The sequence below is a fragment of the Anopheles ziemanni genome, chromosome 2, assembly GCF_943734765.1.
Source record: "Anopheles ziemanni chromosome 2, idAnoZiCoDA_A2_x.2, whole genome shotgun sequence".
NCBI classification, from domain to species: Eukaryota; Metazoa; Arthropoda; class Insecta; order Diptera; family Culicidae; genus Anopheles; species Anopheles ziemanni.
Window position 1 is genome coordinate 44,941,852 of NC_080705.1, and position 131,857 is coordinate 45,073,708.

General features: G+C 42.8%; 12 protein-coding genes across 12 annotated transcripts; 7 read left to right on the forward strand and 5 right to left on the reverse strand.

Moving 5' to 3' along the window:
- Positions 1–8,492: 8,492 nt before the first annotated feature.
- Positions 8,493–9,340, forward strand: LOC131287537 (dihydrofolate reductase). The gene is made up of 2 exons (XM_058316598.1): positions 8,493–8,572; positions 8,639–9,340. Exons 1-2 carry the CDS (start codon positions 8,493–8,495, stop codon positions 9,114–9,116), a joined length of 558 nt encoding a protein of 185 aa, XP_058172581.1. The 3' UTR covers positions 9,117–9,340.
- LOC131287548 (succinate dehydrogenase assembly factor 3, mitochondrial) lies at positions 8,715–9,684 on the reverse strand. Its single transcript, XM_058316609.1, has 4 exons — positions 9,584–9,684; positions 9,409–9,518; positions 9,144–9,325; positions 8,715–9,051 (listed from the first exon to the last, which is right to left on the reverse strand). Exons 1-3 carry the CDS (start codon positions 9,639–9,641, stop codon positions 9,170–9,172), a joined length of 324 nt encoding a protein of 107 aa, XP_058172592.1. The 5' UTR covers positions 9,642–9,684; the 3' UTR covers positions 8,715–9,051; positions 9,144–9,169.
- A 13,249-nt stretch (positions 9,685–22,933) lies between these two features.
- On the forward strand, positions 22,934–26,428 carry LOC131281898 (pyruvate dehydrogenase (acetyl-transferring) kinase, mitochondrial). Its single transcript, XM_058311261.1, has 8 exons — positions 22,934–23,097; positions 23,716–23,923; positions 24,036–24,226; positions 24,302–24,463; positions 24,526–24,822; positions 24,894–25,003; positions 25,073–25,171; positions 26,244–26,428. The coding sequence occupies exons 1-8, from the start codon at positions 22,995–22,997 to the stop codon at positions 26,313–26,315; spliced, it is 1,242 nt and encodes a 413-aa protein (XP_058167244.1). The 5' UTR covers positions 22,934–22,994; the 3' UTR covers positions 26,316–26,428.
- A 508-nt stretch (positions 26,429–26,936) lies between these two features.
- LOC131281895 (myotubularin-related protein 10) lies at positions 26,937–30,087 on the reverse strand. Its single transcript, XM_058311259.1, has 9 exons — positions 29,791–30,087; positions 29,653–29,704; positions 29,431–29,579; positions 29,199–29,351; positions 28,989–29,113; positions 28,625–28,862; positions 28,330–28,560; positions 27,526–28,245; positions 26,937–27,453 (listed from the first exon to the last, which is right to left on the reverse strand). The coding sequence occupies exons 1-9, from the start codon at positions 29,851–29,853 to the stop codon at positions 27,034–27,036; spliced, it is 2,151 nt and encodes a 716-aa protein (XP_058167242.1). The 5' UTR covers positions 29,854–30,087; the 3' UTR covers positions 26,937–27,033.
- A 572-nt stretch (positions 30,088–30,659) lies between these two features.
- Positions 30,660–33,489, forward strand: LOC131281896 (PP2C-like domain-containing protein CG9801). The gene is made up of 5 exons (XM_058311260.1): positions 30,660–31,060; positions 31,128–31,717; positions 31,783–31,866; positions 31,945–32,160; positions 32,225–33,489. The coding sequence occupies exons 1-5, from the start codon at positions 30,927–30,929 to the stop codon at positions 33,193–33,195; spliced, it is 1,995 nt and encodes a 664-aa protein (XP_058167243.1). The 5' UTR covers positions 30,660–30,926; the 3' UTR covers positions 33,196–33,489.
- Positions 33,490–34,093: 604 nt separating this feature from the next.
- LOC131281894 (phosphatidylinositol 3-kinase catalytic subunit type 3) lies at positions 34,094–38,176 on the forward strand. Its single transcript, XM_058311258.1, has 14 exons — positions 34,094–34,218; positions 34,298–34,486; positions 34,557–34,716; positions 34,772–34,921; positions 34,986–35,108; positions 35,173–35,268; positions 35,340–35,425; positions 35,503–35,766; positions 35,841–35,943; positions 36,015–36,114; positions 36,180–36,413; positions 36,496–36,778; positions 37,227–37,585; positions 37,665–38,176. Exons 1-14 carry the CDS (start codon positions 34,157–34,159, stop codon positions 38,108–38,110), a joined length of 2,655 nt encoding a protein of 884 aa, XP_058167241.1. The 5' UTR covers positions 34,094–34,156; the 3' UTR covers positions 38,111–38,176.
- A 570-nt stretch (positions 38,177–38,746) lies between these two features.
- LOC131285206 (ionotropic receptor 25a) lies at positions 38,747–44,045 on the forward strand. Its single transcript, XM_058314067.1, has 10 exons — positions 38,747–38,825; positions 38,958–39,107; positions 39,202–39,407; positions 40,947–41,211; positions 41,284–41,521; positions 41,598–41,958; positions 42,030–42,622; positions 42,980–43,165; positions 43,236–43,565; positions 43,640–44,045. The coding sequence occupies exons 2-10, from the start codon at positions 39,056–39,058 to the stop codon at positions 44,043–44,045; spliced, it is 2,637 nt and encodes an 878-aa protein (XP_058170050.1). The 5' UTR covers positions 38,747–38,825; positions 38,958–39,055.
- Positions 44,046–44,678: 633 nt separating this feature from the next.
- Positions 44,679–57,342, reverse strand: LOC131282292 (small ribosomal subunit protein uS9m). The gene is made up of 7 exons (XM_058311706.1): positions 57,190–57,342; positions 56,706–57,092; positions 56,550–56,638; positions 56,226–56,470; positions 56,008–56,123; positions 44,962–45,124; positions 44,679–44,873 (listed from the first exon to the last, which is right to left on the reverse strand). The coding sequence occupies exons 1-7, from the start codon at positions 57,256–57,258 to the stop codon at positions 44,782–44,784; spliced, it is 1,161 nt and encodes a 386-aa protein (XP_058167689.1). The 5' UTR covers positions 57,259–57,342; the 3' UTR covers positions 44,679–44,781.
- Positions 49,509–54,011, forward strand: LOC131282290 (transient receptor potential channel pyrexia-like). Its single transcript, XM_058311705.1, has 2 exons — positions 49,509–49,678; positions 50,837–54,011. The coding sequence occupies exons 1-2, from the start codon at positions 49,545–49,547 to the stop codon at positions 54,009–54,011; spliced, it is 3,309 nt and encodes a 1,102-aa protein (XP_058167688.1). The 5' UTR covers positions 49,509–49,544.
- A 378-nt stretch (positions 57,343–57,720) lies between the features above and the next one.
- LOC131282744 (probable glutamine--tRNA ligase) lies at positions 57,721–60,358 on the forward strand. Its single transcript, XM_058312282.1, has 2 exons — positions 57,721–59,273; positions 59,339–60,358. The coding sequence occupies exons 1-2, from the start codon at positions 57,776–57,778 to the stop codon at positions 60,157–60,159; spliced, it is 2,319 nt and encodes a 772-aa protein (XP_058168265.1). The 5' UTR covers positions 57,721–57,775; the 3' UTR covers positions 60,160–60,358.
- A 410-nt stretch (positions 60,359–60,768) lies between these two features.
- Positions 60,769–80,168, reverse strand: LOC131283029 (protein unc-79 homolog). The gene is made up of 27 exons (XM_058312586.1): positions 80,038–80,168; positions 79,725–79,844; positions 78,751–79,083; positions 77,134–77,642; positions 75,584–76,748; positions 75,376–75,518; positions 75,156–75,284; positions 74,971–75,066; positions 74,669–74,801; positions 73,653–73,700; positions 72,852–72,931; positions 71,036–71,153; positions 70,610–70,958; positions 68,979–69,712; positions 68,791–68,862; positions 68,539–68,684; positions 67,502–68,368; positions 66,205–66,748; positions 64,081–64,490; positions 63,652–64,017; positions 63,063–63,241; positions 62,841–62,995; positions 62,448–62,779; positions 61,983–62,369; positions 61,739–61,917; positions 61,143–61,566; positions 60,769–61,066 (listed from the first exon to the last, which is right to left on the reverse strand). Exons 1-27 carry the CDS (start codon positions 80,090–80,092, stop codon positions 60,773–60,775), a joined length of 8,367 nt encoding a protein of 2,788 aa, XP_058168569.1. The 5' UTR covers positions 80,093–80,168; the 3' UTR covers positions 60,769–60,772.
- A 4,194-nt stretch (positions 80,169–84,362) lies between these two features.
- LOC131281649 (neurogenic locus protein delta) lies at positions 84,363–120,524 on the reverse strand. The gene is made up of 6 exons (XM_058310996.1): positions 120,165–120,524; positions 101,356–101,661; positions 89,123–89,186; positions 88,431–88,679; positions 87,144–87,198; positions 84,363–86,840 (listed from the first exon to the last, which is right to left on the reverse strand). The coding sequence occupies exons 1-6, from the start codon at positions 120,222–120,224 to the stop codon at positions 84,476–84,478; spliced, it is 3,099 nt and encodes a 1,032-aa protein (XP_058166979.1). The 5' UTR covers positions 120,225–120,524; the 3' UTR covers positions 84,363–84,475.
- Between the last annotated feature and the right edge of the window lie 11,333 nt (positions 120,525–131,857).

Sequence of the window (131,857 nt, forward strand, 5' to 3'; positions counted from 1 at the left end):
TGTAAATAATTTAAAAGAAAAATTTTTATTCACTCATACTCACTCATCTGTTCCATAATTCTCCGGTTCTCAGCTCATAATTGTAAAAGCGAATAGGAAAACTATTGGGATAAATATTGTAATAAAACAAATTTGAGAACAGTGAAGAAATAGGGTCCTCCACCGGAGGAGGATTTTATTTGCTCACTTAAGTTAGCTCCCACGCTAATCTAAATGCAATGCAGCTTCAATGGGATATTTGATTTTCTGTCTTTACTATTTACATTAGAGAAAGTCGAAAACATTCGCATATGTCAAATCAGAAGCTCCATACCCCATAGCATTTCTCCATACGAACCCATAAACCTTCCCATTCTCTCCCTAAAGCAGTATCTTCCCGAATGGTTTAACCAATTCAAAATCTAAACTATGTGAAACACAAGAAACGACGCGAAGACAATGCGATGGGAGACAAACAGAAATAAGTGCCAAGGGTAGTAAAATCCCTGGGTAATTAACACCCTCGCCTTTACAGCACCTCAAAATGTATCGTTGGGTGCATAGGTCTACTCGTACCTGGCCGATAAAAACGCTTGACTGCACGAATTATCCTGAGTCAGATCCGAGTAAGGGTGTTAAAGTAGATTCAATGTTCGGGTTCCATTTTAGTCAAATATGTGTTGTATGTCTTTAGTTGAGGACCTTAGCAATAAAATGTAACCAAAATATCGCCTCCGCGGTAATTGTATTAATCACGTAGTGGAATATTATTATTGACAGTTTACCGTATTAGCAAAAAAATAAGAACAAATTCTCCTTTACCGGCGTCGGAATCCTTATACAGCATGCACTTTCTAAAACATCTTAAATAACGTTTTATCCTTTTAACAAAGTCACATAAAAAAAATGTAAAGCAGGCATCTTTAGGTACGGTCACACGAGACGAACCCTGCTCGAATTTGGACGCTCGGCGAACCTTTTCTTGAATGTGTTAGTGAATCGAGCAGAGATCGCGAACCTTTTTCGATCAAAAAAGAATAGCCGATTTTGGTGGACAGCACGAACCCAGTGAACGGCGGTACACTGAAAATCGAGCAGGTTTTTGCCTTTTTCTTTCGGACCCTCCCTTATCTGACCTTAACGGGGGTCAGATTACACGCACACAACGTTGAGTCAGATGTGGCACGCACACCAAGCGCGCCAGGCAAAAAGAGAGCAAAAACATAGTTGCTCTCGTATTCCGCTCTCTACTATGCCCAGTCCCACTCTTTCTCCCAGCTCGTCTTCAATTCTCAACAATGCGTCTTTTTCTACTATTTTGTCGTCATGTTGTCTCGATAGGATAAGCCAGTGCAATAATCACTCTGGGCTATTTGTCAGTTATCGATGCCCGAGGTTTAACATTCAATATTAACCTAGGAGGAACGAACATCGTTTTCCATGACGTTCAATTCTTTCTCCCATCACGGCGCACGACTTTGGTCCGCTCAGGTGTGAGCACGGATGGTTTCGCTCACAGCTGTTCGTAGTCAATGATATGAATGGTGTATGTGTTCGATGCATGCATGGGGATTGTTTTGATTGCAGAATGAAATTGCGTCAAGCTAATGGAATGAAATTGCATGCATGAAACTAAGTAATTTCTTAATTTGTCGTTTTACTTCTTCATTTTCTTTTTTCTTCGTACGTTTTACTATGGAATTGAATAAATGAATGAACTACATTAAAATAACAATTGAAAATTAATGAATTGCAATGGGTTGAAATATGGTAGCAATGCGTTATCACATTAACACAACAACCGGAATAATGCCGGTAATCGCTGTATGCAGGTTGTACGGGTTGATTAAGGTAAATTCAATTTGCGTATGCTCGTGTCAGCTTGAGTAAAGGTTCATCGGATTTCAAAGAAGTCCAAAGAAGTGAGCCAAAGCCTTTGGTGAATAATCGCCATTCACATTATTGAAACAAACAGAACCGTGCAGCGATTGATACCAATTTCGAACGTTTGTAAATCTGGAGACCTCTACATTGCTCAGCAATCAACTGTGCTAATAACATAGAAAAAAAGTCGTAACACATACAAACAAACACAGGTCCAATAAGAGTGAAAGAGATAGCACATTTGAGGCATACTCTTTTTGCACATAGCAGAAAGCATTGGAAGAGAATCTTAAACACGCATACAATGCATATGCCTTCCGCTTCACGCATACCATCAACCGGTCTTTATTCCGCATTAATCGCAAATGCATGACCCAATGAGGAAGAAAGAGTCAGGGCATAGCACCAATAGCAGCTATCTTGTTCTTGTCCACAGTAGAAGGTCGCGGAGGTGGGATTATCCCTACCCCTTGCCTGTAAAATGAACTGATTCGAGCAAAACCGTTCGCAGGGCAGTGAATGTCCCAACGAGAAATTTTGGCGTTATTTTGGGGTAAAAGAATTCTCTTCAGAACTGCCCGCTCTTCTTTTCAGAATTCTTTTACCCCTTCTTTTGCAGCAGTTCTCTTTATACTTGCGGGACGCTTCAAAAGAGAACGCTTTTGACGTGACAGTGCGTTTATAACACCTATTTCTGACTATATGTGGCAAACAACGTAGACCCATTCGTAGTAAATTATATGAGCTGGGTTCAGGATATCTTTTCTTTCCCAAAATAATTATTTTCATGCAGGAAAATATGTTTGTTTGTTTTGTTATTTTGATACATCGATAATAATATATACATATCGTCCGGTTCGAAATGGCAATCAGGGGAAATATTCAGAAATCGTCCGACCCCTCCTCTGGTTCTTGCTGGCAAACAGCGACCATGGATCGTAACAGGCTCCTTCGATGTACGATGTGCAGCACCACTCCGTCATGGCCAGCGAAAACACGTAGAACGCATTGATGTTTATTTCAAGCCGCTTCTTCCGCCTTGTCGAGACACTGAAATGTGTGAAAAGTGCGGACAAATCATCATCAGTAAGAACTCTCTGCTGTGGGTTCTTACACACGTACTTACTGTCTGATGCGAGTTAACACGGCCCGGGTTAACCACCACGAGTCGGTCGATCCAAGCGCTGCTATCGAACACTGGCCACCGATACTATGTTACACCCGGTAACAATGGCTATAAGAAAAATCTAACAGCTAATGAAACAACGAATACGCTGGTAAAAACACGGTCGAATGCTTGCTAGTTGGCCAGACTTGCACAGTAAACAGTAAACAGTAAACAAACAAAGGTTTGACAGCCAGTTCCTCTTTCCACTGCGGTGCCTTCCAAAAAACAATTATTGGTAGGTTATGAGGAGTCCATGCCTACCAAAAATACACTTGGCAAGATTCTTTTTGGTAGTCATGTACACCTTTGGTAGGAAAGTGCAGCAAGGTTCTCCTTGGGTATATATATACCCAACGAGAAATTTTGGTGTTATGCAGGTGTAAAAGAATTCTCTTCAGAACTGCCCGCTCTTCTTTTCAGAATTCTTTTTACACTTCTTTTGCATCAGATTTCCTATGCAATCTAAGTGTAAACAGAATTCTGAAAAGAAGTGTAAAAACAATTCTGTTTACACTTGCGATACACCTCAAAAAGGAACTCTTTTGACAACGTGACTGTACGTTTATAACACCTATTTCTGACTACATGGCAAAACACATTTTCAGAATTCTTTTACCCCTTCTTTTGCAGCAGTTCTCTTTATACTTGCGGGACGCTTCAAAAGAGAACGCTTTTGACGTGACAGTGCGTTTATAACACCTATTTCTGACTATACGTGGCAAAAAACGTATACCCATTCGCAGTAATTCATATGAGTTGGGTTCAGGATATCTTTTCTTTCCAAAATAATTATTTTCATACAGGAAAATATTTTTGTTTGTTTTATTATAATCATCGTCCGGTTCGGCATATCAGGTGAAACATCCAGAAATCGTCCGGGACCTCCTCTGGTTCGTGCTGGCTAACAGCGACCCCGGATCGTAGTAGGCAGTTTCGATGTACGATGTGCAGCACCACTCCACCATGGCCAGCGAAAACAATCAGAACGCGTTGATGTTCTTCCTTGTCGAGATATTGAAAATCATCAATAAGAACTGCTGCTAAGAATCTGCTGTTGGTTTATACACACTTACTTACCGTCTGGTGCGAGTTAACTGAGCCCCGGTTAACCACCCCGAATCGATCGATCCATGCGCCGCTATCCCGCCACCGATGCTATATGACTCCCTGTAACAACCGATAATGTCCAACCGCCACCGATAACTGTGCTACTGCGTTTCATTCTAACAACTCGGTCCGTTTCGTACACTACACGGTTATAACAAAAAACAAATAACAAATGGGGTAGAAAAACACAGCCTGCTAGTTGACCAAACTTTGACAGCAAGTTCTTCACGAAACACCAGTGCCCACAAAAAAAAACACCGTTGGTAGGTTAGGAGGTGTACATGCCATCAAAGCCTACCAAAAATACATCTTTGGTAGAATGCGGGGTGTACCTGCCTACCAAAAATACACTTTTGGCCAGTTTTAAGGTGTACATGTCAAAAAGCCTACCAAAAATACATTTGGCAAGGTGTTTGTTGGTAAACATGTACAGTCGATATCCGACTTTCGCGGATAATGGGGACCAGAGAAATCCGCGTATCTCGAATTTGCCACGTATCTCGAATAGTGCTTGACACATAGCGTATACTAGGAGTTAAGCGATCGAGTTCTTGTTTACATGTATCATAGAATATTCAAACTTTTACTTTGTGCATTAATATTAATGCAATTCAAGCGTATTCAAACAACATAAATTGCAATTAATGAAATAAAAATCTTGAGTTGATTTGTGTGGTTGTACATCTCAAGAATTTACATCGATGTAAAAAACCCAATCTACTGTCAAATTTTGAAAACCGCGTATCTCCGAATCCCGTTTGTCGAGTACCGCGTATGTCGGATATCTACTGTACACCTTTGGTAGGAGAGTGCAGCACGGTTCCCAACCAGCCTGGGATGGGTTCTTTTTGAAAATTGAGCATGCCAGAGAAAACTCCATACAAAAAAAAACCAGCTCTCTCGGACTTAGCCGATTTTTGCGATGCCACCCTCGATGATTGCCGTGCGCAGATGCCGCGATAGTGGCGAAGACCCGTCGCTCGCGAACTTAGCCAAATTTTTCGATCCCGTTCTCGTATTTTTCGATGGAGAGATCTTTTTTGGGTGATCGAACGCGCGCACCCTGCATCGCGCTCTCTCCCGTACACGAGGAGCGCACCGAGCTCAAAATTTTCCATTGCGGAACATCGCGATGTGCGTTTGTCTCAGTCACTGCGTGTATCCGTCGCTGCGTGCATCGGTCGCTGCGTGCTCCGTCGCTTCAAGCATGAGCTTGCATTTCTCCATTAGAACGATGGAGACGTGAATATTTTTTACTCCTTCGCTGCGTTCATCACATGCGTAGAGCGATTTTGCCAGATCGACGTAAACAAGCAACACGGTAAGTTCGCTAAAGTTTTTCGGCGATAATTACATATAATTTTTACATTTCATCTGTTGCAGGGTAGTATATCTGGTATTCAATCAGCTATCAACTATTCAATCTACGATCCTAGCTAGTTGGAGACATCTTTTTACGCAGAATGATAAGTTCCGGAGCAACGCACCTGACCGATAGAAGCTGAGCAAAAAACTTCCTCAACTAGCAGGTAAGCTCTGCAGTGAAGTGTGTGTATTTCATACGAAATAGTTTATTGTATAGTGTGTATGCTGTTCTTGATGGATCATCGATGTTAACTTAGTTTTCGGTGTTATTGGATTCACAAGAAATCGAGAAATAAAAAGATGAAAACGCAACAACAAACTTCGTCCAGTGTAGTCATTCGCGCAAGGGTTGTGACGTCACAGCCGCGCGTAGAAGCGAAAGAAAAATCTCTCGGAAGTAACTCTCGGGTCTGGGGCTCTCGCGCGCTCACCTCTCAAAAATTGCACGGATGCCGCTGCTATTGTCACAACTATCCGTTGAACGGATAACCCTCGGTTTTTGAACGGATATCAACTCATCGCGAGGTTAAAGCACGCAAATGGTTATTTGGGTTCTCCTTGGGTACCCACCAAGATAAATACACACTATAAGTTCAGTATTTAATCATCTTGGTACCCACCAAGCACCAACTTTTGGAGAAACAAGGGTTAAGTTAATTGCGAGAAAAACTCCAGCTATGCCCAATCCAAAGTGATTACTTTCCCACCTACAGTGATACAGTGATTACTATCACTTAGAACCCACCTTGGTCCAATCCATTCTATCCAGCTTTCGATTCTAGTAAACTGAAATCAATCACTTTGTCTCTACATCGACTCGTGACGTGACTAATTCGACTTACCTCGTGTCTGAATCGAGTCACATCAAATTCAAATAAATTCGGATCAATTAGGAATCAAAACAAATCAGAATCGAATCAGAGCGAGTTCCAAACAATTCAAATCTGATCCGAATCCGTCGAATACGATCCAATTCTTTGGAATCCGTCAACGGATTGGTACGCAATGGAATTCGGCAGGAATTCCGATCAAGGTGGGTTCTAAGGCCGATAATAGACGGCGCGCGTCCGACGCGTGCGTGTCCCGAATGTTATCTACAATCTGTCAAACTGACATCTTCTCACTTACGGCACGCGCTAGCCGACGCGCCTGCCTGGACGCAGAGTTGCTTCGAGCAAGCAACTCTGCGTTCCAGGCGCTAGCGCGTCCGTTGACGTTTCAATATAAATGATCAGTTATAATTAGTTCGTTGAGTGGATGTTGTATAAAAACACACATCACACCTGCCACGCTAAGAAAGAATGAGTTTTTCTTCTTAAATACTTAAAATAAAATGTTTTTAAGCTGGCGACGCGCGTTCAAAATGGCGGGTGGTTAGCTAGACGATGCGCGTCCCACGCGGGTAAAAGGTTCATCCAGACGACAGCAATGTTTCTCGGCAATGTTGACGTTTACCGTATTCGTACACGATTTCGTTGACTGTATGTGTGTGCCAAGCAACATTGCCGAACGAATTGACGAGCTATCCATGGGTCGATGGATAAGCTGGAAACATTGACGAGCAATGTTGACAGCGATCCGTTTGGCATTCAACAAGGTAACGAAGCTAAGCTATATCCTGTACGAACCTTAAGTAAATTATTAATTAGAACGAGTCAGTTTAATTTGGGCAAGTGTTGGTTCAGTTTTACTATCATGCCACTAATTAAATTCACTTTTGTGATGTTAACTAGTTACCATATGTTGTTACTTTCTATTGATACATATTTTACAAGATACAGTCGGACGTCGATTATCCGGGGCCGGATTAACCGGGGGGCGGATTATCCGGGTGTCTTGCAACTGACAACTGCACAACCGGGTTGAAATATTTCCATGAATTTCAGGTTTGTTCACAAAATGTTTTAGCAATAATGTGTCAAATAAAATTTGTCGGATCAAAATAGCAATAAAAACTACCATAGAAAAATAATTCAACCATTTTTTATGATTAATCCACTAAATGGAACTGGTTAAAAGTGAACTAGCCGAGACTCAAACCAGGTATTAACGAATTTTACGTATATGTTCGATTATCCGTGGAATTCGATTATCCGTGGACCTCCCGGTCCCGACACCCCCGGATAATCGACGTTCACCTGTAACTATATGCCATGAAAAATGTTTAGAAACCTTGAACATTGTTGGAAACATTGATGAACATTGATTGCCATCGTCTGGACAGAATCCGCCATTTTTGCACATGGCTGACAACCATGTTTGAATGTGTGCGAAAGATTGACGAAAAGATTGCCATCGTCTGGATGAACCTAAATGACAATTCGTTAAACGTCAATTAGACCCCATTTTGACTGATGTTCGATAACATTCGGGACGCGGACGCGTCGGACGCGCGCCGTCTATTAGCGGCCTAAGAGAGGTGAGCTCGAAGGCCTGGTTGTGGCCGCCATATTGAAACTATTTTTTTTCAATCGTTCCCTGTTTTGTTTACCAATAATGTGTAAAAAAGGTACCGGAAGTAGTTTAAACGATTACTCTTGCTGTTAAATTAACTTAAGTAAGTTCGCAATATCGCTTACGCTAATCTGATGGCCATCGCGAGGCAATTGTGTGCACCGCACGGCCAAACGACCTACGTCAAATAACATTGAACACGCGTTTTTTCACATTCTACGCACTATTTGGACAAAAAATAGATAAACTCGATATCAACAGCATGTTCCTCACTATTAAAAATAACAACAAAAATTTTTGAAAATAACAATAACTGACCAATTGAATACGTAAACAAAACAGGGAACGATTGTCAAAAATTTTCTTTATTTTTCTAATAAAATTAAGGCGATTTGTTCGGGATGAACCCACCTGAATAGTAATCACTTTGATTCCGACTCTGTCACCACTAGTAAGATAACATACCGCATTACAACAGCTGACTCGGCTTGGCGAGACGCTAATATTTCACTTTCTTCTTTCGTTCACAAACAAAATGTCCAAGTTTAGTTGCATTGTTGCAGCTTGTGAAAACCGAGGCATCGGAATTAATGGAGACCTGCCGTGGAAGCTCAAGTGAGAATTATTGTTTTATTTGCCATATCCTTGTTTGCAAAAATGCTTTATTTTTTAATCTTTTAGGCATGAATTGAAGTACTTTTCCCGCATGACGAAAAAAGTCCTTGACGCAGACAAACGAAACGCTGTCATCATGGGTAGAAAAACTTATTTCGGCGTCCCGGAAACCAAAAGGCCATTGCCGGAAAGGTTAAACATCGTGCTCACCCGAAACTCTTCCAGTTATACGTTTCCTTCGGATGTGCTTGTGTGCAAAAGTCTCCAAGAGGCACTACATAAGCTGGACACCACCGATTATGGGAAAGATATTGAGAATATTTGGATCGTTGGTGGAAGCAGCGTGTACAAAGAAGCCATGGAATCCGCTCGTTGCCATCGAGTGTATTTGACGGAAATCAAAAAGCATTTTGAATGCGATGCGTTCTTCCCTGAGATACCTAAATCCTTTGCGATCGTTGCTAACGACGAGGATGTTCCTAGTGAGGTGCAGGAGGAGAACGGAATTCCATATGAATACAAAATTTACGAGCAGAAACATTAGGCATCCTTAACGGTGTCGGCCACTCACATTCCACTGATACGCAAACTGGATCATCATCGTTTGGCTTCTACAAGCAATTCGTAGAGCTGCGCTATTTGTTCGTCTCGGAAATGTTGCAATTGGCTTTCCGTCAGATCTTCACCAATCATTCCTATCGGTCCAGGTTTCCCACGCAGTCCCAACTGTTGTGCCAAATTTAACGCATAACCCTGTTGAGATTTTATGCAGTAAATATAGTTTATAAATGTTTAGGCAAACAATAAAGAACAACAATCATACGCAATCAACATACCGCCCATTCACTCATAAACTTTTGGCTTTCCATCGGAGAACAGTTTTTGTGTCTTTTGAATTCATCCTTCACATAATTGTTACCCATTTCCTGTAGTGCAGGTGGCATACCTAGTAGGTGATAGAAATTTAGTGTGACATCGGACGCCTGTGCACAAGAAACAACCGTCGCTTACCCCGATGCAACCGAAGAATTGTTTTGTACAGAACTCTAACTTTCTGTCCATGATTCATTTTTGCAAGTTTGCTGTGCTTATCAAACCTATTTAGATACCTTCTTCTTTTTCTTCTGCGAGGATTTACACCAGTACGGCTGTTGAATCCAGCTTCCTGGGCCTTCGCCAGCTAACCTGACCTGAATGTAGACCTCTGAAGGTTAAGGACCGGCAAGTTGCCTAAAAACTCTTGCACACCTGAGCAATGCCTGCCAAGGTAATACCAAAGCAATACTTGACAACCTCTGTTTTTCTGTCAGAATAGCTTACCTTGGCATTGCTCATGTGTGAAGTATCAGCGCAAGTTGTCGACAAGTTGGCGACGACAACATTGTTTTAAATTTCATTCTATACTCGTTTTTACATTAAAAATAAACAACACCAGTTGTGTTTGAATGCGAATGGTTGTTTATGCTTGGTATACTGGTTTGTTTACCATTTCTGTACTAGGTAATATTGAATTGTCAAACATTGGCGAGGTTGCAACCAAAATTTTTTGGTTGAGCAAGATTTGGTTGCAAACTTTTCCGACAGATGGCGATACCATAGAATCTGCATATTGGCAGTGAAAGTTGGCGCCAACATTGGCAATGTGTGCAAGAACTTTAAAACTTTAAAAGTGCAAGAACTTTAAAACTTTAAAAGTTCTTGCACACATTGCCAATGTTGGCGCCAACTTTCACTGCCAATATGCAGATTCTATGGTATCGCCATCTGTCGGAAAAGTTTGCAACCAAATCTTGCTCAACCAAAAAATTTTGGTTGCAACCTCGCCAATGTTTGACAATTCAATATTACCTAGTACAGAAATGGTAAACAAACCAGTATACCAAGCGTAAACAACCATTCGCATTCAAACACAACTGGTGTTGTTTATTTTTAATGTAAAAACGAGTATAGAATGAAATTTAAAACAATGTTGTCGTCGCCAACTTGTCGACAACTTGCGCTGATACTTCACACATGAGCAATGCCAAGGTAAGCTATTCTGACAGAAAAACAGAGGTTGTCAAGTATTGCTTTGGTATTACCTTGGCAGGCATTGCTCAGGTGTGCAAGAGTTTTAAGGCATTTATTTAGATACCAGATAGCTGATGTTTTGAGCTTACGTAAACATTACCAGTGCTGCCAAACTTCCGACCAAACATCATCCGGCGGAATTCACTACTTGAAACTAGGGTTAGTGTGGAGCTTTTGGCCCACTAGAAAGAAGATTAACTATCACTCTGATTTCAAATATCAATGCGCCCGAATCTTTTTTATAGTGTTAAAGTCGATTATTTTTAGTTAGATAAATATTAAATTGGTTCCAATTGTAACAATATCTTTCTAGAAGATCATCAAAATCTATGAAGCTGTCAATTTTTCAACCCATCATGCTGTAAGCATGTTATAAAATTGTGAATTCAGGAGGACCCGTGGGCCCCCCACGTACAGCGCCCCTAGGTTAATTGAGTATCCGAATTTTCATAAACTCATGCAAGTAATGCATGAGGGAGTTCATATTGTACATACTGTCCAGTAAAACCATAATCTTTAACCGTCACCCGTTCAACCAAACCTACATACGTAGACGTTCAACCGGACTACCCGGGTAGTCCATACATTTTGTATGGGAGACTCCGTTTTCCTGTACTTAAGACTTAATAATTTTTTTTCTAGACGTCGGATCGATTTGAAATTTTTAGTGAAGATACTTGAAGGTGTTTCTCAAAATATTGTATAACATTTATAATTTTAAAAATTCATTAACTATGTTAATTTGAGGTTCCAAAAAATTTCACCCTTCACATCTATGACCCAAACCTGTGTAGCTTCAACATTTTATATAGGAGTTTGCATTTTCTGTATTTCAGTATACATATCTTTGATCATTGAAGCTGAATTGCTTGAAATTTTCAGAAAATTATTCAATTTTTTTTCCAAAAGTGTTTTAGAAATGTTCAATGTTCAAGTAGGATTGTTTCATTCGAAAACACGAATTCGATAATTTAAATATTTATGCCTTACGTTTAGGTATAAAAATCTTAATCTAATATTAAATACAAGTATGCTTCACATCATTTTGTTCAGAAAATGTACGCCACAAACACGTATATTAATCCGCTTCTAATCGCCTATGTGTGTGATTCAAAGTACAACAAAAGCTGAGTAAAAGTGAGCGTTATGGAAAAACTCAATCCTTAGAATAGATAAAACCGAACAGACTTATAGAAGAATTACTAGGAACAGCATTTCTGACGAAAATAGAATTAAATAACGGACAAAACTCTGTTCCCAGTTGAAGCATGAAGATAGCATGAAGCGACTGTGAGTTTATTAATTTTTATGATATTTTATGCAATTTTCCAAAAAATTTAAAGTAGTTAAGTATCTACGAGCAAATACATCAGTACTAAAATACAGACCAAACATCATCCGGCGGAATTCACTACTTGAAACTAGGGTTAGTGTGGAGCTTTTGGCCCACTAGAAAGAAGATTAACTATCACTCTGATTTCAAATATCAATGCGCCCGAATCTTTTTTATAGTGTTAAAGTCGATTATTTTTAGTTAGATAAATATTAAATTGGTTCCAATTGTAACAATATCTTTCTAGAAGATCATCAAAATCTATGAAGCTGTCAATTTTTCAACCCATCATGCTGTAAGCATGTTATAAAATTGTGAATTCAGGAGGACCCGTGGGCCCCCCACGTACAGCGCCCCTAGGTTAATTGAGTATCCGAATTTTCATAAACTCATGCAAGTAATGCATGAGGGAGTTCATATTGTACATACTGTCCAGTAAAACCATAATCTTTAACCGTCACCCGTTCAACCAAACCTACATACGTAGACGTTCAACCGGACTACCCGGGTAGTCCATACATTTTGTATGGGAGACTCCGTTTTCCTGTACTTAAGACTTAATAATTTTTTTTCTAGACGTCGGATCGATTTGAAATTTTTAGTGAAGATACTTGAAGGTGTTTCTCAAAATATTGTATAACATTTATAATTTTAAAAATTCATTAACTATGTTAATTTGAGGTTCCAAAAAATTTCACCCTTCACATCTATGACCCAAACCTGTGTAGCTTCAACATTTTATATAGGAGTTTGCATTTTCTGTATTTCAGTATACATATCTTTGATCATTGAAGCTGAATTGCTTGAAATTTTCAGAAAATTATTCAATTTTTTTTCCAAAAGTGTTTTAGAAATGTTCAATGTTCAAGTAGGATTGTTTCATTCGAAAACACGAATTCGATAATTTAAATATTTATGCCTTACGTTTAGGTATAAAAATCTTAATCTAATATTAAATACAAGTATGCTTCACATCATTTTGTTCAGAAAATGTACGCCACAAACACGTATATTAATCCGCTTCTAATCGCCTATGTGTGTGATTCAAAGTACAACAAAAGCTGAGTAAAAGTGAGCGTTATGGAAAAACTCAATCCTTAGAATAGATAAAACCGAACAGACTTATAGAAGAATTACTAGGAACAGCATTTCTGACGAAAATAGAATTAAATAACGGACAAAACTCTGTTCCCAGTTGAAGCATGAAGATAGCATGAAGCGACTGTGAGTTTATTAATTTTTATGATATTTTATGCAATTTTCCAAAAAATTTAAAGTAGTTAAGTATCTACGAGCAAATACATCAGTACTAAAATACAGAAAAGCAATCTTCTATGTCAAATATATGAACTACACAGATAAATGGTAGTAAATGTGTATGGTGAAATTTTTTGGAACCTCAAATTAACATACTTAATGAATTTTTAAAAATATAAAAATTATACAATATTTTTGGAAACACTCTCAAGTACCTCACTGAAAATTTCAAATCGATCCGACGTCTAGATAAAAAGTTATTAAGTCTTAAGTACAGGAAAACGGAGTCTCCCATACAAAATGTATGGACTACCCGGGTAGTCCGGTTGAACGTTTGAGGGGTATCAACCGAAAAACGCAAATAAAAATTATTTAAATTCCTTGGAAAAATTTGTTTCTTTAGCAAAACGATAGAAAATGAGTTTTTCTAGGCATTCTAAAAATTTCATGCCGATACGTCAATCCAATCAAAAGTTAGAACAAAGCAAAACTCCAAAAACTACCCGGGTAGGTGGTTGAACGGGTGACGGTTAATTTAATAAGACATTCAATTCAAACGGTTCACACAACGGCATGTGTTCCACCCGTTGCATACCTTTTAGGTATATCCGCTCACAAATGGTGTAGCCACGACAGTGATTTCGGCTGGAGGACTTCATTTGGGTTTTTACCGCGAATTGAATTCAAACGTTCATTACGAATGATTGTTTTGGTTATCACAAATTCCAAGATGGCGCTATGTTTACCTGTTAAAACGATCAATATGACTCAACCTTATAGGTTGCAGCCTTGGTTTTGCAAAAGCTGTCAGTATTTTTTGTTTCAAAAGCTGTCAGTTTTATTGATGGGGAAACTGAATGCCTACAGGGATTCGAATCTTTCGATTCAAATCCATTTTGAGATCCGGATCTTCGAACCCGAGTCCCAATCCGTCATATCATACATTCTCATCTAATGCCGATTTTTCATATGATGTGTTTAATTCAATGAAGAATTTACATGAAAATATCAGTATAGTTGACATTATTCTTCTAATCGTATTCAAACAACACGAACAATCTAGTCCTTTTTGGGAATATGTAGACTAACTGATTTACCCAAGTTTGTTCTAAGAAGAGTAGCATTTATTATGTTTCAAAAACAATTATGACAGCGTTATCATTCAAAATGAATCCAACGTGGCCCTACTACCAATTTTGAATGAACTCAGGCCTATCCCCGTGGATCGGAGCGAGACGAAGCGACTGACTTATGCTCCGTCGCATTCGCGCTGCAGCGCCGAAATTTTTCAACCCGCTCTTGAGTGAAACTTTGCATGAAAAATGAAATAAAGCGACGGATGCAAAGCATAAACCGTTACAGTTTGAACGGAAAGTTTATTTACCGGCACCAGCGCTGCCACCAACGGTAGAACATTTTCCAATGTAAACAACATTGACGCTTTCAAATCTATTATCGATGCACAATAAAGAGAAGAAATAAAACAAAATTGCTCCTTAATGGTTATTTCTAGCCAAGTGCATCATTCAGACAAAAGATAGTTCCACTAAATACCTATGCAATAATATTTATATCATCTCAATCGCCTCAGAAATGATTGTGTTTTAGATGATCCAAAATGTATGATTTCAAAAGCATTCGAAGCATTCTCGTGCGGTCTCTTCAAAGCAACACTCGATAGAATAAAGAATCCTTCGACAGAATTTCTATATGTTGGTATGTTTTCATTTACGTTATTACAAATTCGTATAAGTGTTACATACCTATAATGACAACGAGAAAATAGACAAATATTATTCAATTTATTGATGATATTTATCTGTTAGCTCGGAACGATCTGTTTGCGCATGCACATGCACATGCATGTCAGCAATTACAGCGTTGGAAAAACAAATTACAAGTTTGCTAGTTGCTGGCTCAAGTTATGTTCTAAGAAGGGTGGATGCGATATTTTTTTCTCCCGCAATCAATTTTTAATCTTCTCCCGCAGTTGCTACCATTGCTACCGCTGCACGTTTTACACCTGTGAATAAACGAATGCATATCAAACTAACATATGATCGGCTATTCATAAAGTGTGTCCATTATATTTAAAACATCAAAAATATATCCCAGCGATACATTGATCATTTGAATCAATGATCTCGAACGCCAACTATTGCGAGGTGTTTGATGCTAAGGATTCATGTTCGCCATTTGATATTTGAAATATAGAATTCTTTTTCGAGTTTTATCTTCGGGCGTGAAAGAGGTCCAACATAATCGACATAGACTGTCCTTATACCGATTAAATCTTGATTAGTGACGAACGTTTGCATTTCGGGAATATTACAATAACGTTGGCATTTAAAATATGAGACAAATTTTAACCAATGAAAAAACGGAACACGTTAGCAACTTTCTGTTAAAAGGAAATTAAAGAGTAGCATTTCGTTTAAATTTAAAACAAGTTTGACAACAACCATCTACGTTTGATTGTGTGTTAAACATCCTGCTTAATAGCGGACCACGTGACCAACGATTATTTAAAACCAGATGGCGACAAGTGGTAAAAAAGCCTAGTATTTTATATTACTGTTGAAGCTTGTTACAGTATTTTTAAAGCGATTTTTTTTTTTTTAAATATAATAAATTTTAAAAGTGAAAATCAGCGAGAAGGATTTGCCCAAAGTCGCTGTTCTTCCTGTCAAGACTTCCAGCGTATGGAGAAGTGTATAGTGTGCAGTGTCTTCCGGAATAAATCCACTTTATCAGAAAACACGATAAAGACGATTCAGTGGTTTGGACATACCTAGCCACAGTAAATCATGCGTAAAGAGGATCGGAGGAGTTGAATGGGTCAAATATAATTGAAATATCCCACACTGCTCACCTTGCTCATGCCTATCAACTACAACCAATCGAAAAAAACATTTACAGCAACTGAAAACATTCCTACATGGTTGGTTTGGTTGGCTAAGCCAAAGTTTCGGCCAAGGCCAACTGGCCGTCGGAAGTTATTTTGAAAGTACTAAAATCTTAATCTTACAATAAAATTTACTTTATTCAATATACTGGGTTGACTTTTTTCTTATCGCCGACGAAATTTGTCTATTTTTTAATGCAAACGTTAAGGCCGTGTTTCTCAGTTCAAAGGTTAATTACAAAGTAACGGTAATCTTTGTCCGGTAGTGGTTAATTTTCTATCCACCTGAGCAGTTGCTACACGAGTTTATGTATTTATATTAGGGTTACCAGCATTAAACAACGAATGCATTTTGACTAAGGAGTGCCATTAACCTGCTCTCTTTTAAACTGTCAATACATGATTTCACCTTATGCTGAGAAACGATTATGTTTCCGGCGGAAGAAGATGTTGGAGCGCATTTTGCACACAAAAGTCGCTTTTGATAAGAGCTAGATTTTTATCCGTTGCTTCCGAATGCTGTCTCCAATTGGTTTATAGATCTGTGTGTAGATCTTTACTAGTTTCCAAAAGACGTAATCTCATGAAACAATCAAACGCTAAGCAATGAAAAATGCGATGCGACATCTAAATCTGAAAAAAATCATTGCAACTTGCAGTTGGATGTAGTGGATGTGGGTAAGCTGTGCAATTATTTTTAACCAGATTTTGGCATGGCCTATCTTTGTAAAAGTAATTTTTTATCTGTAACATATTGCAAGCTAGGTATGAACCAAAGTTCGTGGAGGAAAAAGTACATCTTTGATCATTCGTATTGTTCTTTGCTCCGTTCTTTCGTTTTGCATGTTCTTAACGTATAAAGCACATGTTACACAAAAAACATGCAACTTAGTCGCTTGGTCAATGTTAATGACGAAGGCAGTACACTGCGCCTAGCGCCAGTTTGTATTGAAATTTAAATCAAACATTTTGCGGTCATATTTTAGTACCTTTTACAGCGTTTTACAGTTCACCTAGCAACCGGGGCAGTGTATGTAGAACATCAAGAATGATAGCCTACTGCAGAGTATTTGATGTAGAATAGCAAAACCCACAAGTGGCAACACAAACCGGTAAGTAGAATATCCATCACTTTCTAGGATCTACCAGAATAAAAGTTGTCGCGTGGATGTTTGTAGTAGGCACGACCAGTTGAGGGGTGCAGGTAAAAGTAGGGGAAAATCGCTTTCCGGTCGAAAACATACTTTTGCGAGGATTGTTGTGATTCGCGCTCGTTTTCTGATGCGAAAAAGCGATCATAGCCTACCTTATCCTGTACCTTTCAACTGGTCGTCTCTACTTCAAACATCCATGCGTCAACTTTCATTCTGGTAGATCCTAGAAAGTGATGATTTTTCTACTAACCCGTTTGTGTTGCCACTTGTGGGTTTTGCTATTCTACATCAAATACTCTGCAGTAGGCTATCATTCTTGATGTTCTACATACACTGCCCCGGTTGCTAGGTGAGCTGTAAAACGCTGTATTACATGTTAAAAATGTGACGAACAACTGTAATGATAACACAAAGAAATTCCATGCGCATATGTTTATTTAATGTTGCGCGAAAATATCACAAACATAATCATACGGTGCGATCGGTTGTCGCCACACCAGTGTGGCAAAACAAGAATCAGCTGGTTCTTGTTAGCGGTTCTATTTACAAGGTCAACGCGCGTGCGTTATACACACGTTGATACACAAGCGACGCGTGCGTGTACTGTCACGCAAACACCAAAGCGGTCAAAGAAAACCCTAGTTAAACCCGAGGGTGTACAAGATTCTCGGTGGACTACTGGAACAATTCGAGATTAACACCCCACACGCTTCGGACTGGCAGAATCAAATGGTAAGTAAAAACTTTAATAACAAAGACAAATATATACATCTTTCACCCTCAGGCAACATATCAATTCCCAAAGCCGAAGGAACGGCGGAACACCTGCTACCAGGCGAGCAGAACACATCAGGAGGTTACAATAGGACCGCAGAGGGGAGCGAGGCAGCAGAACGAGAAAGGCAGAACAGAACAGAAGAAAGAGAAACAAACGGAACAAGAGTTGTGAAATGTTTTTTGAATTTTTTCACATTTTTTTGCAAAGGTTCAAAACAATGCTTAAATTTGTTGAATTATTTCATTAATTATTTCATACGCTTCAATTATTTCATGAACTCCGGTGCTGCATCAGAAATGAACGGAGCTGCTTTAATAGGAAAAGTAGCCGAACACTTCACAGAAAAGCAGCGGTCATTTTCCATAGCGAAATGTTGGTGGGGGGGTCACTGAAACAGCGAAGCAAGTCCTTTTGATGTTTTTCCGCACTTTCCCGCCGGGGACTTTATCGCGAAACGAACATGTCTGAGGTTCTGATAACATTCTTCACAAATGGCGCCTCAGACATGGCTGATATAATATATTTAAAGGTAGATTGCAGCGACAGGTAAGTAAACTGGTGCTTTGCGTCTATTACAATATATCTAACGTATTTGAGATATTCAATTCCTACATCCGCTGGGCCCTTGGTGGCCCAAATGAGCTGTTTTATACACAAGTTCAAGCTTCTAAGAACCACCACTAGCTCACTTTTTTCGCCGCTCGTTTTCGGCGGGAAAAGGCGAATTCTCTCCCAAAATTTTGAGAGATCCGGGCGAAATATGCTCACGACCTTGCCGATACCGGGTTGTTCATTTGCTAGAGCAAATGACCTTCAAACGCTGAACCGGTAAACCGGTTCGGGCGACACGTCGTGTCTGTACACGCACCACGCATGCGTTGGTGCAACAAATACAAATGTGTGCGTGACCAAATTTGGTCTCGCGGAGAGGAAATTGTCCTCTCTTCTCTCGACGAGAGCTGGTAGAAAAACTAGAAAAGATGGATACAGTATCTTCAGTCATACCATTGCTAGTTTCAACCGGTTAATTGAACCATCCAAACGCTGCGGTGATTCATACACCTGCTCAATTGCGGCTTACAAGCATATAGTGGCGAGATCCAATCGCTGAGGGGAATCATCGAAGCGAATTGTGGCGGCTGCTAACCGGTAGCAAATTTGCGGTTTTCTGGCAACCTTGCAATGGCGGCGCTGTTCACCGCATATTCAAATGTGTTACACAAATGACCGTTAGATGTCGTGCTAAACAATTAATGGAACGCGTTGAAAGGAAAAAACATATTCAGTTTTTGACATAATAGTTTTTGTTTAACAACTAATTACGATATTTCATTTAAACGTACTTCTTTATCACTTTTATACGCCATCTAACGGTTATTTGTGTAAGACATTTGAAAGTGCGGTAAACAGCGCCGCCCTTGCAAGGTTGCCAAATAACCGCAAATTTGCTAATGGTTAGCAGCCGCCACAATTCGCTTCGATGATTCCCCTCAGCGATTGGATTGCCAACATTGCCAATGTTGGCGCCAACTTTCACTGACAATATGCAGATTCTATGGTATCGCCATCTGTTGGAAAAATTTGCCACCAAATCTTGCTCAACCAAAAAATTTTGGTTGCAACCAAGGTGTATAAATATAGAAGGTGACTTTATGTCGCTTTGGAAGGGGTGCCATATTTGAGAAGAGTTATGTCAAAAGCCCAATCCTTTTCCGATACCCCCCTTCAAAATCCATATGAATACCCCAGAAGTGTTGTACGTACCCCAACCAGGCATTGCCTATGTTAAGGAAAGGAAAGGAAGATATAAGAGGATATAATTTGACAATCAGGCATTGCCTATGTTAAGGAAAGGAAAGGAAGATATAAGAGGATATACCAAAAAACTGGTACGCTCCTAGTGTCAAAAACCGATTTTTCTGTCAGAATCGAGCGATGCAAGTGTAGTCACGAAACCTCTCACTCCAACTCTATGCTTTGTCCTGCTCACCTTATGTATTCAAACTGAATCCAGCAGTTTACGGTTACAGATAGTAATTACAGGCAAATAAAAACAATAAGATCCGTTTTACCACATTGTTTCACGACTAGAAAACATGAGAATATTTTTATCAACGTATTGAATGCTGCATAACTTCTTTCAAAGCGAAATAGTTGTTGGATTAAGAACTATGACCAACAGAGCGGGTAGAAAAATTTTAAATAAATACATCGTATTAATTATTATAAAAGAAAAAAAAGATGAAAAGAGAACGAGTATTTTTGTTTGTTAACGCCTGGTTGGAACGACAGTTGCAGCGCATTATTTTCATCCATGGAGTAAAGTTGTCATGTTTCAACAATATTATGGTACGGAAACATAATAATAACAGTTTTAAACTCCATCATGATTCTAAAATATGCTATTATTTTCTATCAATTAACTTTTTGGAGATGCTCTTCACAAATTAACTGATAATTGCTCGACGAGTTCTTACCAATATGAAAAGTCGAGCACTTCATTGAGCTCTTTCGAGCACACCATCGTCAGCCAACCCAGAAGTGCTGGGTTGTATTTGGTATGGTACGCTGGAGCTCGACCGTACCAAGTTTTTGGTATGGGACGCCTAATGTGGTCACGCGGTGACGTGTGCTTGTAATGTATTTAGTAAATGTTATAGTTTTTGAGCCCGTAGTATTGCATTTGTCAACATGGCCGTTGACTACCCGGTTGACAGAAATTGACATTGTTGCTGGTACTATGTAGTTCCAGCAAGAGTCCCAGCAATCTGCCATGGAAAAACTTGCTGGTACTACATGACAGCTGCAAAAAATTTGAATTTTTGTCAACCGGGTAATATTGAATTGTCAAACATTGGCGAGGTTGCAACCAAAATTTTTTGGTTGAGCAAGATTTGGTTGCAAACTTTTCCGACAGATGGCGATACCATAGAATCTGCATATTGGCAGTGAAAGTTGGCGCCAACATTGGCAATGTGTGCAAGAACTTATAGAATCTGCGTATTGGCAGTGAAAGTTGGCGCCAACATTGGCAATGTGTGCAAGAACTTTAAGTCAGAATCGAATCATATCGAGTTCCAAACTAATCAAATCTGATTGGTCAAATCGAATCGAATCAAATCTTTAGAATCCGTCAAATGGGATTCAAATCTTTAGAATCTGTCAGATGGGATTCGAATCTTTAGAATCCGTCAAATGAGATTCGAATCTTTAGAAACCGTCTAGCCGCGTGACCACATTAGGCGTACCATACCAAAAACTTGGTACGGTCGAGCTCCAGCGTACCATACCAAATGCAACCCAGCACTTCTGGGTTGGCTGACGATGGTGTGCTCGAAAGAGCTCGATGAAGTGCTCGACTTTTCATATTGGTAAGAACTTGTCGAGCAATTATCAGTTTATTTGTGAAGAGCACCTCCAAAAAGTTAATTGATAGAAAATAATAGCATATTTTAGAATCATGATGGAGCTTAAAACTGTTATTATTATTTTTCCGTACCATAATATTGTTGAAACATGACAACTTTACTCCATGGATGAAAATAATGCGCTGCAACTGTCGTTCCAACCAGGCGTTAACAAACAAAAATACTCCCCGGTTGACAAAAATTCAAATTTTTTGCAGCTGTCATGTAGTACCAGCAATTCCCGCTAGGCAGCTCGAAATATCGTTCTCAAAACGTCCTCCACGCGAACAAACGTCCTCCATTTTTGTATGGAGATGAAACAAAAGGAGGACGTTTTTCGAGCAATCGTCCTCCTTGTCCTCCTCACCATACAAAACTGCTCGATGTTTGTGTCATGGAGGACGTTTTTGAGGACGATTTGCTCGAAATTGCCTAGCGGGAAGTTTTTCCATGACAGATTGCTGGGACTCTTGCTGGAACTACATAGTACCAGCAACTATGTCAATTTCTGTCAACCGGGTCGCTTTTCATCGTTTTTTTTTCTTTTATAATAAGTGATACGATGTACTTGCTTAAAATTTTTCTACCCGCTCTGTTGGTCATAGTTCTTAATCCAAAAACTATTTCGTTTCGAAAGGAGTTATGCAGCATTCAATACGTTGATAAAAATATTCTCATGTTTTCTAAGTCATGAAACAATGTGGTAAAACGAATCTTATTGTTTTTATTTGCCTGTAATTACTATCTGTAAAGGCTGATTCGCACGTAGGCAAGTGGCAAGTGCAAGTGGCAAGTTGCCGGGTACCTACCCCGTGCGAATCAGGAGCTAGCAAGTGGCAAGTGGCAAGTAGCTACTTGCCACTTGAATAGAACCGAGTCTATTTTTCGGGCAAGTAGCTGGATGTATTGGTTGACAACTCGTGTAAATACAAGATGTCAAACAAAAACTGTTTCATTTTCGTGATTTATTTAGGATAATTTTCGACTAATGTTCAAGAAATATTATTTGATAGTATCGTTGATCGATCTTTTCATTTATTGATGATGAAATAATGGTAAAATAAAATTTATTCGTTATTGTGTACTTGTGTGAGTGATCAAGTTACTGGCAAGTACTTGCCTGCAGTGCGAACGGCTACTTGCCACTTGCCTGCTTACTTGCCACTTGCACTTGCCGACGTGCGAATCAGCCTTAACCGTAAACTGCTGGATTCAGTTTGAATACATAAGAGCAGGACAAAGCATAGAGTTGGAGTGAGAGGTTTCGTGACTACACTTGCATCGCTCGATTCTGACAGAAAAATCGGTTTTTGACACTAGGAGCGTACCAGTTTTTTGGTATGGTACGCCTAATGTAGTCACGCGGTAGAGATCGAATCTTCGAATCTACCGAATCCCGATTCTGCCAACACTAGTCAGTTTCATTCGTTCGACCCGGCTGCACGGGCTTGTTTTGTTATCGTTCTGAACTCGCCAGTCGAAACCGTGCGTCTACTAGGCGTAGTGTGACCTGTGAAAATGAGGCTCTTCCCCGTGCGATTGTCCAACATCAATAAAATGTTGGATTTCTATTCCCAGTTCAACCCATCTCCATTGAGCATCAAGCAGTTCATCGATTTCGGTACGTACAATTAACCTATTGTGACCTTCACTTCCATCCCCCGGATGGATGGGAGATGTTCGCCAACGGCAAAAATAAGCTTAGTTTACCTTGATAATATCCTCGTGTGTGTTATTGATTCATAAAATGAGTAACTCAAAAAAGGCTTTATCCATTGCATTATGACCCACATTCGCACGTCCCATAATTCAGCGCATCGTCATCAACACACGAAAAAGAAGACCATGCTGTTTGTTGTTGTTTTCGCTCCAACTTTGACTGATATGGGCAGAGATTATTGAAAGCGATAACTTAAATGAAACAATGATTCGCGACGCGAATGATACGCGACCGTAGTTGTACTTTGTCGAATGAAATCGAAACGTAAATTGTCTAGCTAATTTTTTAGCATTCTCAGTCGAAGGGTATGCTAGCAAAGCGGTTGAAATGTTTGTCTCAGTTTTTCACACACACACCAAAACGCCGCTTGACATTGATGAAAACGATTGACGCACATCTGCAAGTGTTCGATTTTTTTGTTGTAATTCGTTCTAGCTGCGATTTGCTTGCGTTAAAAAATAGAACACGGATGGGCCTGAGTTTTTTTCAAAACGTGTTTGTTGTAATGCTTGCTTTTAGGTCTCAACGCATGTCCACGAAAATCGTACGTGTTCCTGCGGAAGGAACTGCCGGTTCGTTTGGCGAATATTATGAAGGAGATTACACTACTGCCGGAAAGTCTCCTTCGAATGCCATCCGTTGGTCTGGTCAGCGCATGGTACGTGAAAAGCTTCGAAGAAGTGCTCGCATTCGAGAAAACAGATCCATCGGAGGGCAACCTAGAGAAGTACTTACCTGCGACGCTTCGTAAAACTTGTTTGAAAAGTCACCATACCCCTTTCTATTCGACGTTTCATCTCACCCTTTTGACCGCTGTGTAATGGGGACGAACAATGAAGATTCTGCAAGTCGCTCATACAAATCCGCGACCGGCACTCCGATGTCGTGCAGACCATGGCCCAGGGTATACTTGAGCTGAAAGAAAGTCGCAACGGAGCGATAGAACCGTCGACGGAGCTCTCGATTCAGTACTTTCTCGACCGCCTGTACATGTCCCGTATCAGCATACGCATGCTCATCAATCAACACAGTAAGTGGCTTTAGCATTGATAGGGGGATAGCCCACGGGATTGTCATGCAAACGTATGCTCGTCTTTTTTTTAAGCAATATTGTTCGGTGAAATACCACAAACTGGACGACATATCGGCAGTATAGATCCCCTTTGCGATCCTCACATGGTGGTACAGGATGCATACGAAAATGCACGCTTTTTATGTGATCAATACTACCTTGCTAGTCCGGAGCTGGAAGTCATAGAGCACAATGGTAAATGAAAATGTTTCTAGCAAGCGCGTGGATATAATAATGATAACTCACTCATCCTACAGAGATCGACAAGGGGAATCCGATCAAAATAGTGTACGTTCCCTCTCACCTCTATCATATGCTATTTGAGCTGTTTAAAAATTCAATGCGTGCCGTCATGGAGCACCACGGCACGGAGAACGATGTCCCACCGATCAAGGTAACTATCGTGAAGGGAAAGGAAGACATCTGCGTCAAGATGTCAGATCAGGGCGGCGGAATACCGCGATCGCAGGTGGATCAGCTGTTTAAGTACATGTACAGCACAGCTCCGCAGCCGCCAAAATCGAAAACTGACTTACCGCTGGTTCCATTGGCTGGTAGGTTGAAATGCAGGGTCGAAATGTTACCACAGATAACCGTGGTTTGAATTCTCTTGTTTCAATTTAAGGTTACGGATACGGTTTGCCAATTTCGAGATTGTACGCCAGATACTTTCACGGCGATTTGGTTCTTTTCTCGTGCGAAGGCTACGGCTCGGATGCAATAATTTACCTCAAGGTAAGATTGATGATGGTTCAAAGTATATAATGCATGATCTCCATATTCTCTTCCTTATCTGACTTACAGGCATTTTCGGACGAGGCGAATGAGTTGCTCCCGATATTTAATAAAACCAGTACCAGATTCTACAAAGCAACAGTACCAACCGGTGATTGGTCAAACCAGGTAAAGGGTAAAAAAGTGAAGCCTATTGTCATATGATTAGGTAAAATGTAGTTAACTTCACCGACTTGGCTCAATTAAGAATCACTAGGCATTTCAAAAACCCAACCGGTGCATTGCAAACCACCCGGCAAACTATTGCTCGTTCATGTACCATCGGCATCGCACGTTTCGATAGATCTTTTTCTACGATCACTCGAGCAACTATCCATCCACCACATTACTTCACAGATAGTATAATTTCAAAACAACCATTCTAGCAATTCGTACATCTACCACCGACTGGAAAACTTGCAATTGAATTTGTTTGTCGTAGGGTTTGCAATTCAATTTTTAGTTTGTTGCTTTCTGTTGTTACGTGCACGCTGAGATACCTCTTTTCATCATTACCAGTTGTCAATTGATTTCTTTTCTATTCTGCTAGGGTAAAAATTTTACAAACAGATTGTTGTAGCAGTAAAGTACATTTGAGGAGAGTTGTTAGTACGGCCAGAACGACGCTTTCTAACGATGGCCCACGAATTCTATCAACTTCCACTAATTATTGTCTCGGACATTTTAAGATGACTTCTTTATTTTTTGCTATGAACAAGTGTTTACATCTACATATCCTGTAGTGCTGCATTATCTGTTTTGTTATCTTTATTAGAGCTTTCCACTTAGCGAGAATTTGGGAAGATTAGCTGGTAGGCAATTAAACTAGATAGGCTGCAAAAATAAGAAAGAGAAATATATACAATATATTTACACCATACATGTAGTTGTAGCTGTACTAGTTGGATTTATTACTGCATCGATTAGTTTCGGTAGCCATTGAACGGCGGCATGACCGTTTCTTTGATTATTAGCAGTGTTATTGGAACTGTTTATTTACTTGGTTATATTTGCTATCCGAATTTTTTCGTTTCATCCACCACTTGGTATGGGAATGTGTGTATGTGTGTGTGTGTGTGTGTGTGTTGTTTTTGTTTTTGTCAGTAGATTTGATCTCTATGTCCAGCCTAAGTGGTTTTCAACCTCTGAAAGCAAACTGCAAAAGCGTTCATACCCGTATTTCCTTATTACTCTTTTGTAGAACTCCGATATGAACTCCAAGCAAATGAATGCTCAAACGAGACGTGCTGGTTCATTTAGCACCAACACATAATCTCCTTCCGTGGGCGAGGATAGTGAGAACGGAGATGCAGAACTTAAGTAAACACATCATATAATCGTGTTTATAAGTATGAATATAACCAAATCCGAATAAACTAAATGTAATACCCTGAACTCATTGCTTATGCTACGGTAAAACTGACCAAGTACGAATTAAAATCGTTTTAAACTACCCCGGTACCCCATTTCTAACCGCCAGGTTAACAAAGCGAACAAGATTTGTTGCGAATTTAAAGGGAATTTTATTACTCTACTTGCTTTGCCCCGTATTTCTAGAAGGTATGGTCAATTTCTCAAATATACCTAAACAAGGATACGAAAATCGCAAGCAACAGGTGACGAAATTAACGATGTGGAAAATTATGCATTATTTGTTAGGGATCTGGAAAAAGACTAACATTATTCTACCGATACTGCATGTGTCATTATTGTTCTGTGTGCCCCTTCGCTGGCATTCAATTCATTACCTTTTGATTCAGTTAAAATTACCTTAGCAATTAAATTGATACAACGTACGAAATAAGCTCCTAGGTGATGGTGAAGTGGGGTTGGTGAAGATTTGCACCTAGGGTTGGTGAAGATTTTCATCTTTCTTAGAGAATAACTTCCGACTGATCTTGATGTGCAACTGTTAAACACCAGCCACTGTTGTTATCGTGTGGGCGTCAGTATCACCTGCTTGTGAATGACGACTATACTGCCACACGGTACTAATCGTTCAGGGAGGACGTTTCATACATTGAATCATGCGAAAAACTGATCTCGTTGCTCGAAATCAACAGCTCCGAAGTAAAGGGCTGTGCAGTGGGGAGTATGGTGGTGAATGGAAAGAACGAACTAACGGCCAACGAAACTTCTGACGCCATATCGGGATCGCGTGTCTGTACCATCGTCGCTGATAGTATTTGCTCCAGTGCATCCATCCGCTCATCGGCAACTTCCGACGCTCCCGGTCGGCCTAACGTTCGGCGAAGTCGTCCAATGTTGTTTAGTAACATTCGATTCAGCAAAAGACACTGGGCTGTACCGCCTTGTTTAATCTCGAGATGCGGTATCCAACGGAGGTAACATTGTTGCCACAGTTCAATATCTCTCAAACAGAACTGCGGTTCCAGGAACTGTTCGTCGTGCTAGAAAACACATTACAATCAAACGACTTAATAACGTACGATTTAACGACAAAATTAATCTTTGATTTTTACCTTGGCCAACTGCATGCTGTCTACGCCATTTAACACGGTATGGCCATTGGGATTACTCGCGCGTTGGCCTATACTGTACAGCATACTTGATACCGGTCTTATCGGAGGACTCGAGCGATTGCTTTGCGCCCTTGATGGCCCATCGGTAAAGTTAGCACGATACAATGGATTGGTAAACAGGGCCAAATCTTTGTCCTCGAACTGTTCGCCCCAGTCCCAGACAGGCCGCAGGACGACATGATCGGAATGCAGCGCCTGGTTGCGCTCGGTTTCGGAGTTGAACTGAAATGTGTCGAAAATCGGAAGAAACAGCGAGTCCCACAGCGTTACCAGAAAGACATCCGAAAATTCGAAGGCCTCGGGAAACTGCAGCAGCAACTGCCATACACAGTCCAAGAACAGCAAAAACAATGGACTACGCTCCGTCGACTTAACGGAAGCGACGTGACCCAACCGATCGCTGAACGGGTGCCCGAGAATGATCCACTCTTTTTGGATGAGATTTTGAAAGCCTCGTATTGTACGATAGCTGCTGTCCAGCAGCAATTGCACTAAACTGGACACAACGCAACACATATCTCGTCCATTGATCTCCTGCAGAACGACCGTTTGTCCCTTACGCAGCAACTTTGCTGCACTGTCCGAGTGCTTTAAGCATAACGACACATACAGCAGCCAGTAGCTTTTTTCCAACAACGTATAGAACCTCGTTTCTTGGGCCTGCAATTTGACAACCGAAAGAACGACAATGAAAAGTTGCATCCTCCTTGTGCATTAAACTCAGTCCTCCAAATTAAGACTCACCATGTACTCTTGATCGTTGTCTGGAGTGCAAAGATCTCTTAGTTTTAAATAGCTCAAATTCACATCCTGGATGCTAGGTAAAATTTTATACAATTCTAACAATTCAGGCTGCCGTTTTTGCGGATCACAGCGACGAACGTGCTCTAACAGCATGTTTTCCACCGTGGTATTGGTTATGTCCGGGTTAAGCTCCGCCAGGCGAATCAATGCAGCATCCCGATGGCCCCAAACCTAAGATGGGCAGATTTGAGTCAAACATGTTCTTACGATACACCTAGTTTCGTCCAGTACATACCCAAATAGCGGACCGATTGTTGCGAAAGTGTTTCGATATATTCATGTATTCTACATCGCCCAGGTGCTTCGGTACAACGAAATGCATGGGTAGGGAGCTGTTCGAGGTCCTACAGTCTTTGGAAAACACCCGCCATCCACCGGTCGCGTTACATCGTTCCAACTCTTGTATCCAGTCGAGTTTTTTGTTGTACATTTTCACGCCAGCATTATTCCCAGCATCACTATAGTACTTTTCTCTGTAAACGGAACGCAATGGAGAAAAGAAGTGATTAACACCACCACTACATGCTACCCGGATACGTCTTTCATTTTGATCGGTTCGATTTAAACTACCCTATAGATAGATGGATTGGTGAACTCACTTGAATTGGTACAAAAATAACAGATTGTGTCTCGCTGGAAAGGCAAATTTTACCAGCGCATCTGCAATGTATTTGCCTTTGCCAATATCCGACAGTTGAAAACCAAACGTAAATGTTTTGAAGTTCTAAATAAATGAATAAAAAAGACAAGGAATTCAAAGATATATTAATAGAAGGGCGGGATTTTGTATGCTTCTCGCAGCAGCTTACCTTACAAATAATCCTTATTTTATCTATTTTACTGCTGTTCTTAATCTGTGGGTTAATTACTCGTTTCTTTTTCTCGACTATCTGATAAATTTTATCGATGTTAGACAGAGATACATCGGATGAACCGAGGAACCGATTACTCTGAAATGAGAGCTAATGAGGAAAATAAACAACGTATCATCACACTGTACCAAAAGGTTCAGCTTGGCTAAAATTTCTTAGCTCCTCTTACTTGGTCATTTTCCATATCCCGCGAAACGAATGATAACCGGAAGTTGGTGATCAGTAATATTCCCATTCGTTCTCCGATCACCTTGCCATCTTTTACGTAGGACGAAGTGTACATGCATACATTATTGGCTCGGGCGGCTTCAATTTCACCTGCGGTTATTGGAAACGCCGTTAAAACTCCGAACATATACCAAGCCACATAGAAAGATCAACGGTACAGTACCTGTAAGAAGCTTTGGTTTGTAGTCATTGTTGACACAGTTATCATCGCCGATCTACAACAAGGTAACGGGAAAAGATTATTCAATCATGTCCGACAAATCAGGTTCCATGCACCCCCACACGGATCGATTCAACGGACCTGGTTTACGTAGCTTGTAAAACTTTCCTGTGTTTTATTCCTTCTCTCTGTCATTGTTGGCATTCGGAATGCTTAATATTTTCGAACGGACAGAAATGGAAGAAATCGCCGAGATTAATGTGTACTCCTATATGATGTGCTGTACTTCACGAAAGCGCTAGTGTTTACCTACTGCCCGTTTAGTTATGGGGAATTGATATTCGTATTGTTTACTACTTTAGCACTGGTTTAGCTTGTGGTCTTGACGCCCATGTTAATACACTGTTTTGCAAAACTAAAGAAATGTTTTAAAATGATCCAAAAACACTTCTTCCTACAACTCAATAAGAAAACAAAATCTCCACAGTATTGTTACAAGCAACCTGACAGAATGCACATTTTTGTATTTTCCACAAGGTGTACGGATATTAAATATGCGATAACAAGGTCTAGTCATACGCGGTTTATCGGTTTTATTAAGCAAATTGTTGCTAGTTGCTAGTGGCTCATTTGATTGTGAAATCCAAAATTTCACACTATGCAGGATACTGTTTCAAACTCTCTTCTCGGTTATCAACTTACGTTACATGGAGGCAGAATTTACGGATTTGCAGCTTATGTATATAATTATTATCACGCAAAAGGAATCATTCCAGAAACGGGGTCGCATAACGGACACAAATGCATAAAAATGCAGTCAATTTATTGAATCGTACAAGAATCTTTTTTGTTTCGTTTCTGTAAAGGAATTTGGTGCTATATGACTAGACCTGGCTCCCTATAAGTACGTTGAGTCAAAGTAAAGCACACTTGGTGATATATCCATCTTGACAATGATGCGATGGTATTTGTTGTTTTGACAGTGGTTGACTAAACGCAAAAGAAAAACGGGAAAACATTAAATTTCATAAATTAATCCTCTTCCCATTGTGTGAAGATCAATTGAATCATTAATTTCGTCGCCGCAGAAATGGTTTCCTGCCAGTAGTTTTTGCAGTGAGGGCAACATAACAAGTGTGCCAATCGTTTTTTCGCTTTTGGTATTTTGTTGTCGATGCATTGCTGTAGCCAAGAGTGCAGTAAAGATTTCCTGACACGAAACGTAGTTGTCCATTGATCCCTTCTTCAATAACAAGCATAGACCAAGTGAAGAATAAATGCCATCCTTCAGACAAAAAGTGACCACCTATTTCCGTCAGCTTAGCTTTGTGTCTGAACGGGACCAACGCAATACAATTCAACAAGGCTCCTCCATAGCGACCGGAAGCTTCATCACGAGATACTTGGAGGGGTTAGTAAGCCTATATCTTTTGCCTTTGCGTGGTTTGAATACTTACGGCAGTGTACTTTAATAATAGCGCCTGGGAACCGCCGGATCCGTCATCATTGATCCAGAATGGCAAATCTCCGGAAGACTTGCCAGAAGTACGGATTGGACATTATGTTGTTTGCCAGACGCACGACGACGCTGCCTACACTGGACCACTTGAAGGATTGACAGGAGTCAGGCGTGCCAAGTCTCATCTGACTGCTGGCATTGCTGATGATATAGACTATATCGATGTACTTCAGGAACAAGGATCCATTGCACAAAAGGAAACCCTCTCCAAATCAACAGTACCTGAACTGGACTCCAACTCGAACGCGAAAAGCTACCACTCCACTTCCAATGCGGTTGAAAATCATAAGGAATCTCAAACAAACCCTTCGACACAATGGCCTGGAACGAAGCGAATAGACTCTGTGACAGCCATTTCCAATGACGATCCCATAGCTAACATAACCGATTGGAACCGTCCAAACGATGATGCTTATGGAATATCCGTATCTTTGTACGAAAAGCATTTGCATAATGCGGGAAACGTAGGTGACCCGATAGCTGACTGCTTTGGAGTTGTCTCCAGGGCTGATTCGTGTATAATGGCCATGGCCGATGGTGTTAATTGGGGTATGCTGAGAAATTATAGCGTGTGGTTCAGCGTTACGAAAAATGACAAATATCGTCCATTTTAGGCGAAGGAGCGCGTGTGGCGGCACGTTCGGCGATTCAAGGCTCGATTGAGTATTTAAACTCTGCAATTTTTGGCATTCATCAAGGTAAAACTATGTTCTGCTCAGAACGAATCAACTAATGTGTCCCGTGTGCATGAATTAACTTTGTTGTTCTCTTTCCAGTAACATCCACAAAGGAAATATTTGTAAGTTTAATTCGTAGCTTTTGGGAAGCTCACAAGTACATTCTACAAGTTGGAGGTGCTCTAAGCACGTTAACTGTCGCTATTGTTCTGCCAGTCCAAGGATCGAAGCAAAGTATTGTCTGTAGTTGTAATGTTGGGGACTCGTTAGGATATATTTTCTCGAAAGATAATATTGTACGCGAGATTACGACAGGTATGTGCCACTACAAAGACAAATAAGATTGTACTCTAATATTGTTCACTTCTCGTAATTTTAGCGTCTCATGATGTCACTCTCATGCGAGATATGCGAGATGCCCTTGGTGCATTGGGACCTGTGTATGGGGATAAGCCAGAAATGAGTAATCTCACACTCTCAATGTCCTTTGTTGATGAGGGTGATATTGTGTTTCTAACCTCTGATGGGATAAGCGACAATTTCGATCCCGTCGTTGGTAAGTTTGCGGAAGCTACTGTTGCCAGCAACAGCAATGCAACAGTTAGTGGTAGCACGAGTAACACCAATGCTAACTCAAGTAAACCACAGACGAGTCAAGTTGCTGAGAGAAAAAACATCAAACCAGTATTGGCACCAAAGCGACAAAACAAGAGTGCACCCATGCTGGCGCTTGCCCATGGAAGCTGTACGCCAGAAATGCATCCGTCGAATCCGAACCAAAACCTGCCTCGCACTGACAGAAAGGTACCAGTTCCAGTGAGGAAAACAGTCGCGCATAGTGCGGCGACACATGACAAAAGTTATGGTTCGAAATATGTAACACGGTCAAAAACCTTCATCGAACCAGCTGCGAGACGGTCCAACAATGTTGGTGTAAAGATGACGTCCTCGCCGAAAGCGCTGCCTCAGGTAACCGCCCAGCAGAGACACGTGTTGACCCTATTGCGGATAGCCGATCTGCTTGTTTACGGCATCAACGGTTCATTGCGTCCATGCACCAACGCCAAACAGCTATGCCAGTTATTGATCGATTTTGTGTCATGCATAACTGCGGCCAAGCGCAAGCTGCTGGAGCAACGCGAATTGTACTACAAAGTGGTAACCGGTGCAGACGGAGTCCGCAAAGAAGTTCCATACAGTGCGCATGAACACAAGGTAATACGCAAGCGTATGGTCGATGGAACCACTTTCTCATTGCTACCTGGCAAACTGGATCATGCTTCGATTGTAGCTTATACAGTAAGAAGACGATCATCAGCGATCGAATCTGCGCCTGAACAAATAATCTAAAGAGAAGAGTTTGGTGAACGAACATGTCCTAGTTGTGCTTTGCCTACAATTAATCATCCAAGATGCTTGCATTAACATTAAACAAAAACTAGCGGAGCATGATGTCCTTTTCAGATAATATTTGTACCGAAGTGGTTTCTCTACGCTATATTTTATTGGGAATTGACCATTTTCATTGTGAAAGTCCCTGCGGTTTTCAGAAAATGCAAGTGTATCTCGAAAGAAAATGCTGCATACATGTCTAAATACATTTAGCATGGATGTTAAATAAAAAATTACGGGAAAGACATTGTTGGTTCAATTACTATATTCTTAGACCAAATGTTTCTACAATGATCAGTTTCAAAGTTGAATGAGTCACATTATGAAAACATATTAGCTGAACACCATGACGTAGGGCTCGAACTACATCAAATTATCCGGAGAATCTGGTACTTCGTCACTATGCCACCAACAACATATCTTGCCATCATCCGACATTTTGCGATTTTGTTATATGGGAATCCTCCAGGAAAGGAGAATTCAAAAGCAAGACAAATCATGTATAAGATGTGCCCTCATTTGATTTCAGGAACCAAGTGGATGTTACTTTTACCAGTTGCACTCTAGGTTGTGTTGAGAAAAGTAAGGACGGAATTATTATGCGAAATAATCAAATTTTATAGATTGAAAAAATGTACTAAATTCAAATGTTAGGCCAATTATGAACAAATTCGCCTGTATGATATGGCATGCAAATTAAACTCAAGCCATGTACTGTAAACGCATGCAACGTTGGAAGTTCGTCTTATTGCGACAACCTCCAATTCAGGAGCCTCACTGTCGATGATCAAAACAAACTCGTAAACAATAAAAAAACGTCACTAAAATAGGTTTCACTCGTGTGTCGGTTATCAACAAAGATTAAACAGCAGCGGTGATATCAGTCGGGTTTTACGATTGCTTTTGTTATTGAGACACCATGGAGAGCACATTTCGTTACATTGGGAGCTCATCTCTACATCAAAAGCTTTCAATCAAAATGTAAAAGATTACTCAAAAACCGATCGTAATGTGTAATCCAAAGCAGTAACTGATGTAATTTGTTCTTTTCTTGCTTTAGTGGGACACTGGAAGGTGAAAACATAGGCTATTCCTATGAAAAGCTTATCGAGCAACCATTACTCAAATTCTCCGGAGTGTATACCGAAAAAACTCCACCCCTGAAGGTGAAATTGCAGATCTTTGACAACGGTGTTCCTGTGGGGCTGCCCGTGTATACATCGCATAAATATTTTACAACTCGATGGAGGTTTGTAGCTGGGATTGTTTTGCAAACATTTGACCCCGATGACGGTTCTTTGTTTCGTATTCGTTTTCAGCTGGAATGAATGGGTAACTTTGTCACTTAACTTCACCGACATCTCACGAACTGCCGTACTAGGGCTTACCATTTATGATTGTGCTGGCGGAAGAGAACAGATGACGGTCGTCGGTGGGACATCGATATCCTTTTTCAGCACGAACGGAATCTTTCGACAGGTGAAAACAGCAGATATATTGCCATCGGCTTGCCTAAAGCTTGTCCTTTTGCTAGGGATTGTACGATCTGAAAGTATGGCCCCAGATGGAACCGGATGGTACTTGTAACTCATCAACACCAGGCAAATGTCCAGCGGCAGGGATAAGTCAGATGCAACGTTTGTCAAAGCTGGCTAAAAAACACAGGAACGGCCAGATGGAAAAGGTAATATGCTTTGGTAAACTGGTTTAAATAAGTGACTTAATGGCTTTAATATTATACACTGTAGATTGATTGGTTGGATCGTCTGACTTTTCGGGAGCTGGAGGTAATTAATGAAATGGAAAAGCGCAACTCACAGTTCCTCTATCTTATGGTCGAATTCCCTCAAGTGTATATCAACGAAAAGTTGGTAAGTTTTCGTAGGCGAAACTATATGTTTGTTTTTATTAATTTATTATAATCCATTTCCAAAGTATTCGGTGATTCATCTGGAAAAAAATGCAAAATCCGTATTAACTTACGCACCGAAGCCAAAGATTGTCGTTGTTCCGGATTGCGAAATCTATCAGGTACTTAATGCTGGTGTTTTTTTGTGTGCTTTCCGATTAAGTTTACTTTAAATACCATTATTTTTTTAAAGGAAAATTTGGTCGAACGTAAACATCACAGACTTTCACGATCGGCTCGTTCCGGCACTTCGGATAGAGACGTCAAGCCAAACGCAATGTAAGTTCATTTCGATCACTGTAAATTCGTTACATTTTACTTATATGGTTACATTTTACAATATACATTTATTGTAGCGTTCGAGATACATTGAACTCAATCGTGTATCGATATTCGTCCACATATCCGCTAAGCAGCGAAGAGCAGGACATCATATGGAAGTATCGGTTCTATCTTAGTAGCCACAAAAAGGCATTGACTAAATTTTTAAAATGTGTTAACTGGGAAACGACCACAGAAGTGCGGCAGGCGCTGGAATTGCTTAAAAGTTGGGCTCCTATGGATGTCGAGGATGCTCTTGAATTACTCAATTCTACGTTTCGTCATCCTGATGTTAGATGGTATGGGATGATTGTTTTCCTCAAGTAGAAATACGACATCATATTTTTGTGTTGTGTGTATTGTTTTTCTCCAGGTACGCCATCACTCGGCTCAACGAAGCGTCGGATGAGTATCTTCTGTTGTACTTGCTTCAGCTGGTACAAGCCTTAAAGTATGAGTCTTGCAATGAAACATGTGTAAGTACTTGTATGTTCTAACTAGCATAAAGTAGAGCCAGAATAAATAAATCTTATTTTCTATTTTGAAGAATTTGACAGCACGAGGCCTGCCGGATTGTAAAGAGATTTTTCAATCATACGATGATACAACCGATGTGCACTTGGAAGATTCGGAAGCAGAAAATTCGAGTACAGTTGGGTTTTAGAATGGTTGTATTCACTAAACTGATCAACTGTTTATTTACCAATTTTAGGCACTCCGCGTAATACGGTCACTGGCGAAGCAACAAACCGATATCAAACCACTAAGGTTAACAATTTAGCCAATTTTCTTATACAACGTGCTTGTAAGAATCCAACTCTAGCAAATTATCTTTACTGGTATCTAACGATTGAGTGTGAGGATGAAAGAAGCCTTAAAAAGGATTCCAACATCAGCCAAATGTACGATGCCGTGTTGCGGCTGTTCCTGCACAGCTTGTATAAAGGTAAATGCAACTCGACTAGTTCCAATCTCTTAGATGAGCTAACGAACTGCTTCCCTTTCCTTCGAACTGTTTTCCCTTTAAGGTACAGGTGAAATGAAAGCAATGCATGCCCAGCTGAAGGAGCAACAGCATTTTGTCGATCGGCTAGTAACGCTGGTAAAGATAGTTGCCAAGGAGTCTGGCAACCGCAAGCGAAAGACGGAGAAGTTTCAACAATTTTTGGCTGAATCGAGCACGTCGAACTCGGCCAAGTTCAACTTCAATCACTTTGGTCCGATCGTTTTTCCGCTCGATCCGGATGTGCAGATCGTAGGCATCGTTCCAGAAAAAGTGTCGTTATTCAAAAGCGCATTGATGCCATCGAAGTAAGTTAATAATAGCACATGCCATCGAGTTATGCTATTCCTATGCTATACAATCTAAGTGAGCCTTCTTACTATGGTGGTGATAAGCTTCTTACTAAAACAAATATTTTCTACATCTCATGACGCCTTGGTATGGATTTCAAATTTCAATGTAGTACAGAGCCCAGAATCTTATTCAATATACTTTTTTGTGTTTTTTATGTATAAATTATCCTTGGTTAGCAGGGTTTTTTTTCATGTGCGTAAATATTATGGCTCTGTCGTAGGATGTCATGAATAGTGCGGAATCATACCAAAGTCACTGTTTTCTCAAACTTAGATTTTTTTTCAAAACAACGTTAATGTTAACTGTTTTCCGTTAATAGATTGATCACAAATTTTCCGAACGAAAGCATCACAATCTTGAATGTATAGTTGTACTCACCCCACTTATGTATTTTTTGTGTAGGTTAACCTTCCGGACCACAACTGGAACCGATTACGTGGCAATATTTAAACATGGGGATGATCTACGACAAGATCAATTGATATTGCAGATGATAACTCTGATGGACAAACTTTTACAGAAGGAAAATCTTGACCTCAGGCTCACTCCGTATCGCGTGTTGGCCACGAGCTCTAAACACGGTTTTATGCAGTATATCGATTCCGTAACCGTGGCTGAAGTGCTCAATACCGAAGGCAGCATTCATAATTACTTCCGCAAGTTTAATCCTTGCGAAACGGGTCCGTTCGGCATCATGCCAGACATAATGGACACGTACATCAAAAGCTGTGCTGGGTACTGCGTGATAACGTATCTTCTCGGTAAGTTCGGATAGTGTTGAATCAATTTTGCCTTAAATTCCCTGCTAACATTTTTTTTCTAACAACAATGCGTTTGCAGGCATTGGCGACCGGCATTTGGACAATCTGCTGCTTACGTCATCAGGAAAGCTGTTCCACATAGATTTTGGTTATATTTTGGGACGCGATCCCAAACCAATGCCTCCACCCATGAAGCTCAGCAAAGAGATGGTGGAAGCGATGGGTGGGCTAACATCTGAATTCTATCACACCTTCCGCAAGCTATGCTACACAGCATTCCTGCATCTGCGCCGCCACGCGAACGTTATGCTGAATCTGTTCGGCCTAATGGTGGACGCTTCGGTGCCGGATATTGCACTGGAGCCTGACAAGTCGGTGAAGAAGGTGGAGGACAATTTGCGACTCGATCTTTCCGATGAGGAGGCAGTCCAGCACTTGCAGAATCTGTTGGATGTTTCCATAACGGCCGTCATGCCTGCGCTGGTAGAGCAGATACACAAGCTGGCCCAATATTGGCGAAAGTAACAACTCGGTTCGTTATGTAAATTTATTTTTATAATTTATTATAAACAAATAAACAGTCTTTAGTAAAAATAACCATACATATCTACGATTTATGATTTCCAAATAAAATTCACATCTCGCTCATGCCATATCCATTTGGGAATTATTTAAGGAACAAATATATATTTGATTGGATAGAAGTATAGCAGGAGCATTTTTGTTCACAATCTAAAGGAATAAAAATGCTTGAATATCTTGTTAATGGACTATTCATTCAGTTTACCAGTGGCAAATGCTTTCACGGTGATGTAACAGGAGAATTCTAGAGAGAGACATTATTCATTGTACATTTGTTCAGCTAAGTAGTGTAGGGCCGATGGACAAAATTATCAGTGATGGGTATGACAACGCATGTCCTCGCAGCATACGAATCGTTGGTAAGTAAAAATCTCCTTGACAACCCTTGAAAGACAACAGACATAGACCATGGTGGAGGAAAAAATAGGCCATCAATGTCCCTGTTGCTCGGCAGCTCCATCTGTCGTTCATTGATCGGTACACGTTCGTTGCAAGTGGTCATATCCGGGATTCCCGTTGTCGTGCTCATCGATAGTAGGGTTCCACTGAACCATCATGACTACCATCGTGGCAAAGCAACTTCTTATAATATTATCACAGATCCTTTCCATCATAATTGTGCCAATAAAGGGACAAACAACACAAAATATAAATATTCGTAAGAACCACGTGTTGTGCTCGTATTCGTTAACAGAAAAGGAAATGAGAGAAGAATATTGTCCTATCAATTATGCATTTTATTGATCGCTTGCTCTGCATACTACATTTTTTTTCTATTCGTTTTCCGCAGTGTTCGTGAATGAAGTCGACAACAATTTGGCCAACGTTGCCGTTGAGGTGGCTTTGAATTATGTGAAAAAAAATCCTCAACTTGGCCTTTCGGTCGACATGATGTACGTGGAAGGCAATCGCACCGACTCCAAGGATCTACTGCAAGCGTGTAAGCATAATCACTGAGTGCAACAAACTTTAGGTTATTTAAAGAAACTGAACAAAATTATTGTTTTGTGAATTGTGTTCTTTTCGCTCGCAAGTGTGCGCAAAGTATGGCGAGTCACTAACCAATAATCGGCCACCGCATTTACTGCTCGATACCACCTTGACCGGCGTATCGTCCGAAACGGTCAAGTCATTCAGTCTGGCGCTCGGCATTCCTACCGTATCGGCATCTTTCGGACAGGAGGGTGATTTACGCCAATGGCGAGATTTAAGCCCAGCAAAACGCGGCTATTTACTGCAGGTTCGTACATAGTATTACTTTCGATTTTTTCCATGTCCCTGTTTGAGTAATATGCGATTAAAAAGGGACTAATTTGAATTGTCCCAACATGGATGGAAACAGCTGCGTGATTATTATACACTCTACTTACATAATAAATCTTGAATTACCTGTCCAATTTAAGCTTTGCAAAGAATACCTTCCTATATTGATAAACGTTTTTGCGGAATAATTTCCTAACGGATCTCGGTTTTACTGGTGGTTTAGCCAACCCTCATTTATTTGGTCTGATTCGTGCAGCGTGAATCGGGACATTTATGACGGATTTTACAGGGTGGATCGCCCTTTATTAATGGCATATAGCGCACCAAAGTTTGGCGAATCTTATTGACTGTATGAACATTTACGATATACAATTAGTCGCAATATTAAGCGTACTTCCGAAGGAGAGTTGAGTTTCCTATTATAACTCGAGAAAACATTTACCGAAGAAATTGCTTTAGTATAAATCGTTCATATTGATTATGGCTTTCTACAAACCCCTACAATTAAGCACGCTTAAGACAACGTTGTGCCATGGGGTTCAATGGTAACTGGTGGATCCTTAAGTATACAGCTTAGTGAAAACATCATGACCAAAATGGGTTGTTTGAACACTCTGAAATGAAGCAAACAATCTATCGCGAAGAAATTTAACTTGGTGACCCATGGTTCCAGCAGCACAACGGTTCAAATCTTAGTTTGTACATAGTACGCTAGTAGGTGATGTATAATCTCTCTAAGCATCTTGAAACATCTTTCCAGTCACCGGACGCCAACCTCATTGGGCACTAAGGGCGGGAGGTGTAATTGTGGATTGGATGTCCCAAAGTTATTACGAACTACTCAATGTCCAAGGTCAATGTGTTTCGGTTCGTCATCAACGATTATGTAAAAGATTCCAGTTAATATGGGCCTCAGAAGTCTCCTGGTCGTCTTCAAAATCTTTCATCGCGTGATGATCGGAGGATTTTTTAAGTTGCATTTTTGTGTACAGCTAGTAAAAGTCTAGTCAATTTGTGTAATCGTAAAAATGTGAAATTATTTTTTAAAGGTGGCTTTATGTATTTACCTTTATCGCATATTTTTTTCTGAATTTAGATTTCACATTTTGAAAACATAAAAGTTTAAATTTGTTTCTATTTGATTTTTTTACTTAACACCGACCCAACGGAATGATGGAGTAGTGCAATAAAAAAACCATAAACGCCAAAACCAAGATCTAAAAAGGCCGTTTACGCCAAAACCAAGATCTAAAAAGGCCAGAGCGGTCAAAAGTACCGCTAAACACATTGGGGCCTGGTCAGTTTGGTGCCCAAAACTGATCACACTGAAAATCTGATTTTTTTGAAGCCGTAGCTTTGGATTTTAAGAAAAATATTTTTTTTATCAATTTTCTGTTTAGGAGATATCAAAATCTAAAATTGCGTAGCGGTCAAAATGCCCGCGCTTGGATCCTAGTGCTAACACTAACAAACAAGAATAATTGGTAATGAATCAAATGCTCAAAATGTTTCGTAGGTTATGCCACCGGCAGATATGATCCCACAAGTTATTCGATCCATCATCATTTATATGAACATTACAAACGCCGCCATCTTGTACGACAATACCTTCGTGATGGACCACAAGTACAAGGCACTCCTACAGAATATTCCGACCCGGCACGTCATCACCGGCATAGCAGATGATCGCGACCGTGCCGGTCAGATAGAGAAGCTACGGAACTTGGACATTAACAACTTTTTTGTCCTTGGGTCACTGGCGTCCATCAAACAGGTGTTGGGTATGTTTCGGTCGAGCTTGTTTTTCATAACTAGGGTTAAAATTTCATTAAGGCACCTTATTACATAAATAGAATCGGCGAAGAATGAATACTTTGAGCGTAACTTTGCTTGGCACGTCATCACCCAAGAACAGAAGGACCTCACGTGCAACGTGGAAAACGCGACCATCATGTTTTTGCGCCCGATGTCGGACAGTTCCAGTAAGGATCGTTTGGGCAGCATCCGGACCACCTACAATCTGAAACAAGAGCCACAAATTACTGGTTTCTTCTACTTCGACCTGACACTTCGCGCGCTAATAGCGATCAAGTAATATCCAGCAATAACATAGTCCGGTTTGTGTAGTTTTTGTTTTCACTAACAACTGGCTTGATATATTCATCAGGAACATCCTTCAATCCGGATCCTGGCCGTCCAACATGAAGTACATCACGTGTGAAGACTACGATGGTACCAACACACCGAACCATACCATCGATCTGAAGACGGCGTTCGTGGAAGTGACGGAGCCGACCACCTTCGGACCCTTCGAGATTCCCAAGGGAGGTAAAATTCCCTTCAATGGCAACACCTACATGAAGTTCGACATGGATATCAACGCGGTGACGATCCGGGCCGGAGCATCGGTGAACACACGCAATTTGGGCACGTGGGAGGCGAGCCTTGCCGCACCGATCAATGTGGCAAACGAGGCGGAAATAAAGAACCTAACGGCCGACGTGGTGTACCGAGTGTATACGGTCGTGGTAAGTATTCAGCGCCGGAAAAGCTATTCTCAGCCAGCCGATTCTAATCGAATCGGACACTTTGAACACAGCAAGCACCGTTCATTATGCGCGATCCGACGGCTCCCAAGGGCTTCAAGGGGTACTGCATTGATTTGCTGAACAAGATTGCCGAGATTGTCGAGTTTGACTACGAGATCCGCGAAGTCGAGGACGGAAAGTTTGGCAACATGAACGAGAATGGCGAATGGAATGGGATCGTGCGCAAGCTGATCGACAAACAGGCGGACATAGGACTTGGCTCGATGTCGGTGATGGCCGAGCGGGAGACGGTGATTGACTTTACCGTTCCGTACTACGATCTCGTGGGCATCAGCATCATGATGCAGCTGCCGAGCACACCCAGTTCGCTGTTCAAGTTTTTGACCGTCCTCGAGACGAACGTGTGGCTCTGCATTCTGGCGGCCTACTTCTTCACAAGCTTTCTGATGTGGATCTTCGATCGCTACAGTCCGTACAGCTACCAGAACAACCGGGAAAAGTACAAGAACGACGATGAAAAACGCGAATTCAACATCAAAGAGTGTCTCTGGTTCTGCATGACCTCGCTGACACCCCAGGGTGGTGGGGAAGCACCGAAAAATCTCTCCGGTCGCCTAGTGGCAGCCACATGGTGGTTGTTCGGGTAAGTGCATCTAAAACTTGACAAGGAATCCAAGGATTGGCACTGTACTTTTCATCCTATACTTATTGATACATGGACCTTGATATGACATATTTTGCGATTTGCTAATCCTCCTATTTACAACATTGTGGCTTTGAGGTCAAATAATATCACCACACAAGGAAAGCTTCTTACATTTTCTGTATTCGGGAAACCGCTTGAAGATTATAAAAGAAGGTTCGTCCAATATATCGATATTTTGGTTTTGGAAAAGACACCAAAACAGATAAAGAAAGGCTAATTAAATGCCCCAAATGGCATTCATTTGAATATGTAATTAACACTCTCATCGCATTGCTGTTCCATTCGGTCACACAGGTTTATTATAATTGCTTCATATACGGCCAATTTGGCGGCGTTTCTTACTGTGTCGCGTTTGGATACTCCCGTCGAATCATTGGACGATCTCTCGAAACAGTATAAAATCCTATACGCTCCACTAAACGGATCTTCGGCGATGACATACTTCCAGCGTATGGCAGACATTGAGAGGAAATTTTACGAGTAAGTATTGCCATCGGTGTTATTACAGGCTGAGGGTTAACTCTTGCTTCACGCTATGGTTCAATGCAAGGATCTGGAAAGAGATGTCTTTGAATGATTCGCTAACGGCCGTTGAACGATCGAAGCTTGCCGTCTGGGACTACCCGGTGAGTGACAAATACACCAAGATGTGGCAAGCTATGCTCGAGGCCGGTCTCCCGAACAGTCTCGAGGAAGCAGTGCAGCGTATTCGCAACTCAACGTCCGCGTCTGGATTTGCGTTTCTGGGTGATGCGACCGATATTCGCTACCAAGTGCTGACCAACTGCGATCTTCAAATGGTAGGGGAGGAGTTTTCCCGCAAACCTTACGCAATCGCTGTCCAGCAGGGATCGCCACTGAAAGATCAGTTCAATAATGCGTAAGGAGGGAACATCGTCACTAGGACTGGCTGTGTCGATAGACAACTATTAATGTTACTGAATTCCCTTCCAGCATCCTGATGCTTCTCAACCGACGGGAATTGGAAAAGTTAAAGGAGCAATGGTGGAAAAACGATGACGTTCAGAACAAGTGTGAAAAGCCGGACGATCAATCGGACGGTATTTCTATTCAGAACATCGGTGGCGTGTTCATCGTTATTTTCGTTGGTATTGGGATGGCCTGCATAACGCTCCTGTTTGAGTTCTGGTACTATAAGTATCGCAACAATGGTAAGATTATTGACGTCATTGAATCAACCGATCACCAACATCATGGTTCCACCATTAAACATGTGCGTCCGGCCGGGAAGCTCATCAAGCAGGACTCATTGAAGGACGCAACTAAAGGGCAAACCTACCAAAACCTTCGGACGCGCACTTTGATGCCGAATCTGAGTAAATTTCAGCCTAGGTTCTGAAAAGTGCCAGGATGTCGAGATAACAATCTTTAAATCGACAGAACATTTCAAATGCGCGTAGTTATGTTGTTGCTGATTTGTTCAATATTTATACGTAACAGGGATCTTGATATTAACGACGGTACACATACTTTTTGCATTTGTTGTACAACTAAGCAAAAGCAATAAGGCTTACTTATGTACTTTTTGAAAAATAAAAATGAAGCACCATCAAATGTGTGTGTTGTTGTTAATCTGTTACAAAACCCACCCCGCTCTAATCTTCTTCTTCTTGGCGTAACGACCTTGTTGGTAATGCCTGCCCGTTAAGGGCTTACGAGACTTTTTTACCCTATGTATACGTGGATAGTCAGTCCTCTCGTACAGGGAAGGGTCCGGTCCCGGTTGGTATTCGAACCCACGCCGTCGAGGTAGTGAGCCCCGGCGCTCATTGGCCGATTTTTCTAACCGGTGCTACCGCTCGGCTGTCGCGAACCGCCCGCCCTAATATCCCTTTTAATTCCAAATCCCAAATATTTCCCACGTACAAGATTCGGATTAGTTACATATTTAAAATCCTCTATTAGCGGAACTGACTAAAACTGTTAGCACACAACTGTGAATAAAACATACCGTTTACAATGAGACACCTGTTTACCTTATAACGGCGCCAAATTTCTTTTATTCACTAAATTTGTGTGTTTTTGAAGACTCTGAAATGTTAAATTCTCAACCACCATCATTAGATAGCGTCCTTTTAACGTTTCTTCCAAGTGTACTTCCTTCGAGCACCGGCCTGTCCAGGCTTCTTTCGTTCCCTACGGCGGTAGTCACGAGTCAATAAACCGGCTACATTGCACAATGGACAATGAAGACAAACAAGCATTGGGTGAAAATTAAAAATGTTATTATTAAAACTAACGTAAATCACACTTACCAATGCGCATTCGTGATATCAGTTCCGCATCAACAAAGCTGCGCAATGCCATCGCTATTCCCCATCGTACCGCACCCGCCTGTGAAGAAGGGCCGCCGCCGCTAACGTTAGCCAAGACATCTACTTTGCCGACCATGTTGGTGAATAATAAGGGAAAAAGAATCTGGAAAGAAGAAACAAGGATATGGACATGAAATTTTGGGTATACAAGATTTATTTGACTATTTCCGGCAAAGTTATGATGAAAAACAAAAATTAGCATCTCAGTTTCTGTTTTCAGTTTTTCTAACTTTCCACACAGTATATTTACAAATATTACCTCAAAAGCCCCTGTGGACATCCAGGAAAATTGAGGTCATCATTTCGTTACGAGAATGAGCCAACTCAATCTCGGTCACAAGAAGCGCTAAGCAGTCATTGGAACCCTTGCTTTTGTGGGTTTCGGATAGGAGAATGTTTGCTATTGCAAAATTTTCTGTTCCAATGGTTCATGGAGCCTGGAGGACTACTACAAGCCTACTTGGTTAGTATGTTGTACAATGAATTCACAAAAAGCCATGTGGTTTTCTTTCGAAAACACCAGCTTCATATCATATGAATCTATATTGTTTGTGCGCATTCAAAACACGTATTAACGTTGAGTGTTTAAGCTCAGTAAAATCGATCAAACAAGTTTGCACGTACATCGCAGCAATATGGCGATTTTTGTTAGTAAAGGAGATGAGACAAGTATCAAAAGTACAGAATCTAAGTGTGGCTTGATTTAGAGCAAATTTACACAATCCATCCAAAACGAATACCTTTGGTTTGTTTTAGCCATTGCGGACTGTGACGGGTATGGTGTGAACAAACTTTTCGAGAAGCATGTTCAGTTACAATTGCTGTAACTGGCATCGATGAACGAACTGCAAGAACTGAAGTTTCTATACTTAACACAATGATCATTTCGATAAGACGATATGACATTTTGAATCGAAAAATGAAAGATGCTGGTTTGCATATGAGATTCAATCTATTGACTTAAATCTTAAACCAACACCGAATTGTCGAATTAGAGCTGTACTGGAGCATGGTATTGTAACGTGAGCTTTTTAAACATTCAAAAATTGACTATATGCGAGTGTTCCTGCAAATCTGTTCAGAGCCGTAAAAGTTTTTATGAACTTCTAGTTCTAATGAACAGCTAAAAATAAGAAATGGACAAATTTCCCTTGCTATTTTGTATTGCGAAAATTAATTATTATCGATAAACCATAGTAATAAATTAATTATTATTAAATATATGGTAAAAATATTTTCCTGCATGGAAATAATTATTTTGGAAAGAAAAGATATCCTGAACCCAGCTCATACAAACTACTGCTAATGGGTATACGTGTTTTGCCATGTAGTCAGAAATAGGTATTATAAACGCACAGTCACGTTGTCAAAAGAGTTCTTTTTTTGAGGTGTACCGCAAGTGTAAACAGAATTGTTTTACACTTCTTTTCAGAATTCTGTTTACACCTATTTCTGAAAAGAAGAGAGGGAGTTCTGAAGAGAATTCTTTTACACCTGAAGAACACCAAAATTTCTCGTTGGGTATACACTGTTACACACCTGTAATTTAATTGCGAAAGCTCTTGTAGTTCATCATATTCGCCTGTCTCGAAAAATCTGTGTAAACGCCTTGCTCGTATCCATCGACATATGTCGGCATAATGTAGATCAATGGTGAGTATGACTTAAAGAAATTATTTAAATTGATGGTGGTTCAGCCTCCTGCTCGTGTGAAATTAACAGTTCGTGGAACCACGTTCACAACCAATTTTTGCCATTCAAACGAAAATCAATACTCAAGGTCTAAAACTTTCCATGTAACGTTTCAAAAGTGTCGCTGGCCGCATCCAACGTTTTTGCGGGCCGGATGTTTGACATCACTGCCCTAATCCCACGAGCAGCAGATACAATACAGTAGTTGTCGATCGAGCGAGTGTATTGGTGGACTTTACAACGGACATTGCGAATTATCCAACATCATTTTCACGGCATCCATCCAGTGATGCTGCAGTTTTTTTTTTGTAATACTACGGAAATTAACTTTTTATTCCATTTTCGTTGCGATTCGTTTCCAAATGTTGTTTTCTAAATGGCACAGCAATATGCACTCAGTTTTTCTCAAATATTTTCATCATTCCAGACATTGCGTCCGTTTCAATCGATGAATGGATCCATAGCAATGGACACATTGTTTCATTATTTTGTAATTATAGCAATGGACAAAACGTTTCATTCCGTTGAATCCAAACTCCAAACCCGATCGTTTACCGATCAGGGAGCTAGGAATCACCTGTTTATTTTGTAAAGTAAACGATTCGTGACCAAACTCAATAGAGCACCATAACCAAATATGCTCGCACTGGTTCTCGTTCAAACGCTTCTAACACAACACTAGCTCGTCTCTGCTTCTACTTATTCCTCAGCCTTATCAGCCATTTATCTCTGTTTATTCATTTGAGATTGACTTCCTCTCGCGTGTATGATAGATCTTGTCCAGTTCACTGGAAAAGACCAATGTGACTTTTGGCCGGATGAAGAGATTGAGAGCTACAGTTCGCGGAGCTTGATCTCTCGCACGAGCGCAAATGTGCTTTGTTCCAAACGCCTGGTTGCGACTACATACATTCATGCTGTCCCCGTAATATCTGTAGCTCTCATCCGACCGACCGCTCGTAAGTTCAATGCGCACCGGAGCCAGATTTGGTCGCCCAGTCGGACAGTTACCGCCGTTCGCGATCGTCGCGTGGCTGCTCCAGTGCTGGTAGTGGCTCGAACTTCTTCATTCCATTTCGAATTTCGGTCGCTCCGATCCGGTTTTCGGTGTGCTTACACGGACGAGTTAGGATAGTTGTTTTTTTCTCTCCTTCTTTTCTGTCGATGCCGTTCGTCTGCTACGCACGCACTAGTGCCTCCCAACGGACATTCCTTCCTGTTGTTCAACCAAAGTGTTATTGAGAAGTCCTCACTGAGATCATCAATAGAAAATATTGACAAAAAAGTTTGCACCGGTGAAATTGCGTGCTAAGTGCCTCTAACTTTCACCTCTAATTATCTCATCATTCAGACAACGGCAAGTTGTAACACGGCAGTTCTTGACGGCATTTACAAGATTTTCGCTAATCTTCGTCATCAAGTCCACTACCTTGGCGAGTAGGATATATTTTTCTTAGTGTGCTTCTACCACCGTGGATGAGTGTTTGTGATAAGAAAAATTGATCGTGATCGTTTTTGTTTGCCACAAACTACTCCCTGCGCTCGTTCCAATGGTCCAGAGCTCGAAATCCGGTGCTGGGCTGGCGGTCGCATCACTGGAAGCATCTCAAACGGAATAGATTGTTGCCATTGTTAATGTTCATCATACAGACAGTTTATCGTTGCATTTTACGGCAATTCCCATCGTGACGGCGCAAGGGTACAATGTTGGTACACGTTTTTGAATACATGCACCATATTTCGCAGGCGTGCATGTATTCGATTCTACACACCGCATAGGTTTGGCCCGACCGATGACTGTCGATCAGCAAAAATTCACACTGAACCATCATTTCACGTTGGACGGTTAGACTCTTCGAACAATGTTGAATTTACAATAGCCTCGAGGTGCTCCGCTTCGGTGGGTTAGTAACAGTTTCTATTGTCTCTCCCATGCTCACCTGTTGCTAAGAGTCGCGATTCTAATCTAGAAATTATTAAATTTGAAATGCTAAGCACATGCAGTTTATTCACCTTCCTCGCCGATCAATCTGTACAGAGCAGTATTTATGTCAGTCACCGTACAGCAGCTAATATAACAGAAACATTGTTCATATTAAATTCACGTTTAAATTATTTTTGCGTGAATGTCAAATTTCATTTCATTGAGTAAACAAACTTGTGATTACAAATACTGTCCTTTTCGAGCTTTAGTTATAAAAACCAATCAGACGGGGCGAAATAGTTCGCGGGATTTTTCGACGATAAAAAGCGCGATTTCATTGCGTGCCCACAAGAACCCGTTTGAAACACGAATCAGCTTAATGATCTGAACCTCTTTCTTTTTACCTGCTGTATTCCAGTGCGTTTCATTGGACCATCTTTTTTTGGCCACTGCTGCTGCTGCTGATCACCCGGCGGTGATTTCGCGCAGACACGGGACACATAACAGCAACATCAAAATAAAGCAACAAAAAAACCATAAATGTTCGTTGACACTACAGCCTTCTCCTCTGCCGGAACGATAGGTGATTGAAAAAAAACAAGTCTAATGAAATCAACCTAACCTGTGAGAACCAACCAAACGAACCCTCTTCGCTTCTCACAACCGACTAACAAATCGAATGGATCACCAGTCAGCATGAGTGTGCACCGCACAGTCACAGGTGTATACGGGCGTAGGGGCCATTCTAGTGCGAACACGATTCAAAAGCCATCACTCGAAATTGACCAAATAATAGCAGGGCTAGAAACAATATATAGATCAGTAAATTGAACTAACTGACCAAACAAACGCCACCAAACACCAAAACAAAAGCCGAAGCTTCCGAGCACCAGGCGCGCAATACAGTATGGACAACTACGGGTTCAAAGAAGATGGTGACACCATACCGCCCTCGAAACCACCACTTCGACCACCGAGGATTTTGCGGACGACAAGCTGCATCGAGAATGGCTCCAACAAGTTCCCCCGATTGTCAACCAGGTAACGTGTGGTGGGAATCCGTTTGGCGAGAGATTCACGATCAATTTTTGATTAATGTTCCAAATCAAATGATCTGGCGCTATAACAAGGGTTTCCGGAGCCGGAATCTTTCACAGAATAGATTAGATGAAAACGATAATGAAGGTGAAGTGAGTTCAGAAACAAAGATTCTTCTTCTTCTTCTTCTTCTTCTTCTTCTTGGCGTAACGACCTCTTGGTCATGCCTGCCCGTTAAGAGCTTACGAGACTTGTTTCCCTGTTGTACGTGGATAGTCAGTCCTCTCGTACAGGGGAGGGTCCGGTCTCGGTTGGGATTCGAACCCACGCCGTCGAGGTGGTGAGCCCCGGCGCTCATGGGCCGATTTTCTAACCGGCGCTACCGCTATCGCTGACCCCCTTTTGTCGCTGAAACAAAGATTAATGTTGCTAATTTTTCTTACTTGAACATTAATCCTGGTCTTGCAGTCGTTGCGGATTGCGATCTTACTTTAAGAGTTAGGCGAAAAAAAACCTAGCTAAAACGATTTAAATTTTACTCATAATTACAACCTCGTTAACTTACTACACTAGGATGTCTTTTCAAATTGCTAACGCACACGTTTTCTTCCCATTTTATTACACCCTACTATTATGGTCCAAACAAGATGGCAACTCATGGTCAAGAAGATGTTTTTTATTCTTCTATGGTAGCTTTACCAGGAAACATGAAGGGGCACCGATCGGTTTGCCTAATTAGTTATTCGTATTGAATTGCCAACTGTGTGGTCATGTTACCTTCGCAACACGATATTCGTCTCTCGTGAAGGCAAACTTGGAAGTTACAAATGAAATAAAATTTTGTTTTTGCAAATGTCAAAATTCCTACTATTTTGAAATATTTTTTCATTCAATCTCTAAACAGACAACATGTCTGCATGGATGAAATTTAAAAATCCATCGCCGATAGTCGATTATCCTGCACAAAATATTCTTCTTGCTTGTATGGGCAACTCATATTTCTAGGTTTAAATTTCTGAAGAAAAAAAACTTTAAACATACTTTCCGGTTACATTACCTTTTATAGAAAATGAAATTAAACCCACTGTTAACAATTCAAATCGAGTTTCTATTCAGCACTAATAGTATATCTTTTAAACTTTCTCTAATATATTCGTATAGATTCAATCTATCTTCCACCAAATGGGGGCAACATATGGATGCTGAGGCAGCCCTCGTCAACCCAGCGGTGATTGTGAATGGTCTTGGCGGAGAGGACACGGTGTTACGGAACAGTTTTAATGGCGTCACCACAACCACTACTGCAAATGGCCACAGTGCAGCAGACAAGGCACCGATTGTTGCAAATGGTGCCGCAACCGTGCCTAAGTCAACTTCGCCGGCAACGGTGCCCATCGGCGGACGTAAATCACACATTGACAGTTACGAGTATATGGAGGTGGGACCATCACCGCCGGCAGAAAGCGCGCCCAATCTGTACGACAGCTACGACGAAACGTACTCAGAGTCAAGTGCCCAACTGTGCAATGATATAATCCGTATATCCATCACCGAACAGATGCGTCTCGCCGGAGGTCGCGTGACTCTGCTGGAAAGCTTCGAAACGGATGATACACTGGATCGTGCCACCGTGGAGCAGCTGTTTAGTATGGCACCTCCAGTACCAGCGACACCGGCTGCTAGCAAGGTCCCGAACGACCCAACCTCGGGCTCGGGCGTCGGTATCCAGGTGGAGAAAAACATCTGCTTCCTCTGGGCGGCCTTCCTGCGTAAGTTTCCACTCCTGGAGCAGTGCGTCGAACTCGGCGCGGAGTTGACCTTCTGCGACAGCAATGGTCTGACAGCGTTACACTTGGCCGCATTCAGTGGCTGCACCGAGTGCTGTGATTTTCTCATCAGTCACGGCCAGGATGTGAATTTGCAACCAAAATGGTACACCCCGCTGCACTGTGCCGCGTTCGGTAACTCATTAGCCACCGCCGAACTGTTGATCAAGAACGGGGCTCGCATCGATATGGCAACCAACAAGCACCATTGCGAGGAGTCATTGCTCCACTGTGCGGTCCGATCGAACGCGATCGAATGTTTGCGGTTCTTCATCGCACACGGGGCGGACGTTAATGCATTGGAACGCAATGGCACCAACCCAATACATCTGGCCGCCGACTTGGGCCATACGCAGTGTCTTGCGGCACTCCTGGAGAGTCCCGTGGCCGACCCGAATGTGCGCATCCAGCAGGGGGATAAGCAGATGACCGCCCTTCACTTGGCCGCCGATGAGGGCAATCTGGAGTGTGTCACTCTCTTGCTTGCCAAGGGGGCCGATGTACGTGCCCGTAACCATCGAGGTTTCACGCCACTGCATTTAGCTGCAAGGAGTGGAAGTGCAGAGTGTGTTGAGGCCTTGTTAAAACTCGGTGGCTGTGATCCGAATGTGGCCGATTTCGATCAACGGACTCCATTGCATGCAGCCGTAAGCAAATCGGATGCCGCCGTCGAGATGATCGAAACATTGGTCGCTTGGGGGGCGAATGTGAATCAGCGCGACGTTTACGGCTTCACCGCACTGCACCTGGCGGCCCTCGATGCCCTCGGACCGTGTGTCGAGACGTTGCTTTTCCACGGCGCAGACGTAACAATGAAGTCGCGCAAGGGTACCAGTGCACTCAACATTATCAGCCGTAAAACACCTGCCTCGCTCGGGGTCATACAGTGCAAGCTAGATGCGGCCATTACCCTAACGCACTCACAGGACTCATCGAGCAGGGAGGTAGAGCTTGAGCTGGATTTTCGCAGCATCCTGCAGCATTGTCACCCACGGGAAATAAGTTACCTGAACACGTTCGTTGACGACGGGCAGAAAGAGTTCTTACAGCATCCGCTCTGTTCGGCCTTTCTCTACATCAAGTGGAACAAAATACGCAAATACTACATCGCCCGGCTGCTATTTTGCTTCACCTTTGTGCTGTTTCTGACCCTGTACGTGCTGACGGCACTGGCACACAACTGCTACAACGGCAGCAAGGACATGAAAGAGACAACGCAAGAGCAAGAGCTATGCCAAAAGCAGTCCATCTTTGGGGAGCTGTTGCGCAACAATCCCTTTGTGATCGAAATGCAGTGGATGGTACTGGTTGCGATCACAGCCATTGAGATCTGTCGCAAAATCTATGGCATTACCGGGTACACCTCACTCAGACATTATGTTACGCAGACCGAAAACGCCATTGAGTGGTTTATCATACTGAGCGTGTTCGTTATTTCGTACATTTACACCAAGCGAACCTACACCTGGCAGAATCACGTCGGAGCGTTCGCAGTGCTACTAGGCTGGACGAACCTGATGCTCATGATTGGACAGCTGCCGGTGTTTGGAGCGTACGTCGCTATGTACACGAAGGTACAGGTCGAGTTTGCCAAACTTTTCATGGCGTACTCCTGCATGCTGATTGGATTTACGATTAGTTTCTGCGTGATCTTTCCGTCGTCCTCCTCGTTCGCCAATCCGTTCATGGGCTTCATTACGGTGCTTGTCATGATGACGGGAGAGCAGGACCTGGAGCTGCTGATCAACGATCCAGATGGAAAGGATCCACCTTTTCTGCTCGAGATTAGCGCCCAGATAACTTTTGTGCTTTTCCTACTCTTCGTTACGGTCATTCTGATGAACCTACTTATCGGTATCGCTGTTCACGATATACAGGGGTTGAAAAAGACCGCCGGTTTATCGAAGCTGGTCCGTCAAACGAAGCTCATTTCCTATATCGAATCAGCCTTATTTAACGGCTGGCTACCAAACTGGTTGCGCAATCTGCTCTACTACACGGCACTTGTTTCCCCGCAAGCGTACCGCGTGGTGCTTAGTGTCAAACCACTGAATCCTGGCGAAACGAGACTACCGCGAGACATTATGATGGCCGCATACGAGGTCGCCAAACAGAAGAAGCACTATGTGAGGAAAAGCTTTTCTACTCTTCGTCGTAACATGACATACGATCCGCTCCTACCGACAGCAACAAACGGGATCAAATCGACGGTATACGATCGCTCCGATAGTAGCAACACCGCACCATCCGACCGGCGTGACCGCTACCACAACGGACCCATTGGAGTCAACTCGACCAATAGCGAACATTCCGCAAAGTTCGGCTACGTGTACGAAACACCGACACTGTACGGTATTACCAACAAACTTGATGAGCACACCGAAAACATTGGCAATGTTGCGACCGAAATCGCGGAACTGCGTGCCTCGCTTGAGCAGACCCAGCATATGCTGCGCCAGGTGCTGCAACTTTTGACCAAGAATCCTAAACTTAACATACAGCCAAGCTAAACATGTTGATAATCCCAATCTAACGCCGTCCAGCATCTGGAGCATTTGTTTGTCGTTTCATGTACGGTGCTATAAAAATTGCATTAATTATCGTATGCATTCTGCTGTTTTGCGACCATGGACGAATAAAAACAACATAGATGTGATTTTAAATGATACATAATAATAGCGAATGCATTACAGAACTCTGCAGACCGTTTATACGAAACCCTCCCTCTCTAAGTATTTAGCCAACATGTAATCATTATACGATTTTCGTACAGAGTTTTACAGGCTAGGGTGTTATGCATTGCGACGTTACCTGCTGCAGTATGTTTAACGTAGGTCATTCAATTTAGTCCTTATTAATTATTTTATTGATTGACAATACCGTCTATCCAAACCCCATCAACCATAAGATCAATTACTTTGCTCTAACGATGTTCATAATATACTAATGTGATTTCTAATAAACATCTTGCAAACACTATGCATATGATGCATTAATTTAAAGAAATAGTTTTAATTCATATTATTTTTTTTATATTATATATATTAATTAGCGGTTATGCTGGTTAGAAAATCAACCCATTGCCTGAGCCTCATCACGTTGACGGTATGATTTCGAATTAAAACCGAGCCCGGGCCCTCCAATGCACGAGAGAACTCCACTTATGCAAGAGAAAAAAAAGTTTAGTAAGCCCTTAATCGGGCAAGCATGATTCGGCTACACACCAAATAGTTTCCAACTAAACTAGGACTGAATGTGTTACTTCTTACTGGCCATGTTCAATCGGTTTGGGTAACGCGACAATGCATTGAAGTGTGTAATGCATGCTAATTTTGTTTTGTCTTAAAACAATCGTTTTTTAGCACATCGATCATTGTTCAACGTAAATCAATGAAATGTATTTTTTTAACTACAAGAATACATTGGAATCTTGCCCGAATGCTTTTAGCTGTTTTTTTGACCGGTTTAAATTCGACATTTTTGGAAAAACTTTCATATTCATAATCGGCTACTTTTTGTGTATACAAATACATAAAGTTGCTGGCAGAAGTTGTGGGAGTCGGATGAATTTGGCCGTTTCCTCCTCTCGATCACTCCTCAAGTATCACTACGACCCTGGTTTAATGGACTGACGGTGAACCGTGCGTTCATCCGAATAATGTGCAGGTCGCGCTCGAACCACTTTGCGTTAGGGGCGCACCTACATCGGATAGATCTGGCTCAGACGAAGTTGTGTGGCTGTGGCTCTGGATTCCACGACGTGGATCACCTTCTGTGGTCCTGTGTGGATTACGGAGCCGCGCGACCTACTTTGATCGACGCAGTAGAGGGGTTGGGCAAACACCGGCAAACCGGCCGTCCCGATCCGAGACATTCTAGCGGAGAACGATATGCAGTACCTCAAAGCAATTTTCCGTTTTGCACGGAACAACGGACTCGCACTTTAATCTCCCCCCCCCCCCCCTCTTCCTTTCTCTCCATCCCCCTCTCTGCTCAGTTCACGCTCTCCTTTCCCCATTCTGCTCCCTCCATCTATACGTATCCTCTCCCACTCCAATGAACCTCCTAATGCGTCCTCGTTAAAGCACCTAGCTGGCCCGACCAAAATAGACTCAAACCACACCAACAAGCAAGAGTTGGAAGCAGAAGATCCCTGTCCAGGACGGTTCCGGACAGCTTGATTTCCCACAACGAGCGCCCTGATTGCCTCGACGTGACCCAAATAGGATAAGGAGATATCAGTTCTCTAGGATATAGTATATAGTTTAATATGTACAATACGGGCCGTACCGTGAAAATAGAAATAATAAAAAAAATACATAAAGTTTCAAAAATAGTTTCAAATTTACGATTACAAATGATGCCGCAAATCCCATTTAGTAACCCCATCCGAAACCGGAACCGAGACAAGAAAAACGTTACGCCAATAAGAGGGTTAGATTTCATCCGACTAGCAGTCGAGCAAATGAAAACAGTGTTTAAAGGAAGTATTTGAAACTGACTTACCTGCTCGCGTTGCTGCGTTTTTCCTACGGTACGCAAGTCTTTGCCATTCACTAAAACACTGCCGGTACCAGGGAACTTCATCGTTACATCGCCACGAGCCGTTTTCCGTAAACACTCTATACAATGAGAATTGTGCATAGGGTTTGCAATAAGTATAAGCTAGATTTGTTCCGCTAAGTACTTGTTAGAAAAACCTTAGTTTGTAACATATTCCTTACCATAGATTGTAACATATTGGCGACCATCAGCATCATGCTGTGGTGCAGGAATTGTATCATTTTCCATCTTTGATATCAACGGTTTTCGGTACTCCTTGATAAACTCCTTCGATCGTTCCGAAAGCGGATGGTCCACGAGACGATTCATGGCATTGACAAAGTTATCATATTCGATGTCAGTTATTGTTTCCACTATCTTTTTTTCCAGCAATTCTTTGGGCAGCCACTCGGAACCGGTAACATCGCTATGGGATAAAACGTATCAAATACATAATATCATAGAATATGTCACCCGAAGGACTTGTACTTAATTGTATTTCTTACAGCTTATTCCCCACTGAATCCAGAGATTTTCCTTTGATCCTTGTACCATCTTCAAGCGCATTGAGTTTGCTTATGTTTTCCACAATATCCTAAAATAAAAAGTGGATTAGTCTTTTATTAATTTATTTAGTAGACATCAACAAATGTAACACTTACGTAAAGCAGCTGGAAGAAATTTGGACGACCCGTGTAAAACAAGCTATGGAACGGGCGTCCTGTTTCGTCAAACTCGGCTCCTTTCTTTTTTGGCATGAACTCTTCCGGTGGTTTCATCGATGGACGTGCTGCCGGATCATAGAGGCCAGACGGAAACAAATACTGTATTGCTTGATCGATGTCCTGCTGGGTGAATGTTTCCACGTCTGCCCCCATCATGTTAGCTAAATGCCGTTTGCCTAGTTGGTATTCTGACCGGGCCTGTTCCATACTACTTTCGTATTCTCTCGCCCTTTCCAGATACGCCTTCATTGCCTTGCTAATTTTAGCTTTTTGCACAACGCTTCCATCTTCAGCCTTGTAGGCGGGTGTGCAAAGGAAACGAGCCTAGAGAAAATGGTTTGATAAGATATAATCATTTGCGATCCTTCGGGAGGTTTCGCCGGCATGCATGTTGGATCAATTTGTTATGTACGAAACTTACCGCGAGTACGGTTGTATGTTCAGCAAGTCTATATCGAACACCTATTCCTCGAAAAAGTGTCGAAAACATATTGAGAAGTACGGAAGCAACAATCCAAAGTTACACGGGTTTTATAACACCGGTTTTGCACTATTTTGGTTCTCCTGTGTTTTCTTTCCTCGAACGAACGTCGTGCAATTTGACAGATAGATAGGATTGTTGTGGATCTTTTGTTTGTAGAAACCTTGTGTTAATTCAAAGGAACTGGAACTCCTTCTGGATTCACATCGCTACAATATTTTCTTAAAAAAACATTTTTATCATTTTCATGTAGAAACAAATGGGATGACAAACAAATAAGACGAAGACCATCTGTGCATATGGCAGTGAATGATGAAACGTAAGCTACACTGTGTTAGCAACCGTCCCGATATGAACGCCCAATTGTAAAAAGACAAAATTGGAACAATCGAGCGGATACTATAAACGAGTCTACAAACCCGTCCGCAAACATATTTTTGGAATACCATTTCACTTCGTGTTTCATCATCTGTTGCCGGTATTTCGTTCTTGTGTCGTGACGTCTTGCTAACGTAGCACTGTAAAAATGGAGCACCTGAAAGCTCTCGGACTAAGTGAGCAGAAAATAAAGGAAACTCTGAAAAACGCTGCACTTACTGCAACGATTACACGGGCGTTTTCCTTCACACCAGGTGATGTGGAATTGAGTGCGCCGCAAAAAGCACTGCTTTTCCAAGCGTGCTCCAAAATAAAACCCCAAAGTGCACAATTTTTGGAGTTGTTGGTTCGTAAAATCGTAGACAAAAGTCTTGATACTAGCCTACGGGTCGACACCGCACTGGAGTATGTGCTAGCAAATGCCACGAAACCAACGTTCGATGAGGCTGCGTTTGATGCGGCATGCGGTGTGGGTATCACGGTGACACCTGAGGAAATTGAAAAGGCGGTCGAAATAACGATTAGCAAGTACCGGGACGACATCGTCCAGAATCGCTATCGCTTCAATGTAGGCAAGCTACTTACGGAACTCCGTGCTGCACTTCCTTGGGTGGACGGAAAGGCCCTCAAAAGTGAAGTGGATGTGCAAATTTTCGACTTGCTAGGCCCTAAAACGGAGGCTGACGATGAGCAGGCTGGCAAAAAACGTCGAGAAAAGCCGGCTTCCACTGCACCTCCATCTGAAGCTACGCCTAAAGCCACGGTAAACTCCATACAGGAAGGTCCTCGAACGATGGTTGATCTGATGCGAAATGTAGACTTCCATCGCCCTGGAGAAAACTTCAAAACGGATGGCTACGTGGTAACCTCGGAAACAGAACGTCTGCTGAAGGAACATCTGCAGCGCACAGGTGGTAAAGTGCGTACACGTTTCCCACCGGAACCGAATGGCATCCTGCATATCGGCCATGCGAAAGCAATCAATATAAACTTTGCGTACGCAGCAGCGAATGATGGAGTATGCTTCCTACGTTACGACGATACCAATCCGGAGAAAGAGGAAGAGAAGTTCGTTTTGGGCATTCGTGACATCGTGAACTGGCTGGGGTACAAGCCGTTCAAAGTGACCTACTCGTCCGACTACTTCCAGCAACTGTACGAGTTCGCTGTTAAGCTGATCAAGAAGGATATGGCGTATGTTTGCCACCAGACAGCAGAACAGATGAAGGGATTCACGACTGAGCCTTCGAGATGGCGTGATCGCCCTGTCGCAGAAAGCCTACAGCTGTTCGAGGATATGAAGAATGGGAAAATCGATGAAGGTGCGGCTACGCTTCGCATGAAAATTACACTCGAGGAAGGAAAAATGGATCCAGTGGCTTACCGAATTAAATTCATACCGCACCATCGCACCGGGACGCAATGGTGTATCTATCCAACGTACGATTACACGCACTGCTTGTGCGACAGCTTAGAGGACATCACCCATTCCTTGTGCACGAAGGAATTTCAATCACGACGTTCATCTTATTACTGGCTCTGTAACGCACTTGATATCTACTGCCCTGTTCAATGGGAATATGCACGTCTGAATGTGAACTACACCGTTGTTTCAAAAAGAAAAATCAACAAACTCATTACCGAAAGTAAGTGAGAAGATAGTGGGATAGTTCAACAACTCAATTTATCATTTTTGTCTACTACTCTTTAGACATCGTCAACGATTGGGATGATCCACGACTGTTCACATTATCCGCACTGCGTCGTAAAGGCTACCCAGCAGAGGCCGTCAACAACTTTTGCGCCCAAATGGGGCTAACTGGGGCCCAAACCTCAATAGATCCGGCTGCTTTGGAAGCCTCCGTACGGGATGTGCTGAATGTGACGGCCCCGCGTACCATGGCAGTGTTAGAACCGATCAAAATCACCATCACCAATTATCCGCACGACGGACCCGTGAAGCTGCCAGTGGCAGACTTCCCAAATGCCCCCGAGAAAGGAACACACGAGGTATGGTTCGATCGCGTGGTCTACATCGAGCGGTCGGATTTCATGGAAAACGCCGACAAATCGTTCCGTCGGCTCACTCCAGGACAAACGGTTGGTCTTAAGTACACTGGATTCATGCTGCGAGTCGAAAGTATAGTACGTTCGGTTGGAAAGCCTGCTGGATTACCGACGGAATTGGTGTGCCGCACCGAGCCGTGCACGAGCACCGAAAAACCGAAAGCGTATATCCACTGGGTCGCGAAACCGGTTCTTGCTGAGGTCCGACTGTACGAAAAACTGTTTGTACATAAAAATCCGGAAGATAGCAATGAAGTTCCAGGGGGATTCCTAAGTGACTGTGCCACGGACACGATGCGATCGGTTTGTGCTTACATCGATGAGCATGTTGTTGGCTGCAAGGTGTACGACAAATTCCAGTTCGAAAGAGTTGGTTTCTTCTCGGTCGACCCGGAAAGTGCGACTGGTCAGCTAGTGTTCAATCGCACCGTTACACTGAAGGAGGATGCTGGTAAAACAAACTAATGGGGTGTGACAATTTCGTTGATTTATATTGGGAATCATTTGGTGAAGTTGTGCTCTCAAAATACCCGAACAAATTGAGTTAAGGAAGTTATATGCGATAAACTGATAAGGATGACTTACTGGTAAAAAGGAGACATTCCGTCTCTTTTACCGAACTTTTAGGTTTATTGCATACTCAACGTATAACCTCGTTTGTATGAGCTCCCAATTGTATGATCACCCAATAAATAAAAAAGAAAACTCCGTTTTGTTGTATTGCCCCAATTTGTTCAAGAGTTCAAGAGGTTTTTGCTAGTACGTTTTTGGACATTTATTCCAGCTATAAATTTGTTTGGATACAATCCAAATTCAGTTAATTCTCTTGCATCGACGATTCCTTAGACTACTTCATGTATTAATAACAATCCATACTAAATACATTCTATTACACCGATCATGGCTGATGACCACCAACTACATTTACTTCACCAAATATTTAATTTCCCTCGATATATGTAACATGGGATTTCTTTTGCTTGTGATTAAATATTCAAATAAAACAAGCAATTGTGCTGCTTATAGATTCTCGCTAGACAGAGATAACACGGGTTAATAACATAATCACTGGCATCACCTAGATTGAATAGAACTGGGTAGCGGTTGAAGATTGCAGCTCTATTTGTCCCATCTTAAACTGTAGCCGCTGTAGCCACTTCAGCAGAGCTTCGGACGCGTGGAAATCTTGCTCTTCGAGATTTGGCACCGCGTCACGACAGTTCTGCAGCCGGACGTGCAGTGTTCCCGACAGTTGTGTGTTGGACGAAAGAACGGGGGTCCAAAGGGGCAACAGTTTTGCGAGGATGGTTGATCTTGTCTCCTTGAGAGACTCCAGCAGTCCCAAAAAATGTAAATTAACACTCTCAGAAAGCTGTGAAAAATTAAAATCACAAACGGATTATGTACATGTGTGTCCCTCCCGTGGCTAGCAGACCCCTATTTTTTACCTTGGAATGTGACACCAATTGTAGGATGCACGGTGTCACCTTCGCCCAAAACTCGAACAGTACGCTCAGTGTTGTGTTGTATGCCTCGGAAGAAATCGCCGCCAAGCTTGCCACCTGCTCGAGGTACACCGTCCACAGTTGGCACAACGTGAACGCGTGGAACAGTGACGACATGTGCAGAACGGACGTCTTCGATTGCTCGGCAAAACCGGCGAAAATCACTTGCACGTGATCGGCAATGTGACAGCTGGCCTCCTGGGGCACGGGCTGTATGATCAGTGGGCTGTTTCTTAGGTGGCTCTGGTGCGGTGCTGATGTGCCCGTTCCGATGCGCCGAACTACAAGGGCTGTATGAGTGAGGGAGCCCATCAGTAGCCACGATAACAGCCGCATGTGGCCGACGCATTCTGTAAATTCTTTAGGCCTGTACGATAGGGCGAAGCAATCGATGTGGAACAAAAGCAAGAAATTAGAGTTTATAAGAGATTCTAACACTGTCAACATTTTACCACAAATTATAGTTTTAACACGTATGATAACATTTTAAATAACATGCTGCCTCAATCTATTTAGGTAATCGTTGCAATTCCACTTACCCCTGTTGCAAAGAAGATGGTGCATTGTTCAACCACGGCAAATATTTGGAGACCGTGCGACTATCCTTCGAATTTCCTCGTGACATTTCCAGCGCTAAATATTGTGCAATAGCTCCTTTAAGTACGCCTCCGATAGTATCCTCGCATAACCCTGGAGCCGTACTGGATGCCTTCAAGTTCTGTTGAATCCATCGAACGTATTTATAATTGACTCCTGAAAAGCACATTATCATATCAACTTTACCTTGATCTTGCTCAACGTATGGAAGTCGGCCAGAAACTCCAGTATGTCGTTAAGGTACGGTTGCCGCATGCAGTCGGAAATGTTGCAGCTTATATGAACAAACGTTTCCCCGCCGGATACGTCCCCAATGATCCCGGGAGGCAAAATACCACCGGCGTCCTGCAACAGAAATCCTACCAGCAATAGTAGATTGTTGTCCGGAACGTTTGTTTTAAACTTCAACGCCTGTACCAAATCGAACACAATCTGGCGACCGAGGTACAGCTTGTCCCGCTCCTTGGCAAAGGCTCTTCCGCTGAGATTGCAGATTTCGACCAGCACTTTCTGTGTGAGGTGCAGGTTTTGGATGGCATAGCTTATAATCTTTGAAAACGGCTCCAGAATACTCTGAAAAAAAAAACAATGACACTACAGTTCTTCGACCAGTCCACCCAGTGCGTCCCCTAATGCATCCCATGCGTTTACCTTCGATAGCTGCGGCACCTTTAGCAAGGAGACCATAATCTCCAGCAGATGCTCCGCGCCGCTCATGTTGGAAAGTATTAAAATCACACGTCGTAGTAGACTGTCCAGCGCCTGTATCACTGGTGACCAGACGCTTCCGGCGATGCAATCGACCGGGGCACACTGCAGGTACTCGGCCAAGTTGCGGAAGATTACTGGCAGCAGATCGACCGGCAACGTTTTCTTCGCATTCAATGTTTCGGCCAGCATCTGGATGGGGCTTGTTGGGTTGAGCTCGGAGAAATCGTTTAAGCTGTTCGAAACACTACGATAAAAACGTTTGCGGGTTGTTTCTGTAGAACCAGAAAGAAAAGTCAGCAAATATGGTTTTTTAGAAGGGGAAAAACGACTTACCGTCTTTTTGAGTCAGAAACAGCTGATAGAACACCCCGTTCGGAGCGAGCTGGTGTAAAACGCATCGAATAAATTGGTGTGCCACCGACTGCGATCCTCCAGGAAGATGAGTCAAGCTTTCGCAACGCCACGGAAAGGTTGGATGTAGAGAAATTCTGTTAAGAACAGAAGAATATTAGAAAATACAATACTCGCGAAAAACTGATTCCTGTTTTCACGTACCTCGATACGATAGTTAAAATCTCTGGCAAAAACGGCGCCCCCAGTGACGGTTCTCGATGGATAAAAGTACCGAGAACGATCAGCATGATGCCCATTTCCTCATCAGTATACTGTTCCTTTACTGCCCCACATTCGGAGCACCGATCGCAAATACACTCGTCGCCTACCCGGAGACTACTCTGTGGATGCCATTAGAAACATAACAAGAATTATTTCGATAAGGATTTTTGTTGTTTAATTGTTTACTCGGATTATTATGTTGGATCGGAAACGGTTGGATTGTGTTTATTAAGTGGGATCGTAAACGGTTGCTTAATCCACTTATTCTCAAACTCTAAAAACTCTCTATTGAATGGGTACTGTTTGATATTGTTTCTTTGATATTGTTTCTTTATGTTTTTTTACTTTAGATTTTAATTTTTTTAAATTTGTAAAAATACCCGATAAGCCTGGGTTTTGTATAAAAAGTATGTATCGTATTTAAAATGATGTGAAATCAAACATACTTTCAATATTTGATTGACAAATATTTTTCATTTACGTCCCGTGTACACCTTTATTTGTTCGAAGACACGTTGGTTCTACTAACCGATTTTTCCGGGCATGAAGAACTCTCCGGATCGTCGATTTCTGAGCCATCGTCCTTCGTTTCCGGAGCCCACGAGCCAGCGTATTTAACTCGCGCATCCTTCTGGCCGTCGCCGATCACTTTGGTCCGTTTGGATTGCTTCGGAGTCTGTTCATCGTTCCGCTTGCCGGTTGGACCCTCCGACGCACGACTTTCTCCAACACTGAGCGGAGGCAGAACACCACCAGTGCCGGAGCACCCGTTACCTCCGAAACCGTTCTCAATCGGCTCAAGATTTTGCGGCGGAGACTCCAGGGCACTTTGCTTCATCAGTTTTCTTGGGGATGCCAATGTCGCGTCCCGTACGTGGCAGCAGCTGGCGGCACTCTGGAAGCAATGTTCAAAATAGACTCAAAACAACAAACGAGCTCTTTTGTTTCGTCTACTTACTTCGGAGGGGTCGTCGGTGGTGTCGTTCGAGCTTGTTACCTCTTGTAAGGCTAATCCCTCCCGAAGCCTCTCCGTCAATGTGCTCACACTTTCCGTGGCAAACTGGCCGATGGGGAGCAATCTTTCTGGCGTTGGTATTGGCAGCTGCTGTAGATAGCTTTTAGCTAATCCCGCTGGTAGGGATGGTTTGCTTTGGGATGATGCTTTGATGGGCTCGAAGAGAGGTTCAAATGCTGGCAGCTTACTCTCGACGGATTCGGCCGACGGTAGGGGTTGTAGGGGATTTGAGGGATTTGTCGAGTGTTGGACATTACGCTCGCAGGGCACTTTGGTTCGGATAGAACCTGCCGCTGCATGATCCTCTGGGGGTTCGGTGTTGGATGGTTTCTTCAATACCGGAACTGGTTCATCTGGTAAAAACGAGCATACAAAACCAAAACGCCCAAAATTACTACGATGAAATCATATGAAGTTCTACATGACTGTTACGAACGGACGATATGTTTCGTTCATTTTTTAGGATTTCGCTTAACCGAATTATGCAAGAAATTAAATTTGAAGGAATGTAGGTAGAATACCCCCTTTAAAGTGCGACGAGATCGCCAGGCGCAGAAAATCGCGCCGGAAACATATTTTTTATGTTTTACGATAGGGAACCTTCGGAAGAACTTGCGCGCTTAACTGAAATCTACAACGATAAAGATCGTATTTCCAACGCCCGTTAGTTTAGGACAGCGCGAAGGATACGAGAATAAGGATAACCGGCGATAGCCGATAACGCGGTACCAACGGGACCGCCCGTAAACTTCGCTAGGCTTAGATCCTTTATGTAAACTCTCGGTACGTTCGCGATCGTGATCCTAAATAAACACAATAATGAAAGGACACGACGCGTCGGTACCAAGAGGTTTAGGCGATGCGTGTGGTCGACTAACGAAATGAAACGAAGATAAGACCCACGCAACGATGCGTTCGAAAGCGAGATCAGGCTAAGATCATAAACGTCGAAACTCGCAAGGATTCTAGAAAGAACTAAGTAAACAAGATAAAATCTAGGTCACGCTTTCCACGCGGAAAGAGCAGAATAGAAGATTGCGTAACGAGGATCGAACCGTACCAGGAAATCTCGCGTGTTAGAGCGAGATCCTCTATCTCGCTTACGTTCATTAGAAGATAAGGAGCGTTTTAGTATATAAGCGCTCAAAACTTTGAATAAATGAGTTATTTTTCACCAGGACACCTACGAGTAAAGTACCCGAAATTCTTTACTCCAAGCACCGAAAATCCGAAATACCCTGAAACCCTTCCAAGCTTACGCTAGATTCTGCTCTGTTCAGCGGCACGTCACGCTGCAGACCGGCTTCTCGTAAGAACCTTCCTAAAAACTTAGAGAAAATTCCGAAGGCTTCTCTCCGATGTCGGCACGTCACGGCTCGGACGGAACTTTGGAAAATTCGACAAGTTTCCTGCTTTCTGCGTGGTCCTCTCCGTTGTCGGCACGTCACGACTCGGACCGGTCATACTAAAGCACCCCAATTCCTCGTCCAAAAAGAGTTAGGATAACTCGCGGAACACCTCTCCGTTCAGCGGCACGTCACGCTGCGGACCGGGTTCTCGACTTGCCCTAACTTCAGATCTCCGTATCACACGTTGTTTGCACCGTTGTTGGCACGTCACAACACGGGCCGAACACGTTGATACGCGAAATCGACGGACCTCCAAATCCGGCGAAAATTCTCGCGTGAGAAACGACGACGCACTCGGTCGGGTTCACCTTCGCGCCCGCTCGGACAACCGCCTCGTTACAATGACGGTACCACTGCTGTTTTAAGGCAACTAAGACTTTTCGACAATTTATGTATTATTTATATTATTTAACAAGATATCTGCAATAGACATGGTTGACGCGAAAAAACTTTGGTTCGATATATGGAACGATCGATTCTTAAATTAGTTTTATTGCATGAAACGTAAGAGAAAATTATTCTTGATGAGGATTTTATTAACTTATCGTAAGTAAACTACCAAATTCTAATCTTAGAAAGCACTATTAAAATAAAACCATATACTCTAAAACAAAAAGTAACACCGTCATATCTCGAACAACCTTCCCACCTTTCTTACCTTGTTTCAGGCACGGTTGGCTTGCCTTTGCGACCATTTCCTTGTTCGATACGTTCGATACGCTACTGCTTCCGGTGCTCTGCGTAACGACAATAGCCTTCTGCACATTGGCAAATGGGTTGAGAACGGCCTGCGCCTTCGGTTGTCCGAGCATGGATGAGGTGACCATCATACGCACACCCTCCTGTACGCTGCACTTCTGCGAAGACATGGAGAACGCCGAAGGCATGCGGAAGATGTTGCTGCTGGACTTCTCCGGTTTTTCCGGCTTCTCCGGCACCTTCTCACCCGAGTCACCAGTCTTTTTGCCACCGGCGTGCGGATCCGCGTGCTCAATGAATGAGGACGTTTGGTGGGTTTTCCCTTTCTTGTTTGACTGCTGCTGCTGAGTGACCATTGTCGTCGTTCCTATTTTTGCGGTGCCTCCAATGACGGTTAGATTGGTGCGACTAACGCTGGCAAGTCCTTCCATAGTTTTGCAACTCGTGTCCGGTTTCATCGCATTGGAGTCGTCGTCATTACTGGCCGTGTCCTCTAAGGAACCCTATTTGAAAGCAAAAGTGGAATTTAACCTCCGAACATTTGAATCATTGTTATTCAGAATTTTGTAAAAAATCAAGCATTTTGTCTTATTGTAGCTCGGGTAATAATTCGTGGCATCAGTAAGACTTGACCATTTCGGATTCCATATTTGCATAATTCTATTGAGCTACATTTTGCTCAAAGCGACAACTATCTGAAGTTTCAATCTCACCGAATGATACATTTTGTGACGGTGTATGGCAAGAAAACAAAACAAAAAAAAGGATATAAAAAACACTGTCCGTTTATCAACCATATTTTTTCAGGATGTTGTATATTGAAGATATTTAAAATTATTGTCTGCCAAAAATGTTCATATTACGTAAATTAAGAAAAGAAAAAGTTACAATAATATTCATATCAGATTAGTTCTTTAGTATTATAGAGGGTTCAGTCTCAGTTGGGATGCGATTGAATATTCGTACGATTTGAATTTAACTTTTGAAATATCTATCGCAAACCGGCATCAAACTTGTGCTTTGATTATTTTTTTAAATTAATTTTTAAATGGAGTTCGTACATTTTTGTAATGTGACCTCCAAAGCTCAGCACAAAAACTTTGTGCTAAAAGATATGTTAGTAAATGTGGAAAACTAATTAACGTAGTCTAACGTGAAAAATCAAAAGCAACAGCAACAACAGACAGGGCCCAACATATTTGAAGAGAAACCATAATTTATGGCCCCACACAAGCACACTTTGAAATAAGACTTACTTGCACACTGCTCTCCTGGAGAGTACTATCGCTCACGTCACTTTCCGGTATGACGACTAGTTCCGACTCGGTATCGTCGCCGTCAAAGCTGGGCTCGGCATGCTTCCGGCCGACTTTGCCCGCCTTGCTCCGCGATCCACCACGTCCCTTTGACAACTCATCGCACCCATATAGCGACAGTGTGGCCGGTTGGAGAGGACTGTGCGGGGGACTGGGCCCATCGGAGGTCCCCATACGCCGATCGTCCAGCTCGGAGGTGGCGCCGAGCGACGGCTGGCTTTGATTGCGTAGACGCGTCGCCGAGTAGTCCATGATGATGGTGGTCGGAATGCGGCGGCACTTGTGGAACTGCGCGTCAAGCGAGTTGATCACGAGCCGGATCAGGTTCTGCACCTGATCCGCCATCGACGCCTGGTTGTACTGATACTTGTACAGAATGACCAGCAGCGACATCAGCCAATTGCGGCGGACGTGCGGCTCCAGGAACCAGATGGAGAAGTTGTACGTCACCACGCTGTGGTGATTTTGGTCGGCAGCCCCCGCTGCAGCCCCACCGCTGGTGCCAGTCCCAGTCGTGGAACCGGCGGTCCCGGCCGCGCCCGTTTGCAGGAAACCCCCATTCGCCTGGTTCGGCGCGTACAGCAGCAGCTGAATGACGGTCGGCAGCAGCAGCCAACCCATTTGGTGGTTCTGGTCGAGCACCTGCGGCAGGTTGGCCATGAACGCGTTGAAGACCGACGAGCAGCGCAGCCGGGCCGGGGACACGTGGAAGAACTTCTCCCCCTGATTGTACCCCAGCAGCAGATACAGGTGCCGCAATACGATCGACTGTATTTTGAACAGTGGTTTCTCATCCGTCGGATAAGCCTACGCAGGGTTGGCCGCGGACGCGGGGTGCGATTTTAGGGCCACGATTCGGAAAAAAGGGTACAAAAGCATGAGAGTGAGAGAATGCAGCGACAACAATCCAACAACAACAACAAAAAGAGGCAGAACATGGGGCAAAGTAAAACCGGGAAGAACGCGGGCACACTTACCAGATCGGGCCGAGACATAAACTGCATCAGCAGAAAGACGAGCAGGTGGATCGTTTCCTTGTCCGCCTCTTCCAGATCGATAACTCGGTAGAGGCTGCTCATGTGAAAATCGTCGTTCGCTCCACTGATCGAATGGACATGTCCATCTGCACGATCGATTAAGCCATAATACAAAACCGAAGCACAGGGGAAAAACCAAGGCACAAAACATCAATTTCAAATCTTTACGTCCTTCCCATGCGCACTACATACCCAAGCCGAATCGTGAGCTCTTCCGCTTCAGTATCGGTGCGGACACTTGCCGGTTGTAGACCTTTTCCTTCTCTGCAAAGTAAGAGTAAACGAAAAAACGGAAAAAAATTAAAATTAGGCCTACGTGAGTGGCAAGATAAGCAATCTCAGGAGCCCTCCAGATTTTGGTAGTCCACGCGTCCACATACCGACTTTCGATTCCTGTCGCGGTATGATCGTTGCCGGCGCGGACATTGTGCGCTTGTACGGCCATTTAGTGCCGAAGGATGCGCTCAGCGTCTTCGACATGCTTCCGGTAGTGTCGGACTGGCTAAGAGCTTCCCGGGCCTTGCTGATCTTGGTCGATAGGATCTCGCTGCCGTTCTCGCTGTTGCGCAGGTCGCGCAAGTACGAGATGTCTCCGGCACGCTCCAGGTTGACCTGCGCCTCCACAAACAGCGTATCAAAGCGATTGAGGAAGAAGTCCCACGTTAGCACCTTCCGGTCGGAGAGCGAGTTGTGCAGCTGGTAGATCGACTGCAACACCACCGGTCGGTCGACGATGAACTTGTCGAACTGGCTCTCGAGGCAGAACAGGAGCGCCTGGATGGCGTAGTCGTGGATGGTGCCCAGGTACAGGGTAGCCCGTTGCGCCACGTGCACGTTCAGGTCGTCACAGGCTGCGATGAGGTGACAGAAGGCGGTGGCCAGCGACGTCTGCAGGCTTACTTCCGCCCTTAGTGGCGTACTATCCATGAATCGTGTGATTACTGTGACACGTTCTACAGCCTCGAATCGCACCCTCCAGTCGGAATCGTGGAACGCCTCTTGTACCACCTTCCAGAATACGTCCGATCCCATTGGCAGAGTGATGCAATGCAGCAGAATAGGTACCGTCACTTGGCATATGTGCGACTGGGCGGCCGTGCACAGTTCCCACAGGCTAGAACGACAGTTCACATCATTAATCTATCAGTGGAATATCTCAACTTGGGAATCAAAATACACGACAATAGACTAGAGACTAGTTGTTCGTATCGATAATTGCATAATGCGAAATCACTTCCAACTTCCAACTTAGCGAAATCTGTTGTGGGTTAAAATCATCCGACATAGATTTTGCTAGATAACCCAGCCACCAATTTAACCTCCACTAGTATGAAAGTTTAAACTCTAGTAAATTAAGTATAATGTAGCCGGTAATAACAACACATTTAACAGTAAAATTTTGAATTTCAGTCTATAAAAATATAATGGAAACATACAACTTATTTAGCTTACTAGTTATTAAAGTGTAAAAGAGGATAAAGAATTAAGTATTCTTTATTTATGTTTCAGTATTAATCGTTGTAAGAATAAAGTTATCAAATATTTTGCTGTAAACTACTTAAGATGTTATTGGTTGTATGTCAAATTAAATTAAATTAATTTTAAGTGAAGGTAAACGGAATGACATACAACAAAAACTAAAAGACAAAAATAAAATTTTCAACTTAAACATGTTCGAATCAGAGTACCTCTATGCAAATAAAAAAGCAAATAAAAGCACCCATACCCATAGCAAATAAAAGCAGGCAAACATGCAATGCCACTATGAAGATTAAAGATCGCTTTCATCCATCCTCTTTCGCTTCACAAAACGAAATAGCAATTCAAAGTATCCGATACGATAACGTAATAAGCATATCTAAATTTGGTAAATCTTTCATAATGAATTAAGGAAGAAAGGGAAATAAAAATTATCGGTAGAGCTCCGACACGTTACAAAACCGGTCTCAATTGCAAGGGTATCATTACGAGATGCTAGTTGTGCTTTTTCTTTTTTCAACCCTTTGCATACTTCTTGATCAGCATATTCTCCTGGCACCAGATGTAGAAGCCACGATTGTCCCGAGTCGCCTTGACAAATGCGTCCCCGTGCAACACCATCACGTTGAGGCACTGTAGTACGTAGTACAGGATGTCCGCCTTGTCGATGTGGGGAATTTCCTTCAGTAGCTGGTAGATAAATTGCAGAGACTGGGGGAGCGTGTCGATCGAAAACTTAAACTTGCCGACCGACGTGTGCCAGAACTCTTCGTCGCCATCGAACGGCTGGCCGCCGTCCAAGTTTTCCGAGTCTAGTCCACCGCCTTCGGAGCTGCTCTCGCCGATAACGGTCGGTTTGGCAATCTGAACCGTTGCCGTAGCTGCAAGATAAAGGTGCGGGGAAAAAAAAAGCGCTAATTTTTTGTTTTGGAAGGTGCCTGGAGTGTCACCTACTCACCTACGTCGGCTTCGGATAAAGTGACGGATCTAGCCACGGCCGGTACAACCTTCTCCGACGGCATTATGGCTGCCAAGTCCAACTGCTCAGACACAGTCTCCACAGTTGCCGTCATGATCTATTCGAAATGCACAACAAATGTAAACTCTCACGTTTGCAGGATTGCATAAGGGCTTCGTTCGAGGTTTTTCCAGTGGCTCTGGCTCTTTTCGCACAGGGTTTAACATATTAGCACACTCAAGAGGAGGAGACTCAGTATACACACGAAGAAATAGATATATGTATATATATATATATATATGGAAAAAATAATGCCACATTTGCTCGCGTTTAAATTCGGGACCAAAAGCAAAAAGTTTGGCACATCAAGTAGAAACAAGATACAGACAAATGCTACAGTTAGTGGATCGCAAGTGGACGAGAACAGAGAGAAACAATAATGAGACGCGAAGAAAGTTGTGGAAGGGGACAGTCTGCAGATCACGACAGTAAGGCAAAAGAAACACGAGAAACTGATCTAAACAGACACAGTGTCATGGAAGAAGGACGTTAAAAGACACACGCAAATAAAAACGGAGAAGAGCCGGACCAGGTCAAACAAGGTGCATAAATTAATCTTGACCCTATGTTCATGGTTGGTGATGGCGTTGGGAGTCAGCGGTTGGTTAGGAATATGGGTTGAATATAAGATTTGGAAAAGTTGGATATAGGATTTGCAATAAGATCACAACAGCAATTGATTTATATTCACAGCACGAATATAGGAAACACCTGACAATGACAATATAAAGGGCAAACGGGGACTCGAAGAGGAAACCCAAAGGGAAAACCGTGCTGAGACACACAATCTATATTGCACCGGACGAATGCCCAAAGAAATGTACAAAGATCATGAACCATTTCCCTTTCGTGTGCGAAGGTATAATTATTTATCAGAGCTCGCACATCCATTTTAGCGGCAATAATTTATCCTTTTAATTCCACATAGAGTTGCTTTCAGTTTCCACAACTACCATACTAATTTAAAACTTCTTAAAATTAGACAATTTCAACTAGAAAAATTCTGAAGTCATTGCAATATAGATAATAAAAAAGAAACAAATTTAAAAGATCTCAGTTCATATGTTCAAGTAGAAAAATTTTCATTTTAAAGATTGTCAGGCGAAATCTCTAGTCCCCGAACAATCGTTCTTGGGAAAATGAATCGACAATTAAGTCGAGCTGGACAAGATTCGTATACATTTCATTCATTCTGAATCATTGTGGGTCATGGCCGTGGGAGTTTTTCTATTTTATTGGATCCCCAGCCCCAGCACCTAAGCTGCGCCGTTGAAATCGCATTCGAAATGCGCTAAGAAATGCAGCAGGCTATGAATCCGGATGGATCTACTGTAAGGCGGGATCCACCCGCTTTAGGGTGATACATATTATTTGCTCTTATGCCATGGCCTAAGGAAATCTACCAAAAACTAGACTGTTTTGCTTTTGGGGCTGTACCTTGGAATAGATAGCAGTTGGGCGTGGAGTCTTAAATTATTTTTTTTAAACAAGAAATTATTCAATATCGAGTTTTGAGCCTCCTCCAATTAGAGGAAGATATGTTCGACATGTTCAGGCCTGTGCTATTAAGTATATGATAAAATGGACGCTCGGTCAAACCGGCTAATGTATGGGGTACGGTAGGGTTATCATTAGGTAGATGATCTAAGACAAGTTTTCAATGGCACTTAAACGTGACAAGTGCATTTTGGACGTTTGCTTGTTGATGCTTAGATGGTTGTATTAGAAGATAGAAGACAGTTAATATAATACATACAGAACAAACATGCGGCATATGTACTAATACACCACCAACCGAGTGAGGTTCCGGCTGTGGAACTGCTACCGGCACTGGACCTAGAGAGAAGAATTATGTTTATGTATGCATAAAGACAAGGGACAAGGGAAAAGAGAGAAAGAAAAGAAAAGCATATATTATTACGAGATAAATGTTTAGTGTTGAAAGTTGCATTCTCTTCCCATAAGCAAATGCGGTGGTGCATCGGGAGCATAAGCGAAGCGCAATACGCGATTGACTGCAACGCAAAATGGCAACGTAACTCTATAACCATGCAAAACTTTATTTCAATCTATATATTTTAATAATCTACGTAGGAAATAAACATAAAATTTGTTCCATTTATAAATATTTTAGGCTACATGTGCTTAAATTTCATTAATTTGATTTCGGGTTTGATTTTGTAGAGTTCATCCTGTTTGGTTCTACACAATACCAAAAAATAATTATTTGTTTCGATCAGTTGCAGCAAAATAACAAACGAATTCAAGAACTAGTGGACATTCCGCCTAATATTGTTAGATGGCTAGTGATTTTACGATAATGTTCTACAGGATGGTTCTACTCTACTCTACTCTATTTCTTCATCGTTTCTAAATGTAATGTTGCCAAACCAGGTGTACTACCAACAAAAGAAGTTATGAAATAAAAGCAGAACAATGGAATATTGCTCGATTCGTTTATACAAATCTTCCTAAAATTTATTTGATACTTGTATCATAGAGGCATTAGATAACAAAAATATGCATAATAAATTGCTAGACGATAGAAAACATTCACCTGCCATGATAATAACTTTTCCGGCATCGTCAAGAATAGAAGGCATGACTTATTTTTGGGTTTGTTTTTGATTTTGAAGTATTTTGTTTGTACGAATGAGTAGTGTTGAATTTTTTAAAATTTTTACATGTTCGTGTTGACAAGGCGATGGTTTATTTTTTATTGTGTCATAGTTATGGTATGTTGGTGTGTCGCAGTTCATATATAAAAAGAACGAAAAAGAGACATATATACACATACATTAGGAATGGAATGAACGATACGCGAGTTATTTCATCTAAACAGCAAAGAGGACGGACGAAATTTCTGTCGATTGCAACTAACTTCGTCATAGACCAATCCAAAAGTATGTTATTTTTAACATAAAACAGTTCTTATAGCGTCAAAACGTAACAGTGATCCAATAAACATACGATAATAATTACAAACTAATAGACAAATTTTACAAACATAAAAAGGCTGGCTATCCTGTATTTTACTCTAAATGCAGAATTGTGTTGAAAAGGGACTAGAAGGAATAACTCATAAACTAGGCGGAAAAATAGATTAGGTTGACAAAGAAAGTGCAAAATTAAATTCCAAGGACTTTTTTCCTGAAATAATTGTGTACATTCAAAAACCGTTATTATGTATTCTCGCAAAAGTTAACTGATGCATAATTCAAAGTCTGTTGCATGTTTCTAGTTGTGAACTAAATTTAAATCGCATATACCTAATGGGAAAAAAATTAAATCGAGACACTTTTCACTGAAAGAAAAAGCGTTTGTGTTGTCTACACATTTCGAAGCAGTGATTTGGACAGTTTTGCTAAAAGTGTCACGTTCTAAACCGACCGTGATTCACTCGAACGGATGGTAGAGTTGAAAATGAAAAATCAGAACCAAATAAAATGTACCACTAACTAAAACCCTATCGTGACAGACCAAGAAACTGATTGGACAAATGTGATTATAATTAAACCAAGGAAACTATACCATACCAACAAACCATTTATGGACACTTTTGCGTATGCTTACCTAATGGACCAAGTGGTATATGCAGCGGGGCCATCGACAGCGACATGTCGCGTTCAGTTGGTTTGCTCTCTTTTTCCAGCTCTGGCGGGCTTTTGCGAGTTTTTTCGTCGTCGATTATAGTCTGGATTGGTGGCTGTATTACAACAAAAATAAAATCATTTATTGTTGATTAAATCCCTATTTTTGTGCAATCACTAGTCCGATTATAAGACACTTTCCGTTTAGTGGTGGAAACATTTTCATTCGATTTCTCAAAACTTAAAACAAACAATAAAACTATAAGGGTGCTACTGAATGCTTACGTCAGGTGGATTGACGGGATGAATCGGTGCCATGTACTGAACTAACTTGGTCGACAGCTGATGCCACATAACAGATGTTTCACAGTACGCACAATCCTGTCATATGATACAAAGGGCGAAATAAAGGAGGAAAAAGAGAACTTAATCTCCATCGAAGGAAGACTGGAAGGATTAATAGGTAATACCATTAGCCGGCAACTGTGATTGCCCATCCCGACGTTGGCGGCTGTCACCATACATTTTAGCAGACGGCACACGTTTTCAGCAACAGTCGTGTAGATGCCCGAGTGCATCTCTATCTCTTGCAGCTCCATCTGGCAAAGGAAGAAAGGTGAAAAAATGGGATAACACGTTACGTGACATGTTTAGTTGGAACCAATTTCGTAGGCCCGATGGCACATTCACCTGCCGCAGCAAAATGTCCAGCATCAGCACACAACAGGTAAGATTATGTTCGGCATCAGTCGAGAACTCCATGCATTTGCTTATCGGCACTTCGTCGTCCGAGATGGCCGACGTGTTGCCCGATTCATCCTCGACGACAGGAGCTATGCGAAGACGAAGATCAAGCTCGATTTTCAATACGGTGTTTAATGCTTCAACATATACTCACAAATAGAGCTACGCCGCGGTGGCTGTAGATCTCGCTCCTTGTTCGATTTAGACCCACTGCCTCCTCCACTGGAACCACCGCCAGATCCCTTGCCTATCCCGCCATCGCCACTTCCGCGACTCGTGTCCTTGGACTTGTTAATTTCTGCCTGCACGCCGTGCTTCATGATGCGAACACCGTCACCGAACATGGCAAACAGCTGCGGCAATGGGATAACGATCTCTAGCTTGGTCAGATTCTGCAACCAGTACAGTGCTTGCTGTTGCACCTTAGCCGTGGTCTTCTCAAACCGGATCGCCACGAAGTTGTACATTGCCTTGGCGTCAAATCCGAGCGGAGACATCTCTGCGTCCAAAATCTTATTCAGCACTATCTTCAGCTCAATCAACTCCTTCTCGGGCACATCGTTGGTGATGGCCTCCATCCAGTGCGGCATGACCGTGTCCCATATCTCCTGCGTGATAATCTCGTACGGAATCAGGCAGATCAGTCGCTGCAGGCCCTCTTTGAGGTGGGACGTGCGCGATGCCAGTGAGTCCCAGTGTCCGCCAACGCGTGAGTACTCGGGTGGATGGGGCAGCAGACAGTCGATGAACTCCTTGTAGTGGCTGATTCGCACCTCCTTCAACCAACTGCAAATGTGGTCCTGCTTTAGCTTCTCGAGTGTGATCTCCGTCTGACCGTCGTACGAGTAAGCCGTCACGTGGAACCAGTGGAACAGCATCGACAACAGCCGGCCCAGGATTTCCACGGGCGTGTCGACGGTCGGCGTGCAGCGCCCAACTAGCAGCCAAATGCCGTATCGGCCAAGCAGCTGCCGCTCCTCCAGGGTCAGCAGATCCACTGATAGTTCGGCGCCATTCGCATTGGGGCCAGCATTCGACTTCGCCTCCTGATTCGACGAGTCCTTGCGAAAATCTACGTTCAGTGGCTTCGCTTCTCGCAGCAGGCTGATGACCGATTCCACCAGATAGGTCTGCATTTCCGCATCCATCATCATCATCGGTGGCAGACTGCGGTGCACGATGTGGTCGATACCACGTCTACTGTTGTGTCGATTTCCATGGCATTGAAGGCAGTACCGGATAGGATGGTTGCCGTTGTAGCTGGCACACTCGGTGGAAAAGCAGATGGAAACAGCGGACTTTTCGTGCGAGCGACAGTTCTGGAATTGGTGGAACATTCATTAGCCTCATAGGGCAGCGACTGGGGTATTAAAAATCCACTTGCTTTATTGTTGATGAGGAGATTTGTTAACACTTACTAAACACAACCTCAAGAATGTAAAACCCAAATCTATTTTTTTTTTTCAGACAGCACACGATTTCTCATTGGTCTGCTCATTAATAAAAAAAAAAGAAAATCAGGCAACGACTACTTGTAGTGAATTGAAATAATCAGTGGGTATTAAGAGATTATCTGATTTTCTCTAATATACAATTTGTAGCATCGTTTCAACTTTAAATGGGTAACGATAACAGTGTCGCAAACGACATGAGAAAGGGCTAAGACCATTTCTTGGTATCGGTTTCTCGCCGGCCGGCTCCTACCTTGTTCTCGCAAACCATAGAAACCTGCTGCATCGGGTGCAAAATGTCACCGAACGTTAGATTCCGATGGTCGCGGTGGATCTCGTTGGCGCACTCGATGCACAAGTACAGCGGCGGCGGCGCGTCCGACGCGTACAGAATACTGATGCAGTGATCGTAGCACACCTTGACGGCCTCGGCGTTTCCAGAGTTCGGACAGGACTCGCGCTGGCAGACGAACGGCACCAGGTCGTTGGTGAACTTGCAGAGCAGTCCCTTACGATCGAACAGGTTCGGATCAAACGCGGGCCAGTAGTAGAAGAGCAGCTTGGCGGCTGAGGCGCGCGACATAGCCGTCCCGTAGCCGATGACGCACAGCAGATCTTTGGCGACGTTATGCTTCAGCCGCATCAGGCACTCGAGCAGCTGGCAGTGGTGCGCTGGATTGGTGGAGTACTGGAACACCAGCATAATGACGGCCGATACCGATTGGCACGCGTGACATTCCTGATCGTCGTCACTTTGGCGCGCTATACCGGGGCATCGCAGAAAGAGAAAAAGACCATAAAGGAATCATGATGACCCGTCGTGTTCGTTTTCAGGGATTTTTAATTATTGGCGCTTACGGGAACATGCAACACTGCAAGCAAAAGTCATGCCGTAAAAGCGCATTTTATCATGGAGGGTTTAATTAGAAACATCTGAAAAAATGATACGTTTGACCCGTGGATTACTCCTGTTAGATTGTATGCTTTTCCTCGACATTACCATTTCTTCACTGTTATCGAATAGATAAGCAGGTTCTTACACCTTCAATCAAAAACACCATACTCATCTTCGAGGTCGTGCTTTAATAAGGGTTTTAGGAAACCTCTAAATAATAGTATTACACGTCCCAAAGTACCAATATACAAGTCCAGTGAGTCCGTCATACCGCCATTGGAGACCAGTGTGACAACGTAGATAAATAAAACATTCCATTATCATTTCAACCGCAATAAAAAGAATAAATGGCATACTTTTTCGAGAAAATCTAATCCTTTATCAATCAATCATTCCAACTTTTTTATCTAATGAAACAGCATAGTTTTCAACAAAAATAGTACCAATTTCAGTGTCGCTAATAGAAAACAGCTAAATAATATTTCAAAAACAATCAAAAACAATTCAAAACATTATTCTGATTCAGATGTAGAAGTTATCTTATCTATTTTTACAAAGTATTTATTGTACGCTTTTCGCGTGGCCAATTGTAGTACATTGTTTCGAAAATTCCATATGATCCACAGTTAGCAGACACACAATTGTTTCAAGTTATGTTTTTCTGGGTCAAAACAACCGTTTGTTCCCAACACAATACACATTTTAACTTCCTTTACAGCTTACACCAAACCGTCAACCAAAAAAAAACGAGAGTCTTTCAGGAATGAAGACTAACATCCGCCAACTGAGCTGGTAAAAACGCCGGCACACGCATGAACAAACGTTCAACATTCTCACGCGCAGCAAAAGCCACTGTCGTTTGGTGTGGTTTAAGTTTTCACTTCTAGGGCCTTGTTTGCTTCTTCCGGTGTTCAAAAAGACCGCCCAATGGATTGCTCTGCGTATTCTCGATTGAAATAGCGCAGCCATACTTACTGATGGTAAAAGGAAGAATGTAGTAGCAAAGGTAGTTTATGATGTCCTGATGGAGCGATGCCGGCAACACAGAAATGCTCGATGCAGTTAGATACGGCAGATTGTCGATCAGATCGCGATCAAGAAAGGGCAATATGCAGCCCAAGCACTGTAGGAACGCCTTTCCGAAGAGGTACAGCCCAGACTGTATGTTGGAAGCTACGTCGAGCAGCATAGTTAATGCGTTGTACAGATTCTGGTACTCCAGATTAGGATAGCTGGCCATCCGCATTTGATCCAGCGAGGGATCTTTGATCATTTCAAGCGGCGAGCAGGGAACATCCTTCAGCACAGCTGCAATACAAAAAATATGTTCAAATGGGTGAAAGAATTAATACGAGTATCCATGTAATTTTTTCCTTTCAGTTTAAATTGCGTATTTCGTTCAAACAATTTATGTAAAAAAGGTCTACCATTACATGTGTTTTAAATATTTGGCACAAGTACTTTCATTGTAAATTTTATATTGAAAACTATATGAGTTTCTACACAGGTTTAATTACCTTTCAGCTGCTGTTCACACACATAATCATATTTTAAATGGTGGAACAATTATTCAAATTCAAATTGTAATACATTCTAACTCACTTTAACCAAAAGATCCGGAGCTTATTACTTCAACTCCTAATTTACAACATTACAACTTCAACTTCATTATTAAAAATCCATGCCATGATCAGTATTAGAATAAAATGGCAAATAGTTTAGTTTTAACTCTATAACGAAAAAATCTTATTTGGAAAGATATTACATTTTCCTTTTACAATAAAAATTTCATCATTTTTTATTATACTTATTTTCATCGCAACAAAACTTGTTGGAAAATGGAAAATTTAATAGAAAATAAACAGCTTACGTTAATTAAAACGATATTGTATTATGTGGACTTATTGTTCTTGTGTTATTTCTTAACGACTCGACGGCACAGTACTTACTTAGCAACGTTTGCGAGAAGTATTTGATAGTGTTTGCAACGTCTGAACCTGTAGGAGCTGGCACCTGGTTGCTTAGCAAACGCACGTGGTACTCGTGAAGACACCGTAGCTTCGCTTGAACTGGATTTACATCCGTTGGCATTCCGTTGAAAAAGCCGAAATAAAACCGTTAGTAAACAGATATTTTCCATCTCTTTTTTCTCAACGCATATTCTCGCTCTTTTCCACCCACAATACATGCACGCTCTATGCCACACACAACACTCATACTGTCATCTTCATCGTTCCAGAACCGCTCCTTTTTCCTACTTACAAGCTGCTCCACGGGTGCCCATATTGATTAGTTGGATCCTGAAACTGCCCGTCATTGAGATAAGTTGTCTTTGCGACGTACGCTCCGTTTGCCAAACTTAACCAACCAGTTTTTCAGGTAGCCTGAATGTTCTTTTTCGCAAATTTTTCCACCAAAGGTGCATGGAGGAGATCTAAATTTTCACCCAGCACCCAGATTAAACTTACTTCTACTAGCACTTTTCTCTTGTCTGTTTCAGCGAATGATTTTAAATACTATTCCTGTTCACCGAGATTCGTTGAATTCATAGTAAAAGAGAAACAAAGCGTGGAATTGCATACATGATTTGGAATATCGACTTGACCAGTGCCGAGTTTTCTGGCAAATTTTCCTGTTACGCAAGCACTGGCACAGCAAATATGCGCTCCGCTGGCAACATCGTTTTTTGCTCTTTTTCCCTAACTTTCTGACCGAGTTTAAAGGGCACTTCCGATCGCGCACAAGTTCAACACTCCACTGTCCATGCAAAATCTTCCAAAGCCGTCCTCGCCACAGTTGCTGGGTTTGGATGTAGGAGTAGGTCTGCTGTCAAAATCGTTTTCCAACTTTCCAAGCGGTCATGCGCAGTTGGGATCACTGGAATGTTTACAATTTGTTGCATCTTGTTTTGATGCCGGCGTACGGTGGTACTAGTGTAAGGATCCATAGAATTAATCCCCTTCTTTACACTCCAAACCCTACAGGTTACGAAATAATGTGCTTAGATATTTCCTAAGTCATCGTTGTGGGGTGGCATGTGTTAATTAATCGGAATTTGTAGAATAGAATAAAATCTGCATGGAATACTCGCACGAAGATTTGAGTCGCCATCTCATAGTTTCGGGTACATTGGAAAGTTGCATGTATTAAAAGTATTGTTACAGCTGAAGATTCCACAATAAACAACTTCACACAACACACACCTGTTGCATGTCCTGTACATCGAGTAGATTTGAAGAAACATATTCGAAGCATTCATGAACCAATTTCGGATACTTCTGTAGCATGGAGCTAATAGTAAGCAAATAATAGAATACTTTGGTTCAGATTAAATGTTTGTTTGTTTTATGTTTATTGCTAATAATACGGTCCTAAAGCGGGAAATCGAAATTCACATTCCGAATCCGGCACTGCTCTTACAATAATTACGGCTGTCACATTAATGCTCTCTTTCTCTCGCTCGGTTTTTCTTTTAAATCGAATAATCCAAGATCCATCATTCTCGGCACAAATACTACAATTGCAACTGTACATACTAAAACTGTCCTTTGTTTAGGCAAAGCCCATTGCCCGCGGATAGTAAAAGAAAAAACTCAATTTTATTGACTATTTTGGTTTTTTCAACTTATTCACAAACCTTTTTTTCCACTTCTATACCTCTGTTTCGGGGGCACACGCTGTACATATTATTTGTATGTTTTATTTTTCTTTGTAGTTTACAAATATCTTTCAAAACATCTATACGGATAACATTAAATGTTCGATTTACTGTAAAAGGTGACAAAATGAGATACCTGCCAGGAAAAGCACAGCAGACCCATTACGTTTGTTTTCCGATCAAACCGAAATGGAAAAATGCAATTTCTCCTTTTTACAAAAACCGTCTTTCCCTTAAATGCTCAATTTATTCTTTGAGTTGTTAGATTGGAAACACTACAATCATTTAATAAAATCTATGCTTACCAGTATATATAGATATTTTCAAAAAAATGTTTCAGCAGTAACATTTATGTGTATAGGACATGTGTGAAAAAGAGAAATTTCACCTCGTATAAGAATAATAACATAATCGTAAATATACGCGTATTTTTAATAATAGAAATTTATGATTTTATGAATCATACAATAGTGAGTAATGTTATCGATAAGCTACAACGATACTTATCCTTACATTTCGTTCAGTTAAGATTATTTTTACCATTATCAAATATACAATTTCAAGTCAGTCATTTCGTTCTCTTTTTGCTCTACTTCTACTGTTTTGATATAATATGCACTGATGTAGTTTAGTTCTGTTCTCCTATCTGAACCTTAGTTCATCTAGATTTTGCAATTAGCTGTGTATTTTATTTTCATTGTGGTTTCGTGTTAGCTTTGACAGTATAGTAATTGACTTAGTTGAATTGGTTTCCCTTTTTAGACGTCATCGTATGGTTCATGAAAAGTTTTACATTTTAATTTCGATTTTTTTCATTGGTTCCTCTGCATGATTTGCTGTATTTGATTGTTTCATTGTTCTGTATTTTTTTTATAATACACAGTATCACATAATCGGTTTTGAAAAACAGCAAACCAGCCATCTATTGTAAAGTTATGTTGCATTTTAGTATTTCGCTCATTTAAAACAATAAAATTTCGATAAGGCTCGAAGGATTCATAGCACACAGCGAATGAGCATTTTTTTTTGCGAATGAGCATCAATACGAATGTTTATCAGCTATCATTAGTTGATGAGAAATATTACAAGAATTACGAAAGAACTTTTCCAAACCCAGCAGCTTTATTCTGCCGTTTCACAGACTTCTCAGTTTAGAGTGGTAGACTAATGTATCAATTTGTACATCAATAAATAACTTGTACACTATCCAATATGGTAATCATAAAAAAAAACATAAGATTGTAGTTTTTATGCAAGGTGTTATTTAGAAATAGAATAGAAAGTTAAGTGAAAAAAAATTAAATTTTTCTATTACACAGTAAATGTTATGACCAAAGACAATTAAGTACTATAGCACTGTATTTCTTTTGCTTTTCGATTGGTGATGATTGGATAGCGACATACAGACTCCAAAAGCTGTATGAAAACTTTGTTCGCGAATGAAAACAATTAACGAAAGTTAACGCACAAACGACTTTAATTGCTGCATTGAAATATGTCGGTATGACCATTTGCCGTAACCTTGTTTCGTGATATGTTAACAGATATGAAGTTCAAAAATCGCACACATTTTTCATGATATAATTACCAGAGCTTGCTTTGAAATACAAACAGGACCAATAGCTTCCGCGAGCAATATTCCACAATAGATACACCGTAGATTACTGCACAACGAAACTCAAGAATATACATATAATAACACACGATTTTTATCTAATGATATACATTTAAATATAAAATTGTATATAATAACTCTGTATGCGTTTAAATACAACACTTTACATGGCAAAAACTTGGACGAGAAGAATATACTTGGAACGGATGAGCGTGCTACCGCGCGCAAATCAAAACTGCACGGTACGTTTTTTTCGCTCAACTCCTCCGGCTTCTGACTGACCAACAGGTGGTTATGCGAGGCGTAACCTTGTTTATTTTTTCCATGCCTATATTGTGCAGTATTGTTTAACTGCTGGTAATTATCATCGAAGCCATTCATTATGCTAATAGTTAACTCATGTACGGTCCAACTCGACCCCGTTTGATTACTAATGATATTATTTTTTGCGAATATATTAAGTATTTACTGGCCAAAAACAACAAAGCTATGAAAAATTGATCACTCATCCGGAATACATCAATTCTGTTTACTATTTTGCTTGGTGCAAAGTCTGTCGATTTGCAATGGCAAATTTAAAGTTCCCTTCTTATTTACCTTCAACACATCAGAATTAAGTTTGAAGGAATTGCAATGAGATGTGATTACATAATTCTTGCTTACTTTTGTGTTGTCTCTCTTTAAGAAAACTCTTCATCAAAACTGTGTATTTAAATGCATGTACAATAAAAAACAAAAAACCAAAAAAAAAGGATTCAATTTTCAAAGACGATATTTAATGAGATTGATACCATTGCAATGAAATTTAAAAAAGTTTAAAACATCCTTATCATCGTCCTCCAACAATGAATCTAACATTGACCAATTGCTTTTAATTATTACAAATATATGTACTTTGTTTAATTTCTTAAGTACCATGCAAACGTTTTTGTTGGAACATCCATCATATTTGTTCTTCTCCAAATTATATCTGTACACACGCATCTTTACAATTCTCGCTCCTTTATCCATCATAATTCATAAAAGTTCTATGTGATAGCAATAGTAGAAAGTTGATAAAACAAAGTAAACAATGTGTTCACTGTGTTACAGTTCAAAACAAAAAGAAAGAAAGTAAGCTGCAAAGCCCACGCAAAAAATTGAGTGAAGTAACTACATAAAATTTACATTCAGCTAATCAGGAGATCAATTGTCGTCCTCGTATCAGGTGAAAACATCTTAATATACAGGAAAAAAATAGAATCACTACAAAGCAGTCATAATGTGCACATCAAGATAGTCTTGCGATTCCTTTCTCGCAGTTAATGTAGCGGTGGAAAGCAAAAGTAGTAGTAAAACCAATTACCTTCTATACTTCCAACGTGATCGCGATGTTTGACTCTAAATGCTTTGCGGGAATAAGGTTGAGTGTTGAACGTTAATGCTGCTTAAATGTGAGGAGGACTGCAAGGTCCGACTATGGAATGACTACCGCCCACAACAACGGGACTGCCGTTCCAACGGGTATGGCAAAGTCGGCCTGATTCGGAGAGGACTGATATGCGTTTATCGTATAAATCCTTCCCGCTACTGCCGGCACCAACACCGCTGCACTGTGATGCCATCGCCGTTGATCCTCCGGCCGTGGCTGCTACGGACGGTACTACTGCTGCCACCGACGATCCTCCGTTACCGGAGGAAGAATGCATGCCGGTCGTTTGAGACAGCAACGTATTATTGTGGTGTTGCTGTAACAGCGAGGGGTCCGTGTTGAGTTGCTTCTGCGATTTGGCACGTTGTAACGTGGAACAGGACGCCATCGACGAATCTTCCGCGGCGCTCAGGTAGAGCAGCCCACCGGAACTGGTGACTCCGTTCGCCCCAGAGCTCGCACTCATAAGGCAACTGCTGTCGTCTAGACCTACACCGCCACTACCAGCACCACCGCCAAGAAGTAGCGAGCTAGAGCCGACAGCTACACTGCCACTACCAGCACCACCTGCACTGCCACTACAACTCACGCCTCCACCACTCGACGCTGACGTTGTGATCGAAGCGATGGCTGGAGGGGGTGGCATGTTGTTGATGCTCTTGTCCCAGGTGTTCTTGATCATATGATGGGAGCTGTCGAAGTTCGACAGCGTATTGCTGCTGTTGCGCTTTTGCCCAGCTGAAAGGTGGTGATTGTGAAACCCATGGTACTGCTGCTGTTGTTGTTGCTGCTGTTGGAGTTGCTGCTGTTGCGAGCCCGGATGCTGTGAGGCGCCTTGCGCCGACGAAGGTGAGGTCGAGGACGATTGCTGATGATGCTGCTGCTGCTGTTGCTGCTGCTGCAGGTGATGATGATGGTGCGAAGAGGAGAGATTGTGCGACGCGTTCTGTTCGTTCTGCTTCCTAGCTTCAGCGTCATCCTTCTCCTGTTCTCGCTGACGCTTGCGCTTGAGGCAGATGACTATCGCAGCCGCTATGAACGCAGCCAATGGAGTCGAGATGGAAAGTATAGCGATCAGCACAATCTGGCCACTACTTAATCCGTCGGCATTGCGGCGGACACCGACTCCGCCAGCCAAGTCACCACCAGCGATGGCGTGCCGCAGCTGCTGCTGCGGGTGATGATGGTGATGCTGGATGTCACCGTTGCTGACGACGGCCGCTCTCTGCACGGCGGCGGAGGTGGACGACGTTGGTGACTCCAGTTCGCAGGTTGAGCCGCGAAACCCCCCTGCACACACACACTGGAAGCTATTCACCCGGTTAATGCATGTACCACCGTTACGGCACGGGGCCGATGCGCATTCGTCCACGTCCGCACTGCAATCCTTGCCCGCGAATCCAGCCCGACACTGGCATCGGTAGTCGTTGTTGAGATTTGTGCAGGTGCCCCCGTTCGCGCACGGTTTCGTGAGGCAAAGGTCCACCTTTTCCTCGCAGTGCGTCCCGATGAAGCCAGGCACGCACTGACACTTGAAGTGATTGTCCGCATCGAGGCAGGTGCCACCATTTAGGCACGGTTTTCCGACGCAATCGTCCACATTCTCCTCGCACCGGTCGCCAACAAAACCGTCGGGGCACAGGCACATGAGCAATCCGCTGGCTCCCGCATCATTGCTCGACGTGTGACTGAGCAACGTCGATAATGCGGACGCTGATGCCGATGATCCCGCCACGTGGCATGTTCCTCCGTTCGCACAGAAGTTTGAATAACACTCGCCGGACTTTATTTCGCACGTCGTCCCACTGTAACCGGTAGGACAGTCGCATCGAAAGCTGGATGAAGATGACGACGACGACGACGAGCCAGTACCGCCGCCACCACCGTTCGAAGGCGTATCGATGCAGGTACCATGATGGCAGGGTTTTTCGGCGCAAGTGATCGCTTCCCGTTCGCAGTGTGTTCCCATCCAACCGGTCGTGCAGTGGCACCGGTACTTGCGATCAGCGCTCTCTTCGGTTGCGTCGTCCGGAGAAGGCACCGGTCCGGATGCAGTGGAGTCCCCGTCATCGACCAACTCGTGGCAGGTGGCCCCGTGCAGGCACGGCTTGTCGGTACAGCTCGTTATGCTCGACTCACACTCGGTTCCCGTATAGCCCGGCCGGCACTGGCACGTGTACGAGCCCTGACCAGTATTGAAGCAGGTGCCCCCATTCTGACACGGCTTGTGGTTGGTGCAAAAGTTCAAGTCCTGATTGCAAAATAGCCCGCCCCAGCCTTCCTTGCAGATGCATTCCCAGGGCTTTTTACACGTTCCGTATACGCAGCCCGGATAAGGTTCACACTCGTCGCACAGCGGCCCCTTCCAACCGGACTGGCAGCTATAGAATAAGAAAGATAGAGAGAGAAAGAAAAAATCGAGAAGCAAAACGGAGAGAGAGAGAGAGAGAGAAACAGTAAGTTAAATAATATGTTAAACCATCTCAGGGACACATCGTCATTATTGGTAGGCTTCGGACTGCGTCGGAGGAGGGTATTAATTATATATGGCATTACAATCTCTCGGTAGAAATCGGTACATATGCCATATACCATGCTACCATCGCCTGCAACCTGTGTTGGCGCATGTAACCACTCCTGTCGGGCATGAGGAGAAGAGCTTGCAAGTAGCTACCAATACTTACATGCATTCGTTCGGCTTGTTGCAGTGTCCGTGAGTGCATCCGGGAGTGCATCGTGCTTTTTGTGGAGGTTGTGAAGAAAAACGAGCAGCAGATGCGGGAGAAACATGGAAAGGAAGAAAGAGGAAAATGAACATTAATGTTACACAGTCCATGAAATTGCACTGAATTCGTCTTGTGCAGTCATAATGCCTCAGCAATGAATGTACAATATTGTTCTAAGTTTTATACCGGCAGCCCATGCGACGAGAGAATGTTATCTGTTTATCAAAAATGCCTTTCAAGCGAAGATAATTCATGCAACTAGACTTGCAATGGTATAATAGTTTTTTTAAAATGAATTATCTTAAACTTTTCAGGGCGAACATTTAGAAGGGTAAAATATAAGTACAAATTAAATTTGAAAAAAAATACTTATTTTATAAATCGCATATTTAGATTATTAAAGTTGTTTTAATACAACACTGTGCTTCAACAAAAACATGAATGTCGTAAAAAGTTTCTAACTATAAAAATATCCTTTTTGAAATTTTCAACTTCGTTTTTAGAGGGATAGGATTATATACAGGTTCATTGTCAAAACGAACATTGAACATTTATTTCTAGTACTCAAAAAAAAATGAATAAAAAGTAACTTTAAAAACATAGAAAATTCATTAGGATGTCAGATATTGTAGCAATTGAATTAAAATAAAACGTGCCAGGGAAAACCGCTCAAGAAAAACACATGTCTTTCAGTTTGTTTGATATAATAAGATGATATTTTGCTGGCAAAATAACAGCAAGTGCCCGAATTATTTCGATCTAAAACTAAGCACAGTCGATTTTAATTTTACTAGAAACGCATTTTATCTTCCATTGAGTGTTACATGGATGCGCCCTGTATTCAAAGGTAAAACCGTACGTAACTACTTACACAAAAGGATGTAATTTTAAAGGGAAAATTTGGAATTTAAACAGCGCAGCATTTAATAAGGGTTTCAATTATCAAAGAAACGTAATCATTTTTATAAATGCATTAAGCCGTACGTTTAAACGTTGGTTAAGCTCAACGGCTGGGAAAGGAATGGAACTCGGAGAAGAAAACATAACCGAAACCATACTTATTAAAACAGAAGCTGCCCGAACGTTTCTCAAATACGCTGCCCCTTTTCCTGAGACAGTAGTGAGCTGGGGTGGACTGGGTGGCTGGTTGGCTGGTTGGCTGGTTGATCACAGAGGCCCATTCAACCCCCTAGAGTATTAGCGACACGGTACAGGAAAAAAAAGGAGAAGAAATATTCGACTTACCGAAGGTACAGTATTCGCCTTGCCAGCCGGACAGGCACACGCGTTCACCGGTCGGTGAGCAGGTGTAATGGCCAAATTGATCGTCCCGCTTGCGGCACAAATTGGCACAGCCTGCACCGTAATAGTTCGGATCGCACGTCACCCGGAACGCGTACCGTATCATCGTGTGCGATGAGTTGTAACTGTCTTCCATCCAGTCGGCCGAAACCTCCAGTATCCGCTGAATCGAAAGCCGGGAAATGAGCGTGCCTGCGGACCGAAAGGAGAAATGCATAATTATTAATGCACGGAGCAACGTGGCGCAGTGCTGGGCGTATCAGGTTGGGGGGAGTCTGTGTTTTTCGATGCTGAACGAATTTTTATTCAGTTAAAGGTAAAATTTCTTAATTTTGTGTGTTCGTTTTTTTGTTTTTTTGTTGGTGTTTTTAATTTGAACAGCAAACGATCAGGCACACCGAGCAACATGTCTTTCGGGGCCAAACCAAACTAGATACAAACGGAAGTGTGTGCGCACGCTGAAGAGCTGTGGCGAATTATGGTGCTGTTCGATCGAAAAACTGGGAAATAATAACGGATTAATTTCGCGCAACGCACACACAACTCGCACTCGGTTGGCACACGAAAGTTCAAATTCCCCAGCCTCCATACCAGGGCGCAGCTATGTATAGCTCGATCCAATATGCACTACCTACCGGGCGATCGGCTCGTCGTTTCGTTCGTGTCGTGCCATGCTTCTATGATCAGCGTGAAGTAGCCCTGCGAAAGGAAAGAAAAAGAGAGAGATCATTAGCTGGATGGCCTCAAAACGGTCAGTTGAAAAATGGAAACGTCATAAGTAAACTACCAAACTTGCGCAAACGGATATGTGATACTGTAAACATCCCGAAACCCTACAAAACCTGCAAAAATTGACGGTAATGCTTCTTTTTGAACAACAAAACATTAAAGTCGTCTACTTGTGGACTACGGGTGCTGCCGATGTTTACAGTCGAAAGGAAGACGACATAAACAACACACGTCACATACAACAAAACAGCAAACTGTAACAAACCAAAACAAAAAAACACAAGACAAGAAATAGAACACTCTTTTCTGTCCGTCCACCAGCGAAACTTGCCGCGCTCAAGCGGGTTGTACTGAAGGTCGCTGCCTGCGGTAAGCACCTCCTGCCTATTTGCCAACATGACAACAACAAACATTCCATGTCCTGCCGAACGGTTCACCGGGAGTGGTGGGGGTTGGTGGTCGTGGAAAAGGGGGACACCTAAGAGTGGGCTACGGGTCGTGAAAGATTAAGGTTTGTCAAATTCCATATTCCGTTGGCAAAAAATTGCACCGTTCATTTGTACAGGAAAAAAAAGGTTGCCAGCTGCGCGACAGGTTGTAGAGCTTGCCTCTGCTTGTCCCAATAGTCAGTTGACCGGTTCTAGTGGCCCTCAGGTGTTTAGCCTCTGGAAAGACGCCCGATTAATCCCTGTGGCGTACAAACTCTTCGAGGCAAACCGGTACCGAGTGAGCCATTTCTAGGAGAAGCATATAGATTTGGTAGACGCGGGTGGTGACGCATGGACCCAACGGAAAGGAATGCGGCGTCGTTGTGGCTATTGCACCATACTTCTATTGAGTGCATTTTGGGCATAGTTTACAACTTTTTTTAATTCTTTACCTAACACATCAAACGTAAACTTACCGAAAGGCAAATTGACTTAGCAATCGAAGGAACACACTTAATAATTTAATTATTTTTTAGTATGACGGACCATGGGCGTACCGATACGATACCATGACCATATAATAAATGATATAATATGTGAGGAATTTAGTTTCCTAAGAAATTTCAAGCGAAGTACCAACTCAGACGCACCATCTGGCGGCAGCAGTCATCCTTTCAAAATAAATCCATTTATTATTATTTTTATTCTCTCCTTGCATTCCTTCCCTGTGGCATCGTGACACGAGGGGGGGGGGGGGGGGGGGGGACACAATGTTTTTTCAACATTCCAGAGAGAAAAGCGAAACATCTTCACGCGCATCCCAATGCCGTTGATCGCCTGCATCTCACAAGATTCTTTGTTGTCTTGGTCTTTAACACGTCGGAGATTTTGGCAGAAATTGGTAGAGCCAGCGCCGTAGAGCTGCTTGGTATTTTTACACCCTTCGCGGTATCGACAAGCGAAATGATAAACGCGCGAAAACATCGAACTATTCTCGTTGAATTCTGTGTTTTATGTGCCGCTTGGTAAGATATTTATTTCTATCTTTCCAGCGTAGAAGCGCACAGGTAAAATTACATTTAGCATGAGTTATTGGAAAATATTTTCGAATAGCTTCAAATGGGCAAAGAAACGATGAGTGCGATTTCATTTGGACCGACTCATGAATATTAACACTTTGACGGCCGGACTATTCACGGTGTCGCAACGCTTTACGACCGCCGCGTTTGCACTAGTTCCTCCGTATCTGGCCGCCCTGTTTGATCATTCTTTTTCAATCTTTATTAGAGTTAGTTATCAAACGTACGAACAGCAACGCGCCCTGTGAAATTTGTTAACTTTCCTTTTGATATTTTTTTACATCCAGTAGTCTGTGGTGCGTGTCAGGAGACAGCGTTGACAGCACACCAAAATGATGATCGATCGGATGCAGCACACCAAAATGCTCGGATGCAAACTGAAACGGAGCGATTACATCTATAGATGTCGGCCGTCAGAGTGTTAAAGTCTACACAAAACGCAAAAATGACAGAAAAACTGATATTTGCGCGTGTATTTACAGTCTTTGGCGATTCATCTAAAGCTAGCGTTAGACTGCATTAAAAAAATGCATCAACTGGGTGCTGGGTGTAGCAAAATGTGCTGAGGATTGTTAAGCGACAAATCTCCTATGTACAAATCTGCCTGTGAGGCTAAAATCTCCATCGAATCATACCAAATTATAAAAAAGATAAAGTTTTGTAACAGAGGGTGGCATAAAATTTGCGATTGGGGTTTTTTCAGTCAATGCGACAATGAACTATATCCTTCCCCTTTTACATAAAGAAAAATGATTCGAATACAAACGAACAGTTATTGTAACGTAAAGATGTACGCTTGATTAACTGAGCAAATTAAATTACGTTTACTTTAAAAATCAAACTGTTTAAGGTTCCATGTTGTATGGCTCGAATGGCTTCATGCGAATTCGATCTTGTTCCAAAAACTTGTCAATGGATTTTTTGGACGCGCCGATTTTCACCCTGGCCGGGACGCGATGCGTACTATTTTTTAAAAATATATTTATCTTCCATTTTTTCCACATGGACCAATTGATTATTTTCTGACGCGCACTGCTTTTCGCTTCACTGTGTATCTCCAAGACTCTTCGAACCAGCCCGGCCAGGTGGTGGCGATGGGTGACGGTCCGTCGCCGCTCGCTTGCCTACCCACCTCCACCGCCGGTCGAGGCCAACAAACGTGTCAACTAACGCAAGCTGCCCGCCAAATCAAATAAGAGCGGCGTGTGCGCGCTCGCGCTCCGGAGGACAGCTGGCACCCGCCGCCTGGGGCCGGGCAAGGATAGATGATAACCCACATGGGCCAGGCGGCAGCAGGACAGGACAGGGCGCGCGTCTGGCGACAGGTGAGACAGAGATACAGTGCGATCAGCAAGAAGGAAACGGACCAGACGACGGCAGCGCCATCCGATTCCCATGCGACCAGGGCGAGGATGGAAGATGATACCGGAGCCGATTCTAGGGCGCACGGGAGGTGGGAGTGTGAGGAAGGAAACGAAAGAAAGAACATTGTTAAAAAAACCGCTCAAAAATAAAATAAAATAAAGCGCTACACACCGCCTTGATGTAAGCAACAGCAGCGAACCATGCGCACACACACACACACACGTAGTATGTGTATAAAAATACGACTTTCCATCTGGCTCCGGTTTGAGACCCCGCCGCGGAGGCCGGCTGGCTGGCTGACAGTGGGTTGGTTGGTTTGTACTCAATTAGATTATGCTGGTCGACCGCCCCTGACTTTCCGTGTCCCACCACTCTTAACCAACTCCAACAAACCCCTGCCCTGACTGACTGGGCTTGGATTGATGCTTACTTTGATGGACGACGGTCCTTCCTCCGTCTGCCTCTTCCTTTCGACAACCCTCCACACCCGGAATGGCAGATTGCTTTTATTGGATGGCTTACTTCGGCGACTGATTTCTTCCCCGCTGGCTGGCTGGCGCTCTCACCTGAATGGCAAGGATTGGGAGTTTTTGTTGCCGTTTCATTCGTATGGTGGCGACAGCAGACGCACCGCGTCGTTGTCACTCTATAGAATATGTCGCCATACGTCGCCGACACGCCGAGATGGCGGCGGTGCCTTGCTGCTTGAGATTCCCTACGCCGAAGAGTTTTTGCTTTGTAGTTCTTGCTTTGCCATACCATCACCTCGACGACGATGAGACAGTGTGTACTGCGCTGCCTGCGTCCTTCTTTTTTCACATCGAGTTCGTGTTCTTATGTTGCACTTGCACTGCTTGCACCTGACCGACTGGCGCTGGCGGACTGCATCGTGAGCAAAAGTGTAGCCATCTTTCCGCGCTCCAACAAACCCCATTCCGACCATTGTCTCGCTCCTGCTCCTTGAAGTGCATAAGAGTGCATTATATTACGGTGCCGAGCGCATTTGTGCACGCTTCCCCATAGTGGAAAGGGGTTCTGCTTGTGGACAGAAGTCAGAACAGCATAGCAAAGCAAGAACAAAACAATAAACAAACGCACCGCTGAAGCCAACTTCGTCGCCGCCAACTGCAACATTGGCAGATTTTTCCACTGCTTTCCTTTCGACATTTTATTTTTTGTTAGTCTTTGTAAGACGCCAGCCGGATCTGGTTCTTATCATGCTAAGAACCTCCTTTTCCGTTTCAGTAATTGCTGTTAAAAGGAATTGACTTACAGGGGTGATATGGACTAATTGATAGAAAATGAAGCAACTACCTGGCTCATTCGAGTGAATGTAGAAATGTGTTAGATAATAAATTACTTATATTGAAAAAGTAAAATTTGCTGTTTGAGGCTGATGTTTTAGTATTCGACTTATAAAAGCTTAGAAAATTTAAATACGTCACTACGTTTGTTTGCCACGTGTAGCAAGAAAGATAATGGGAGTGCATTTATTATATCTATCTTTAATACAAATATTGAAAAAGTGTAAGGCTTGCGTAACTCCGAATCAGATTCATAAATCTGAATGAATCTTTCGACTGAACCCATCTGAATTCGCGAAATAATTCACTGACGATTGATGGTTCTCAAGAGACAGTTTTATAAAACTACAAAGTACATGTAGAATTTTAAAAAATTCTAGAACTTTCAGGCGATGCTGTACCATTTTGTTCAATGCTTGCGTCTCTGGAGATTCCTGAATCTTTGACGAATCATAAAGATTCATCAAAATCATACAAATGATATACATCAAGAAATTATCAAAACACAAAATAGCCTTTAATTTTCAATCAGAGTATCTTCTTTACAAACATATTTATCGCAAACATTCTACCTAATGCGAACGATACTCTTATCCAAAATGTTTGATTAAACACACTTAAACAGGGGGCATGCATGTGTGCAAAAATGTGGCTGTGCGGAGAAAGCACGCTTCGTGTACTTCGACGATTTATTTGCATTGTTGATATCTCATCGACTCGATCGGCATTCCTTTCTCCGGCTCCTGGGTAGGTGGGGTAGATGCAAACGAGCCATCGCCGTGCATTCCAATTCCCCACCAAAGAGTGTCAACTAGAGAAGCCTCAACAGCGGCCATTCACGTTCACTAAATCTTGAACAACCCTTCTCTCGTGCGCGCCTGAACGAATCCGAAGAAAACTGGCGAAACAAGCTATTATAGCTCCCCGCTGTGTCGCTGCGTGGTCTCCCTTTGGGAAGAGCTTAGCAAGCGCAAACTATTGGCAGTAGGCCAAACCTCACATTCACACACATACACATACACACAACAGCCAGCGCGTACAAGGTTGCTGGCTCCGACTACCGTTCGACCGCGATCAATTTCTGTGTGTGCTTTCTTCCTTAGTTCAAAGCTGCAGGTATAACCATTCAGTATAAACACGGCGTCTGTTAAGAATCAAATTTTTCACCTGGAGCTGTGCATCTCGTTTTATCTTGGGTCATCTTTCTCGTTTCACCCTTTGCTCTAGCGATGCAGCACACAAATACCTACACGGCACGTCGTCTTCCACCAGGCCATTCAGGCGCGCGATTTGCTTTCGAAGCTACAAAGTAGCCGCGCATCTTAGTTGAAGGAGGACGCGCATCTTACTCGGGGTCCACACTACAGCGCGACGTCCCGTTTCAAAAGTAGCCCAGTTTCGGCAGAACAATCGCGCAAGCCAAGCGCGACAGAGGTAGGGGAGTATGTGGAAATATGTATCACATAGGGGCGCAAACTCGGCTAAATTTTTTTTTGTTGAATTATGAGGTAGTAATGCATGATATTTGTTTAGCTACGTATTTTATGCACCCTGAGTGAGTTTGGCGCTTCTACATTTGAAATTCACTGAGAAAAGAAACTAAAACAAACATCGACGATACTTTGCCCCACCGTAGGAGGTATATATTTTCCGTCATCTCCTACTTGTTGAAGAGTAGTTTGTTTACGTTTCGGTACCCGAAAAAACATTGGTAAAAATAATTAAAGCGAAGTTTCATAACTGAATTACATTTGTAAAGAGTAGAAATAGGTAGTACAACGAAAAATCCGTTGTTTCGGGGAAAATATTGCTCGTTTTTCTCGCGTTTGTGTTTCGGTTTGGTTACGATTTGTCCAGCTGTCGGTTTGTTTACGTTTTCGTCGCGTTTTTCGCTGTTTCTACACTAGGCATCGTCTAGCGCGATTTGTGCGACACTTTTTTTGTATGGAGTTCAGCCGCCTGTCAGGCGACGTCGCGTTTTGTGACGGGACGTCGCGCTGTAGTGTGGACCCCGAGTTAGTTGAATACGCACGCGAAACCGCTTTCGGCGTCCGCATGGAACAAAAAAGTGTAGATGAAATCAACACTCACTCAATCGCATCTGCCCGAATGCCGTGTCGCTTCGAGCGGCGGTCGGAAAACATTTTTAAAAATTTAGAAGGGATCACCAGCGTAACGGGTTGTGTGTGTTTAGATGGAAATGGTGGTCTGCGCGACTTTGCAATATTCGTCTAAGCAGCCTGCGAAGCGAAGCAGCTGCTGCCACAATCGTCACTCGCTAAGGTGTTTGCTGTTCGATTCACCGAGCATGATGATGCCAGTGAGAAGCAAGCAGAGACCGAAGTGCAAGTTAGAGCCGAACGGCCAGAGCGATTGTCATGAACCTGATCTTTTCCCGTCCCGGCCAAAAGCCAATCCCTTGACCCTCGATGGAACATTGGTGCTTCGCTCTTCCCTGGTCGTGTTTCGGAGCTTGCTCCATCCCTATAACCTCTCGCCAATTCGATTTTATTGTGTGTATGCACAAGTGAGATGAACGCTGCTGCGAGCGACTCTTTAAAGAATTAGAGTATTCCAGGGCTGTACAGCCCACCTCAACTAATCAATGGATATAATGTAATTGGTAATTGGATTGGAAAAATTAAAAATTATTTTATGTATTCATTTACTCAACTTCCTAATAGTCGCCCTTGCTTTGCTTATAAAAATTCTGGCAACAACTTCACTGCAATCATGATTACTATCCTAAATCTCTTGCGATGTTCTGCTATGTAATATTCTATGCTTGCACAGCACAAGCGACGAAAACCACATCTGCTAACACGTTGACTGCTGCGTCACCCATTTCGCGGGAGGATGCAGCAATCTACCTTTTACACTATATACACTATATATAAGTGCACTAAGCACTTATATAGCATAAAGCTATAGTAACAACAAAAATGTTACCTCTGTGAAGTCTAGTCTTTAATTGCTGTACGAAATCTGTTGGTTTGATAAATGTTATAACCAAATTTTATTTAAAAAAATGATAGTTCTAAACACATGAACTAAAACATCGTGACAGTCGACGTGTTAAGGATATTATTTGTCTTGCTTACTTGGCGTAACGACCTTGTTGGTCATGCCTGCCCGTTAAGGGCTTACGAGACTTGTTTCCCTGTTGTACGTGGATAGTCAGTCCTCTCGTACAGGGGAGGGGGGTCCGGTCTCGGTTGGGATTCGAATCTTACACACGATATCGATATAAATAACCAACCATAGTACAAATTAACTTTTGTAGCATAGTTTAAAAACGATGAACAAAGTTTTACTTTTTTTTTATGTGGCACAACATCCCCAAGTGGGACAAGGCCTCTCTCCGAGGAGAGTTTTCGGGGACCGAAAGACGGTATATTATAGATCGGTGGTCAGCCGTTCGTAATACCGGAGGGTGCCAGACTCGAGATTCGATCCCACACCTGTGGCGTGGTGTTTCCTCGCGCTACCGCTGCGCCATGGGCACCCCCACAAAGTTTTACTTCTACGGTGTTTATAGCGCTTTACGACAGGCGCGTTTACACCAGTCTTCTTTGCGTGTGGCCGGCTTGTTTATGCCCTTGCTAAATTTCTGCATTCGAATATCCGTACATACAGCAATGCCTCCTGTGAAATTTGTTTACCGCCCATTAGTTGTTTGTTTACATCCAATATGATGTGACGAATGCCAAGTGACAGCATTGCCGTCACTCCAAAATGATGTGTGCGGCTAGAAATCGAAACGGTGTTTGCGGGACGGCAACGTGTTAAAATTGGCTTAGAATTGATCCGATCAATTCTTCAAGAGATTGATTTATATTTTGCATTCCTACATTCTTAACCAAAAACAGTTTTGGTCAACGAAATTTCAAAAATATACATACACAATATTTTCGTCTTTTTTATCCACAACTTTTATTCCTTGGCCCAGTGTTGTTGAGATTAAATTGTTCTTTTTGAAACCAATCTGTTGCTCAATTCTTTGCTCGAACGATGAGAACATCTTATCTAAGTCGGCAGATTTTTCCACTGCTCTCCTTTGGCAGAGGAATTATAATAGAGTTGAATGTTCCAGATTCAGATTTAGGAGTCTGGTTAAATGTTGTATGCTGAACAAACGAAGCTGATAAAATTTGTTCAATTTTACAGGCACAAAAAGTTGACGGTGATCGTGCGTTAAATCGTGCGTTTCATCTTACGCAATTAGAGTTTAATTCGCACGCCGGACACAATGAATAATCTCTATTTGAAATGGGGAACAAAAGCAAAGAACCGATAGAACAACCATCTCCTTGTGACCAAACAACCATCAAAAAGAGAAACGTGGGACTCAATCAATCATCACCAAATGCTACAAATGAATAACAATTAAAAATCAAAAGGTAGTACGTTCCATCGTCAAGCAGAGCACACGGCTGAAGAGAGGCATGGTTGATGGTGTGGGGAGGGGGTACATGTGCATCCGTTTTCCCTCCCGTGACTCGCAAACCCCAACACCGCCCTCGGCTGGGTGGTGAATCGGCAGCAGTGATCGTTCTCCACTTCCTTCACAACACACATGGGCCACGGTCATACCGTCGCTACCCCGTAGTAGCCCTCTCTCGCTCTCTCATTTCTTGCTACCCGCTCCTTGCCAACCCAGCACAACGCGCCATGGACAGCACCCGGAAAACCTGAACAGCAGATGTTCCCAACAAAGTGAAAAGCAGACGCGCAGGCCCTCTTGCTTGGCCTGAGGACGACCGACCCGACCCTTACCACCGTCCCAGCCCCCGTACCCGATCGTCCCTACTACCTGCTGATGCCATTCTTACGCTGTGGCACACTGCACTTTTTTGCTGTCGTTATGTTCTGTTCCTCTTTTTTTGTATGTGTCTTGGTTGTTGCTGTTCGTCTCTTTTTTGTCGTTCATTTCAGCATACATTTTTTTTTTTAAGTTTTAGTTACCACATGGCGCATTTTAAAATCGACCTCCACCCTTAAACGCCGCACTGTGTGCCGCTGCCTGCTCGCTCGCCCTTCCTGCAACCAACTCCAAAACCGTGGAACTTTTACTCCTCCTGCTTTAATATTACATTTAAAGCTTGACGCTGCCTGTTGTTTGGGACCAGTGATGTACCAACACACGTTTCATTCATTGGATAAAAAATCATTTACAAATTGCATTTGAATATAATTCAAATGAATGTTCAACAAATTTGAATGGCACCATTGAAAGGGGATAATCAGGAATTTTTATCGTAATTTTGTATATTTTTCGTTGAATCCATCTAATCTCGTGTTAACTAAAACAAGGTCCCTTAACGAGGGACCAAAAAGTGGGATTTAAAGTTTGGACGTCATCCGATGAGCCACGAACGAAAACACTCGATGATTAAAACGATTCCAAAAAACTCGACTCATACCAAATTTCTGTTGTTTGCCATGTTTATATTCCATGCCAAAAAGTTTTCCTTCCATCGGTACACCACTGTGCCGGGAACAGACGTTTGCTCGTTCGTCACCTTCAAGCGGCCGTTTGGGCATTGTCTGGCCAGCCGTTCTGATTTTACACGCGCTGCCTACAATTTTGCCAAAAGTGTACCATATCTTTGTGCCTGCGTTCTCTCACGCGTTCAAATTGGCCATTTTCCCGTCTCTGCCCCATGCGTTTCGGCTGCATTTTGCACTGTTCGCATTTAGCAGTTTTAGATCTTACTATAAAGAGATACTTACATCACTCTGGCAGCAACGGTTGCAAGAGGCCATTAACAAAAACAAAAAGTCACATCAACGAAACAAAACTAGACAGGCGTGGCCGGGCGACCGCCGCATGAAGTACCGACCATCAGTGATTAGTTTGCAAATTATTTTTCCCAGGCTCGCCTCACAGAGCCCACACGGTGTATACCGCGATGGGAACAATTCGGCCGGGACCTGTGGACCGGGACGGGACGGGGGAAAAGGCTGAACAGTGGACGACCTGCAACCAGAACCGGAGTGTCATTGGAATCCAAAAAATAATACTACCTCCAACAATCGCCATGCCTTATCGTTGATCGGTTGGATGGCGCAAGCAGCACCAACAGCACACATGTAATAACGTTGCAATTGCAATAGCGATGGATCTAGAATCACTTCGGCCTAGGGAGAAAATTCAGTATTGTTCTTGGTGAAATCCTTAGGTGGTCCTTAGGAGGTCCGTTTAAGATGGCTTTCAAATTCAACCTATTTGCTTTTAATAAGTTTGATGGCAGCTCTTACATACCGTGTTTCCATTGCGCCATTTAAAACACCGCTTTTTATACACAATTTATGAATCGAAAGGTAAAGGAGCTAGGTTGCTAAATTTGTATACCCATTTCTTCATTTCCTCATTGAGAAAATCACTAAACAAAAGGTAAATACAGAAACTCTTGACCCTGGAGTAGGTTTTATAAATTCAAAATTAACTAACTGTGAGAATAACACAACGAAGGCCATTCGTTTAGAAATAGCCGAGATAAAATAATTTCTTTTAAATCAAAGTAATTTAGTCAATTAACGCGTAATTCTTCTTCTTCTTCTTCTTGGCGTAACGACCTGTTGGTCATGCCTGCCCGTTAAGGACTTACGAGACTTGTTTCCCTGTTGTACGTGGATAGTCAGTCCTCTCGTACAGGGGAGGGTCCGGTCTCGGTTGGTATTCGAACCCACGCCGTCGAGGTGGTGAGCCCCGGCGCTCATGGGCCGATTTTCTAACCGGCGCTACCGCTCGGCTATCGCGGACCCCCAACGCGTAATTACGTATATAAAATTTGAAAAAAGGAATTGAAACAAAACCCTTCTTGCAAGATGCGGCTTACTAAAATATAGCATAAAAAGTAAACAAGAACTGTGATTTGGCTGCTTCATTGTATCATTCTAATTAATTTAATAGAAATGGCAATTCATAGCTCATCAAGTTCTTCAAGATTTAAAAACACAAAACACAAATCCTTAATATAAAGCTAAAAACATGAACCAGTTCTCAAAACGAAACAATCAGCTTGATCCACTTCCATGTAGTAAGCAGCATGTTTGGGATCCTACTTTCCCACACAATTTATTCCGTAATCGCAAGCATCAATATTTCTCCCATACAGATTAAGAAATCTTGGCACAGCTGGAGGTTTATCCAGTAAAGTTTCTCAAACAAATGGCAGACCAATACACACACACACGCACGCCCCGCCAGGCAGCTCTAGTAAAGAAACATCAAAACCCAGGATTTGGTGTTCAAGGAAACGTAACAGATTGTTGAGGCTTGGGAAAGGAATAAATGGTTCTCATAAAGAAGCAACCCGTAACACACAACAACATCCGCTAGGTGCTGGCTGCTCGCTCACCACAAGAGGAAGCACCTGGTGCGTGTTGTGAACTCCCTTTTTTTGTGAGCGCGCAAGACCAGGTAGGTAAAAACATGTTGTGAATTTTATTTTTTGTGTGTTTTCGCCAACGAACGGCCCATGCGTTCGGCCGGTGATGATTTTAATTCCACACTCGATCAGTTTTTCGGGGACCGCTGCCTGGAAACACGATGAACCTGACCTGTGTGGACAGGGCGAAAGATCGGGAAGTACGACCCGATGATGATTGTCCCGAGCGTGGCCAAAGGAAGTAATTTGAATGGAAGCATTCTCAAAGCGAAATAAGAGATTATAAAGTATATAACTCACGAAAACTGCTAGAACCCGTTCGACCGGATTCTCTTTAAAAAGGAGCAAAATACAGGACCGGCCAGGACCCGATCGACCCTAACGGCCCTCACACACGAGGTGTCCGCCCGATAAGGCAGATAAAAAGCGCAAGCAAGAATCGGACAGTAATAATCGAGGATGCAACCGTACGAACAGTTAATTATTGTAGTTGTACATACACACACACCCTCTATAACGGGTGCGGGTAAGGAGGCTTACTAGCCTGGTTGGCTGCTACTGTTACTTACCGGCCAGCCGAATTCGAACGGAAACCGCAATGGATTGGCGAAACCCTCCGTGGAGCTCGCGATCGCGGTAAAGTTGAGCGTGGTCCCTTCGAGGACGGGCGTGATGACGTCACCGAAGGTGCAGGGCGACGTGGTGTCGATGGTGGCCTGGTAGTGCTTCAGGCAGGCCCGGAACCGTGTTTTGCATGTGCCGATGCACCGTCCGAGCGCGTCCGCCCTTCCCGAGCAGCACTTTTCATTGTGGTCGATGCTTTTCTCGTTTTGAAAGTAGCGCAACTCCAACTCGAACAGTCCCGAACCGGCAACCTGGCAAAAAAAAGACAGAACAGAAGAAATAATTAACTAAAAAGCCGGCACACTCACACAAAACTCTTCATGGATCGAGCGCACAATATCATGCCAACACGCGACGCTAGTCGATGCGCGATGGCCTATACATATTTCAACAGTGTGAAACAGGGGTCGTTAAATGCCTCCCATCGGATCATAAGAAAATTTTAGTGAAACATACAAAACAACATTTCAATTGATGTTCAATATGCCTGAACGAGATGTTCAATAGGGCTTATTATGAAACTCGAGCGTTAGAGAATTTCCAACACAAACGTCATATTCGCATTATGCCTCATCTTCGAGTTTTCCTTTGGTTTCCGTTCGAGAACTTTTTTTGTCGATCAAAGCAATCTGTCAAATAATGTGGGAAAAATTGCATTACGGTTCCCGAACGAGAACTCGAATTCAACAATTTTTATCCGTAAGTTTAGTGCTACGGAAAGTGCCAAACAGTTCAATTGAAATTAATTCAATTGAGTAAATTCCAATACATAAAATACATTCAAAGTAAAATAAAGCATTTTTATAATACGCAGGCATCTTTTCGTTTTAAATTGTGCTTTAACACGCCAAACTCTTCACAGATTTTTCGTTGTTTACATAATGCAACAGTCGTTTCACACCAGTTTAACAGTTACGTTTGGAATAAAAATCTATGAAACTTACATCGACTCTAACGATCGAGTTGGCGATTTTCGTGTGATGTGACAATTCGAGAATCGTAATAGGCCCTAATATCAGAAGACAGTCTTGTACAGATTTTGTATATGTGTATAGATGTACATTTTCAATATTAATTATTGTAAAGTTTTCCAGTTTCGTACTGCTCGTCCAGAATCTAGCGGCAAAATAAAATGTAACAAAATAGCTGCTTGTCACCAGTACAATTATCGACACCATTATGGAACAATACATGTTTACAATTTACAAAACTTCTCGAAAATAAGTGTTTTCTTGCTGAGTGAAGGGTTAAGTATAATAAAAGAAATTAAATCAAAGTACGGTGAACGCAAAATTATACGTACAAAAAGTATACAATTTAATGTGTAACATAAGTATCAAAGTAAATGAATAAAGTAAAACTATGTAACAATTTATCCTATCATACTGTACGTTACTTCTCGATTTAGTGCATAAACAGATTGATTGGTTTAATAACACTTTTCGGCTGTTTTTCCTCATTTGCCCCCTTATCAGGAAGCGTGTGTGCCGAGCCCTGATGTAAAAGAAAAGCTTGCATCCGAGACGGATGGTGCGCTTTCGTGGCTTTCGGCAATCACCCAGTATGCGGGCCCCACTGGCCGTTGCCCCACCCCTCCTACCACCCCAAGCCGATTGGGCACCGTCGCACTGTCAATGACATATGCACGCCACCATATCAGCTCACGAGCTCGTCGTAACGCCCCGATCGGGTTGGCCAGAAACGCTAGTAGTCCCCCGAGAGGCTACTCGAAGCAAGAAGCAACTCATAATAAGAGCGGGAACGGGAATCGATCAGCAGGGCAAGATAAATAGCGCCTCGGTTAAAGGTGTTGTTGCTGTGGCCCAAAATTTAAATCGATTCCAACGCATCCGTGCGAGCAGAGCGGAAGGAAGAGAGAGAGGATCGCCCTACGTTATGTACTCCGTTGGGTCAACGTTAACTTTTGCGTTTCTTTTCCATCGGTGTATTTTTTGAGTCAGTTTTTCCACCAATTTGCCAACCATCAAAATACCATGCAATTTCCGGTTCTGGTGTCCATGGTGGGCTCTATAAGTGTTCGTTCGTTTTAAAGATAACCACAGGACGATCTACGATCGTTGTCGTTATAGCAACTTCAATGGAAATGCAAACTATCTAGAATTGCACCGCAACCATTCTCTTCCTTTGTTCATTGTTCGCAGCCACGTCAAGTCTATTGCAATGTTTCAAGAACAAATTAACAAATATAGTGAAGAACTGTTGAAAATGAAACAAAAAAATTCCATAACCATCGTGAGATGGTCTCCTCTACCCGCCCCTCCTCCTTCCCCCTCCTGCTAGTGGAAGAAAGCGAATGAACGAAAATTAGAATTAAACTCTCCGTTTTAATTCAGTTTGCCATTCGCCAGCCGTAAGCCGTTAAAAATCTAATGGACACGGCAAGGCAAGTAGCCGGCCGGCCGGCCACAACTTGTGGGCACAGCTTTACAATTAAGCTAATAGTAATGCCACGACGATCTCATTTCGGGCACAAAATAAACATAAACACTATAAACTGCCTTCGTAATGATAAGCATCGAAATATCCACGCGGTGCGTGTGTGCGCGCCCTACCCCGGTGTTCCACAAAGCCCGCGACATAGCACCGCGATTGAAATTAAACACAAAACACGCAGTGAAAAGATAAAGAAGATAAACCACATCACAGCGGGAAGAAAACTGCTTAAAACGAATGAAACAAATGGAAGCAAATCAGAAGAAAAGATCAACACGAATGATGAGCAGGATATATTGCAGGAAAGAAGATGGTTTAATGCTGCTGCTGCCTAGTCTGCACTAACGACAGGCACGCAACAACCCGAGCAAGAAAGCAGCTTTAACGAGTGGATTTAATAGCACGCTCATGGGACCTTCATTACGCTTCCACGACAGTAAGCTTGCCTTAGAATCGCATTATTTTTATGTTTTTTTTTATTGAGTTCAAATATTTTCTTCGAAACCAATTTCATCAGCCATAATTCTATAAGTATGGCAGTATCACTCATCATGACGCTTAAATTGTCTAGACCATGGTTCAATTCGGATAACTCACAATAGGAATAGGAATAGGGTAGGAAAAGTGTAATACTGTACGAAAGTTCTTTATACTGCTTGTTTAACATTCGAAGATGAGCCAAATGTTAAAATTCGCACGATGTCTGATAACTTGATTAGAGATAAAGGTATTTTTCTAAAGAACCCCAAACCACAGGAAAACAAGTGAGTATACGAAGCACCTATTTGCCGGTTACGAACGATCTTCCTACTTCTCTTTTGTCTAAGGATCCGTGGCTTGAAGCGGCAGCATGCCGGAAGCGGAAACTTCCCTTTTTTCCATGCAAACACCATCGAGCCGCCGGCGGGTGCTCCATATGCACACACTATCTACCTGCAGCGTCGTTCGTCTGGAGATTCATGTGCATCTGGCCAGCCATCGTACGAACAAAAAGATGGGCCACAGCAACAGCAGCAGCAGCATCAGTTTCCGCCATCGATGGCAAAACAAGCGACCGGAAATGAACCAGGAACAGCAAACGGACGTAAAGGAAAATATATATCCGTCTGGCTCAAGCTCGCCACACGTAGCACAACAGTTGGCACGCCGGTCGGTTCCACAAATTGAAGAGCTTGAAAGGTTTTTTATCCAAAAATCTATGCAGGATATTTGATACGGGCAGGAAGTAGAAGGGAGTTTACTTTTTTTTGTCGTTCCATACCCTTCCCGATAGGGATTCCTCCAGTGGAAGAGTTCTTTTGTTCCGCGCTTATTTCGTGTGTTACATACCTTAGGGTTTTACATTTCGGGACCGTGCTTCGGTTGGGGCTTCGTGTTTCCAATGGTATTAAACTCTCTTTAAAATCGGTATTGTATTTTTAAACACATTTAATACACCAATTTGTTCGTACCTCTATCTTGATGCTTTATACATGCTACCAAAGTGAAAAGTTTGCTAATTGAATTTATTTAAATTTCAAGCTTTTGAAAGCTAGTCTAGGTCACTTCAAATGAACGGGGAAAATCCAAATAAGTATTTGACAAAACGTAGTAGTACTTAAAGCTTCTAAAAAGCCCATCCTCCTCCAATAGATGAAACGTGTTTGATAAAAAAGCGATTTAGTCACAACTTAAAAATCGAGAGTTCCAGAAAATTATGTGAACCAACGATATACAATTCATAAATGTTTTCATTAAGATTTTAGAGTCATTAAAAGTCTTGAAGGCGTATGACGTGCTTTAAATTTTTGGCCCGCCCTTCGAGCATCCGGATAATAAACCCCAGGATTAACTAATCAATTGCAATAGAATAATTAATGGAAACAAATTAATTGAAGGTAAATGTTTATATAAAAAAAGCCTAATTTTTAAACAACTACAATAACTCAAGCAAATTTATGGAATCCTTTTCACTGACATTTTTCTATTGACGGGGCAAGATGATGTTACTCAGCAAATACATGCCCAAAAGAGTTTATAGGTGATAACATCGTGTCGCCTGTTGACTCAACCGACTATCTGACAACCAGGTATCAAACCTCACACAGTGAGCTTTGAAATGTTTGTAGCTTTTAACGATGCGTCCGGCCTGTTTGATTTTAATGTGTCGAAAATGTTTGTTTCCTGAGCTTCTGCGTATGCATGTTAGCTGGCATTGTTTATGTAGATTTGTCTCCCATATGTGTCCAACAATATGTTACCAACTTACACACCCAGAATTCGATGGCAATTTCCTTCCCTAGCATAATCCGTAGAATTAAGCCCAACCGCTTAAGCATACACAGCATCCGAACAGATTCTAACAGTTTGGCTTGGCATAACTATCGAGTGAATGTGTCTGTTTTTATTCTCCCACCGATATTCTCCGGATGTATGCATTAAGCACAACACACAGTGGAATCATTCAATCAAAAAGCAAGGAAAACAATATCTCATCACCATCATCATCATCATCAAAGACCTTCGCGATCCTGTTGTTGCGCATTCTCAGACCCAAAACCCACCTCCGCAACGGCCAGAGTGTGCGGCCTGTTCTCAGGCCTACCGATTGTGCGCTCAAAGAAAGGGGAAGAAACCCATTGGCTAGGTGAGAATAGGTTTAGTAGAGGATGGACAACAGATCGCTCTTGTACGGACCGAAGAATAAGGCTAGATTGGGCCCGCGCGCAGGGCGGCTTTTGCTTCTTCAGTAGCATAAGAATCCCTACCCTCTTACATCTACCACGCCAACCCGTTCCGACCAGCACACAGCTATCCCATCCTTTTTCATGCTTTTAATCACCCCTCACATCTGAAGTGTAAACACACAAAATAAAGAGAAAACATCAATAAAAACAATACTACAGCACACAACGGGGCCAACAAAGGCGAACAAGAATAAAAAATTAACACTAACAGTTGATTTCCTTGATCCTCGCCACCACCACGTATCGTCTTTCCTCGTTCCACTATCATCAACAAGCTTTCGCGGCTCTTCGCATCTCTTTCGCTTTCTTTTATTTATTCTTCCTTATTTTTCTATCTCCCGCTCAACCCGCGGTTCGATCGTTGTCTGCTGATGGGTTTACCGATCAAATTTACCGGTTCCACACAAGTCGGTTAACAAACCTCTTCATTTCAATAGGCGCATTAATGGCAATTCCATCAATAGTCCAAAACCATCACTCCCGCTGCCTGGTCTGCCCTCGTTCTCCTCGTTGTTTCCGACCGTTTCAAACCGGCCGTTCCTTCTTCGCAGCGGCGAAGGCGAGCGGAAGAGCGCCAACCACCACGTGGGAGAGAAAACGGTTGGGAAAAGATGGCGGCCCAGCAGTGTGACTCCCTGTCGCGGTATGTTCTGTTTATTTAAATACGATTTTGTGCGCTTATTTCATGGTTCTTGCGCGAGCCTTCCTTTCCCCTATTCCCGGCCCCATCATGTTGCGTTGCCGGCGGCCGAAGGAAGCATTCCCCCTTTTCGTCTCTTAGCAACAATCCGTGATCATGCATCATCGTTCCATTCATCTGCTCGAACACTTTTTGATCGATCTTTTGTTTGATTGCGCCTTCTCCGTTGGCCCTCTCTAGCTTTCCTGTCCCCCTCTTTCGCGTTTCTTTATCTCGTCCTGTTTTGATCTCTTCTCCCCTTTTCCGGCAACCCCAACCCTTCTGCCAATTGCGAGCTAGAGATAGCATCTCCTTTAAGACAATCAATTTTGTCGATCACAATCGGCGGATCAACGAAAGTGACCGAAGGGGGGCGTCTTGAGGGCGGCGGCGTGCCAGCTTCGTTAGAGGGCACCCTCTGCCTGTTCTTGGGAGGGAATCACCGAGCGCCTAAGCACAAGCCGCCCCCGCAGCCGGCCGTCTTCTTGCCAGGACTTGCAGCGTCATCGTTTCACGCCTTGAAGCAAGCTACCCTTCCAGAAGTGCTTAGCCCAACGGGAGCCCAACACATACTCCTAATGTACGGAAACACCCGGGGCCAAAGCAGCGACTCCCTTCTTTGAACTTCCCCACCACCGGACAAGTGAGCGGAGGAAGCAACACAACAATCTGTACCTACGTGATTTTGTTAGTTTTTTATTTCATTTTCTTACACCCGCCTTTGTGTTCGTTCGGTTGATCGATGTGCAAACCTTGATCAATTTCGTTCGATTAATCTTCCCTTGAATTACTGCCCATTCTCTTCAATTTCCACACGCTACCGGTGGTTCTGCGCTCCCGTTTATCCCTTGCGAGCTTCTTTTGCGTGATGGTGAGGACTTCGTTTGCAAGTAAATGACTTTGTGAAGCGTGGCTTTCTTTCTACGTAACTTCACGCGTCCTCTCTTCCTGTAGCTGCAATAAAGTTGAAAAATGATGAAAAGTATCTACTGCATGCCGAAATAAAAGTAAGTACACTAACAGAGGTTCCGCCTCTGGACTACCAATGCATTCCAGAAACAACCCGGAATCGTTGTTTTTTCCAACTTCAGGGCTAAAGCAAAGGAAATACCATGCGACTGTGGCCTTTGTCGATTCGATTGTTGCGGAAAATGTTTAATCCTCGGCTGAAGACCCACCACCCAGCCACCGCTACGTACTTTTCCTCTGCTTCCCGGGATACGAATGATAGTCCGGGGGTTTCCGTTTTTATTCCTTCAGTGGCGCAAATCGACGACGCCCTTCATGGGAACAGAAACGCGGTACTGCCGGTAAATACGTGAAATTCTTTCCAGAACTTCTAAACGAAGTGCTCGGTCAGGGACCAAAGAGTTACTGACAGAAAGAAGAAAAAATCCACTTTTAAACAGCCAAACATTCACGATTAAGGAATTTTCTGTTTATTTGTCATTTGCCATCGTTGCACAGCGCATTAAACGAAGAGAAACCCTGAAAACCAATACACATATAACTCTTTTTCTGTAAATTTTCGAAGTGTACAATCCATTCTTAGGAAAGAACTAATCACGAGTCAAATGTTTTACAGAAATGTTCGTACGTGGATTAACTTGATATGTTGAATAACTAATTGTTGTTCCCTGCGTTGGAGATATGGCAGTGATAATTACGTTATTTACTAAAGATAACCTGGAAAATCAAATCATCATCCTATTTCCCATTTGCTCAAATTATAATTAATCGTTCAAAAAGCAAAATCGATTTTTTCATGGCATTTGTATCTACCAATTCACTAAATGCTGAACTATAAAAAGCCATAATATCTTTTAAAAAACATAGTTATATGGTAAAAACTTGTGTTCATTTAAGCAGCTAAGTTCTGATGATCAGATGACAACAAAACTGATTATTTTGTAATTAGAACCAGCATTATTTGCAAACAGACAAGATATTCAGCATTTTTGTGCAATATCGCCTATGTCACTTACGCAGTATCACAAAGTCGTAGACACTGTTTAACTGTGACACGATAATTTGTACCCACAAATCTTGTTCTCAGTGCCAATGGATTGCATCATGATGCGGTGGAAGTTGAAGGTCGACCTAGATGAGTGTACCAATATATCGATTTGTAGGCCCGATCCCGTTCCTTTTGCAGCACACAAGCATGGTGGATCGTCGCGATTTGGTAAACACACATCGACACCTACAATCAACCGCGATCAACGATTAAAATCAATCGGAAACCAGTGAAACACCAAATACCTAAATAGTCGGCATCACTGCTTAGCTTTTAATATCCGCATCTAGAGATGGGGCAACAAGCGAATAATGAAAAAGAAAATCGTGAGAGTTTTAAACGGTGATTCACTCCTAGCGGAAGTGTGTCTTCGAAACGACAAACCCAGCAGCACCGCAAAAACGTTGAAAAACCGGTATCCACGGGAGGTCGTCCCCTGTGTGCATGGGTATATGTTGATTTGGTTTTCTTTTTTCACTTCGTGGGAAGATGAGAATCCCCAAAGCTCCAGAGAGCCTCCACACTGACGTAAGGGAGCGTGTTCCCAATGGCACAGATGCAGAAGTCCGAAATTTTTATTAGATGATTATTTTTTCATTTTAATTATTACTTTTTCTATAAATTCTGTAGAAGATCATTCAACAAAAAAACTTTCAAAATGATAAAAACTGACTCGTTACCAAAGTCCAAGTAGTTCCATTGGACATGAATTTGTACTTAAAGAAATCCGTACATTATACGCGTTAATTTTATATTAAGAAATCATTTATATTTAAAACAGTAAGTGTAGTTTTTTCATTAACACTAGATTAGATTGCTTTGGAATTTTGCCCGAATGCTTTTGAGCGGTCATTTTGATCGCTCTTTTTAACACGCTATAACTTCGTAATTTTTGAAGATTTTTCAAATCCATAAATGGTTACTTTTTAGTATCATTGTTGGCTATCTTTTGACTATTTTTTAAACATAATTTCATATTTTGTAGATAACAAATGACGACACAAATTGACCTTGAAGATGTGGATTTTAGAATTATATAGATGTTAATTTTTAAATGTTACTTAACATACTTTGTATAGCTCACACTTTTTCGCTAGATGTACATTTAACATTTTGAATAAATAAAGCTGGAAAAAATCAAAACTTCAATTCCGATGTATTATCGAATCGAAAATTGCGTTGCAGTCATGTCTTCTTGTTGGGCTAACGACCTTGTTTGGTCATGCCTGCCCGATTAAGGGCTTACGAGATTTGCCCCTCTCGTACAGGGGAGGTTCCGGTCTCGGTTGGGATTCGAACCCCCGCCATCGAGGCGGTGAGCCTCGGCGGCGCTCATGGGCCGATTTTCTAACCAGCGCTACCGCTCGGTTGTCGCGGACTCCCAAATCATAGTTTCTAAATACAAATATAAACAACAGAATAGAAAGTGCATGTATCAAATTGTGTACTAAGGGTACTTTAAAAGCATTTAAAAGACCAATTGTTCTCTTCGTATGTTCTTAAAAGATAGGATATATTGAATAAACCAATGGTAACAGTTTGGAGTGGATTCGTGCGGTTAGCAGTGCACGGTTGTCGTGAAATAGGTTACCGGCAAGTACGGTTAACCGGTTGGCTGACTCACACAGATAGTGAGGACAATCACAGAAAATTAGGACATATGGCCTTAGAAACTGGTCCTTAAAACTATAGAGGTCTATGTCTCCAGGATAGCTTGCCCAGGATTCAAAAGCCGTACTGGGGTAAATCCTTATCGAAGAAGAAGAAGAAGAAGAAAAAGGAGAAAAAGAAAAGGAAGGAGAAGCAAAAGAATAAATTTCCTCACATTTAACATATTTATTTGGTCCCGTCCGAATTGCATTTCGGAACACTTTCCCCTATCAAAACGGATTCGCCCTGGTGGCATAATATGTTGATGGCACCTAGAGACTCCTTCTACCCTGTTACTTCCCCATCCAACCCCCTTCCTCCATTTTCTGACCCATCCTTTACTATCTGTTCAACATTAAACTCTTCCATACACTTCGTTGGTGAAACTTAGATTAACAGCACTAAGCTTTGCGATTCGCTAAGAGAATAGATAGTAATAGATATTAGAAATTCCATCCCGTTCAACACGCTCACACAGTTTGTTCTCTCCTTTCAACTCCCGTTTGCCTTGTCGCACTCTCGACACACATAAATGCATTTATAGCTTCGAGATATTACATAGCGTTTGTTTTAATGTCGTCATAAGCTTCTCCTTTCGCCCATTCAAGCACGCCACCTGCCACCTATCACCATCCTTTTTTTTCCATCGATCCATTCGGGCTTCTTCTTCGCTTGCGTCTCGCTCTTCTTGTCCTGCCATAACTCTTTTACTTCCAAGATTCAACATTCGCCAGCGCGTTTTGCTCGATACCTCATTCGCTCGTCTTCTTTTTAGCAGTTTAGCTGACGACAATACACTCTCTCACATTTTATTTTCCCTCTCCTTTCCGCCACTGAGTTGTGCCCGATTCGTCCCTTGCCTTACCAAGAGACGACCTGCCACAGCGCGCTGGAGCCGATGCTATTATTGTTGCTCTTGTTGCCGCTGTTGCTGCTGCTGCTGCTGGCTGGGTTTAGTTTTGCCGGTTTATTCGTTCGTTCCTTGGCTCGCTCATTCGTTCGCCCGTTTGCTCTTGCATCCTTCCTTTCGTATATATTTTCGAACCGTGGGAAACAATTCATCCACATCGTGCGCCACCCGCCCAACACACAACCGACTAACCATACCAACACTGTGGTCGCCACCGTTCCTTCTCCGTACCCCTTCTTCACCTTCTTGTACCACCTACTTCTTCCTTCTTCCTTCTCTGCTCATCACGCCCGGCACCGTTCATTCGCATTATTCGCTGCCACTTCTCCCACTCCACCGACTTCTTATTTATTCTACACAACCGTATGATTCATTTTAAAAAATGAAAAAAAGCTATCTCTTTCTCTCCTCCGCTTTGCGGTGTCCGCACGAGGTCCGTACTTCACCTGGCAGCTCCAATACTAATCCCCAGCCCCCCCCCCCGCCCCCGCAAACAAACCAAACCAAACTTCGAACATCAATATAAACCTATACGTCGCTTTTTCGAACATGTTTACCTTTACCCTGCATTGTGGCCTACCTGCCTACATACATTCTCGTTCCCTTCTCTTCATTTCCCTACACATACACAAACGCACACGATCGCGTGCGATCACGTGTACCTCTGGGCCACCACAATCCTCTCCCTCATCTACTAGCATCCAGGTATCCATCATTCGATCTTCATCCGCTACTCCGTTTACCTGACCCTACCCGCCCCTTCGCCTAAACCATAAGCCGGTGTGCGCGCTGATGGCCCACTATGCGCCGGTGTGCGTTTCTCCCATTTGATACCACGTTGCCGATCGGGAGGATAGCCAAGCGCGTTTTCGATATTCTTTCGAATTCTTTTTCGCTGCTTCATACGATCGTTTACCGGTCTCTACCCGTTGCCGCCAACTGTACGTCCCCCGCACCCAGCGACACTGCACAGCCCGACGACCTGCTTGCTGCACCAGTCTTTTCTCGTATCCTCGACAGCACACCGATACAGCCAAACCGCGGCAGCAGCATCATTCCTGCGCTATTCCACCGCTCTGTAATCGTATATCTGACAGCCAAATACATTATAGTAGGATGCGATCCGTACCCCCGCAGGAGAAAGAAGGAAAGAGAAAAGAACTAAGCAACAAACAGGACAAATTTTTACGCGTTGTGTGTTTTGAACGGTTTCCTTTTCTTTTTTCACCCCACGGTTGTGTGTTGTGCTTGTGTATGTTTCGAATTTTCTCCACGACCATCCATCGTGCACCCAAATCGTGGCAAAAAAAAATCTTTACCTCTACTGCAAACGCATGAACATGTTTTTTTTCGTTTTGCACATGACACACTGCCAAACGTACACTCGTTCCGCTGCAATACCGGCCTTTTTTCATGTCAACACATACTACGATCTCATGTCGTTGTCGATCGATTCGGCAACGTTCCAGGTGCAACAGGAGAAATGCAAAAAAGCAGCAGCAGGTTTGCTCGGAGCTGAAGAAAAGAGGAGCAAGCCATTTCGTGCACGCACACAAACGGTAAGGAAACGCAACGCAACAGGTAAAAAAAGAATTCTCCACATTGCCAGCTGCTTCGAGTCTCCGGCCATGATTTCCCGATCCCATTCAAAGATCTGCAGGATACGCCAACACGATCGGAACAGAGAATCGCTGAAGCTTTTAAAATAAATAAATCAAGAAGATGCGTGAGAATTTGAAGGAACGTTCGATGATTCGATTTTATTCCGTAAAGCCATCGGAGAAGTGTACAATCTGAATACGTTGTCCACTACTGGAACGTTGGGTATTTCCTTGTTTGTCGTTGTAGTTTGTTGTATTTCATGGCATGCATGCATTCCATCAAGTCAGTTTATGTTGTTACCCAAGCTCTTTCCACACGAATGGGTTTGAGCCGACTTCTAGTCGAGTGAACTATCCCACAAAAATTATCTCTGACGATGGAATAAGTGGTTTCAATCTTTATAATTGCTTCTTGAAAGCAACTTCATTGCCGCATGAGCTTCCATGTTCCAAATTCAGATGACGAAACGTTGTCACGCTGATTTTTAAAATAAACTAGACGAGAATGCCCCTTCTATCTTCCTCTTCATCCTACAGTGACCGGCAGGAAAAAGTGCCCACTTCGAATTTTGTTGATTTTCGCTCAATATTTTTTTCTCAATCCAACTAAATATACTGCAAGTATTTTTCGTATATTGATTTACATATTTCATATAAGATCCACTAATGAGTAAGCGAAAACATACATATTTTGATTTTGAGAAAAAAATAATAAAAAAAGTATCTAAAAAACAGTGACAAGAAAAAGTGCCCACTTTGAAATTTCGAGTTTTGCATAAAGTTTTGCATGGAGGGCTAACCAATTTATTGCGTTTTCATATTTTTTAGGTTTGTTAGCACTATTTCTGACATTTATACACGTATGATCACGTGTTTAATTCATGTTTGGTTGTAAATATACAATTTGTTGATATTAGGTTTAGGTATCTCATTAATTTGAGTGTTACAAGAAATTAAATAGCATAAAATATGTTTTATGGCACTTATCTACATTAAAGTAAATCCACAACGCAGCGGTAGGAAAATTCATAGTTACATTTTAAACGCACCGATCGGTGGAGGATCGCCCTCGTAGAGGAGACAAGCGCAAAACAAATGCGCGCATGGACGCTAAGATCATTCGTGAGGTCAAGAAAAATTCAAAAGTAAATGTCAGGGAGATCTTGGAAATACTTCAGCCATCAGTTTTTGAAAGAATTATCCGTCGCCGGCTTGTTGCATACGAGTTAAAGAGCAGATTTGATAGGAGGCGCCCTTATATCAGCAAGGCCAATAAGGCCAAGCGTCTTAAGCTCGCTGAGGAACATGCTGCTATGCCTCTAGTGTACTGGAAAACGGTTCTGTGGTCTAACGAATCAAAATTTGAAATTTTTAATCGAAGATGGCATGAACGTATACAGTGCAGATCGAAGAAGACAATGCTGCAGGTTCGCCACATCCAGGACACAGTATGCCATGAAGGAGGCAACATGGTGGTCTGGGGTTGTCCAGTGGAGTGGGGAGCCTTGGGAACATTTACGGTGTTAAGACTGCAGATTACAACATAAACATAAACATCCTGCAACAAAATCTGGAGATTTCACTGATCCTAACGGGCCTTGAAGAGAAGTTAGTTCTCCCGGCGGGGGCAAGTTCGACGCAGCCCTGCGGGGCCAAGTTCGACGCAGCCCGGCGGGGCCAAGTTCGACACACTGCCAAGAAGACGAAGTCTTTCTTCCCGTCTTATCGGACAAAAGTATTGAAATGGCCTCCTCAGAGCCCGGAGATTAAGAATTTGTGGGCAATTCTCGATGCCAGGGTGGACAAAACTGATGTATCGAATAAAAACGACAATTTTGAAGCTCTACTGCGCGCTTCAGAAGAATAAAAACCCCAAAAACTAAAAATTCTAGTAGAAAGTATCCCAAAGCGCCTTCAGCAGGTTCTAAAAGCTAAAAGAGAACACATAAAATATCAAAATGCATTTATTATTTCTTATTTTTATGGATAATAATGAACAACTGAAGTGGGCACTTTTTCTTGTCACTGCTTTTTTAGATACTTGTTTTTATTATTTTTTTCTCAAAATCAAAATATGTTTTTCTTTCGCTTACTTATTAGTGGATCTTATATGAAATATGTAAATCAATATACGAAAAATACTTGCAGTATATTTAGTTGGATTGAGAAAAAAATATTGAGCGAAAATCAACAAAATTCGAAGTGGGCACTTTTTCCTGCCGGTCACTGTAAGTAAACCTTAAGCAAACATGATTATTCCTGTCCACAGTAGCAGCAAATTCCCAAATAATTCAACATCCAGCGAAGTGGCCATTTTAGATTTTCTTGCAGAATCATTCCTGTGTTAAGTTAAACGGTTTTTAAAAGCACTTCGAACTGTCTAGCTAACGTAATATTCCTTCTTGAGGAAAATCGAAAAATTCAATGGAATAAATAAGTTTCGTCACATTATAGATAGGAGAAATGTATGATGTTATATAGCTTAGTTCGTACAAAAAATAAAGATCGAAGTATGCAAATTCGAACAAAGAGCTCAACCCTAACAAAAAAAAAATGGAATAGTTGGTGTAAAATACTCTAAATAACAAATGAACTATTAGAGAAAAGGCCAACGAATGCTTCACCTGCAACAGGAATATCGATTGCATTTCAAGGCTAGAAAGGCAAAACAATTTAGATCCTGTTCTACGAAGTCTGCGTTCGAAGGAACCCGTGAAAAAAGAAATGCTTCTAGTGTTGTAGGAATCGGTAGGTAGAAAGGACAACTTCCAACTTAAAACACTTCCTCTACTCTGGGTATCACAGAAAATACATGACCTAGGATAAACAGTTAAACGGCATATGTATTGTAGATGGGGGTCCGCGACAGCCGAGCGGTAGCGCCGGTTAGAAAATCGGCCCATGAGCGCCGGGGCTCTCACCACCTCGACGGCGTGGGTTCGAATCCCAACCGAGACCGGACCCTTCCCCGTACGAGAGGACTGACTATCCACGTACAACAGGGAAACAAGTCTCGTAAGGTCGTTACGCCAAGAAGAAGAAGAAGAAGATGTATTGTAGATAAAAGTCTGCTCTATCCAACAGGTACTAAACATTCGGAATGAAAATTAGTATAGGTCACTTTGTTTTGAAGACTCCACATCGATTACAAAAATGTATCGGCTCATGATGGGTATTTGGTAGAGTTGTGTAAATCAGATTCAGATTCTTTACGTTTTAGCCGGCCGATTCTTTACGTTTTTATCTCTCGACGAAAGATTCATGAATTCCAAAGACACACCAAGTGATGAAAAGTGATCAGCCAAAAATTGGCAGAGGGACCCCTTTTTTAGCCGCATGGTTCACGGCAATCGCCAATTGGAAGAATCGTGGAGATTCATGACAGATCCATGGAAGATTCATTAAGCTTAGAAGATTCGAATCCTCAAAGATACATGAATCCATCTGAATGAATCTTAGGCGAAAGATTCATATGAATGGGCCTCGTCAAAAGATTCATCAAGCACAACACTAGTATTCTGTTACTTACCCGGTTGACAGAAATTTAAATTTTTGCTGCTACTATGTAGTTCCAGCAAGAGACCCTGCAATCTGCCATGGAAAAACTTGCTGAAACTACATGACAGCTGTAAAAAATGTGAATTTTTGTCGACCGGGTATTGCCAAGGCGATCTTTCTTAACCCTTTCAATCCCAATCTAGATTGATGATCTAGAGAAAACCAAGTTAGAAAACTCGAGTAGTATAGTTTTTATGACGTTAAGAGCATTCAGCAGCAGCAGTGGTTGAATAAAAACGAGAGATGTCGGTTTCTAGTACTATCCCTAGTTCTATCCACGAATGTAATTTTTGTCATCGATGTTGAGCCTTTTTGTGAGTTTCTTCAAAACAAAGTGACCTACAACCTACCTTTTCTCGGAATGTTACAGAGATTTTCAGAGCTTAATTCGTTATGAACCCACCTGATATGTAGATCAACCTTGGGCTGTCATTCGTGCGACTTACGTTTATACTTGCTAGTTACGTACATCGCTCGACCTGCCATACCAACTTTATAATATCAACTGCTACGTTTCTGATTTCAACTGATACAGTTATAATAAACGTGATCGCGTTATAAAATCAACTGATGCTATTGGAATATCATGTGCTGCAGTTGGAATAAATGCTGCTACTGTTATGGTATCATCTGAAAATCCCTGTAAGTACTCTCTGTGTGGTATCAATGTCAATCCACAATATGCCGGTTTAATTTTTGTCTGAGGTCTACATTTTCCGGATGTAAATAGTAACAGTACGAATATTTTATGCATCCCGCAATGTAAAAGAATGGACTGCATTTTATTCCAATTACATCAAGTGGAACATCAACAAACACAAAACTATTATTGCCTTATTCCCACAACTTAGCATTTTTAACGGAAGCCAGTTGTGCGTGGTGTAACTTCACCAATCTAGAACGATTAACATCGACGGATTGGTATGTGATGTTGAACAGCGGCAAAAAACATTGTTACCAGCGTTGAAGCGGCAACAGAGAGCAAAAAGGCGGAAACAACAACAGATGTTTGCACGCTTGTAGCGCAATGCATGGTAGCTCTGCAGCTTTTAAAAGTGAGACGCTCCGTAATTCCTGGAGGCTGCATACGTCGCTTTGCTGGGACCGGGTACATTCATTAGAATATTGTATATGGCTAGTCGTTATCAACAGTAGGAAAAAGGGTAGAAAAAAATAAATTAATTACACACAGCGCGTAGTTTCTCAACCAAAAAGGTCACTATGGTTGCTGGGATCGACCGGCAGCATCAGCACGACAGACTCCTTTCGCTTCAGGCTACCTGCCGTTTCCTAATGATGCCAGATAGCCATCACCTATCATGTGGTCACCACACGAAACGGTTTGACTGTTTTTTTAATGTCTTGTTTAGCAGCAGTAAGCTGCAACGTGAGTCTTGTATAAAATCATAAGAGCTGGAGGCTACACAAATAAAGAGAAAGAAACAGAGAAATTATGCAAATAAAAACTTTTCAGACGCCATGTCCGTCCATACAATGTGTATGGAAAAGGATATAAAAATAAAGCATTCGAAATGCAACTATCAACATACACAGATTGTAGACTGTGAAAATAAATTGAAATTGGTGAATAATTAAATGATCTGTTTAAAAAAGGTTGAAATAAGTTAAATAAATTATTAGGGCTCAAAATTGCTGTAAGAATAATTTTTACTAATCTGATAGTTGTTGAGAAGTTCAATACAGTTGTGCAGTGCTCAGTTGTTAGGCCCAAGCATAATCCGACCCCCGGTTAATCTGGCCGCGGATAATCGACTTTCCACTGTATGCCTAAATTGAAAAAAATCTATGGTATCAAACAGTTATCATCGAAAAAGATCATAAATATTTTATTATTTCAATTAACACAAGTGGAACATATTGATACTGAGAAGTGGAATTGATTGTAAAAATTAAAATGATATCATATAAATATAAATGTTTTAGGAAACGAAAATCCCCGGCATGATAATAGATCTTATTTTTGATCAGAATACCTCCATAACTTTCTTCTCTTTCTCCTTTTCCAATTAATTTTCACTCCATCTGCATCGTTCTCCAAAAATAACCTACACACCGCACAAACTAATACAGCTAAGCTCTACTTCAGTAGAAGGTGCTCCAATACACATCGCAATTGGTTTCTTGGCCAGAGGAGAAATCCCTTGCGCTTCCCAATGCGCACGTGAGGCTAAGCGAACAGTTTACTTCACGCTTCTCCATCCCGGCGTGCTAGCAAGGCTCTTCTTTTCACTCGTGCAGGCAACAAACGGCTTGAAAGGCCGAGCGTCGAAGCAAACGGAGCGGATGGAAAGGAAATATAAAATTAAAAGCAATAAAAAGGTAAAACATCGACGATTCCGTAAGCACACGCACACCAGCAAGGCAGGCATCTTCCTTCTACGTTACCTACACCACCACGCACGGCCAAAACAGCCAGCCAGGTGGAACCTGAAGTCTATCGCGGCGAATGCTGCTGACATACTGAAGCACCTTTCGAATGGATTATTAAAAAAAGTTGATACTCTGTGGAAAGGAAGCATAAGAAACGTGGACGTTGCAACGCACGGGACCAGCAGAGAAGAGGTAAAAACAAACAAATAAACTGCACATTTTTGTTGCTGCTTAAGCTGTTGCCCGCCATGGAAATAAACCATGCAACATTCGCAATGATGGCAGGAGAAAAAGAAGTGAAATGCTTTCCTAAAATCGTTAAAATTAAAGACGATCGCTTCGCGCGGTTTTTTTTTACTTGCAGCGCTCCCGTTCGTCCCTGAAGATGTTGCACGTAGAGTAAGCAGAATTCAATCGTGCACATACAAGGCGCGCCCTCCTTTCCAATCCACCCGGCAATCCGCCAAGACCAAGGGACCAAGAGCTACTTAATGCGATCCGTCGGCTACATTCTTCCCGCTCGTTTCCTTCCCAATCCGCCCGCTTTTAATCACCCAATCATTCAATCCTTGTAATTTTCCAGCCTTTTTTCTCTTAATTTCTTCATTCTTTTTGCACATTCTCGCGCGGCCAACCGAAGGCAGTGGGACAGAAACGACTAGAATCTGGCTGTGGGAAATCATTAAACGAAAAGAGAAGGGCGCAGCACTGCACGCTCGTGAGGTGCTTTAGACTGAAATTGAATCATTTTAGAGTTTCGCGACTTACCTCAAGCAGCAGAAAATGTGACGATATGTAGACGTAGGCTAAGATGTACATCCAATTCATGGTCTGAGCGGTAAATTAAAGCAACGGCGTGATCGCGCGCGCTTTGACGGGTGGAAAACTATGAAAAATCGCTAGTTTTCTGCCTCCAGGTGATGGACAGACAGCACCCGAAGAGCACACGCTCCTGAGGGGGTTGCGAAGGGCCGAAAATTAAATGGAGCTTAAAAACAACGAGACACCGCGAAACCGCCCCGAATAAACAACGGGTAGATAGAAACCGCTAGCAACAATGATTATGCTGCTGTTGGGCTTGTTCCCGCGACACTCTCTCGGAAGGAACTTCTTCTTTCCAGCACCTATTCTTCTACTGATCGGCTACTTCGTGAGATTCGTTTGCTATTTTTCTTCCCAATAAGTGCGGCGCGTTCCGCTTGGCCACCGTTCTCCACTGCGACACCAACGCTCCTACAGCCACATACGAAACACACACACACATACACGGCACACCGTACTCGCACTTTTCTTGGGTGCACCACTCTTAGCAGGCTGCGTGCCAGCAACAAAGCTGCTGCTAGATGAGCTGCTTTTTCCACCACTTTTATTTTTTTACCCCTCTTCCCACTGGTTTCTAGGTACGCCGTTTTCCGGCGGTTTTTCAGCGCACTACGGCTCCGCACACGGCCACTTCATACCGCACAAAATAACCAAAAAATAACGAACATGTTTTTCAGCTGCACCACTTCCTTTCTTTTCCTTCTTTTCCTTTCCTTCCTTTGCTTAAACGCATGTATTCCCGTTGTGCGCTGCAGCCACGCACTTTCCCTCTTCCTACCTTCGGCTGCAGTTGGAAAGACTACAGACGGTTGCCCAGGTAGCCGATTTTTTCCATCTATTTCTTCTCCTTCTTCGCCGGCTACTTCACGATTTGGTTTCCACAACAATCGACAATGATCCGCGCGCGCACTTTGGGGTAAATTTCACCAAAAATTTCACACGAAAATCTCCATTATCGCTTGGCCGTTGTAGGAGGGAAGGGGTTGCGAAGGCACCTGGTCGCTACCCTCACACTGCCCTAGTCCAACGTGCCCCAGACGCCAAGGGCCTGGGCCTCTTTATGGTGTACGAGGGGCCCCTCGTGCAGGGGTAAGCAGTTATCCGGCTTGATGATAAACTTTTCGAAGAGCACCAACTATAACAAAAGCGAACGCTCTGAAGCCACTCTGGAATTCGCCCTACCGCTGGAATGAGGTGCAAACAGCGGGCCTTTCGTGGGTTCACAGTAACGACGACGGCAATTACGATGCACGCACATGCACTTAACGATTGCACCGGCAGAAAAACCACTAGATTTTCATCTCACGTCTTCCCCCACGCACTCACCGGCCTTTTTAGCGTGGCTGCCTGAATGCTATCGCACACCGAAAACCCCTCGAATATCACAGATGAGCCTCTGCTACGCGGAAAACTATACGACGGAGGCGTCGTACTGTAATTTTCCCATTTATTTCTCCTTCCTTTTCCAATGCGTTTTCATTCACGAAAACACTGCATAACGGGGTCCTAGAAAGTCACCGCAGGGGATGGGTAGGAGAGTCGAACTGTCGATGTGTATGTATGCTGGAACGAGTAGGCACTTCGTTACAAACGAACCAAGAAGAAAAGCCGGGACATCTGGATCCCTACGAGAGGCACGCTGCAACAGTTTGCCGAAGTGACGCTTTGCTCGTGTTCAGGGTTCGATTTCGATTCCAACCGGCCGACGAGCCATATGCAGTACGGATTTTGGCGATTTTCACCTCTGAACCCTTATTGTTCCGCGTTTTGCTAACGGGTACATCAGGGTACAACGCACTCGGCACATGCTAAAAGGGCGCACGTTGTTTGAATGGATTGTTGCATATTTACGCCACGGGACGCTGGCATTAGTTTTCGTTCCAGTAGAAACGATGAGGCATTGCAAGGCGTACGAACCAAACTAACCAAACGCCAGCATACACTGCGCGCAAGCTGTTGCTCATGGACGCTTTTGTTCAGTGCTACTAAAACCTTTTCACAAGAGTAGAAATGCTTTCCTCTTTTCCTTTTCAGCCACTCACTTTGAGCATACACGTTAGCAAAATTCACTTGAATTGCATTTCGAATATGAATTTTCACTCTTCCATCATCGGTTTTGCGATGCTTTCCTCAAAATATTAAACCGTACACAAATTACCGCAGGTACTGCAGTGAGCAATGGTCCCAGCACCGGTATCTTTTTCGACAATTACGGAAAGTTCAATGTGCCAACCAACCGTTACGCGCCACCGGGAACCAAGCGTCTCCAACGAATTCTAGTTGATCACTAACGTCGGCACGAAGTGTTGACTGAATCGGGATTCGGAAGATTCGAAGATTCGATCCCTAGACGGATTCTAAAGATTCGAATCCCACCTGACAGATTCTAAAGAGTTGATTCGATTGGGATTCGGATCAGATTTGATTTGTTTGGGACTTGATTTGATTCGGTTCTGATTTGATCCTAATGGCCTTATCACACTGGTCACCAATGGTGGCTTTGCAAAGCCACCTAACTGTCAACCTTTAGTTTTGGCATCCAGTTTGACACAATGGTGCCTCTTGGTAGTGTGATAAGGCAGGCCACCTGGGAGTGGGAGTTTATATAATTCACTTTCGGTTCATGCGGTTTTCGGCAGTTTAAGATTAAAATACCGAAATTTTATAATCTTATTATGCTTATAATTGATTATTAATAAAATTAAAAAACATGAATCACTTTCAAATCAAGCTTAGCATGCCAGATACAGCAAAATCCACACAATGACAGCTCGGTGATACGGGTAAGCCCATTCACCAACGGACCCCCAGCCACTCCAATGTCATTCGTTTTCGATGGTCGTTTGACAATCCAGTGCTTTTTCCATGCCACCATTGGTGACCAGTGTGATAAGGCCATAAACTGTTTCTCGGGGTCCACACTACAGCGCGACGTCTCGTTTCAAAACAAACTCAGGGTCCACACTGCAGCGCGACGTCCCGTTTCGAAAGTAGCCCAGTTTCGGCAGAACAATCGCGCAAGCCAAGCGCGACAGAGGTAGGAGAGTATGTGGAAATATGTATCACATTGGGGCACAAATTCGGCTAAAATTTTTTATTGAGTTTTGAGGTAGTAATGCATGATATTTGTTTAGCTACGTATTTTATGCACCCTGAATGAGTTTGGCGCTTCTACATTGGCAATTCACTGAGAAAACAAACTTAAACAAACATCGACGATATTTTTGCCCGCCGTAGGAGGTATATATTTCCACATCATCTCCTACTTGTTGAAGAGCAGTTTGTTTACGTTTCGGCACCCGAAAAAACTTTCGTAAAAATATCAATTAAAACTGAGTTTGATAACTGAACTACATTTGTGAAGCCTAAAAATAAGTAGTACAACGAAAAATCCGATGTTTCGAGAAGAATATTGCTCGTTTTGTTCGCGTTTGTGATTCGGTTTGTTTACGTTTTGTGCAGCTGTCGGTTTGTTTACGTTTCGAATTGACATTTGACAAGAGCTGGCGCGACGCCGCGTTTTTCGCTGTTTCTACACTAGCGCGATTTGTGCGACATTTTTTTTGTATGGAGTTCGGCCGCCTGTCAGGCGACGTCGCGTTTCGTGACGGGACGTCGCGCTGTAGTATGGACCCCGAGAAAGACAATTAACAGACAGGTCGCAGCATACCATGTAACGAGCCGAAAACCGTGGGAAAATTTTGACAGTTGGTTAAAATTTTGTTTTCTTCTCACGAACAGCGAAGAAAGTATGGTAAAACTGCAAATTTGGTATGTTTCATCAAAAGAGGGAAAAAAAGAGTTGAGGCGTTCGAAATATGTTCTGGAGGAAGACTGGGTATAAGGCAGACCTACACACTTAATTTCGGAAATCACAGCGACCAAAAGGATCTATATCACATGATTTCATACAGAAGAGCAGTTTCTATCCACAAGACCATGGATGCTGTGATCTAGAATTACCAACTACCTATTTCGCGAAGATTTTGGCGGAGATCTCCCACAAGTAAGCTGGAATTTTTTGAAAACACTTTTTTAACCAACTATCACAACAATGAAGGAGCAAAAAACAGCTTTGACCCGACCTGTCCGTTAATTGTCTTTGGTTTCAAAAGTAGCCCAGTTTCGGCAGAAACTCAATCGCACAAGCAAAGCGCGACAGAGGTAGGGGAGTATGTGGAAATATGTATCACATTGGGGCGCAAACTCGGTTAAATTTTGTTTGTTGAATTTTGAGGTAGTAATGCATGATATTTGTTTAGCTACGTATTTTATGCACCCTGAGTGAGTTTGGCACTTCTACATTGGAAATTCACTGAGAAAACAAACTTAAACGGACTACGACGATATTTTGGCCCGCCGAAGGAAGTATATATTTCCACATCATCTCCTACTTGTTGAAGAGCAGTTTGTTTACGTTTCGGCACCCGAAAAAACTTTGGTAAAATATCTTTTAAAACGAAGTTTCATAGCTGAATAACATTTGTGAAGAGTAGAAATAAGTACTAAAACCTAAAATCTGATGCTTTGTGGAGGATATTGCTCGTTTTGTACTTGTTTGTGTTTCGGTTTGTTTACGTTTTGTCCAGCTGCATTGGATAACAGCTAGCGCGACGTCGCGTTTTTCGCTGTTTCTACACTAGGCATCGTCTGGCGCGATTTGTGCGACTTTTTTTTCTTGTATCTCGGGGTCCACACTACAGCGCGACGTCGCCTGACAGGAGCTGAACTAAATATAAAAAAAACCTTGCGTGATGTCGCGCGAATCGCGCTATGTTTTTTTTTTGCATGGAGTTCAGCGCCTGTCAGGTGACGTCGCGTTACGCGACGGTGCAGTCTAGAAAGCGTGTATGGAGTTCAGCCGCCTGTAAGGCGACGTCGCGTTTCGGGACGGGACGTCACGCTGTAGTGTGGACCCCGAGTTTGAATCGACTCACAATGATTTGAGTGACATAACGAGTCGATCTAGAGAAAATGTTACTGATTTCAGTAAACTCAAATCGAACGCTGGGTAGAATGGTTTATTGGACAAGGATTGAGTTTTTTTAGGCTCTAGAAAAATTCCTGGAACCTAGTTTTTACAAAGAAATACAGTAGAATGTCCATTATCCGAGTTGCTCTTCCCAACCAAACCCACTTAGCCCACGGAGTGACAATGGTTCAGACCAGGACCAGACCATTTTTTCCAGATTCTGAATAAAACTATCACTCAAAATTGATAATATTATTAAGACAGTGTTATATACAAAAATAACTGTGCCCAATTTTGAATGCCTGCAAAGAACATCGTTTCCTTACGTTAATAGATTTTCATGATTAACAAAGCTACTTACAGCGGTGAACCTCACAATGGAAGTATGTAGCACATTTTCATCACGAAAACGCGAGTTGTGATTTGATGGGGATTCAGATTAGGATAAACAATTTCCACACCGGCATTGATTTGCTTACTGTCCGTCCACACGGCGCTGCGACAATTCTGCGACCGGGGTTTCTGCGACCGATTTGTGCTCACCGGAAGTGTCAAAGTAATCAAAAGTAGCCCAAGTCGGCCATCTTGCATGTCAAAAGTGTCGCAGAAACGCAGCGTTGGACAATCTGGCCAACGTTTTCGTCGCAACTTTCTGCGACATTACAAAAAGACCGTTATTCGTATGTAAAAATGGTCATTGTCGTGGTTTGTTCGACGAGAAGGAGTTTTGATATAGTAAATAAATATACTGGCGTGCTAATTCATGTTTTTAATGCGTTTTTTTATTTAACTATTGTGTTAAAATGAAAGAATGTAAATAATAATTTTAATGTAAATGCATAAAGCATATTTTTATTATTCTAGAAAGTCAACAGCATTAAAGTAAAAACAAGTAACGCCGGTTTGTTCGACGAAAAGGAGCTGTAATATAGTAAATAAATATACTGACGTATTAATTCATGTTTTTAATCCGTTTTTTAATTCAACTATTGTATTAAAATGTATGAATGTAAATGTATGCTCGTCGCGCTGCAGTGTGGACTCCGAGTAGTGTAGTAACAGCGAAACTCGGGGTCCACACTACAGCGCGACGTCCCGTTTCAAAAGTAGCCCAGTTTCGGCAGAACAATCGCGCAAGCCAAGCGCGACAGAGGTAGGGGAGTATGTGGAAATATGTATCACATTGGGGCGCAAACTCAGCTAATTTTTTTATTGAATTATGAGGTAGTAATGCATGATATTTGTTTAGCTACGTATTTTATGCACCCTGAGTGAGTTTGGCGCTTCTACATTGGAAATTCACTGAGAAAACATCCTAAAAAAAAACATCGACGATATTTTGCCCCACCGTAGCCACGATGGAGCGAAGCCGGGATAAAAATCAAAAATTCATTTTTGGATTTCAGAAAAATGAGATATGTTTTCTCAAACTACAAGATGAAACAAAGAAATGACCCAAAAACAAGATCCTCTGTTTTTCCAGGTTCTGAGAAACAGCCCGTCAAAGTCAAGATTTGTGAAAATATTGCGTGAAAAATTGAAAAAAATCCATCAACTTTGAAGGTCTGTAACTCATATAATAATGGCCGGAATCGAATTTCAAGTACAGTTTTTAAAAGGTATATTATCATGCTTTAAAATTGTTGAAAGTTTAAGTAAAATGAAATTGAATGTCACAAAAAATTATGCATTGTTTCGCAAAACTCCTGGAAATTTTTTCATGTTTCTGTTTTTAACCTTACGCCATCGCTAAGGATTGTGAAAGATTGTAATATGATGCATACCCACTTATAGTCTAGAATGTTTTGTAACAATAAATGATACTTTTTTTTGCGGATACCTGCGCATCTTTACGTTATTCTGTACTTTATATGTGAAGCTTATAGTTTATCACATACTAGGCGTCTCCATCATGCCATATGCAGCATCATGTATGGTAAGAAATATATGAAATTCTCATTCAATGAAATATAGGTCGATAATCGTATCGTAAAAATCTGAAGCAGGATAGTGGTTGAACATCACGTAAAAGGGGAAAGACAAGCAAAGTCAATGGCAAAGAATGAAGTTTGGTTTGGTTTGCTTTGAATGTATTAGGTCGCTTTTTCTTGTTCTACAGCTCACAAACCCATCTTTTTATACCCAAAATTCCTATTAATAATGTACCCTACACTAACATTTTGTCCTGTTAGTACCCTTACCTGTAAAAGTTGAAGTTAATCTTCAAGAGTTGGTGAATCACAATGCGTGTAGAATAATTGAAATGCAAAAAGCAGAAATCTTGCGGCACCTTTCATCTTCTTTGTGTGATTCACTAAGCATCGTATTATTGTGGTCGTGGGGCATTGACGGATCTAGTGGACACAGCATTTACAATCAACTGTTTCATGGTTCCGGAGAAAATACTGTATCAGACAGTGAATTACTAGTATCGGCATTAACTCCCATCCGTCTTTCGTTCATTAGTGACAATTCAGATATCATCTGGATCATGTATATATGGTACAAAACCAACAGAAATGAACAGTGTAGAGCACTTATAAAATGGATTTATTCCAAATCCTGCGAATTTATCTTATGACTTATATACCAGTACACTGCACTGTTGGATGAGATTTTTCGAATGCTTGCCTCACATTTCGTACAGAATAGAAGTTAAAAAACGGAAGGTTACTAAACATTTTAAAAACATGTGCAATGACCGAAAAAAAATGGATTGGAAAAGATGTACGAGGAATTTGGTGTTAAAGTAGATGAACCAAGGAAAATGGGTGGAAATAGTACGACGGGAAATGTTTGTCGTCGGGCTTTTTCAAACATTGAACAATTGAGCGTTATTTTGCAAATAGGAACAGAACTTATAGAAAGGTTTCGAAATATTTTAATAGCCATCAACTGTTCACAGCCTTTAAATCCAAAAACTATTAGTCTATATTGCAAAGACACATACATGTTTTACATACATAATTACAATTGGTATAAAACGCCTTCTACTGTCCATAAAGTTCTTGCGCTTCTTCTTCTTCTTCAATGGCCCGCTCGCAGTTGAGCACGTCGTGCTGACATGGCCTGGTCACCAATCGTTCTCCAGGTAGCTCGGTCCATGGCTGCAGCCCTCCAACCCCGGTCGCATCCGATGTCTCGCAGGTTCTGCTCCACTTGGTCCATCCACCGAGCTCGCTGAGCTCCTCGTCGTCTCGTGCCGGGCGGGTCGCTGGTGAGCACCTTCTTGGTGGGGCATGAGTCCGGCATCCTCATGACATGCCCCAACCAACGAATCCTGCCGGCCTTCGCCACCGTCAGGATGTCCGGCTCGCCATACAGCTCAGCTAACTCGTGGTTCATTCTTCTCCTCCACACGCCCTGCTCGTACACACCGCCAAAGATAGACCGGAACACGCGCCTCTCGAAGACTGCGAGGGCGTTGGCGTCCTCCGTGAGCAGAGTCCAGGATTCATGCCCATAGAGAACGACCGGTCTTATCAGCGTGCGGTATATGACACATTTCGTGTGCGGGAGAAGCCATCTGGACCGCAGGAGTTTGTGGAGTCCATAGTAGGCACGATTCCCCTGAACAATGCGCCTCCGGATTTCACAGCTCACGTTGTTGTCCGGAGTTACGACAGTGCCGAGGTAGCAAAACTCCTCTACTACCTCAAGTTCGTCGCCGTCCACTGATACACTGCTCCCCAGCCTGGCTCTGTCACTGTCAGAGCCTCCGACGAGCAGGTACTTTGTTTTCGTCGCATTGATCATTAGTCCAATCCTTGCGGCCTCGCGTTTCAGTCGGGTGTACGCCTCGCACACCGTCCTAGTGTTCCGCCCGATGATGTCGATGTCATCCGCGAAGCCGAGGAATTGGAGAGAGCGGGTGAAAATCGTGCCACGGATGTCGAAGCCCGCGCTTCTCATGACACCTTCCAGAGCGATGTTGAATAGAAGGCAGGAGAGTCCATCACCTTGCCTCAGACCCCGGTGGGATTCGAACGGATCCGACAGCATGTTCGAAATCCTCACCTTACACAGCACCCCCTCCATTGTGGCCTCTAAGGGCTCGCAGTCAATGTGGGGTCACTCCGGTCAAACGGTGTGACGGCGTGAACGCCTGGAATACTGGCCTCCTCGTGGCGCCACTGGACCCCCTAGCAGCAAGGGGTGACTAACAGAGATCCGGGTGGGAGGGGTACCCGACCTCCCGTGCACTATCAGAGTGAAACTCTCGAAGGATTTGTGCGAGATTCCTCCTCCTTGCCGTCGGGACCCAGGATGATCAAACTGCCTGGATTGAGTTTGGTAGTGTGCCGCAGACGGAACGGGCCTTGTAAGGTACCTTTAATCCTGGTTTTAGGTATCTAGCCCTCTGGTCTGTTTAGCCTCTCCGGAGGTTAGGATGGACCCTATGTCAGTGGACAGGACCGCGAAGACGTAGGGAGTGTTTCGGAAGGGATTCACTCTCCTGGAAGATTCACGAAGGTCACGAGTAACCCTGGTTACGAAGGAACTGTTGATTTGTTTCCGGGGGCGACCGGTTACAGATGTGTAGAATGTGCATAATTTGATAATCCCCTTTTGACTGGTAAGCAGGGCGCTGGGGTTGCTCGTGACAAAGGCGGAAGGGCAAGTCTGGCAATGGGGCGACCTGTTAATTGTCGGTTAGGGATGCACCGGTGACGTCGACACCAAGGTGGTACCCGTCTGACTACGACCAGGTCAATCTAGAAACCAGATTTGCAAGAAGGGGCCCGGCAGAACAGCAGCCGGGCCAAAGAGAGCACCAATAGGTGCAGAAGGAGGAAGGCGGTGGGTCTTGTCTATGGGGCGACCTGTTAATTGTTGGTAAGGGACACACCGGTGAACTGGCGCACCAAGGTGGCACCAATGCAGGTTACTAACTACGACCAGGTCAAACCAGAAACTAGACCCGCCAAGGGTCTGGCCTGACCAGCCAGACCAAGGAAGCACCAGCGGGTGCAGTACGGGGACGGCACGTAGATCGGGCAGGAGCTCGATTTTGCGGGCCATAAGATCGCAGATCAGAGGTGTCAGAGGAGAACCTGAGTGCAAGTCCCATTTACGGGTTTTTAGGAGGTAGTGGTGTCATGTAAGTCAGCTGTCGGATCGATCTTCTGAGCCGCTTAAGTTGCATTGCGCCGAGTCCGTCGCCTTTGGAGACATGCGCTTTCACCCTTCAGGAGTTAGTTGCGTGCCACAGCGTCCGTAAACTGAGATTTTAACCTAGGGACAGATGCCTCTTCCGTCATTGCTTCTACCGTGTAGGTGCATAGCGTGACGGAAGGTGAAAGGCTCAGAGGAGGGAGTAATGTTGGTCACGGTCCCACGGCGGGGCCAAGGCCAATGTGAACCCTCGTCCAAAAAAAAAAAAATTGTGGCCTCTAACAGCCGAACCAGCTTCTCGGGGAAGCTGTACTGCCGCATGGTCTTCTATAGCTCCTTCCTGTCTATGGTATCGTAGGCCGCCTTGAAGTCGATGAAGAGGTGGTGCGTCGGGATCTGGTGCTCCCGGCACTTCTGGAGGATCTGCCGTAGAGTGAAGATCTGGTCGGTGGTGGATTTGCCTCCAACAAACCCAGCTTGGTAGCTTCCGACGAAATCTGTAGCAAGGGGCGCGAGTCTGCAGAAGAGTATCTGGGATAGGATTTTGTAGGCGGCATTGAGGACTGTGATGGCTCGAAAGTTGGCACAGTCCATTCTGTCACCCTTCTTGTACACTGGGTGGATGACACCCAGCTTCCAGTCCTCCGGTATCCTTTCCTGCTCCCAGATTTTCACAATTAGCTGGTGCATACTGACGGCAAGCTCTACCGAACCCATCTTGAATAGTTCTGCCACCAGCCCATCGCTGCCAGCTGCTTAGTTCTGTTTCAGCTGCTTGATGGCACTAGTGACTTCGTCCAAGGATGGTGGGAGCACCTCGTCATCTACCTCCTGGCTAATGTGCTGCTCAATTCTGCCTGCGCCGCTGCTGGACTCCCCCAATTCCGCTCCGTTCAGGTGTCCGTTGAAGTAGCACTTCCACCTTTCGATCACCTCTCGCTCGTCCGTAAGAATGTTGCCCTCCTCGTCACGACACATTGCGACGTTTGGCGTGTAGCCGCCTCGTGTCTTCTTCAACATCCTGTAGAACTGGCGAGTTTCCCCCGACTGAGTTAGCTGCTGCAACAGTTGTTCATCCGACTCCTCGAAGCGACGCTTCTTGCTCTCGAAGAGCCGGGTTTGCTGTGTCCTCAGTCGTTTGTAGTGTTCCACGTTCTGACGGGTTTCGCGCTGCAGCATTCGGGCGCGCGCTGCGTTCTTCTCGGATAGTGCCCGCCTGCACTCGTCATCGAACCACTCTTTCCTCTGGTTACGTGGCTTATGGCCCAGTGTCTGCTCGGCTGTGCTGCTGATGACTCGCTCCACCATACGCCAGTGGTCATCGAGGGACATCGTGGCGGTCGCGTTGTTGTCCGGTAGCGCTTCCCCAAGCGCTGACGCGTAGCCCTCGGCAACAGCAGGTATTCGCAGTCGATCCGTGTTTAGGCGTGGGGTAGGCCGGTGACGCAGTGTATTGACAACGCAGAGCTTCTGCCGTAGCTTCACCATAACCAGGAAGTGGTCCGAGTCGACGTTTGCGCCCCTGTACGTACGTACGTCGATGATGTCCGAG

Coding starts and splice junctions, on each gene's coding strand:
- LOC131287537 (XM_058316598.1), top strand. CDS start 8,493: ATGTCCAAGTTTAGTTGCATTGTTGCAGCTTGTGAAAACCGAGGCATC. Junction 8,573..8,638: donor GACCTGCCGTGGAAGCTCAA/GTGAGAATTATT, acceptor TTAATCTTTTAG/GCATGAATTGAAGTACTTTT.
- LOC131287548 (XM_058316609.1), bottom strand. CDS start 9,641: ATGAATCATGGACAGAAAGTTAGAGTTCTGTACAAAACAATTCTTCGG. Junction 9,519..9,583: donor AATTCTTCGGTTGCATCGGG/GTAAGCGACGGT, acceptor ATCACCTACTAG/GTATGCCACCTGCACTACAG. Junction 9,326..9,408: donor AGTTTATGAGTGAATGGGCG/GTATGTTGATTG, acceptor AAATCTCAACAG/GGTTATGCGTTAAATTTGGC.
- LOC131281898 (XM_058311261.1), top strand. CDS start 22,995: ATGAGGCTCTTCCCCGTGCGATTGTCCAACATCAATAAAATGTTGGAT. Junction 24,823..24,893: donor ACCGCTGGTTCCATTGGCTG/GTAGGTTGAAAT, acceptor TTTCAATTTAAG/GTTACGGATACGGTTTGCCA. Junction 25,172..26,243: donor CCGGTGATTGGTCAAACCAG/GTAAAGGGTAAA, acceptor ACTCTTTTGTAG/AACTCCGATATGAACTCCAA.
- LOC131281895 (XM_058311259.1), bottom strand. CDS start 29,853: ATGCCAACAATGACAGAGAGAAGGAATAAAACACAGGAAAGTTTTACA. Junction 29,580..29,652: donor CAAACCAAAGCTTCTTACAG/GTACTGTACCGT, acceptor CAATAACCGCAG/GTGAAATTGAAGCCGCCCGA. Junction 29,352..29,430: donor GGGATATGGAAAATGACCAA/GTAAGAGGAGCT, acceptor TTTCCTCATTAG/CTCTCATTTCAGAGTAATCG.
- LOC131281896 (XM_058311260.1), top strand. CDS start 30,927: ATGCCATCCTTCAGACAAAAAGTGACCACCTATTTCCGTCAGCTTAGC. Junction 31,061..31,127: donor ATCACGAGATACTTGGAGGG/GTTAGTAAGCCT, acceptor CTTTAATAATAG/CGCCTGGGAACCGCCGGATC. Junction 31,718..31,782: donor GGCCGATGGTGTTAATTGGG/GTATGCTGAGAA, acceptor CGTCCATTTTAG/GCGAAGGAGCGCGTGTGGCG.
- LOC131281894 (XM_058311258.1), top strand. CDS start 34,157: ATGGAGAGCACATTTCGTTACATTGGGAGCTCATCTCTACATCAAAAG. Junction 35,269..35,339: donor CGGATTGCGAAATCTATCAG/GTACTTAATGCT, acceptor ATTTTTTTAAAG/GAAAATTTGGTCGAACGTAA. Junction 35,767..35,840: donor CGTCATCCTGATGTTAGATG/GTATGGGATGAT, acceptor GTTTTTCTCCAG/GTACGCCATCACTCGGCTCA.
- LOC131285206 (XM_058314067.1), top strand. CDS start 39,056: ATGATGTACGTGGAAGGCAATCGCACCGACTCCAAGGATCTACTGCAA. Junction 41,212..41,283: donor GTCCATCAAACAGGTGTTGG/GTATGTTTCGGT, acceptor TTACATAAATAG/AATCGGCGAAGAATGAATAC. Junction 41,959..42,029: donor ACCGAGTGTATACGGTCGTG/GTAAGTATTCAG, acceptor CTTTGAACACAG/CAAGCACCGTTCATTATGCG.
- LOC131282290 (XM_058311705.1), top strand. CDS start 49,545: ATGGACAACTACGGGTTCAAAGAAGATGGTGACACCATACCGCCCTCG. Junction 49,679..50,836: donor TTCCCCCGATTGTCAACCAG/GTAACGTGTGGT, acceptor ATATTCGTATAG/ATTCAATCTATCTTCCACCA.
- LOC131282292 (XM_058311706.1), bottom strand. CDS start 57,258: ATGTTTTCGACACTTTTTCGAGGAATAGGTGTTCGATATAGACTTGCT. Junction 57,093..57,189: donor AACATACAACCGTACTCGCG/GTAAGTTTCGTA, acceptor CATTTTCTCTAG/GCTCGTTTCCTTTGCACACC. Junction 56,124..56,225: donor CCAATATGTTACAATCTATG/GTAAGGAATATG, acceptor CTCATTGTATAG/AGTGTTTACGGAAAACGGCT.
- LOC131282744 (XM_058312282.1), top strand. CDS start 57,776: ATGGAGCACCTGAAAGCTCTCGGACTAAGTGAGCAGAAAATAAAGGAA. Junction 59,274..59,338: donor CAACAAACTCATTACCGAAA/GTAAGTGAGAAG, acceptor ACTACTCTTTAG/ACATCGTCAACGATTGGGAT.
- LOC131283029 (XM_058312586.1), bottom strand. CDS start 80,092: ATGACGGGCAGTTTCAGGATCCAACTAATCAATATGGGCACCCGTGGA. Junction 75,285..75,375: donor TGGACATTTTGCTGCGGCAG/GTGAATGTGCCA, acceptor TTCCTTTGCCAG/ATGGAGCTGCAAGAGATAGA. Junction 62,780..62,840: donor GTTTCTGACTCAAAAAGACG/GTAAGTCGTTTT, acceptor CTGGTTCTACAG/AAACAACCCGCAAACGTTTT.
- LOC131281649 (XM_058310996.1), bottom strand. CDS start 120,224: ATGAATTGGATGTACATCTTAGCCTACGTCTACATATCGTCACATTTT. Junction 88,680..89,122: donor AACGACGAGCCGATCGCCCG/GTAGGTAGTGCA, acceptor TTCGGTCCGCAG/GCACGCTCATTTCCCGGCTT. Junction 86,841..87,143: donor AACAAGCCGAACGAATGCAT/GTAAGTATTGGT, acceptor CTTATTCTATAG/CTGCCAGTCCGGTTGGAAGG.